Source organism: Haliotis rubra, unplaced genomic scaffold, assembly GCF_003918875.1.
Source record: "Haliotis rubra isolate DU_JTF1 unplaced genomic scaffold, ASM391887v1 Scf308, whole genome shotgun sequence".
Taxonomy (NCBI): domain Eukaryota; kingdom Metazoa; phylum Mollusca; class Gastropoda; order Lepetellida; family Haliotidae; genus Haliotis; species Haliotis rubra.
Genome location: NW_025766978.1, coordinates 899,144 through 1,043,322, shown reverse-complemented (window position 1 = coordinate 1,043,322; position 144,179 = coordinate 899,144). Strand labels below are relative to the sequence as shown.

The following is a 144,179-nucleotide window of genomic DNA, read 5'->3' as shown; positions in this document are numbered from 1 at the left end:
CATTCAAACGTCGTCTTTACACCATGAAACACCTAACATGGACCATACATCTCTATACACGTCACAACCAACGTCAGGACATTATTGCTTTATTTGTATGTTTGAACTACATCCTAACTTCTCTTTATCTAAATAATGTGATATGAGGACCGAGCATCTACAAACATAAGCAGCGTCCATGTTAAATACCTGCGCCCAGGTTCTACATTATCTGTGATTGACAGTAATTAGCACACCCAGAGTGCACTGGGACGTCTCCTTGTGCAGATCACGATGGCAATGGAATAATGACCACGAACAGTATCTGGCATATTATCTGTTCTCGTGATCATTGCGCTGAAACAGAACTAACGAGCCATGGCTTGACTTATTGGTCAAATGGAACCAATTCGATTATTTCACGCCCGACCGATACTGGTGTTTCTGTGTGCCCATGGAGCGTGTAGCGATACAGTACCTGGCGACATGAGGCGTCGACACAGCTAGTCCTTAAAGGGGTACTCTGGCTGCTTACAGCACTGCCATGGCTTATACACTTGATGACATGTGTAACTTCACATATTTGGAAATGTTTAAAGTCATGTCTTTACAAGCTCTGTCAAGAGCAAACAGCTGGTGTCATCCATGATATTCAATATCATTGTGCCCTTAGCATCGGTAGTCGTATTGTCTGGTTAATGTTATGTATTAATTTGTGTAAGTTAAATGTACATGCCTTAGCATACATTCAGATGCATGCTTCTATGAACATGTATGTACATTTAACATTATGACATACATTACCGATTTTGTCAAACATTGAACTTTGGATACTAGTTTGGTTTTTCGCCTGTTTAACTTTTTCGAAGTTAATATTTAAATAATGAGGGGGGAAAAGCCTTTTAAAACTAAATTGTTTACATTCGTGAATGCGCTGTTCTGGTTAAAGCATCTTGAGGTTATAGGTGCTACTGTGAGGCGAATCTTCTTGTGAGCCAACCTGTCAAAGCTAGTGGTAGCAGCAGAATCATACATATAATATATATGTTTGCACGGGCTGTATAATTTTCTGTCCTTTCAACACTCTGCTCAAGATCTGAGAATGCCTACTCTACATTTCTCATATTTGATGTAAACATGTCCGTAAATGTTACCCGTAAATTCATGCCCACCACCGTGTACGACAAAAAACAGGATCATTGGGTGAGCGCTACTTTACGACATCGACAGTGCCGACAGTGAAATGAAATCACTGTTACAGCATTTCATCCTTGTCCATAAACAATACTGTCAGAAATACACAATGCCATTTAGAAAGTGGTCAAATGTAACATAAGTTATATTTGGCATTACACTTTCTAAATGGCATTGTGTATTTCATAGCTTTCGGCCGTGGGAGCCGTGCCAATTAACACTTACTAGAGGGGTACACAAAGTCCGCAGTCTAGACTACCAGTTGTCAATTTTTGTGGAAGCCGCGGTGGCTGAGCGGTCTAGGCGTCTGACTTTGTGTGCTGGCGATTAGGTGCCTGACTCTGAGGGTGTGGGTTCGAATCCCGGAGGGGACTCAACCCAACAAAAGTACTAGAATTTATGTTTTATTAAGAAAGTGTAATCCCAAATATAACATATGTTATACTGTCGACCTGTCATGACATAACGATATTAAACTCGATGTGTTACAGACGCGTCATTAAAGCGGTTAAATTTGTACAACAAGAAAATGTGTGAAAATATACGTATTACGAAGGTGATACTGATAAATAGAATGAATAAATAGCACACACAGACACACAGACACACACACACACAAACGCAAACACAAAGCACGCCCATTCTTTGACATCAATAACAATACATTTCATCATACTATGTGTATTAGCAAACCAGAATTGTGAAATACACTCGGCGTGATTTCCAACAGATAACAGCGAGTATTGACAACACAACTCACGGGCTGTTTTGGAGCATACAGATCTATTCTAAGATTTATCTATACCTTGGAAATCATTATTTCAGTTTGCGTAGGTAGTATCGCTTACAAGACACTTATGAACCCATGGTTAGGTAACGGTTGACGAAGGCTTGAACAACCCAGATTTATCTTCCCTCTCTTTGCTTGGTCTCCTACCACTAACGCTATTTACGTCTTCATCCCGTATCAATATTTATTGTGCTCAATGTGGTATAATTAGCAATAAAGCGACTGGGTTCACGGGAAAGATCGAAGTTGGCGGAAAAAGCTAAAGTAGAGAACCTTGTAGCAGGTTTGTCCCACCTTTGATACGCAACTCTCGAGAAATCTCGCACAATGACTGCTCCCGCCAGCGTCATGCGTGGCTTCACAATTTCGGAGACCAGAATTCAGTGTACAAGGTTTATGCCGTTCTTTTTGCTGAAAAGCTAACGGTGATGCATGTTTTAATTTTTATTGGATATTCAGAAACCTCTATTACGGCCTTTAATGGAACGACGCTGATATTTGTGTCTGATGTAGCGAAAGGTTTTTTTTTTCTGACGGAATCTCTCTCAGACCCTGGAAGTTGTAAGAAGTGATGGGGAGTGCCTGGCGTCAGGGCCGCCATTATGTGTGTTGAATGATACTCAAGTGCCCTGTTACTGTTCCGTTTATGTAAAGTAGGGAATGATCTTGTTATAGCGAAAAGAAAATTACTTCACGAAAGGTAAAATACATGTATAAATATCACATATCGACCCACACTTATCTTGCGAAAAAAACTTCTGAGAAGCGGAGTACGTGAAGTATATTGTTACGAGCAAATTAGCAATGCTGTTAACAGTCTGGCTATATTCATGGGAAAAGTGCTATATCGAATCTTATGTATATCATCGGCATAATTTGTTTGTTAAGTATGTGTGTCCCTTGCAAACAATCAGGTGTCAATGTCGGTGACATTTGCTCTTTAGAACTATTTTTACAGACAGAAAATAATGTTGTTTAAAATAAAAGTTTCCTCTGGAAATATTTCATGTTTGCAGTAATTATAAGGTCGTGGTCATGGCATTGAGTATTTTCTACCAACAAAACTAACCTCACTACGAATATTTTACGTACAGGTCGGGGAGTGACTTTGAGCATTAATGTAACTGAGCTGCTATATTTTTCGTTTACTAGAATTACATATCAGAGCAAAATATGCATAAACGAAAAACCCAAACCCTTAATTTCAATTATCATAAGAACTGTAAGCTAAAAACCGTCCCAACGCACGATTCAAACAATATCATGGGCATGTGTTTGTGTGTTACTGTCTAACTGTGATGATATACAACCAGGTAAGTGTATCCTGCCCTTCCTCTGATACTGTCACAAATACATGCAAAGGCTGTTCAATTGTTCAGGATCATATACTAATGTGTTCTTCTTAAACAGATAACCACATGTATACATGACAGATACATACTGAACAAAATAAGTTAGAGATCGTGGATATTTTGGGTTTTACATAGTGAAGTCTGAGGACACGTTGTCAAAACAGTTGCTATAGACACTCGTGATCCCCAATTTGTTTTATTCAGTATATATTCCACGTCCATTACTTCTACGTCACAGATACACTAAGGTAACACGAACCATATACCATGTACAGCCTTTATGGTTTTATAATGGATATCCCTAACAATGACTATCGACTTAACAGAAATAGACTTGTCAGTTCCTAGCCATTAATCCGAAAAGACTTTATTACCTGATAGTTGTAGGCTCGGAGTGTTTAGGCACTTGCTGACTTTGTGAATGGCGCTGATGGGAACACATTGACACAAATAACTGGTAATGAGAACTAATCACAACCGAAACTCTATCAGGTGATGCTATGGTGTTTGCCAGCTAACAATTGATCTAATCCATGGCAAACATTCATTGTGCAATAATTGATATTGCGACAGAGATATGAACATGACTTTGTGACACACTTCACAAGGGCATTCATAGGAGCATGGAGAATAGAGAGTGAAGAGGCCGAAAGTGCAAGATGTAAATTTCTCGTGTTTCTGTTACCCAACAATTAAACAAATGCGTGTACTACCCAACTAAAACACCTGGTGGTAAACAGGCGCCAATCCCGCATTTTGTTGACATCATGATGACAGTCTCCTACTCTGCATAAAGAAACAGGGGCTTGATCCACATAGCCGTCACAGAGCTACGACATTCGTAATCCTATGGTGAAATATAGAGTTACGACAGGTCGTAACGTTACGAAGGCTTTGTTGATCGTTACCCAGAGAGGGGAGTACAACTGGGTGCCCATGGGGATACCTACTTCTGTGTTTTTATCTGCTATGTGAACGTCTTGTCCAAATGATCCTAGTGGGACCGAGGTCTCAGTCAGGAAGTGTAAGTCTTTGTGTAATTAATCATACCATAACATCCTAGTGAAAATTCAGCCCTTTATTGTGGGTCAAAACTGACAAAAAGTTAAAATGTTGTTGTTGATTTCTTGATCAGGAACAGGTTTTATAATCACTCTTCAGTGACGACGTGTGTTGAGACAAAGTCTGGCTCAATAATGGAGGACGCTTTAGTCGCGTTAGGGGCCATGGTGTCCTTTTTGATTTGGGCTTTTTGAAGTTTTGTTCTCTGTCAGTTTGTAAGAACAAATAATGATGGTGATGATGACGACGACGATGACGACGATGATAATGATGATGATTGAATCACACGTATTTATTTGCATGACTATCCAGAGTAGTACTTAGAGAAAAGTACACACTTAATTCCCCATCTAAAACAGAGCATCCCTCAGTCACGCAACCCGAAACATTGTACTCTTCACATACAGACTCCCAGCGAGTGGTCCCCGAACTGAAACTATTTGGATCAACAAGAAAGTTGCCGGAACTAACGTTAATCCGCAACAATACACTCTGTCATCATCTCCCTACCCGAGTCGGTGTGCTCCGTCAGGTGAGCTTCCTCGACTGTCAATTAATCCGAAATAGACCTCACTCAGACCGATATGTTGGCTCAGGCTCACGTTAGCATTATGGGAAATCGGCTTGTGAGACAGAGGCAACTACTGTGATCGATTCCAATCACAGAGGGCCACGTTGTTCTAATGAGGGGACTATCTGGGATCAGTCCTGATCCGTCCTGGACGTGGATACGACGGTCCACTGATACCATCTCTACCGGACAAATTCCTCACGATGTACGCTTTTAAGTTTAAACTCTAATGCATAGTGAATAGCTCGCGCCGGTGTCGATCTGGTTGTAATCTGGTTACAGTCTTTGCCAAGCAATGTCAGACCTGTGTAAAGTGCTGTTTGTAGAGCTTTGTCTAGAACTATGTTTAGAAGCGTGTCCAGAGATCTGTGGACAGTTATATCAGTACTATGTATAGATCTGTGTTTAGAGTTATGTCAGTACTTAAATTAGCTGTGTTTAGAGCTATGTCAGAACTATATATAGTTGTGTTTAGAGCCATATCAGTACTTTGTATAGCTGTGTTTAGAGCTAAGTCAGAACTATATATAGCTGTGTTTAGAGCTATGTCAGTACTATATATAGCTGTGTTTAGAGCTATGTCAGTACTAAATAAAGTTGTGTTTAGAGCTATGTCAGTGGTACATATAGTTGTGTTTAGACCAATATCAGTGGTATGTATAGCTGTGTTTGGAGCTTTATCCGAGCTCAGTGCAGAGCTATGAGTTGCCAGTGCCATGTTATGTCTACAGCTGTGCCAGCCATGTCTGTATGTCTGTCAGTCTCGACGCGTGTGTGGAGTTGCGGGCGTTGCGTAGATAAACTGTGTTTATGACCTGACCAGAGAATAATTTCGAAACCTTTACATGATTATTTTGTTCCCTGACATAGAGGCTCATCGCTCTGCCATTCTCTCACAGTGCTGCATCAGATATCCGCAACTTCTAAATTCCACAAAAAATATATTATCATTTAACTTAAAGGTATATGAATACCCCACATAACATTAGCCATTATATATAAATCAGAAATTCACAAAGATTTGGCAGTTTATACACTTTTGAGGGGCGGTGGGGTAACCTAGTGGTTAAAGCGTTGGCTCGTCACGCCGAAGACCCGGGTTCGAATCCCCACATGGGTACAATGTGTGAAGCCCATTTCTGGTGTCCCCCGCCGTGATGTTGCTGGAATATTGCTAAAAGCGGCGTCAAACCAAACTCAGTCAGTCAGTTATACACTTTTGATGTTTCCCAAGTTAATTCGATCAGATTTAAGGATACCAAGGATAGACCACCTTGTCCAGTTTCCGTCCACACAACCTCCCCTGTATCCATGTACACATCTAGTGTGGTCACTACAAACCAACAGTTATTGTACCATCACGAATAAAGGGAAACCTGTGTCCAGAATTCCAGATATATGTTTACATCGACAGTTGTTTGCGAAGATATTTCAACATTTCACCACCATAATGCAACTACACCATCAGTCAAATACTTGGATAAATTCAACAGCAAAATTAGTACATATGTTGGAAATACCGTCAGCTCGATTTAAGTGTATACAGGTAGGTGGCTTTGAGTGAGTGAGTGAATGAATGAGAGATTGACGGGGACACTAACAAAAGACTTGACACAATGTACTCATGTGCAGTTCGAACCTTCGGTATGCTCACCAAATGTTTTACTGATTTATCAACAAAAATATATGTTAGATAAATTGGACCTCGTGTGATACACACTTTACAGATTTAAAAGCGTAATTTCTTTTGGCAAAACATTATTCATTATTCCATAAATATCAATAAAGCCAGATATTTAACCTGTTTCGTGATATCTTTTCTTAATCTATTCAGTTATCAGGCTATCTATCAACTATGGAATACAAATCGGATCTTCAGGAAATATAAGACGCGGGTGTTACTCATTAGGTTTTTATGAATACAAACTAATAATAATAAAACGTTATTTATTGCAACGTCCGCGGATAGGACCAAAAGGGTGCCTCAATAAGTGAAGAGTCCTTCATGGCAGAATAACTTTGTCCTAGAGCTTTTACAAGCAGCCTCCGGAGATACCCATTATGCAATTCGAGCAATATGTCCTTTAGTGTCATGGTAAGTGGAGATGACCTTCCTATGTACTTTGTACTAAACCACAGTTAAATGTAACGCGTTCTGAGAGAACGTCAATAGTTTAAGTCAATATCCGAAACTTTGCCAACCTTGTAATATAGTTACCTACAATTTACAATCACTAAAACTATTGATTTCCATCTGGTTTGTTTATCCAGCTTTCTGAATCAGGAAATCGATACAGATTGGAGCAAAAACATGTCAAAATTCAAGATGAAAAGTATTCGATTTTGTTCATTGTGTGCAGGTTCCTCAGTTGATAAAATCTACTGGGGTTGAGTAGAAACTACTGATGGACAACGAACTCGGCGTTTAGCAAGCTTTCAAATCCACAAGAGCGGAAACGAGCTAAAGAATGCGAGTTCAAGTGTCCACATCGGTAGAAAATACATCTGTGAGTGGAGTCGAGATCTCTGGCAATCTTTGTATTGAGGCTTGGCTTGCTCCCTGTTTTGCTATTGTAGTTAACGATTGACTTAAACAACGCTTTATTCGCTTGCCTGTTATAGTGAAGGCAGCTGAAAGACCAACTCGGGGTTAACCAGGAGTACTCCCAACCATTGATGAAGAGGGGGCAGTAATTTCCTGTCTGCTTTAAGCCATTAAGATTTCGCCAATCTTCATCGACGTCGTCTCCGTATGTCCGGAGAAAAGCCGGTGCGGCTTTTTGGTCCTCCCTATCGTCAAAACGAGGCTGCAGAACCAACCTTGATCGTTGTCTAAACGGTGCTTTGGTGTGTTCGAGTAGGTGATGACGTCATGGGCATGGTGTTTGAATGGCTCTTCCTGTCTAGGAAGTCGTTGTATTCTTGGGTTGACATCAGATGTTAACCTTGTTCTGTTCTTCAGACACGACAAACTGCATAATTCATCCAGAAGGGATTATTTTTCTATTATTGACATTTTGACAATCCGACTATGCACGCTTTTGTAGATCCGATGAAGCATTGCTGTTAGGAGCGATACATATTCGTCTTAAAGGATGTGGGATCGAAGCTCACTTAGCTATGCGCCCATATTCAAATACTTCCAGAGAAAAGAAACATTGCACAGGAAAAGATAATACCATACAGCTATTGAGAATTTCATTTCAACAAAATCGTCAGATGTACGTGTTTATTTTCATCAATTAGGGTGGACAAGAAGATTAGTAATTCATTAACCAAACCCCAAATTAAATAAAATCCTCAAATGATAAACAGAACAGCATATTTTAAGCCTTTTAATTAGCGAGTCCATATTATTGAAGGACTTGAAACATGAATTTGTTGCTGAAGTTGTGTTAAGTTGTTTAGTTAGGTACAACTACATGTACATCGACACGGTCTGGGACTATGTTAATAGGACCCTTTTAAAACATTTACTTACTAGTGCCACAGAGATATATCACGTCTTCATCAATTCGGTGTAGCAGTGTCTTGTCATATCGGTGGTCACGCATTGGACGGACGGACGGACGAATTGATTGTTTAGAGACAATTGTGTCACACGTACGCGTTGAAGATGCATTTATGCATACTAAGTAAACAGACAGTCTTATTTGCACGAAGGCCATCAGACACAGCGCAAGAAAGGTTTACAAGTACGAGTTTTACAGATTCTGAGTTATTTCTTACGAGAAGATGTATGATTCATCTTACAGATTGTGACCAGGAGACACTGAAAAGACAATCATACAGATCAACAATTGGAATCCAATCCAATCATAACACGCATAAAAGCAAGATAAGTATAGATATGTATACATCCCAGTACAGCCCACGCAAACGGCAACTGTATACATCTATGTGCGTCACATACATCCCCGGCCACAAGCACACCCCACCAGCGGGGTACAAGCCAATTTCATACCCTTCAGCACATCAATCCTGCTGACGGCCACATTGCTTGTGTTTGTGTTCACCCGTCTTCTGAAGATGGTACACGAGGTGCGCAAAGCGAACAGCGACCCCTAGCGAGAAACTGACGACATACTCCAGGTGCGTTGATTAGCACACTGACGAACACAATAATCGCCCGCTAACGCATATTGTCGCCTCTCCGTCGTAATGTTAATGACGTCGGCGACACCAGACGCCTTCCGCCCAGCAGGGACATTCCTCGTTGCCTTGTAAACGCCAGGTGTCATTGCTTTCCATAATTGTTGACCCAGCTTTCCTATTTGTATGTACATTGTGTGCAATAGAATCCATGAATTAAAAACTTGATTGAAGAGCTGTTTCGACATGTTGAACATTGAGGTTCGAGTCCACCATTCCTGTACTTATGTGAAGCTCACAGCTGCTGTCCTCGACGTCATACTGCGGCATCAACCAATATTCACTCACTATACTCAGATACTTGCCCGGGATACTAAGTTTCACGTTTCGAGAAACTGGTTTGTGACATATTTATAGAATAAGGTGGTCCTCCACGGGATTCACTAGGTCAACTGGACACAGCTGGACGTCAATGGATTCACAGAACATATAAGAAAGTAACGAAAGATTGTTCCACCGGACTTCACAGAACGACCATCCCATTGATTTTCGGCATGTATGCAAACATATGTCTGAACCTTTAAACGTATTTACCAGAGTGTTCAGTATGACTATAAAATCAGAATAAGACAAAAATAGAGTTGAATATGAGGTAAGGCTGATGAATATGAACCTAGCGAGATGAGAAAAAACGCCAATGTGTTGTTATAAAAACAAGCGACTAACGTAAGATTTGAAAGTAACGTTGAGCCTCACTCCAATACATTAAAGACGCTATGATCACCCAGGAGACGTGTTGTCTTGTAACGTCATCCATGAAAGGGACGAAACTAACTGTGAAGTTGTTTGTGGCTGTTCTAATAGCCTCCTAATGGCTTGTTCCCTGAATCTGAAGCATTCACTAGAATTTTGGTACAAATTCTTTTTGAATTCACTTGGAATGTTATTGATGGAAACGTATTTCCCTTTTGGGATTAGAGGACCTTACAATCTGAAATTCCTACCCACTTGAAGAGTTCGCAAGGACACATGGACTCTTGTTTATGTAGAATATGCATTCGATAAAAGAATACTGAAATGGCTGCCCGAAGTCGTTAAGATCAATTGTATAGTATAATTATAACTTCCTCAATCTTAACGCACAGTATAAAAATTAACACACTTAAATACAACAGTGCTTTGAAAGTACCCCAGGCGCGAAAGGTCAAAATTGATTAAAATAACATTCCAGTTGAGATGACTTCAACTTCTTGTGGAAGTGCTGCCATACGAGCGACGTCTTCAACTTCAGCGGAGTGATGTCACAGCGGTGTAACAGCGCAAATTGTATCGGTTGTAAAAGTAATTAATTTGATACTATTATGTCCCGAATAGACATCAACTCATAGACAATGCCTTTAATTTGACAACCAAACATGTCTTTGACGTAAAGGATGTGTAATTCTAGATTTAAAAGAGAAAATACAAGTTAAGTTCTTGTAATCGATATTGCAAGCATCGGGGTCTCGCCTGGTGTGCGAGAACAGAGGGTCTTTCATCCCTCCCGCTTCTGCCGCTTTATTTCACATGCCGTTTGGCACATCTAATGATTCCTAGATTGAAGGGCCAATATAATTGCAAATAGCTCGTGCTTCCTCTAGCCAAGACCAACTTTTATTCCGTGCCGTCATTTAGATTCAACTCTTGCCGATGGGCGGTTGATCGTTGACTCTCGGATTTGTTCCTATACGATAGCTTTGAATGAGCGAATCAAAAATCTACATGTATGAATATGGGTTGTTTAAAAAGAGGAATTGTGTAATGCCGCCACGACAAAAACGAACGAAGATTGTGATTTCGCTGCCTAATGTAAATGTGCTTGAGAATTCAAATGAAATGCGGTTTTTGATAGCTAAAAGTGATAAAAACACAAACCAGAAGTCTGTGCCTTGAAAAGGTTTGTAGTTTTAATGCTTTGTGACGTTGCTTAGCAACGCGACGTTACAGCGGCTAACAGTTAACGCGTGTGCTTGTTTGTCTCACACATATTGTCTCAGTCAATGCCTCCAAAAACAATATATACAATATCGATTAGAGATAGTCTTTGATCATGTGTTGTATGTCACAGTTGGACACAGCAGGCTTATCAATTAGGATATAGTTTGTTACAAATTTCTTAGCGCTTTAAAAAAATCCCAACATAACTTTGAAACTTTTACAAAGATTTATAACTTGCTACGATATTATTTTTTCCTTTTCATTATATTCGATATGATAATATTCAGGTGCAATTTGTCGTTTACGTCACGTCTAGTCAATAAGCCTTTCTGAATTGAGTCGATTATAACCACGAGCAAAAATCACTATCGCAGGTCTAGTGACTGACTTCCTCGTCTTCGCGGCAATGTGTTAATATATATATACATTGTTCTATGTTTAGTACAGGCGGGAGAGTAAACATAAGGTTCCACATACAAGAAGTGTTTGCACAAGTGGCATTAATCGATTTTGTCCAACTAAGCACGGCAATACTAGTAAGCGTGTAAAATATTCCGTTTTTCAAACAGACACTTGACTGTCCAGGGTGACTCGATTTTACCACAACCGCAAAGTGACAGCGCGAGCCGTACACCTCACCAGAAGTGCTCTGCACTCTCGCACTCCGCACGAAATGGAATCGACTGTTCTGATTGGCTGTAATTATCGACACATTTGAGGAGCGGTGATATTAGAATCTCCAACGTTGTTACATCACATTTATCAGAATGAAGTCAAGCAATAGCGGAGCATGCTAGTAATTTGTAATTCACATGGCTCGTGGAATTGATTGACAGGGATCGGCTGTTGGACTACTGTTGACTGTGAGAGGTGAGTGATATAGACATCTTGACACTAGAAATTGACATGAGATGGATACTGCCTTTAAGTGTTTATATACAGGTCTCCAGTGAACGGCGTTGGTACCGTAATCTAGGATAACAGTTCGTGATTCTCGATCTGTTTCAAAAAGCAAACTAGTTAACTGTGAGAGTTGTAGACGTTCGTTCATCGGCACCAACAAATAGCCAGAAATGATCAGCTGATTTAATCAATTTAGATCGGGCTGCAATAGAACTCCTTCATTGCCCGTTTGCCACGGTGTAGCGAAATGCATTTCATCACGGTAGTATTGGAAGTATATTCCCTAAAGAAATCCCGAGTAAGGGCCCGATTTTGTACATGATCGGCCCGGATATTGCATGAACAATGTTAACACAGAAACAGTGGGTTGCATCCAGAATGAAATTGTGGCAGTTCGTCACTGTTCTCTTCAACGGAAGGTGTTCACCATTGGACTGGCGATTAATGCTGTTTAATGGGTTTATCTGAGTATATCAACCCTGGTTCAAGTCGGATCTGGGTGTCTGGGTGTCAAGATGAACAATGCCCACTCTCATTCCGATAGTCTGTATACTCATTAGTGGTATTCTAGATCTGATCACTTAATCCACCTGTCTCAATGACCAATATAGGAACAGATTAACGTGTAACATTTACAGTGAACCCTGTCTCCGAACAATACCATCCCAAAGGAATTATATAATTATCTATGTTCACAAATTTGCGGATTAGCGAATGAGCGCGAAATAAAAAATATAATCCCCTTGTTTAAAATATTACCCCATTGTATGAGGTACATGCAAATGCGTAGACCTTCGCGATAAACGAGGTTTCCGGAATAGCGAGGGATAAATAAGAGGGATTTCACTGTTCTGATTGCCGGACAGGTTCATGTTCACCTGTGTATAGTTCCTTTGTTTAATGTATATTGAGATGTGAGTGCTACGGATATACCCACGTCGTGTTCCATCACGAACGGTAGTCTGGTTGTGTTGATATCTGTACTGTAATGTCTCGGTTGGAAGGTAGGTGTTCGTGGACGTGGGTGATGATGGATGAAAATTGATGCAGGACTTGTGCATGACTATGTTTTTCAGCCTGACTGTAAACATTTTTGCTAAGTGTAGCAAATCATTTTCAGTTAATTTCGATATTGGAATTGTCTAAATGGTTCTGTTGGTGATTGATTGCGGTGTCCCTCGTCATCTTTCACTGCCCACCAGGGAGGGGAGGCCTGTTTGTGTAGCTCCAGCTGCTGAATCTGTGTTGATGTTTACAAGGGTTGGTCTCCATTGTTATGGTTCCTCAAGAAAATAAATGGTTCCACCTGGAAGACTATGTATCGAATGTCGGTGTATGCCGTCACTCTGTAGTGCTACATCGCAGGGATGAGAGTGAATTAGCATCATGACTAACATGTGTGATATAAATCAGCTGAACATTGAGTTAATTATATCAGAATATTTCAGTATGGAATAGGAATGTTGTATTTAAATGTGTAACGTTTTATAACATGTATTCTGTGTTATATCGTAGTGTATGTTATAACATGCATCCGGCGGTATTACACGTATTGTGTTATGACATGATTTCTGTTATAACGTGTAGCCTGTCCTAAACGATGTGGAATGACATACAGTGTTCTAGCATGCAGTGTGTGTTCCAGCATGCAGTGCGGGTTTTTTTAAATCTGCGTCATAATGTGATATCTTCTAGTGCCACATCAAAGAGATTTAATGAATCATATGAATAACTGATGTTAGAACTCAGTTAGATATTGATATTCTCTCCCAGTATAAACATCACAATACTCACCTATATCGTTCACTAACTTATTCACTCATTCGCATCTTTCCCCACATCACCTGTCGATGGGGATTCATTAGAGATGACACAAGTTGATGAAATCCATAGTAACCTACATCCCCTTCCTGTTTACTCGGGTAGGTACACGTGTTCATGTACCCGTAATAAATCTATAAATACTAACAGTCTAGTATGTCGCCCGAGGCAGGAATCGTTAAAACCACACCTTGTCAGTAGGGAGATGCGGCAAATAGCACTGGTTTAATGTCACACAATACAAACATCAGCAGCCACGTCTGTTGAATGACGGACAGTAGACCACGAAGACTAATTAAGGTATTGTGAAGTAGTATAAACCACTATGCACTGCAAAGCACTGTATTTACTTTACTTGTAGGAAATCTTCGATGCAGGAGGTTTCCAGGCATGTTTACGTGTTTATCAATTAGATAAAAAAGACAAAACCCTTTACATATTCTAATGTAAAGTCTACTAAAAGCATAAGTGATTGCACGTTTCCGACTATAAGGTGTTAATTACAATACAGTAGTAATGATAACAGGTGTTCGCGACTAGGTGAGCCTATCCTGCCGCAACGGTGGGGCCCGTAACAAACACATGCAGTGGCAAGTCAATTGTTCACCCGAAAAACACAAGTAAGCAATATATCATTGTCTAAATGAAAATGGGAAATACCCTTTTTGTCTGTGAAATTTGGAATGTCCAAATATCTACCACAAAACTTTATTGAAGTCTTAATTACTCTAACCACGATCAAGGAACTTTTGAACAAGATTCGCTTGGCGTTCTTCAAAATCTTCGCAGAAGGAGCATGCTTGACTGTTACTCCACCATTTTGAAATGTAAGCACCAAAGGCTGGAACTTCTGCAGTAATGATCGACATAAAAGGACAGTTGATGTTTAGAGAGTTCAAGTTACCAATCTTGTCATGCCGCCTTGTGGAGAGTCCTTTTGTCAATCTGAATCTCTATCCATAGATCTGTATATGAAACTAATATGGTTTTATCTGTCTCTTATATTTAAAGTTCAGGTGGGTAAATCAGTGGAAGTATAACTGCTATTTTGTGGTTATTGAACGATATCAGATCATCGATAAACCTCTAATTAAAGTTAAACGTCTTGGCCGAATTGCCTTACTCTTTGCAAATCTGAGCATTGTTGGCGCCTTAAGGAATGTCCACATATCCAGGTTTACATAGATATCATCAACGAGGACGTCCAGTATTCACAGGGTTTTCTTTGTAAACTTCAGATGACATATGCCTTTATTTCGGACAAACTGTCCTGAACCTCGTAAGATAGTAATGTAACGGCATCTATAGTCCCCGTGTTTAGTAACACAAGCCCCATCGATCAGGAAGCGGGGTAGTGGCGGACAAGCAACATGACAATACAACCCATCCATCAGCCCTGGTCGGACAACTGCTGTCCTGAAAATATCAAGGTAGAAATATATCTGTATCAGGAACTATTACGTAATTTACTATATTTAAGATCATGTTTAGTGACAAATGCCCAAAGGAGATTTGTGGTTGTAGTGGAAGATAATTTCAAGTTATTTTTTCCAATATGCAAACAGGCAGATATACTCATATATATGTCGGAACTTGTAGTTAATGGTGCTTTGTGATATTAAACAGATGTCTTGTAAGGGGATAACGTGCATGAGTAATTCATGCATGTCTAGACAACCCAGTGCCACAGGGATGGTAGAGGTATCACCTTGTCTGTACACTGTGTCAAAACTGGTGATAATACGGCACAGTACTGCCATAATTTAACGGTTAAGATATTTCACTGTCATTTGAGATGGGGCAGGAAATTACAACAGTGTTCGTTCCAACAATAAAACCCTGATAAACCGAACTGAGAGCATGTGCCGAATTTGAACGTTATTTCAAGAAACAGCAAAGCGTAACGTGCAAGATACTACATATAACGCCCATGCAATAGACTGACTTATTGAGAATGGATCTAATGGGGTAAACACCTTCAAGACGTATCGCATGACAGGGATGACAAATAGATGACAGAAGGTATGACCGTTATGACTGAGAGAGAGAGAGAGAGAGAGAGAGAGAGAGAGAGAGAGAGGGGGGGAGAGGTTATGTCATCATAGGAGACTATATGCTCTGAACCGTTTAGCAAACCATTTTCATACAAGCTATCCCGACTGACACCACAGCCCATTTTATAAATTAAACACGATATATTCCTTTTTGAAAAACTATCCTTGATTGAAATCACATCAGTAGAATAACACTGAAATAGTGGAAGGAGCCATGAACGAGGAAATGGTGCTTATGAAAACATATGGTGCACTCGGTATTGACAAAAGCAGGTCCCACTTTTTGTGGATTTGCACATGTGCTTTTGTCAGCTTTTATCCGGAAGTGTTGATCTAGTGCATGACGGGACGGCCCTGAATGTCCCATGGTGCCTGACATTTCCATTAATTCTTTTGACGTTGATTAAAAACACACACGCACGTACTATTCTGGCACTGGTCGAAGGAAAAAAGGGCAAAAGGCACATGAGAATACAATGCAGTGAAAAGAGTGAAATGATCATGAATTTCAACTCTGGAGAGAGGACTGAACGCCATGATTGTGTTTCTAAGTAAATATTCCCATTGACAGTGAAATGCACGCAAGCACACACCGACATACACGGCGAGGCATTGTGTCACAAGCATTGTGTCAAGGTAATGGTGACCTGTTAACATAAACCACGTCTTACTGATGCTTGATTTCTGGGATTGGCATTTTGTCAATACTTTCCCTTGACATTCTTGAACATACACTTTAGAACTTACCTTGTCTGGATCTGAGAATATTTGTTGTTTATTTCCGTTTTAGGAACGCTATCATTTTACTTATAGATGGAAAAAATTAATGCAAACTTTCAATTTTATGAAAAAAACCATGTTTCGACTTAGAGTTGACATTGTTACTTCCTGATTTAAAAATATACCCAAAATAGATCAGTGTATATGAAAATTCTCATCGCAAATTGCATCACAGAAAGATGCAACTACGAGTCGTTAGGAGATATTGAATAAAAATGCATTATTTAAAATGTTAAATTTATATGCTGTCTTTATTCCAAATTCCAAGAAATACCCGAAGCGTGAACTCGGGGTGGATGCAGGTAAGTTTAACGATGTTCTGACAACGATTTAACCGTTTTCAGAACACCAGTTCCACACTGTAGGCTGATAGATTGGCTAACGAATACTTGATAATTAATTTAGATCTTCCAAACATGATTTTACATTTAGAAATTTAAGATAATTATATTATGAAACTAAATTCCGATATTCTGCACCCTGTGTTTCTACTCGATGACTACAAACAGGCTTTTTGGACTGAGCGATGCACCTCACTAAGGAACCGTTCATTATTTATGGCTAGGGTGTGTGTGTGTGTGTGTGTGTGTGTGTGTGTGTGTGTGTGTGTGTGTGTGTGTGTGTGTGTGTGTGTGTGTGTGTGTGTGTGTGTGTGTGTGTGTGTGTGTGTGTGTGTGTGTTGATGACGATTTTTATGGAGAAGCATGTACAAAGTCAATGACCCCCCCCTCCCCTCTCCATATTTTTAAAGCATTATTTCAAATTATTTTTATGTACAAAATTGCTGACCCACCCTAGAAACATGTGTACAAAATTGATGATCCCCCTATCTCCCCAGAACAAAATGGGTGACCCCCCTTAACATAAAAAAACCAAACCCCAACCCCCTAGCCATAAATTATGAACGGTCCCTAAAGGTGTTCTGTGCTCTGCCTGTGGGGACGGCGCACTGGGCCACTCCAGCAGCAATGAAGACAGATTGGTTAATCATTCGGTCTCGGAAATGTATCTGGGGAAACGTGACTGTGTTATATGATCAGCGGAGTTTTTTACTGGACAGACACTTTAGTTTTGAGATATCCTCATCGTTGGTGTATGTAGTCTTTTCTCCATTTGAACGAACACATATAAATTTATTGAACAGTTTCAACACTGCTGATGAATACTAGTGAACGGCTGCCTCACGTTGTATCGTCGCTGACAACATAGCAACACATGTATGTTCTATTACGTATTTTAAGAAACTTTAGGATATCATTTTAGTTTTGACACTGTCAATGAATGCGTTATCATATGGCTTGAATTCTGGTCAGTCGGCCACTTGATGTCCGGTTTGTGGCTGGAGCACTGGCGGTTAGCGTCAAGCAACAAACATGCTGTTTTATGCAAACTGTTTGACGAGCAGGTGCTGTCTATACGACGGGGCATGCTTTCCCTGGTGTTATCACTGATTTTCAATGATTCATTTGTATTATGTTCATCGCCATTTAACCTTCACGCCAAATGGAATAATCTCCGGCTTGGACGTGTTTCGGGGCGGTGGGGTAGCCTAGTGGTTAAGGCGTTCGCTCGTCACGCCGAAGACCCGGGTTCGATGCCCCACATGGGTACAATTTGTTAAGCCCATTTCTGATGTTCCCCGCAGTGATATTGCTGGAATATCGCTAAAAGCGGCGAAAAACCAAACTCACTCACTCACTCACTCACTCACGTGGACGTGTTTCAGTAGCTCCATAGGCTATCAAATAATTTTTGTCACGCATTGCAATTTCGTATTTTTAAGGACTGTCTGTAAGTGAGATAATCATTTCTGTATTTCTATGTCTGTATCATATAAATACCAACACGCCACCCCCCCACCATCATCCCACCCCCACCCCTTCACACACGTACACAACACCCTACATAGTTTAGCACCTGCATGTTACCGTGTTTCTCCAGTGGTAACAATGCAGCCTGTGGGGCCAGGTATTGTCGTTGTTTGTCGCCTCCAGCAGTAATCACCGACCACACCGGGGAGAACGTCACACATTAATAACACTACAGCTGCTTTCAGAGCTTGTAGTGTTATGACTGGCGACCTGACTTGATGGCCTTTGTTTTGATTCGTGCATTAGATGTTTCTAACTTTTGGATCATCATCATCATCAGACACCATCATCATCAGCCACCATCATCAGCATCACCATCCACCACCATCACCATCATCGTCGTCATCATCATCATCCACCACCATCAGCAGCATCACCAACCATCACCACCACCACCACCACCACCATCATCATCATCATCATCATCATCATCATCATCATCATCATCATCATCACCATCCATCCACCACCATCATCAGCATCACCATCCACCACCACCACCACCATAATCATTTTCATCATCATCATCATCATCCAGCACCATCATCAGCATCACCATCCACCACCACCATCGTCGTCATCGTCGCCACCATAATCATCCCCCGCTTTATTGTTATGATTTTGAATATGATTATGGTCAGCACACAGCATTTTCGATGTCCGCCTGATGACGACAGCCGCATTAGCAGACAAAAGCTCCCCGGTGACGTTAATTGACCCCCAAACACTGCTATGTTCCGCTACACAATGCATGGCGTTTCTTCCAGCGACACCCCATACTTGTATTGCCGGTTATACTAATGGCTTCAGATGTTACGCGATGGAGATCAAGGCCATCATATTGGCCACTGCCGATAGCTATTGTCTAACACTCATGTTGACAATACCCAGTGACGTCGGAAAATATACTTTGCTAATTGTATCGGTTACATGGCGATTATTGCAGTGATTGTTTATTGACACTGGCTCGTTCTCCCTTTGTAACTAATCATTATGAATCATATCGTACAGCAGATTAATGTGACCGGCTATGAATCGGGCATGTCGGGTTGAAGTGTTGGGGATATTGCATTCTATCGGGTACAGGTTGGGTATCTCGGGGTGGGTGTTGGGGACATTGCAGTCTATCGGGTACGGGTTGGGTATCTCGGGGTGGGTGTTGGGGATATTGCAGTCTATCGGGTACGGGTTGGGTATCTCGGGGTGAAGTGTTGGGAATACTACAGTCCATCGGGTACAGGTTGGGTATATCGGGTTGGGTATCTCGGGGTGGGTGTTAGGGCTATTGCAGTCTATCGGGTACGGGTTGGGTATCTCGGGGTGAAGTGTTGGGAATCCTGCGGGTACGGGTGTGGTATCTCGGAATGGGTGTTAGGGCTATTGCAGTCTATCTGGTACGGGTTGGGTATCTCGGAATGGGTGTTAGGGCTATTGCAGTCTATCGGGTACGGGTTGGGTATCTCGGAATGGGTGTTAGGGCTATTGCAGTCTATCGGGTACGGGTTGGGTATCTCGGAATGGGTGTTAGGGCTATTGCAGTCTATCGGGTACGGGTTGGGTATCTCGGGGTGGTATGTCGGGGTGAAGGAATATTACAGTCTATCGGGTACGGGTTGGGTATCTCGTGGTGGGTGTTAGGGCTATTGCATTCTATCGGGTACGGGTTGGGTATCTCGGGGTGGGTGTTAGGGCTATTGCAGTCTATCTGGTACGGGTTGGGTATCTCGGAATGGGTGTTAGGGATATTGCAGTCTATCGGGTACGGGTTGGGTATCTCGGGGTGGGTGTTAGGGCTATTGCAGTCTATCGGGTACGGGTTGGGTATCTCTCGGGTGAATGGGTGTAGGGAATATTGCAGTCTATCGGGTACGGGTTGGGTATCTCGTGGTGGGTGTTAGGGATATTGCATTCTATCGGGTACGGGTTGGGTATCTCGGGGTGGGTGTTAGGGATATTGCAGTCTATCGGGTACGGGTTGGGTATCTCGGAATGGGTGTTAGGGATATTGCAGTCTATCGGGTACGGGTTGGGTATCTCGGGTGGGTGTTAGGGCTATTGCAGTCTATCGGGTACGGGTTGGGTATCTCGGGGTGAAGTGTTGGGAATACTACAGTCTATCGGGTACGGGTTGGGTATCTCGTGGTGGGTGTTAGGGCTATTGCATTCTATCGGGTACGGGTTGGGTATCTCGGGGTGAGGTGTTAGGGATATTGCATTCTATCGGGTACGGGTTGGGTATCTCGTGGTGGGTGTTAGGGATATTGCATTCTATCGGGTACGGGTTGGGTATCTCGGGTGGGTGTTAGGGCTATTGCAGTCTATCGGGTACGGGTTGGGTATCTCGGGGGTGGGTGTATCGGGGATATTGCATGTCTATCGGGTACGGGTTGGGTATCTCGGGGTGGGTGTTAGGGATATTGCATTCTATCGGGTACGGGTTGGGTATCTCGGGGTGGGTGTTAGGGATATTGCAGTCTATCTACGGGTCGGGTATCTCGGGGTGGGTGGTTGGGTATATCGGGGTGGGTGTTAGGGATATTGCAGTCTATCGGGTACGGGTTGGGTATCTCGGGGTGGGTGTAGGGGATATTGCAGTCTATCGGGTACGGGATGGGTATCTCGGGGTGGGTGTTGGGGATACTGCAGTCTGTCGGGTACAGGATGGGTATGGTTTAACTCAGTATCTGATCTACGTTTTCACTGAATAAAAGCCAAACCATTTCTACAATATTTATGATATCGCTTTAAAATATTGAAGTCATCTCTCATGTCAGTCAGTAAAGTGGAGAGTTTCTTTGTCGCTCTCAGCCATCACTTAAGATCGAACTATGGAACCGTTGACGTGCTCGTCTCTAGCGAACACCTGCTATTATCCCAACTTGATAGTGAGTCATAAAGACACCGCTATGATATCATCGGTGATGCACTTGACTCAGCCTTTAGCAGGGGTGGTTTGTAATTATGGTCGGAGTTTGGGTGGCTTATATTTACAGATTTATTAAAGTTTATTAATCCAGAAATATGTCACAAGAAGATGAACTGACGTCATATTAGTGTCAGTTGATTTTCAGTCAATTTGTCGTAGATGAAAGTAAAACAGTGTTTACTTAGTTTACACTTGAGGGACGTGTTGCATCAACCCAAGACAAGGTCACTTATCTATATTAGAGTTAGATGTATTTCAAACATATGCATATTGGCAACAAACATGTTCACGTCCTGTGGCTATTGTACAAATGTTGCTGTTTATTTCATATTGATAATTCCATCTATAAACACCATGTATGAACATATTCAGACCCGTCACTGATGCCTCGTGGTTGCCATGGAAACAGCATGTTCGGTTCTGAAGACTCAAATACTATATTCATGGCGACTAATATTTATGAAAACATCACTAATTGGCGAGCATTTAGATTTGTAAATATCCCGGCCAGTACCTTGCATGGACACTTCTAGTTCATTGATTGGTGATTGGGATGAAGTTATGACTTGTACCCCGGGGAATACTTTCCCCGACATAGCGTAGTGAATCTGTTTAATTGAGTGCTGGTTACCGTACAACTATTTACTAATCAATGGCCACCTCACACAGCTTGGTTTTTTTATCATTGACGACCACGAGAGACAATGACGCCACTACACCGGTCGTTGATTCTGTTTACGCTGCTTATTGACGTGGACTCCCCACAAGAATGTAAATACTGATTTCTCTCATACACATTTGAGTGGTGCTTCGATTTCTGTCGGACAAAACAATGTGGTTTATTAAGCTTTTTGCCTTGTTAATGGGCTCATTTTGGCACAAGTTTATTTATTGTTACCGTTTTGAATGACATTTGATATGTTGACATTTCTACATTGACTGTTATCAGCTATTATACACTGTCCTACTATGACCGGAAACGTTGTTACTATAATATGTTGCTGGGAAAGTGGTACAGATGGCCTGGTCGTCTAAGCACGCGCAATTCGGTTTGTTCTGTCCCCTAGCCATGCTTGATCTTAGGAAGTGAGTTCGAACCCGACTTCTTACTGATTGTTTCCAGGTTCGGCAGCACCAAAGTGGTAAACGTCATTCACTGGGAAATAGTTAAAGATAAAAACTACGCTCAAAGTACGGGTATAGTGGTTATAATTAGCACAGTGCAGTTTTAAAAGAGTCCTATAGTTTAGGAGACCGAACTGAGTATATATATAAATCACCAGATCAAGACGAATTTATGAACGCATCACTACGTCACACAACCACGTCACTGCGTCACACCACCACGTCACGCAGTGATGTGACGCAGTGACGTGCTGTTGGTGTGACGCAGTGACGTTGTGGTGTGAGGTTGTGGTGTGACAACGTCAATGTGTCACACCACCACGTCACTGCGTCACACACCACGTCACAACGTCAATGCGTTACACCACGTCACTGCATCACACCACCGCGTCACTGCGTCACACCACCACGTCACTGCATCACACCACCACGTCAATGTGTCACACCACCACGTCACTGCGTCACACCACCACGTCACAACGTCAATGCGTTACACCACGTCACTGCATCACACCACCACGCCACTGCGTCACACCACCACACGCATCACACCACACGTCACTGCGTCACCACCACCACACCACTGCGTCACTGCATCACACCACCACGTCACTGCATCACACCACCACGTCACTGCGTCACACCACCACGTCACTGCGTCACACCACCACGTCACTGCGTCACACCACAAAGTCACAACGTCAATGCGTTACACCACGTCACTGCGTCACACCACCATGTCACTTCGTCACACCACCACAAAGTCGTCACACCACCACGTCACTTCGTAACACCACCACGTCACACCACGTGCGTCACACCACCACGTCACTGCGTCACACCACCATGTCACTTCGTCACACCACCAAGTCACAACGTCAGTGCGTCACACCACAACAACGTCACAGCGCTATGCAAAACTCCGGACACAAACCCTTGAGTCTGCTTCCAAACGGTTGACAATCAATACCACGAGTGTCGTCACGTCAGTCACACCTCCCGCACATCACAACGTTGACTGCTACATGAAGTACCCTCATATCTATACCTCGTATCGATACGTGTTGAACAGGTATGTCCGACAACAACTTCAGTGCCTCAAGACACATCACCCGGCAGCTATTTACAGCGATATTGATGAAGTATATATTGAAAACTTCCCGACATAGCCTGTAACCATGAACATTCGTGTCTACACAACAAGTCACGGCTGTCTTTTGTGCGTTCTTGACTGGGTTCACGACCGTGCAGCTGCCTTTTCTTGAAACAAAATACAAATGATAAAGTTTTAACCTTTGATGTTTCTCAGAAATACGTCATTGAGTGGTCTTGGCTCGAGTCTATACGGCCGTAGAACCGAAGTATATTCAATATACAGATGTTCAGTATATATTATTGTATTGTATATTGAAAAGTATTATATTGCAGGCGGCGTTAGGCAACAAACGCTGACCGGTTGGACAGGACAGGCTTCCTTTGCCGTGAGGATTTGACTTCAAACATATTTCAGAAGTGGTTTATTTTTTACATCAGCTGGATTCAAAAGGTGTTTCGGCCTGTCACTGTCACGCGGCGCCAGCAGGTGCCACATTTCCTGGTTGATACTTAGGGTATGGTATTAACTATAATAATTTAGGGTACGGAATAACTATAATAGTTTAGGGTACGGTATTAACTATAATAGTTTAGGGTACGGAATAACTATAATAGTTCAGGGTACGGAATAACTATAATAGTTCAGGGTACGGTATTAACTATATTAGTTTAGGGTACGGTATTAACTATAATAGTTTAGGGTAGGGAATAACTATAATAGTTCCGGGTACGGTATTAACTATAATAGTTTAGGGTACGGAATTAACTATAATAGTTTAGGGTACGGTATTAACTATAATAGTTTAGGGTACGGAATAACTATTATAGTTCAGGGTACGGAATAACTATAATAGTTCAGGGTACGGTATTAACTATATTAGTTTAGGGTACGGTATTAACTATAATAGTTTAGGGTAGGGAATAACTATATTAGTTTAGGGTACGGTATTAACTATAATAGTTTAGGGTAGGGAATAACTATAATAGTTTAGAGTACGGTATTAACTATAATAGTTTAGGGTAGGGAATAACTATAATAGTTTAGGGTACGGAATTAACTATAATAATTTAGGGTACGGTATTAACCATAATAGTTCTTGGTACGGTATTTCCTATAATAGTTTAGGGTGGTGTATTAACTATAATAGTTTAGGGTACGGCAAGCTTGATTCAGCCATATCGGGGGGTAAAACAGTTTTTCTTATTTCTTAAAAGTAAACTCTGCCAATTAAGAAAGCAACCCACGGTTCAGGTCGTGTCGGTCTGTTCCAAATTAAGTACAAAAGGTTTTCGTATACTCAAATCTTTCCTGTTCATAAACATGATATTTTGATAAAATCAAAGTATCATTACAGCATATGATATTGTAGATCAAAGTTTTCTAATCTTTTGATTTTCGAAAATCATGCTCAATCCATGCTCTCGGCACTTTGCACCAATCCTCCTGAGGGATGGAGAGCTTCTTCAAAAGCTGTGTATAGAACGTCAACAAGTTATATATCTTACACCCAAGTGCCCCGAGTCAAGCTATAGGTTTGCACCAAGTGCGCATCTTTAGAAAGCAGCATATATGAGCATCGATTGCTTCATAAAGCAGAAGGTTCCCACCGGTCGGTCTATAGCTATACCCAAGTCAGTAATGATCTTTTCATGTTTCTGTGACAGATTTCCACGCTGACAAATATTTGAACTCCAGTTCTGTTCATGGTCGTCGTGTTATAACCCTCCCTGAACTCAGGTGCGATGACAGTACGTGGCCGTGCCCAGGTTCACATACGTCACGGGATGATTAAAGGTTGGGTTAGCACAGTCAGATTCTGACACATCATTAACTATCAGTCAAGCCTGGACTTGGATACGCTGAGTGAACTTCAGTAGACACAACCTCACAGATACCTCAGCACCTTTAGTGACCTTCTGGTGACCTCCTCCGTGACCTTCTGGAGGACCTTCTTATGTATGATTCTAACAACACAGTACAACCTTACGCACACACGTACAGTCGCATACATCCTCCAACTTGTCCTCGTAATGTAAATTAAAGTATACAGTTTTTCATGAATATTTCAGTCACAACATTACGCGAACGAGGCCTTGTCGTCACTGCCTTTGGCGTACATGGTCCAAAGTGAAGCATAAAACTAATCGGTCGCAAATTTACACAATCATGAAAAACAAATAAGACGAAAAAATGCTGTCCTTGGCTCTGACGACATTTGTGAAAGGATTACTCACGACAACACAACCCATCAACCTGTGTAAACAACGAACATCTCTACAGTCTACAACTATAGACTTTCATTTGTAATCCAGAGATAAAATGCACTGCTGATAAACCGAAGGCTACAATTCAACCTTTATCATTTTCACAGCCCTGGACTGTACATGTCGTGCGTATTACATGCTAAGATAAGCACGTCAGTATCGATTGCCTTATATGTACAGAGTATCAATCCACTGTCTATTTGTGATTACTGCCAGTAGGTGGAGCACTTAGCTAATGAGAGTCAGGGTCACGCTTACTGTCTGTGTGTACATATCTTAGTGTCACGGCAATAGCTACACGGGGTGGTGGAACTTCGGCTTATAATTAACGTTTAATGTTCCCTTTCACTGAATCTCAAGACAAATGTCAGGTTCAATCCAATTGTATGGATTCACGACAACCGCACGCCATCTTTGTTTTTTCTGGAAGGTCAAGGTCAATGGTTTAGACGCAGTAAAACCCTTGTTTGTACAGAAAATCCTGTTTGATTTCACATCGAGTCACCCAGTCTCAAGGTTCTAGGACGCAGCTTCAGAACAATGGGTGTTATTGCAGGTTTGAATGTCAATGGTGTCACCGATACGTTTGCTTGCGATAGTCCAGCCCAGTAGTTTCAGCGTTTGCTCGCTGCAGTTCCAGGTTTGGATCCCAGCATGGCAACCATGTATTAAGCCTATTCTTGCTGATTCCCGTCGTCGGTGGAATATTTCTAGAAAGCATGTACACCCATACTTACTCGCTATAACGCTGGTTCTTAAATTGTTTTGAGGGCAAGTTGACAATCGTCTGTCTGCACGGTAACCCGGCACATGGGACTCTCAAAAGTAGCAAACGTTTAGTCTGAAATCTCATCACATAAGGAGTTTAATTGTCGACAGACGCATCTCACTCCTCATATTATCAGATTTATCAGAACAAAGTTAACGTCACAGAGCCTCCCATCCCAGCAGCTGTCAAATATGAACTGCAACCGAGTCCGAGCAAAACACAAGTCATACTTTCCAGTTCATTCCTTCACGTGGTGAAATCTTTTGTCTGCATTTTACATCACACGCTCTCCCTTACGTCCTGAAAAGTCGAGGTCAAGGTGAAGGTCAGGAATAATTAGCCCAAGAAATTCAACACGACAGTACCAACGTGACTGTACCAACGTGATTGTACCAACGTGACTGTACCAAGTGACTGTACCAACGTGACTGTACCAAGTGACTGTACCAACGTGACTGTACCAACGTGACAGTACCAACGTGACTGTACCAACGTGACAGTACCAACGTGACTGTACCAACGCGACATTACCAACGTGACTGTACCAACGGATACAATGCTAGATGCACTACTACATTCGGAATATAACAAAAGTCATGTCTTTATTGTAGGTTGACCACGACCAGCTTCAGCCGGACACGATGACGGTGAAGGAGTTCCTGTCAACCACCAACATCAAGGAGTGCATGTCCCCCTCCGGACTGGGAGGGTGCATCTCCAGATGCCGTCAGTCCCGTCGCCTCGTTCTCATCATAGTATTTATAGCGTTGTTCCTCGACAACATGCTCCTCACAACTGTCGGTAGGTGGCGCTTGTATATGAGCTTGTGGTGTCAAATGTACACCTGTCAAATGTCAGTGGATGAACATACACTTGAAGGTTGTTATATCGATATTCTGGAGATTATGTATTTGTTTGTCTTATCCCAAGTTCGGCACAGAGAAAGCAAACGTACCACCCTGCATTTATAAGTGATAACGTAGCCTCATTATTAATTTGAGAAATATTTTTTGAACAATGTTATTATAGTTGTATGATATATTCATTTAAATGCGTATATGCAGAATTGACGAATATTTATATTTCTACTGGTCATGTACATTAACTGACATCAACAGTCGCTAGGTGGCGCCGTGACGTGAAGCCGACGTTTAACTTGAGGTAATTGTTGGCAGTAGTGGCCAATAATGACCTTTATCAAATAACACCATTGGTCAAAGAACGCCACTTCAACTGTGTCCACACCTTGTTGTTTTCAGTTCCCGTTGTGCCGAACTTTCTGAGGAGGCTGGAGAAAAGTCAAAGAAAGAATACGACCACAATAAAATTGGTCAACCAGACAGTTCAAGTGTGCACGTTGGTCCCAGATGAAAGATATATTCCTACAACCGATGTTCAAAATAATTCCGAGGATTCTGTTGGTTATTCGTGGGATGGACTCTCGGACTTCCCCCGCCATTACGTCATGACGACGTCAGTGCCGTACATATGTGTATATAGCAATCAGACAAACCTTACCAGCGTCATCACGACGTCGGACAATAAACTCGACCATAAGGCGCTTGCCAATGAAAATGTGCAGGTTGGGCTTATGTTTGCTTCTAAAGCTATAATGCAGTTAATCACCAACCCGTTTATTGGACCTCTGACAAACAGGTGCGTATCAAGTGAAAGTATCGCGTAGAGAAGGCAATATATCATATGTATCGCAACATATCATGTACAGGGAGCAATGCATCCTGCAGAGAGGGCAATGATTAACTGGGAAATGTATGACATAGATATGACAATGTATCACATATAAACTTGTATCTTATCATCCAGAGAGGACAACTGATCTCACAAAGAGATCTATCTATCTATCCAACTATGTACAGCAGAGCATGACAGTGTTCATATAGTTTTGTGGCTACCCTGATAAATAAATTATCGGGCCAAACCGTGGATGCATCCAGGGTATAGTGGAGAGTGCTCGTAACGTACACCCTGGAGATTATCGAGGATGAGTATAGGTAGACTTTCATGTGTTCCTTTATTCGTTTCCGTGAATATAGGATATCAATACATGCATATGCTGCATCTTGTACATTCTGACCATGCTTTTTTCTTCCCTTAGGGTTGGTTACAGTATCCCAATGTTTGTGGGATTCTTTGTCATGACAGTATCAACTATTAGTAAGTATCCCAGTACACTTTGTCATGACAGTATCAACTATTAGTAAGTATCCCAGTACACTTTGTCATGACAGTATCAACTATTAGTAAGTATCCCAGTACACTTTGTCATGTCATAGTATCAACTATTAGTAAGTATCCCAGTACACTTTGTCATGACAGTATCAACTATTAGTAAGTATCCCAGTACACTTTGTCATGTTAGAGTCAACTATTAGTAAGTATCCCAGTACACTTTGTCATGACAGTATCAACTATTAGTAAGTATCCCAGTACACTTTGTCATGTTAGAGTCAACTATTAGTAAGTATCCCAGTACACTTTGTCATGACAGTATCAACTATTAGTAAGTATCCCAGTACACTTTGTCATGACAGTATCAACTATTAGTCATGTTATCAACTAGTACAGTAAGTATCCCAGTACACTTTGTCATGTTAGTTAGAGTCAACTATTAGTAAGTATCCCAGTACACTTTGTCATGACAGTATCAACTATTAGTAGTATCCCAGTACACTTTGTCAGAGTCAACTATTAGTAACTTCCCAGTACACTTTGTCATGACAGTATCAACTATTAGTAAGTATCCCAGTACACTTTGTCATGTTAGTAAGTCAACTATTAGTAAGTATCCCAGTACACTTTTGTCTATAGTAAGTAGAGTACACTTTGTCATGACAGTATCAACTATTAGTAAGTATCCCAGTACACTTTGTCATGTTAGTATCCCGGTACACTTTGTCAACTATTAGTAAGTATCCCAGTACACTTTGTCATGACAGTATCAACTATTAGTAAGTATCCCAGTACACTTTGTCATGTTAGAGTCAACTATTAGTAAGTATCCCAGTACACTTTGTCATGACAGTATCAACTATTAGTAAGTATCAGTACTCAACTATTAGTAAATTCCAGGTACACTTTGTCATCAGTCAACTATTAGTAAGTATCCCAGTACACTTTGTCATGACAGTATCAACTATTAGTAAGTATCCCAGTACACTTTGTCATGACAGTATCAACTATTAGTAAGTATCCCAGTACACTTTGTCATGACAGTATCAACTATTAGTAAGTATCCCAGTACAGTATCACTTTGTCATGTTAGAGTCAACTATTAGTCAAATTATCCCAGTACACTTTGTCATGACAGTATCAACTATTAGTAAGTATCCCAGTACACTTTGTCATTTGTCAACTATTAGTAAGTATCACACTGTTAGTAACACTTTATCATGACAGTATCAACTATTAGTAAGTATCCCAGTACACTTTGTCATGACAGTATCAACTATTAGTAAGTATCCCAGTACCTTTGTCATGTTAGAGTCAACTATTAGTAAGTATTCCAGTACACTTTGTCATGACAGTATCAACTATTAGTAAGTATCCCAGTACACTTTGTCATGACAGTATCAACTATTAGTAAGTATCCCAGTACACTTTGTCATGTTAGAGTCAACTATTAGTAAGTATCCTATTAGTAAGTATCCCCAGTACACTTTGTCAACAGACAGTATCAACTATTAGTAAGTATCCCATCTTAGAGTCAACTATTAGTAAGTATCCCAGTACACTTTGTCATGACAGTATCAACTATTAGTAAGTATCCCAGTACACTTTGTCATGACAGTATCAACTATTAGTAAGTATCCCAGTACACTTTGTCATGACAGTATCAACTATTAGTAAGTATCCCAGTACACTTTGTCATGACAGTATCAACTATTAGTAAGTATCCCAGTACACTTTGTCATGACAGTATCAACTATTAGTAAGTATCCCAGTACACTTTGTCATGACAGTATCAACTATTAGTAAGTATTGAAACACTCATTGTCATTTGATTGACACATGAATACAATGTGTGACGCCACTTTCTGAAGTGCTAGTCGCAGTATAGATGGAATATGACTAACGAGGGGGAACTCATTCACTCACTCAGAATGTAGCTCGTGATCATTTTCTTCACGCTCTTTCATTTCAGTTTTTGCCTTTGGACAGAGCTACACCGTGTTGTTTATAGCTCGGACTGTACAGGGGATAGGGTCCTCCTGCTCCAGCGTCGCCGGTGAGTATACCTCCCTCTGTCTGGAGCAGGGCACTAGCCACTAGCCTCATCAGTCAGTGATGAGGCTAGTGTGTAACCCAAGGCAACCATTGGCATCCTTGTAGTATGATTAAGTTAGGCAGGATGACATGGTTCAGTGCATACTATCGTAACTCGATGACGCGAATAGTTGTTCTTAATATCTAACACGTAATCTGGTTATCAGATTACTTACAGGACGTCATCACAGGGCCAACAAGAAGTGCAGTGTTAAAATGCAAACATGCAAATATCATACAGCGATATCCCTGGAATATTCAGTTCAAAGAAGTGCCCGATATTGCACATTCACTCAGTATATTTTGGAACATGATGAAAGCATTTTGTAAAATTAAATAAACTCGGCTTTGTTTTACTTGGCTCCCGTACGTTGTCCAGCGTCAGGATGTTCTTGGCTGTTTTACCTGCCTCGGGATGACCCAAGCAGTGTTATCACTGATTGGCAGAGGTTCATTTTGTCATTATATCACTATTTATAGTTTATGGTACCATTTTATGCCCCATGACACTTCCGCAGGAAATCGAGACTATTTTTTTCTCTGGGGTTATGTTCTGTATTTACATGGAATAGAACAGCTAACTATCAACTACAATCTTTCCATGAAACATCACACAAGAGGTCCCATCAGAACAATATAAGAAATACAGTCACGATGCCAATTCTGTTACAATACCGTTAACGGGTTGAAGAAATACACCTGTCATTATGGAAGCCAGAATACGCCATCTTCCAAGTACCGATAGTCAATCCCAGACCTGTCTAACTCTAGACCCAGGGACGATAGAGCTACCGATACAAATAGATCACTCGATCACGATAAAAAAGAGTGTGTCTTTATTTTGGGGAACGATGAAAGGGAATGAGAGTAATAGACGCCATAATTGAATGTCTTTAGAGGTGACCTTCGTCATGTCATTTCAATCGTCCATTCCTGCTCTTACACAGACGACTATAGCTGTTAATTTGTATGTTCACGAAGCTTACCGGTGCCTCCTTACAAAATGGCTTTTAACGCAAGCCTACTCCATACGCTCGGTTCGTACATAGTCGACGGGAAGATTTTAATCCCAGCGTAAATAAATCCTTTTAATCCAGATCTGTCACTCTGACCTTTCCTCAAAGAAGTAACCGGAAGTGGGGTGAGACCGAAGCGGGGTTCTTGAGTAGTCGCATAGAACATGGATCAATCAATATCGGTATTTATCTCCCTTTGGTAGGAATTGTCAGCGTCTTTTTCTGTAAGACTTGGTAGACGTGAGTTATTCAGGATTCACCGCCGAATACTTTATTGACCAATAAATGGATCCCGCTGTGTGTTGGTGTGGGACATATGTGACCGGAAATAGTTTATGACGATGTCTTGAACAAACAGTATCTTAAAACAGCATTGACATTTGCCGATGCGACAAGTACGCTGGATGGCCTAGCTATATGACACAGACAATGACAGAAATGTCTTAATTAAACAGCACACGTCTATTTCTTGACATTTATGTACATTACGTCACACACAATTATGAACTCACTTAGAGACTATAATTGATTTTCAATATTTGTTCATGTTGTCGCAGAAGCATGCAAAACTGTTTGAAGTTTTTGAATCCTTTAACATGAATCATTAGTTTCATAGGATTTCTACCTTAATTATTACTTTGTAACGAATCAGTACGTTACAACAATGCTTACCTTGATAAGGATTATTACGGTTAAAGATCTCGATGCCGACAATGGCAAATGAATTTTGTTTTGATGACGAAGATGAAATATGTACTAATATTTTCGATGAGGGTGATAAATATGTTGATGATGATACAAAAGATATTGCCGATACAACAGCAATGGCATCGTCGTGATGACAGTTATGCTGGAAGCTATGAAATCAACAATACTGAACAAAATTAACTGGATAGTAAAGTTTTAATGATGGCGACAGTTGCGACAGTGACGTTTACCCCGGTTCACCGTGCCTGTCATGACGATGATGTTGATGATGATGACGCTGATGACAGATCCAGATGATGACTCAAAAATCGATCACAACAAAGCTGCTGTAGGAGATACTGATCACTGTATGGGCATGAGGAAACAGTGATTGGGCCAACACATGGCGCGTTACCATCTGTCACCTGACAGGCCTGATACATGGGATCTGTGAGGGAAGCAGGGCCAGCTTAATTCTTTAACATTTTAGTTGTGCTCTCGGCGATCTTCACAATCGTTATATATTCAAATTCCATTTTATCCTTTTTGATGTGACAATGAACATTTAAGGTAATTTTCGTAAATGTTCATTTGTACCAGTAAATATATAATCGTTAAGAGGTCACTATTCAATGCGGCAAAGAAACGTAGGGAGGTTGTGAACAAATTAGCCAATAAATTAATATTGAAAGTTGACAGTCCAGAAATAACCTTCATGCCGGCGCCCCACGCTGCTTGTTTTGAAGACCACTTGGGGCGGCACCGAGGCCCTAGCGAGTGGTTGTTATAGCGCAGGCCAATAGAAGGGGCAATTCAGACCATTATTCCCTGTTCTCGCAGTTTCACGTCTACCGAGCAGGGTTTACAGCGATTTGGCGTTATCAATACATCCTTTGAATATATTCCATTATTTCTGAGGGCCGGTGTCACCAAACACAAACCCTTCACAGACAAGCATATGCAATTCTGAGGTTTGATTACTCCACAATTATTCTGTTTAGTCAAGCGCAACAGATTCAATCAAGAAATGCCGCTTGCTATTCAGAAAAGGGCAAGGAATCGATGGTCTGTCAGCCGGCCGTACGGCCTGGGTTACAATCAGATCAGGGAATCACGTTCTCCGTTACATAGGAGAAGGAAGCAGTGGGAACTTAGCGAGAGGGGGTGAGGGTTGAGGGGTTAAGGGGGTGAGGGTTGAGGGGGTGAAGGGACGAGGGTTTAGGGGCAAGGCTTAAGGGATGAGGGTGAGGTTTGAAGGGGCTAGGCGGTAAGGCTTGGGGGTGATGGGATAAAGGTTGAGGGGTGAGGGGATAAAGGTCAAAGGGTGAGGGTGGAGGGGATACAAGTTGAGGGGAGAGGGTGATGGGATTAGGCTTGAGGGGTGAGGGTGGAAAGAGTGTGGGGATAAGGCTTGATGTTTGAGTGGAGGTATAGTTAGAAGAATTCATATCAGGAAGAGATGATGGTGAGAGTTACAGCAAGTGACGGTAGATGGTGAGGCAACGAGTGTGTGTGTGGTGGTGGTGGTGGTGGTGGGGGTGTATGAGAAGTGGGAGCACACAAGGATAAATAACATGAGGTAACGAGATCAAGTAAGTGATGTAGACGAAACTAGATGGTTTGGTGTAATACACATGGACAATGACGTGGATATATCTTGTAGAAATACATTTCCGTCTTGAGAGCACGAGGGGTCAGTGAAGACCCCGAGTGTATTATTTTCAATAATTTCACGCTTCTCGATCGGACGCTCTGCAAGTTCAACTGATACGAGCAGCATATTCTACAACACGTCATTCTGATCCTTTGTTCCAAAGACGGTTGCACATGTATTCTGTGGGAGCCGTGTTTGGTAATTCGGGGTGTGGTATCACCTGTGAGAACAACAGGAAGGCCCATTGTTCATGAACTTCATGAACTGTGTATGTGAAACTTGAATTCATGGATGCCTCCTGATATACCTCGAACATTCTGACGATTTTCCCCGTTACTATATGCCAGCCTACTGCCAAAGTTATTTGAACTCCTACCGCCTTCCATCAAAAATAATAACATACGCACACTGGCTGTCAAGTCGTCGCGATCACTTCGCTACAAATCACAAGCGTATCAGAGTGCGGACGTCGCTCAACGAGAGCAGATCCAGTCAATCTTCTGTTAGAGGCTACAGTAGGTATTGGGTCTTTACGAACATAGTCACTGGGAATGACGTTAACCAGAGCCCAGGGTATTTTTGTACAAAACAACCTTAGCGCTACGGCAGTCGTAAGTCTATGTTGAGGTATGGGGGTAGTCTCTCGTACAGATCCTGAAGCAAACATATCCAAAAAAGCCCACACAAGTCTAGAAAATGTGGCAAGTCTAGATTTCCTCAGCTTCTGAAAATGAAGAAAGTCTCAGGGCTCCTTTTCATTATATATTATTTTTTTTTACTATGAACTTTTTTCAGTAAAATATGTTCATTTCAGAGACTAGTTGTTAGTCTAGTATGGGGGTAACGATCACATTAGCGCTAAGATCGCTTTGTACAATGACACCATAGTCGATGTCTACCGACACATTGACGTACATCATGGTTGCTGTGGGTAGTGTTGGGCGTTAAAGCAGTCGACACCTGGTGTCTTCGTGTTCAGCTCCAATTGCACAAAAGGTAGCAAATCATTAACACATGTAAAACACAACAAACCCATGATATAGCCCTCTTCATGCAGCACTTTCTTTAATGATGGTTATTCAGCTCTGTCATTTAAGTTTATTTATCATATGTTTATACTAGACGATGTAATGCTGACGATGAGACATGCCAGAGCGAACCGGGATTCGAACCAGGACCATTAGTGCCTGTCGAACGTGAGAGGTACAACTCAGATGCGACTCAGACTACGAGGCTAGCCAGTACCCAGGCTCCTTGTACTAGGATGTTACAGGATACTGTAACGTGTGTGAGATGCCCTGAACATGTGTGACGATGGTGCTGATGTTGTTTCAGGCATGGGGATGCTTGCTGACAGGTACCCGGATGACAAGGAGAGAGGGAACGCTATGGGTATAGCACTTGGAGGGTTGGCAATGGGGGTCCTTGGTAAGTCGTACCATCTGTTTGTTGCCATGGGAACCATGTCTACCAGCTCAACTACAGGACAAGCCTGGGAGCATCGTTTCTCTCTGTCCTTGTTTCAGCGTTGAAGTAAATTTAAACTGTTCACATTTACGGCGATCTGACGGCGACCGTTTAGCACAAACATTTCGTCTCCCTCGCAACAAAGGACAAGTTTAAGTAATTATGTTTCGTAATGATCATGAAACGTTTAGATACATTTTGTTTTGATATACTAGTATTTGTTCCTTTTATAAATATTTTGTTCTTCCTGAAGCCGGTGTCAGGTGTCTCAGTACATGTGTATTGTGTTACAGTTGGGCCGCCGTTTGGTGGAGTGATGTACGAGTTCACGGGGAAGGCAGTTCCCTTCCTCATCCTGGCTGCCCTAGCTCTCCTTGACGGGTGTACGTACTCTTCTTCTTCTTCTGCCCCCTGTCATCATTATAAACACCTCCAGTACAGGGTTATACAGTCTCTCATGAAGTGATTGGTCTTGTTCAAACATTGATGAAGGGTCATGAGTACGTGGTGCCTGATTCTGAGAGTGTGGGTTCGAAGCCCGATGGATGTCAACCTACTGAAAGTACTAGAATCTGTACTTTACTGAGAAAGTGTAATCCCAAATATATGTTACAAATAACATTGGTTCTTGATTAATGTTTTTTTTTATTCAATTGCTTGAACGAAACAATTATTCCAAATAAATAGATATATTAATATTTTCCTTAAAGCTAAGGAAACTGATTAAGTTGATACTAGTCTCATCTATTTAGTTTGGGTTTCTTGGTTGTTTTTTTAAAGACAGCAACATTGTGCCGGAAAATATTGCGAACCATGCTATGGATATTAATTTTGCCCTATGGAAATGATGGGCATTCCTAGTTCAGTTCAGCTGAAAATGATATCTTGAGTGTTGTCAGTGTTTCGTTGAGTGTAGTGTTAACCTGTCATCCTTACAGGCCTCCAGCTGCTGGTGCTGCAGCCTTGCGTCAAGCCGGAGTCCCAGGAGGGGTCGTCTCTCAAGAACCTCCTCAAGGATCCCTACATCCTTCTGGCTGCAGGTGAGAACTCCCCACCAACATATCCTGGTCGTAGGATGCCGGGACGGCGTGGGTAGATTCTAATAATATGAATCACTGGAGTGTCTTGTCCTGACTCGATTGTATATTGGTCGCAGTCACAGAGCTAGAATATTACCTGTCAATCACCTGTTCATAAAGATCATGACTTAAAAGGGCGGTGTGTATCCTGCAGCAATGATGACGTACAGTAGATACCTTTGTTGACGTGACTGTGGGCTGACGTCAGTTGTGACACTGTCAGTGAACATCAACACGTAAACAAATCTGTATGGTTGGTTAATCTGGTTTCCTAGTCTTTAAGATTCCACTGCCTTGGGGCCGATAGGAAGTAAATCTGAGTATGGGCGGCATTGTTCATGGTAGTTGGAACATACATTGAATAACGACAACATCTGTGGAAACCACCAACCCGATGGTTATCAAAGATATAGATGTATTCAATGCTAACTTATGGTACGTGCGTGGCGTGGCGTGGCGAGTGCGCGTGTACACTTAATATGACAATTGGAATGACGCTTGATATTATATACAATGTATATGAGTAGAAGCAGAATGGAAATAGGTTTATTTTTTAATTATGAAAGGCGTTAATATACATTCTTAAAAGCATCCATATGACGAGAAACATGACTAACGACATGTTGCTATTTATTGTCGATTGAATATCAACCAATTACTGATGAAGTCATGGTTTTATCACAGGATCCATTACGTTCGCCAACATGGGCATCGCCATGATGGAACCCTCCCTGCCCATCTGGATGTACGAGACCATGGGTGCCAAGGAATGGCAACAAGGTAGGCTCACCACATCCAAGTTGTGCTGTAGTTGACCTCCAGAATGTTACATTCAAAGGATAAAAGAGTTTTGCTGGTGTCCGTCAACCAAAACTAAGAGTCTTAGAGGTTCCCGACAAGCATCCCTGCTATGATGTTGGTCAGTCAGTTGATCTCCATGAAGTTAATAACATCGTGAATTCTTGGGTTATGGTATTTTTCAGTTCTTTAGAAACTGATTTTATTACGATTTTGAATGAGAAAGTATCCATTCGTTACCATCCATAAAATACCTTTGGGCATATATACATTTCATTCCAGTTTTCAGAATAATTCTCAACTGATCTTCTGTTACAGGCGTGGCCTTCCTACCAGCAAGCTTGTCCTATCTCATTGGTACCAATATATTTGGTCCGCTGGCCCACAAGATGGGGAGGTAGGCATAATGAGTTACAGGTTTCGTATGGATTTGTTCCTCTAAGAACTCAGTTGGTCATGGGGTTTCGGCAACCAATGCGGACCGTTTTGTCCAGGCCGCCGCCATATATATGGGATGTTGTTGTGTACGGCGTTAAACAAAGGAAAACAAACAACACATACAATAAATGAATTGAGCTGGTTGAGGAAATCAGAATATCATGGCATGGGTTGTTTTAAATGGAATACATAAGTGGCTTTTCGGTTGTCCAATACTAACCCATGAATCTTTATTAAAACATCTGAAAATTCAAAATTATTTTACAGTATTAAATGTAGTGCAGTCATTTAATTACATGGTGCAACTTGGAATATGGAACAAAATGTGGTTTTATGTAAAGTGCGAATTATATTTCAAAACAATAGTTTTTGTAGTGTTTCTTAACTCATTGTTTTACATAAGTTGTGTGTGAGTGACGGGTATTTTCTGTAGGACAGGCCTCAGTACTGCGGTCATATATATACACAAAGAACTTAATTAAGCACCCCTTTTGCAATGATAGATTTTCAACACGTACATAATTCTTCTCGTGGTGACCACGATGGAAAAGCGTGAGTTTTCTAACCCGTATGATCCTTTGACTCATACAAAACGACAAAATGATTGGTATCAATGTGGGTTTTTATGATAATAATTGCTCATTTAAAAAAAACCCCACTGATTTTCATACAAAACCATGTCTGGATGGCCCTGGAATGTTTAATGTTGAATTTATTGGTGAATGCGAACATTCCAGTCTAAGTAAACTTAGGCTCAGTATTATTCGTTACCCTGCTATACTGAGTCTAACAAAACCTTGTGGAAGGTCGCGTCAGGTAACCTTTTCAATTGACCAATCAGAACACAGCTTACCAAATCGCGATAGTTGTCATTCGCACATACCTTTTGAACTTTTACCTCGAAAAAGTTTTTCACCCGAACGATTCCTAATGCTATTTTCCGTACGATCGCTTCCTAATGATAACCATGTCAGCAGCAGAATCCCGAGTGATGCACATGGAACACTCCACAACAGTGAGTAAACAGTCGCTGAAAATAGTGTTTTGTCAGTATTCAAGGATGTCAGCTTGCGGAAATATTAGCTAATGATAACCTCCATATACCATATACCCTGTCAGCCTCTTGATCCATGATGGGGCAGTCTGGGCCATTCCTCGTGTAAAGCAGCTTCCACTTGGGCCAGGTTCTGTACAGCAGGATCCCTTTGTTACACACGACAACCAATCATGTCCCAGATATGCTTCAAAGGGTTAAGATCGGGGCTCATTCAATCATGGTGCTTAACTAATTTGTATGTGTATATATTGCACTATTATTGTGCCTTTTTGACCCAAAATGATCTGTTTCCCAGATGTTTCCGATGATGTTTAATATCCATGTCATTTACAGTGGGATAAATGATGTTGAATTACTTGAATGAAACCTGGCTACAATGCCATTTGATTCAAATGGAGGTCCCCTTTAAGGAACCACTCACTCACTCTCCAACTCACTCTTGTTCCAGGTGGCTGAGCGCAATGATCGGAATGTTCGTTATTGGAGTATGTCTTTTCTTCGTAAGTATCCACCGTCACGACAACATGTCAGCCCAGCAATTATGACCACTAGAACTAGGGGCTTCCAGTAATGGTCCTACTGACATTAATGTAGCCTTTGTCGGCAATACCGGACTGATGGGGACAGAAAGAGTCCGTTAACAGACAGCAAGACAACACGAAACAGCACTAATTGAAAATACAAAAAACAACAAAATAATAAACAAAAACAAGCCCTTAAACCATCAAACACGCTTGATAAAATGAATTATGTGGAAGTATCGTATACCATACTGTAAAGCAAGTTAGACAATTTTCCAAAATGATTATGGTATATAAATCGAGCCGGATTGGCCTGGAGTGGAAGCGACAGGGTGGACGTGTGATGTGAAAGTGCTTTAGCTAATCAACTGCGTCTAGTTGGGTTATTCATCACAGGATTTGGTCTTTACGAGACGTGCACATTTCAACAGCTAAAACCGAATGTAAATCCTTTAACGCTCTGTACATCTGGTCTCATTATAGACACCGACATGCCTCCATCCATCACTTAATATTGTGCTATTTATTTTAGATCCCGTTCTCCAAAAAACATCGGGCACCTTATAGCGCCGAATTTCGGACTAGGTTTTGCAATTGGTAAGTATCAATTCCTTGCGTAAGAGCTTTACCTGGTAGCCGGAAATGGATCGTTAACAAACCGGAAAGGAACTCTTCTGCGTATGAGATTGATAGATCGGGTGCTTTTACTTCAACAAGACACACGCCCTCCGTTAAGGAGCCGGATTATGTTTGGAGCCACAAATGATGATGGACGGCTAGTGACAAGGGTGGATGTGGCTTCGGGGGAAGGGTGACCTTGAGTTTCTGATAATAAGGTTGAATATTGAAGCGTGGTGTCGATACGGTCGATAGAACCAGGGGAGACAGTACGTGATGTAAACACCGGTTGTTTACTGTTTACACTGTTCTGTAAATAACCAGTACCGCGCATGGAGCTGTTCTTTCGTTAAGTACTATTTACCAGCAACAATTTTTGTTCACAACTACAACTAGATGCTGTTGCTTATGCAAATATCACCACACTAACAGTCGGGCTGTTGTTTGTTTATTTCCTTACATTCCTTGATTAAGGCTACAAGAGTAGGGGTAGCCTAATGGTTAATGTGTTCGCTCGTCACCCTGAAGACCCGGGTTCGATTCCACACATAGATACACTGTGTGAAGCCCATTTCTGGTGTCCCCGCCGCGATACTGCTGGAATATTGCTAAAAGCGGCAGCCAACCTCACTCGATTGTGTAATGATGTTCCACTGCTCGCAGGTATGGTGGACTCGTCGATGATGCCGCACATGGGATACCTCGTGGACCTCCGTCACGTCTCCGTCTACGGCAGTGTCTACGCCATCGCTGACGTCGCCTTCTGTCTTGGATTTGCAATAGGTATGCTTCGTTTCTTAATAGACTGTATATTCAAAAACGTTATCCAACTTAACGCTGTGGATAAATTCAGTGCTTACATAGCTCAGAAACACTCAGGTTTCAGTTTTTCATTGTGATGATCTATATTTCAGGTCCAGCCATAAGCGGTTCCATTGTGCAGACAATTGGTTTCTCGTGGTATGTATTTCTTGGTTGCAGCCGATATACTATAACTACGACGTCATAAGATTGAATCCCCTTTCTACCTAAGACACTATCTCGTCTACCACAAGCTACTCGATGTTCTTGCAATCTATGCCCTTGACATGTATGACTTGTTCATAGTCGCAAATTGCTAAATTGGAGCAACTTCGATCTAATGTTTAGATCAGTTGATATTTCACCATACACAAAATGCTTCAATAGTTATCCAACAATAATCCTTTCATTACTTCAACCAATAATGCTTTCAATTTTTACCAGGCAACAATGTTTGTAGTTTCACCAACCAATATTTCATGATTGTACATCAGGCAATGAAAAGTGTACCATCCGATGACAATCATGCTTTCAAACAATAATGCGTGTAACTTTCATCACGCACTAACGTTTTGTCTTTTATCCAACTAATTCTTTCTCTCCACTGAACACTCGTCTATCTGCGATAGTCACATATTTGCATCTTCAACATGAAGCGTGTTGATATAAACAATCTGACTGACAAACCTGTTAGCAAAAGCAAATAATCACTTATGTTTAAACGAAATAAACAAGAGTATTGTTTTGTGGTGATGATCATGTATGTGCTACCTGTAAGCATTACCGCGACATATTTCAGCCTTTTAATGGTTGCAATTTGAAGTCCAATGTTGCTTACAAGTTTATACGTTCTGTCGCCCGGGATCAAGTCCACAAGCCATGGTTTACAAACGTCATTGTCATATAACAAAAAAGAAATTCAATTATCACGTTCAGTTTTATGTTTAAAAAAATACACACTTATGCCCCCACAATTTATACCCTTGAAACATCCACACTTTCATACAAATCTGCCTGTCATATGAGAAAATCTAATTGTTGTTCATGTTGATGTCGCCAGGTTACTGTGGATCATCGCCATCGTCAACATCTTGTACGCCCCCCTCATGTACTTCCTGCGCAACCCCCAGGGCCGGGAGGAGAAGATGGTGAGGGAGCAGCTCACGGTCACGTGACATGAAAGGCTACACAGCTAGAAATATCACTCTATCAATTGCAATTACGTTCAGTGTCCAACTGTCGATATGTTGTCGATACTTCCTGAAAAACCGAGTCTTTGATAGATATCGAGTTGTACTTTTTTCTAAAGGCAACACGAAGTTTTCTTGAAGTGATGAGAGTAGCAGTTTCCTGTTTACATGGAGGGTAAACTTAGTGAAATTGACGACCATACTGAGCTGAAACTGATTTTCACATTTGTCAAGGTGTATTTGATTCATGGCAAGTAGCCATTGGGCGAGGTGTAGCGCGTCGTGTATGAAGGCGTGAAACAAAATTCTTAAGATTTGGGATGAAAAGAAAAAATAATTTTTTTTTTGGGATGAAAAGAAAAAATAACTATAGTCCAACCACAGTTTTTTGTCAGAATGATTGATCAATATATGGAGACATGCATATATCGATTATTGAAGATATAATTCGTTTTCTGCACTATTCGGATAAAATGAGTGTCAGTACTACTACATAGGGAGTGACTTTAACAAGGATCGGCGGGGTGCTGGACATTGTGGGGTGTTCATGTGGATGTATGCGTCATCATTCCTTGCAGTCGTAGGTCGGTGCTCATGCTGTCGATCGCTGAAGTGTCGGGCCCAGGCTGTAATTGTTACATGCTTTTGTAAAGTAGTTGCAATATAATATGACTACGTCATGAAATAGTATTCACTCGTATTGCAATATTTGCTGGAAGGACTAATATCAGAACTTGTAATGCTGGCTATATATACACAACGTCGCTAAAGAAAGCTCACCAAGGTCTGAAGGGTGTTAAACATGAACAGTTGCCACATGCGTCATAGAATCTGAGTATATATACTGATAATATCATTAACAGGTCAACAGGTCTCAGGAGGAATATGACACCTTCATCTGAAAATAGCCAACATTTATTGAAGAAAAGTACACTTCTGAAGGTGGCGGAAAATGGCTACCAAAAATTCACGCCTGTATGGTTCAGCCCATGCTCGTGCAATACATGACAAATAACAGTCAGTATTGTATTGAGTTATTGGGCCTATTAATCGAGATACAACAGAACTGAATGCTTGGAACTTTGAAATGTGACGTCATACCTCTCATCTGTTTGCCCCTCCATAATGACCCTGAGCATATAACCACCAGCTACAGTCTTATATATACTCATGCCAATAATGGTTGTCACCACCCCTCTCCCCCTTCACTACACCCCCATCTCCAATTAAAAAATTGAAGGGGGTGACAACCATTATTGGCATGAGTATATGATAAGGATGGTGGTTGTTATTCAAGTAGTGGAATACCAAATGTGTTGAAAATTTAATGAGCTCACTTAGAATATTTTGATGTTTGCCAGTGGTCAGTGATACCGTCCGTCATTGTCCCTTCACTAAAGCCATCTACTGACCACTCTTCTGTTATTGGATGACACTGCCATCTCAGATCCGACACCGTACTTCTCTATGTTAAACATTTCCCTTTCTGTTTCCAGTCGTTGATCATGAATGACCAATGTCCAGTGCAGTACGTGACATACAACCAGACCACACGAAGCAACGCCAACTCGGACGAAGAAGATGGGTACTTTGAAGATTAACCGAGGGGACACATTCGGAATAGATCAGATTTTTCCGGGAACAAAAGGAAGTCTTGGACTTCCAACTGATTACTAGTGTTGAAACACTGACGTTAGTTGGTGACTTTAATAAGGATACACGGAGCTGGGTGGGATTGTATCGGTTGGGTTGAAGAGAATATAAAATATTTATGACTAGTTTGCGGAAGTTGGATGGTTGTTTGTGGATAGAATTCATTGCGTGGGCGACAGATGTTGTCACTGAAAAACGTTGAAAATACTCGAGGAAACGATTTCGAGATCTTTTGTTAAAAATATCTTTCCAGAACAGGCATTATGTTTATTGCAAATTATGGAAGATGGTGAATTGTCATCGAGTGGACTTGCATGAATTTGAATGTAATTATTGTTGATTAACCAAATGTATTGGAACGAGGACATTGATCAGGGCAACTGGCGTTGACTGGGTTGACTTTAGAACAGGATTGTTCGTTAATCCGTCGTCATCTTGGTGTCCTCATGTACATTGCGGTGTAGACTAAACAAATAGCAACATGTTTCTAGGTGTTTGTGAATACCTGTAGATGCTTAGACTAGAGCAAACCCGCAGTTAGCCACGTTACCATGGAAACCCGCATATATGTTTATAAACCCGTATGTATTTATATGATGTATTACGTGTACATAGATTTGTGAAAATGATATCTACGTTTATGTGATGAAAATAACTTAGATTACGTAATTATATTTATATTTCTGTAGAAGTTCAAGTTTCTGTATCTTATACCACGTGTCCGTTAACATAGGGACTGTATTTTACACTACTCCACAAAAATAGGTTAACTGCGATTATCTTCCCAACATAACTGCAACTGCTGCTACTTTGTCGTATGGGAGTGGAACAACTCAGTTTATCAAGGAACCTGTTTCAAGAATGTTAATATTACAGATAATATAAATATAAATTAAAGTTTATAATCAAAAGCCTTATATCTCTTCTACCATCATCAGTATTGGTGCCACGTCACTAAGATATAATGATTGTAATGATTCGATTGAGTTCTGATAACGGTCTTTTTTAGATTAAGTTTGATATTATTAATTTTAAGTGGACTATCCAGAATAAATACAGTTAATCTCTGGTGACAGCTGTAGACTGTCAATGCCCTAGTTCTTGTAAATAACACTGGATATTTAAGACGGATATGTGCAGGCTCGATCATGGCCGAAGCGCGTCAGTAGACGGCCCATAACGAGTGTTGATAATTGCCGTGGTAAGGTAGGACAAGTATAGTATGTTATCTGTTGTATTAAAAATGGATGACGAGCTTGTGATATAGTCTTGTTCGGGGCCCAGTGTATTTGTTGACATGTAGAAATGTATAGTATATATGGTACATGTGCAAACAATAACATGACAAATCTATGTATCCTTATTCAGGGCGGGGTAGGAACGTCAGAAGGTATTATATTAATTAGAAGATTATGTATTGCCTGGTACAAAAATCTCTGATTACACGACAGTCCTTGTTGATAACAATACAGCGCCCTAAACAAGGATATGCATCGTAATAATCTAGTTAGCCGGTGTATGTATACCAGGTATTCTGTGTGTTTGTCAGCCTGTCACTATATGTAACACATGTTCAGGGCTGAGGAACAGCTATGCAGAAATCCTCGTGAGGATAATATATCGTTGAAATTATACCAGATAAAGTAATTTTAGCCGAATGACTGCCCTATTCACGTTCAGGGCCAAAGGCACCACAGTAAGACCTTTAGAGAAGATATGTAAAATCTCGAGATGTCTGATACAGCTTGTACAGCAGTCTCGCTTATATCCATGTTCGTGGCCGAATAGAGGAACAACAAGGCCCGTAATGAGGAACTTTAAGAATAGCGACTGTACAGTGTATTATATACCAACAGGCGACATCCCAGTGTGCTATAGCAATAACGTTGTTTATGAAACCCTGTGCTTACAAGCGTTCCATGTGATATTCCGTGTAGATTACACCTGTACAGTGTACCTGTACAGTGTACCCATCTGAAGTGTTGTGTGTACAGAGAGAGTGTGTAGAGGCTGAGCTGATGCAGCTGCCCAGACGTTCCAATAAAAGCAAATCTCTACATCTGACATCTCGTTGTTGTACATCTCATCGGTTGTCTGCAGAATATCCACGATTCAATGACAACATGGAAACTGTTTGTCAACATCATTGTTATCATTAGTAAGTGTATGTGAGAGAGGACATATTATTTTATGCCGCACCAACAGTGACGTCCAACACGGCAACACACGTGTATCGGTATAATGGGCGATCAGAACAGTTTGGTTTTGTTCGGTATAATACTCCGGTTATAATAGTTCAGTGAAAACTGACTGTCCACATTTTAACGGAAGAGTCATTTTTCGAAGCATGGGAAACCACTCGCCCCATTCCGTAGAACCGCTTGTAGCGGAATAACAAGAGTTGGTAACGAATGCTTCAAAACAAATTTGATGTTGGTTTCCAATCTTCATCCTCTTTGGCATCCTGAAACCACCTGATTCAAACTGGATGATTATGGTGTCACAACTGCCTCCGTCAACCTGCAGTGTCGCAATGGATTTTGACGGCAGTGGCCAAGTGTCTCTTCAGGTTTGAATGCCAGCCCTCGAGATGGTTTGTTTGGGTTGTTTGCCATGCACTTGTCAACAGTGAATCGTTATTCATCAGCCTAAAGTTTATGATCGTGCTACATGACAAAGCCATCTCTGGCGGTGATGGCGGCGGTTGGCGTCTTCTTTGGGAACGTTTCCAGTAACTAGAAGCTTGGCGTCTGGTTGTGATCATGAATGGTATGAAAACCAAGTGGCAACCTCACCCCACTTTCAACCAGCGTTCGAAATTAACGTTGATCCTCAGGCCCGAAGCCGACTGAAAACCACTCGGACCACAACTTTTTGTTTTCTGCAGGTCCTATGGCCGACAGCTTTTTCATCCCCAATAACTAAGAGTATTATTTCCACATTAAAATATAGGGCCTACACATTCTGATCAGGACCCACAACTTTTTATGGTTCTTAGTGAGTGAGTGAGTTTAGTTTTACGCCGCACTCAACAATATTCCAGCTATATGGCGGCGGTCTGTAAATAATCGAGTCTGGGCCAGACAATCCAGTGATCAACAGCATGAGCATCGATCTGCGCAATTGGAAACCGATGACATGTGTCACCCAAGTCAGCGAGCCTGACCACCTGATCCCGTTAGTCGTTTCTTACGACAAGCATAGTCGCCTTTTGTGGCAAGCATGGGTTGCTGAAGACCTATTCTACCCCGGATCTTCACGGGTCTTTTATGGTTCTGGGTCCTTAGAACCTGCAGCTTTTCAGGGTTAGGGGCAAACACTGCTCCCAACGTAGAATTGGGGATAGCACCTGTGCGTTTGCCGTAGTGGGATACTGTTTCCTGTCTGTAATTCCTTTTTTAATCCAATCCATGCTTATGAGTAAGATACACATGGGTTTCACTCAGGGCAGGTTATTTGAACATTGTCCACCAAGTAGTAGTGACATGTGAGTTGCCGCCTCCGGTATCACCTTGTCTAATCACTTACCCATTCATCACCACTTTCGGGTGACGTCATACATAGTGGCAACATATGCCCTGGCTTCGTAGGGAGTAGAATAATCACACACCTGTTCCTCCCTACACATACACATATACGCACACGCACACACACACACGCACGCACGCACGCACGCACGCACGCGCGCGCGCGCACTGACGTACATGCACACGTATAAATGTTGAACATAGGACACTGTCAGTATCACTGTCCTATTCGCCGGTATACCGGTATACTGCAATGCGCTTTTCCAGTGATACGTATTGTAATATTTTTTTATGAGAACGGGTATATTGGGTAAAGACTGACTGACTGAGTTTGGTTTTACGCCGCTTTTAGCAATATTCCAGCAACATCACGGCGGGGGACACCAGAAATGGGCTTCACGCATTGTGCCCATGTGGGGATTCGAACCCGGGTCTTCGGAGTGACGAGCCAACGCTTTAACCATTAGGCTACCCCACCGCCCCTATTGGGTAAAGAACACATATGAAGTTTTTGTCATTATCTTTATGGTTTATGTTAAAATCAACACAGACTTTCATTCACAACAGATGTTTCCTTCGTTATTCAAGGACGATACAGCATACTGGAAACCTATAAATTGATAAAAAAGAACAAAGAATCGATGACTATATGTAACCTAAGATTGAGATTGCTGTTATCAAAGCCACACCATATATTTTTAAGGGCCTATAATGAGGAAAATTGGCATGTAGATCTACAATTAGTGTCACTCACTGTCAAACACTTAATTATAAGTTCCCCATATATTGCAATACGTATCGCAATACGGGTACCTGAATCGCAATATATTGCGATACAATTTATTTGCTTATGCACAGCCCAGCTATTTGTGAGACCATGAAATTCACAAAGTTGAGTTTTCATTTCTAAGTGGTCAAAGGGAGATAACTACAATTACACAGACAAGAACGTTAGTCGTCTTTCGAAGGCACAGATTCCGATCTATACTATACTGATGATTGATAGTCTCCAGATCACGGATGGGGTAGGCTACAGGAACCACACCAACATGGACGCCAACAAATACTACTCCTCCCCCGCCTCCTCCTCCTGCTACTACCCGTGAAGGTCCGGGTTAGAATATTGATCTTCAGTAACCCATGCTTGTCGTAAGAGGCGACTAACGGGATCGGGTGGTCAGGATCGCTGACTTGGTTGACACATGTCATCGGTTCCCAATTGCGCAGATCGATGCTGATGCTGTTGATCACTGGATTGTCTGGTCCAGACTCGATTATTTACAGCCCACTCCAACGGGTATCACCACCACTACTACTGCTGCTACTACTACCACCACTACTACTACTACTGCTGCTACTACTACCACCACTACTACTGCTGCTACTACTACCACCACTAATGCTGCTGCCACTAAACCTATTAACCACCTCTACCACATCATCATCAACTCTCAAATAGTTCAAGATGGTGCCAAGTCTAAGAAGAAGACAAATTGGAGTCACAATCTGTAGATGTAATATGGTGTGGCCGTGTTTCAGGAGATACTGCAGCTATGACCACGTCTTCCATGTCCCCCTGACCCCCTCACACACTGCCCCGTGTACGCCCCCAGATGGAACATTATTCATATGGACAACTTCAAACCAATCCATTTTATTCAGGCCGTTCTTTGTACACGACAAGAAGACTGAGCGATGCGTTGTGTGCTGACAGATTTCACTGGGCGTTAATTGATGGGTGACAATGTGCTTCTTCTCCTTGGCTATATAAATGCTCGGTGGATGTGATTCTACAGAAGTCTTTAGATTCTTCAGCGAATATTGTCCAAGGTAAGTGTACAGTTTTAAGAACCTAAGAACTCTGATCCAGTTTTGGGTGACGGTATGTGTTTACATTGACCAAAGTCCACTTTCTTCTTTTGACCTAAAATTCACAAATTGTTAAACTGTCATTTCACTGTTTGAATATGCAACTCTGCATAATGTCAGTGGTACGCTCTTCCTTTAAGCGTCACGTCTAGTCTGCACGTAGTCTTTGAGAAGTTGTTCCAATCCAACTACAATGATGAGTTATACTAAACTAATATTGCTTGTTTCTTTTCTACAAGGATATAAACATGGCAACTAAATCCTTCCTTGCCGTCGTAATCGTCTCCTGTCTCACAATGCCGACAACGTCTCATTTCCACTTCTTGCCGAGACCTTTTCCTATGGGAATGCCTATGCCGTTCCTGATGCCTCCACGTATACCGATGCCCATCCATATACCCATGCCAATCCATATACCAGTGCCTTTTCCTATGCCAGTGCATATTCCCACACCCATGGTGTCTCCTCCTCTCGTTGGCCGTTCCGTATTTTCCGATGTTAGTGTGGTTGGGGCACCTGTCACGGTCCCAGTCGGTACGAATGTCATTGACGGAAACGTTAACGTCGTTGGAGGAGGCGTTGGTTTGAGTGGTGGAGCGGTGACCGTCCCAGCAACTGCCAGTTATATTGACGGAAACGTCAACGTCGTCGGTGGAGCGGGTTATACCCTCCCATCCGGGTTGTCTGTTGACGGTGACGTCAACATCGTCAGTGGAACACGGGCAGGAGCAAACATGATTGGTGGGGCGACTCTTCCCGCCAACCGCGGAGTATACTATGGTGATTAGGTCGACGTATCCAGCCTTGACGTATTCCACAACTGTAAGTGTTATGGGTGGTGTATAAACCTGTTGCTAAGAATGATTGTCTCAACGTGTACGATTCTTACGTCGCACATACATTTTTGTGTCATTGCAAGGTGTTATTCATCATGATATAAATGGGAAATTGCCGAATGCGCATTCTGATAAAACGGTGTAGTAGTAGTGAATTACATTTTGACAAAACCCGTGGCTGATACCGTGAACATCGATGTATGTCGTCGGGATCGTCATTCACAGATTTATCTGACTGGTACCCATATCTGACTGGTACCCACAAAGCTACTATCGTGCATGACTCATAGTTGTTTAACAACATGAACGGTGCCAAGGAAATCAAGTTCCCTTTGGATGTATATCTGTTGTTAAGCGATCGTTCTGTGTTCACCTATGTAGCTTTATCATCGCTAGTTGTTTGTGGTTGATAACGGTAAAAGTAACAAGTATATATATTTACAATCCTCCCTACAATAACACTGACAACCTTCACTTACAATGTCAATGTCATTGCTGAAAATGTTTCGTGTTTCTGTTTCAGAAGTGGCGGGTCAGCTTGACCAGAATCCTTGTCCTGCCAGTTCAAACACCACACTTAGCCTGGAATATCTTGAACCGTTTTGATTATTCATAATGATTGTTTGTTTGTCTCTTTGTAAAACATCCAGTGACTGCATCAACCAAGTCGGCACGCCTGACAACCTGTGAAGCCTTTCAGGACAGGGATTGGGAGCTGAAGACCCATTGTAACCCGGATCTTCCCAGGGCTGTTATTCATAGTGATGGCATTGGACCAGAAAATCCGAAAAACAAATTTGTATGACACACTGCTACATTCATCTGAGACACAGATGTGGCAGAATATTTTAGATGTTCGTTTTGTTGGAAGTGTAGATTTCCCGGTACATGAATATATTGCTTTTAGTTTACACCGACTCCACCAGTTCAAGTTGTATTGTTGTATGTTTGTTTTTGTTTATTTTCGTCATCCAAATGAGGATCAGATGAAATAAAAGTATTTGCTGTTAATAGTTCGTTCGTTTTAATACTTAGTACAGTCAAATGCCAGACATTGATGGAACATACAGGTATTACGACATCCCTGATATCTTCAGATACAGATGAAGCTTTCACACTCTTGGTATAACTTTGAAGTGGAGGGTTCGCCAAAGTGATCATTTGTAGTTAACTGTTCATCTTATCACCATCACAAATTCATTTAAAGGTCAGAAATAGAAATTACGTTCAGATGTTAAGGCACCCTTCATTTCTGAAGATGGGATCAGATCACTAACATTTAGGGCAAGGGTTTAGAGAGCGGGTGACCCAGTCTTCAAAGTGACTGTACAGAGTTAATGCACCCTTCATTTCTGAAGATGGGATCAGATCACTGACATTTAGGGCAAGGGTTTAGAGAGCGGGTGACCCAGTCTTCAAAGTGACTGTACAGAGTTAATGCACCCCTCATTTCTGAAGATGGGACCAGATCACTCACATTTAGGGCAAGGGTTCATAGAGCGGGTGACCCAGTCTTCAAAGTGACTGTACAGAGTTAATGCACCCCTCATTTCTGAAGATGGGACCAGATCACTCACATTTAGGACAAGGGTTCACAGAGCGGGTGACCCAGTCTTCAAAGTGACTGTACAGAGTTAATGCACCCCTCATTTCTGAAGATGGGACCAGATCACTCGTATTTAGGGCAAGGGTTCAGAGAGCGGGTGACCCAGTCTTCAAAGTGACTGTACAGAGTTGCATCCCTTCAGTGTGCCAGCAACCTAAGATCCTTGGTTCTAATTCTGGTTTGTATCGGATTGTTTGGCAGGTTTGTTTGTGTTTAGGGAACGTCTGTCCACGTCCCACGGTAGTCCCCAACCTGTCTGTCATTCTCATGTGCTGTTAACATGGCGGTAATCTAAAAAAGACCTCACATGCATAATTGTCAAATCTGTTAAGGATGACCAAATGTCATGACAGGGTACATGAAACCAAAAGTTTATATCACTTTTGTGAATGATCCTCAGAATCACTGTGCATAATCTGAACGTTGATTAATCCACTTCACGAACTGGCTGCTAGATTCTAGCTGAATCCAAATCCGATATCCGTCCTTACTGTTTTGAATCCTGTTCCAGTGATGTCCACTCTAACAGTCAGATTTCCATGACAGGTTTGCTCCAATGGACGTGACGTTTTGTACTTGGCCATCTTGTCCTGCTTGTGTCATGGCGGCCGTTACACCAAAGAAGCCGATGTAATCCTGTATATGAACGATTTCCCTCGCATCTGTAGAGTTGATAGCAAATTAATACCTAGTCTGTGAAGGACTGTTAAGCAGAATTTTATATTTCTGAAGAAACCCATTTATTTTTGTTGAAAGACATACAAATGCATCACATCTGGAAAATGAGATATTTTCTTCACAGAGACAGACTGAACACAGTAACTCTTCATAGTGTAGGGTGAAAATCTCAGATGAACAAAGAAACATTTAAATAAGTTTAAATTTAGAAAGTGGATGAGTTGTGTTTATGGACACGAGTTGTATGGTTTGGTGACATTGCTGCGCCAGGTTTGCAGTACGTTGTAACAAATTATATGTTTGAATATTGACATAAACACGTTTATGTTTTTCCAAGGCTCCAACGGTCCGGTTTTGAGATAAAGTTTTATAGATAGTTTCCATTAGTAACAATATGATTAGAAAGTGTCCAATTACATCTGAAGTCCAAATACAGGATATCAGAAATCCTACAAAATATTATCAAGAATGCATCATCAACAATTGCATGTAGACGAATATTACGGTGTTCATCTCTGTCCTCATCTGTGTAAAAAACTGCTCAGCTTCCTAAAGGCAGAGTCGATTGTACAATTTTGACAGTATGATGAGGAAGTGTTTGTTTGACGCCGCATTCAGCAGTATTACATTCCGTCTGCAAAAGATCGCGTCTGGATCCAGACAATCAAGTGATTGACACTGAGAGATATGATGACTGAGCTCGTGTTTCCTCCCTTGGCTGAGCTCGTGTTTATGAATCACAAACAATCCCCTGATATGTAACATATGTTATATTTGGGATAACACTTTCTTAGTAAAGTACGGATCCTAGTACTTGGTTGTAACGGCGGCTTAGTTGATTGGTTGAGTCCTCATCCGGGATTAGTCGCGGTGGCTGAGCGGGTTAGGCGGCTGACTTTGTGTACTGGCGATTAGGTGCCTGACTCTGAGGATGTGGGTTCGAATCCCGGATGGGACTCAACCCAACAAAAGTACTAGAATCTGTACTTTACTGAGAAAAATCATTGTGTAGTCCTAACAACTCCCCTAGCTTTTTCATTAATGTATATAGAAAATATGAGTGGATAAGGACATAGCCTTGCCTTACGCCACGTGCACATTTCACTAAATTTTCAATATTATGTTTACATTATGCAATGTCGCATACAGAGCCTTTGTGCTTGTAATGTCTTGCCTGAATATATTATAGAGTAATATCATTTGAGTGTAGAGTTGTAGTCACTAAATCGTACACTTTCTTAAAATCAATAAAGGCTTCAGTAAAACGGTATCGGTTTAGATAAATAGTTTTGGATTAAAGCGTTTGACACAAATATGTTGTCTGCTGTGAAATATCCCGATGGAATACTACGAAAGTCTCATATTTAAAAGAAATGTACAAAACTTGAACTTATGTTATGTTATGTTCTAATTAACCATCTCCGTGACGTCGTTCATTTCCCATCATGATGTACAGCGCAATTCCTTGATTTTATTTGTACCGCTCGTTCTCAGGTGTGGTTTTCACGTGAACAAATTGCCTTGCCTTTTACTGCTGTTTATAACGGATGAACCAACCCAGTGGCGCAGGATATGCTCACCGTTTAGTGAAAATCTAGCATCGTCCCTATTTCATGGCGATTGAAAAACATGCCCACGATATAAACGGAATCGTACATTCGGACGACAGTTTTTACGGATATGGATTTTGCCAGTCTTCAACACACACTGTGGAAACTGAATCATCTATTTCACAAATAAACGACGAGGGGAATGGATCACTGTCAATGATGCAGGTAGTCGATTTTGCATTATTCAGGTGAACAACCTCATTCGGGATGAGGTTTTATTTCCTCTAGAAATATTGTAGGGGGATACATTAACATATAGCACACTGCATAGCTGAATAAAGATATTTCATTACTTGAATTAAATATACCAAAAGGGCAAGGTGTGATGGCACTTCACTCATCTGCTGAAACCTTTGTCTGATGATCCTCACGAGTAACCTCCCTTGGATCGTGAAGGGGATTCTTTATAGCAATCTGTGAATATGTCTGATCATGACAAACAACAAGACGAAATAGCAAAACAATGAAACCATCAGTGCCGTATTATCAAAATTTATATATTTCATGAAGTTCTCTCGTGAATTTTAGGCTAGAGACTTGCTATATGCCGGTGACCTGCTTACATTTTACGTCTCTTCACCAAGTCCGGACCGGTTCTCAGTGAACGGGCGCATGTAACCCCGATACTTGACAGTTGTTTGTCCAAGACACCTGGCTGTCAAGATTTGACGAAACCCATTAGCTGTTGTGTCCTGTGGTCAATACAGCCGCTGACCCCCTCACACACTGCCCCATGCACTTCCCTTGAAGGACCATTAGTCATGGGGACAACCCGTGTACGTTGTACCAAACCAATCCATTTTACTATTCTTCCTACACGACAACACATTTGAGTGATACTTTGTCTTACGATACATCTTTTGACCAGTGGTTTATTTATGAGTGACAATTTCCTTCTTTACCATGGCTATATAAATAGTTGGGTATCTGTGACTCCTCACAAGACAGGGGTCTACATATTCTACAGCGAATATTGACCAGGGTAAGTGGACAGTTTCATCTACGTTTGATCCTTGAACCAGGATGGAGTGGTGATCTACCTTTGTGCTTACTTGTTTCAACATTAATATCTTGATCTAAAATCCAACATTATTGGCCTCAGAATGTTTGATTACTGTTTGAATATGTAATATCACACAGTACAAGTAACAAATTGTGCCTTTAAACATCATTGCTCGTCTGTACTTAGTTTTGGAGAAGTTATTCAATGTTCACTTCAATCATATCTGTACTAATGTAGTAATGTATGTTTCTTTTATTCAAGTGTATGAACATGGGAACAAAGTCCTTCCTTGCCGTCGTAATCGTCTCCTGTCTCACAATGCCGACAACGTCTCATTTCCACTTCTTGCCGAGACCTTTTCCTATGGGAATGCCTATGCCGTTCCTGATGCCTCCACGTATACCGATGCCCATCCATATACCCATGCCAATCCATATACCAGTGCCTTTTCCTATGCCAGTGCATATTCCCACACCCATGGTGTCTCCTCCCCTCGTTGGCCGTTCCGTATTTGGCAGTGACGTTAGTGTGGTTGGGGCACCTGTCACGGTCCCAGTCGGTACGAATGTCATTGACGGAAACGTTAACGTCGTTGGAGGAGGCGTTGGTTTGAGTGGTGGAGCGGTGACGGTCCCAGCCACTGCCAGTTATATTGACGGAAACGTCAACGTCGTCGGTGGAGCGGGTTATACCCTCCCATCCGGGTTGTCTGTTGACGGTGATGTCAACATCGTCAGTGGAACACGGGCAGGAGCAAACATGATTGGTGGGGCGACTCTTCCCGCCAACCGCGAAGTATACTATGGTGATGGGGTCGACGTATCCAGCCTTGACGTATCCGATAAGTGTAAGTGTTATGGGTGATGTTTTTTACGTGTCTAATTCTCAAGTATGCTTCTTAAGGGTTTGTGTTGTTCAGTTCGTAAAGGTGCTACCCATTGCGCTAAAACTGTAACAACTCTTCAGGCTTAGTCAAATGTATTTGAGACACTATTTAGTTGGTCAAACTACGAAGTAAACTCGTGTGTGGTAGTGAGTTTACAAAACCTGTGGTTGATACTGTGAGCGTCGACACCTGTTGCCAAGGTGATTCCATAATTCACACAACCATGTAGATATCCTTGGGGACCATCCCTCGCTGTTAGCCATACCACTACTGTCATTCTGATAACTGTTTAACAGTGGGAAGGAAACGCCAAGAAAATGGCATTGGATGGTTTATCTGTTGTAAGACAGAGCGCACTACGTTCAGTTATGTAGTGACATATTAGCGAGTAAACCATGGTCAGTAATGACAATAACGACACATCTATATATTGAAATCCTCCACAAAAGACACAAACCTCGTATCTGTGATTAATGCTTCGAACAATTGATGAATATGTCTCGTTTCAATTGCAGATGTGGTCGGCTAAACTGAAATGGAATTTTGTCCCGCCATCAAACGTCCCTCAACAAGAGTAACTAATGTTTTTGTTATTCGTAGTGTTTGTTTGTTTATTGTTTAAAACTGCGCTCGCCATTATAGCAGCTTTATGACGGCAGTTTGTATTCGAGTCGACAACCCAGTGATTTAAGTCATGAGCATCGTACATAAGGATACGAATACCTACATAGTCAAGGAAATTCATACACAAGTTCATATATTTGTCTCCTAAACGTGGGACTCGTGTGTTAAAGATTATTTTGTTTGGAGTGTATATTTCCCGGTACATGGATATATTTACTTTCAGTCTACACTGGCTCTTCCATCAGTACAAGTTGTATTATTGTATATTTGTTTTTGTCGTCCATGTGATCTGTTGCAATAAAAATATTTACTGTTAATTGTTCGCCTAAATACTTTATCATATCCAATCAAAAGCCGTACATCAAGATACATTGTAACAGTTAATACATCAAGTGTACATACAGACATCATAGATCAAGGTACAGTTTGAATACAGCAAGGGTACACACAGATCCATAGATCAAGGTACATACAGTTTGGATACAGCAAGGTTCATACAGTTTGAATACAGATACATACAGATAATACTACCCATCAAAACAACATATAGTGAGTACTTCAGATGAGTCTAAACTTTTGATGGGTAGTATATATCAGGGTTCATACAGTTTAAATACAGCAAGGGTACATCCAGATCACATGTATCAAGGTTCATACAGTTTAAATACATCAAGGGTACGTACAAATCACATATATCAAGGTACATGCGGGTCCCATATGTCAAGGTACAAACCGGCCACATACAGGGTACATACAGGTACATACAAGACAATTCCTATGATGGAATCCCGTTAATCATGTCGTGGTTGTTGTGTACTGCGCGCAAACGCATCCCAAAATGATCGTAACTCCCAAGATGATCGTAACTCCCATAGACTTACGACTGTCGTAGCGCTACGGTCGCTTTGAGGAACAGGGGCCCGGACGAGTAGCAGAAACCAGTCGGCCATAAACATGAATATGTACTCTATCCGAGTGAATATGCTGGTTATTTTAGTGTTCGTGTGATTCTGACACGAACAAGGGACGTCACTCCCCCGCAAGTCAACTGTGTATCCTCAGAAACACATCTAACCGTATAAACCCTTTTCAGTCAGCATGTACCTTGATTTCAGTCAGTATTACATGTACCTGCATGTACCTTGATGCCGGTGACCTGCATGTACCTTGATATAGGTGACTGCATGTACCTTGATAGAGGTGACATGCATGGACCTTGATAGAGGTAACCTGCTTGTACCTTGATACAGGTGACCTGCATGGACCTTGATACAGGTGACCTGCATGTACCTTGATACAGGTGACCTGCATGGACCTTGATACAGGTGACCTGCTTGTCAGGTGACCTGCATTGATACAGGTGACCTGCATGGACCTTGATACAGGTGACCTGCATGGACCTTGATACAGGTGACCTGCATGTACCTTGATACAGGTGACATGCATGTACCTTGATACAGGTGACATGCATGGACCTTGATAGAGGTGACCTGCATGTACCTTGATACAGGTGACCTGCATGTACCTTGATACAGGTGACCTGCATGTACCTTGATACAGGTGACCTGCATGGACCTTCATATAGGTGACCTGCATGTACCTTGATACAGGTGACCAGCATGTACCTTGATACAGGTGACCAGCATGTACCTTGATACAGGTGACCTTTGAGGAACGGCGCCCAGTTCACGTCCATTGTGTTTGCGAATGGGACTCGACCTAACAAAAGTACTAGAATCTGTTCTTTACTGTGAAAGTGGAATCCTAAATATACCATATGTTACATTTTCTTAATGGCATTGTGCTTCACATCAGATCATCCATATACCTCAAACTTAAATGCAAGTTCTTGGCCCAAATGCCTTGTTTTGACATTGCAGTTCCGACCAGAAATTCGGATTCATATGCTACATGAATATCTGTATCGTGCTGAACCGTCTAACCCAAAATGTTGGAGTATTTCCAAAACAGTATTCTACTATTTACATATGTGCCAAATTGTCTTGAACTTCTTCGAAATGCGAAATGTGTCTTCCCTTGAAATACATGGTATGTGAACCTAAGTACCCAGAAATGAGTTTCAATAGATACCTGAAACAGAATTTCCTTGAAGTGCGACTTTTTCCTATATAAGGAAAGTAACAAACAAATCCTGTAAGAATGTAAAGAAACGTAAGATAATGTAAAATGTTCTCTTGAACTCTGTCAGGTAGTTGTGTAAATGGTGGATAATCAAACGTTTTTAAGTTTCTTTGTAGCCTTAGGTCGTACAACAGATCAAGATCCACGTGTGATTAACTCACCTGTAAACTATTCTAGGAGTTTTGACATTGAGGTGGTGGTACATTTCCATGAATCTGTCTTAGACTGATAATGGAATCGTATTTTGTACATGTAATTTAATAAAGATGAGTTCAACTTTTTGTTGGTATGCCCTTGCTGCTATTTAATGACACAATATCTACAGTGATATCACCATACATATTATAATGCTTGTAAATTTAAACACTAATAATACAAGTCATATAAAAAGTACATAATGTTTTGAGAACTTGGTATATATATCCACCATGCTTTTTGTATATAGAAAAACGACGTCTGCAAACAATGTGATGGTATGCCAGCATTGCTGTCTGACTTTGTACTATAGGCCTGTGGCCACTTCAGTGCTGGAATATAAGAGATTTGATTTGATTTGAATATGGAATGACATTATTCTGAGACATGGATATCCCACGAGTACGTGAACAAATTCAGGATTGACATATGTGTCCTTCCCAGCACAAACATTGTCTGTGAATGTGTGATTAGCCCCCATACATAGTAATATTCTAGCGAATGGCGACGGTCTGTAAATACGCCAGCTCGGACCAGGCAAACTAGTGATATTCGTCAACCAAATCAGCGCGCCTGACCACCCGATCAGTTCTAACCCGGACCTACACTGGTAGTGTGATTACTGGTTGACCCATCGATGCCAAGTGCCCCACGTAGAGAGTTCGCCTAATGTTGACAATGTTTAAATGTGAAAACGATGAAGGAGCAATATAACTATTTTCCATGCAAATCGCAAATCACTGTAAGCGAATGTTTTGCAAAGAGAGGTCTTTCACACAACCAGGAATTGCCCTTGAGTTTGTGAATCCTTTACACACGGAATGAAATTACACACGGAATTAAATCTTACTGGTTCACTCGCTCGTTGTGCTCACTGTCTGAACGTCAACAGCATGACAGGTTAATATCAGTTAACGGTAAGCATGCATGGTAGCCTTAAGCGGACAGTTTTCACAAAAATACTTTTTTGGTCTGTTTACTATTTACAACAACTTTCACACATATACATATCTTACCACGGTCCTTGCTTTCTTCTTAGTTTACATTTAAACATGTCAAAACTATTTATAACTATGAGCCTTGTATTCTAGGTGTAAGGCTTGTTCCTCCACTTGAAGAAAGTATGTGTAAAACGAAACTGAAAAAGCTAACTTCAATTAATGTCCAGCGTCCACCATCCATCACTCGTCACCCAATTGTCACGTACACACACCTGGGCATTAGTGCGATTTGTCACACGTCACTCACCGTGACACGGACGCTGTGACTGACCCCGGCCAAGAGCTGGCCCAATTATTTCTATAAGCCTGACTTAACCCCAACCTGCCCCTGCTGCCACCCCTGTGTTTTATCATACTAATTCAATATGATAAAGAATACCCGATTATGTCATTTGGCTGCACTTAGGGCCTATTCGTTTATGCTAAACCGGTTTTGGTTTCGGAAAACCATGCTCTCGATTATGTCGAAACCTAAAACTGGGTTCTGAAACTTCGAAACCATCTCCGAGGCAGGTTTCGCAGTTTCAGTTTCGCGTTCTCTCACAACAAACATGGCGGAAACGAAAGCGCCAAGTTCAGCTGATCTTGGTGGCAAAATAGAGCAGCTGTTTTTGGAACCAAAATAATGATAAAAATCAACTGAGAACTAGGAAAATATTATTTAAAACCCCAGTCTATTGAACATGACTATTTTATGTAACTTGTATATATATAATTACTTGTAACAGTATAATTACATATACGCAAATATTTACCTCCAAAAGCATCTCATCTCTTTATTATTTGTTAATTCACTGATAAAATGAAAAACATATGCTGTCATCCAATTCGTTCCACATATACAGTAGCTGAGACATTTTTTGGGTATCCATTTTGAAACCGGATGGTGAAACCATCCACTCGTTTATAAAACTAGAAACTAGTTTCACTTTGAAACCATGTATCCGAAACTAGACACTCGTTTATAACAGGAGAAACCAGTTTCAAAAACCAAAACCAGTTTCGCAATAATCGAACAGGCCCTAAGTCTTTCATTGCATATTAATGGTTGCTGATTCTCTCTGTATCAACACCACGGGAACCAAGGCGAGAAATGGTCCTTGTCAATGGACGATGGTTCGGGTGGCTGGGAACGTTGTCGCTGGCGTGTCATCGGTTCCTGGCGACGTGATCCGCTTCTCACAATATCAATGCCAATGGTGTCCGGTGCAGAGGTGGACACAGGTGGATCTCTGCGTGCGGCGTTACACAACCAGCACACATTAACCCCTGACCCCAACTGACCCCAGCAGGACATTATTTATGGCCCACGCATGTGGACCATACACCCCAATCAATTTACTCCTGTTGTTCTCCATACATGACAATATGACCGATGCTTTGTCTGCTGACAGACCCCTTGACCAGTCGCTGATGGATGAGTGTCAATCACCTCCTCCACCTTGAGTATATTAAATCTGGTTTGCTGTGATTTCTCTACATCTACGGTTTCAACGTCGCTTAGTGCTCACAGGTAAATCTGACCATTTGGACTTGTATGTTTACGTGTATATTTCAGATGAACATTTGACTTGCCTTTGCAGGTGTCTGTGACGGGAGCCATTGGTGGGCAAAATACTCACATCTGTTTGCGAACACCTGGTCACGTATTGACAATGCCTATATAGACGGGGTTTTGGTTGATAATTTGTCGCTTATAATTTATTGAAACGTATATCGTTTTGTTCGATCATACTTCAATGGTTGTGAGCCCCATATCTCGTGGCTTTCACGTTGTACATCTGAGATCTGGATCCCACCTTACACACCGTGATGTCACTCGAACTCAGTTGAAATCAGCTCACTCACTCACTCACTCTGAAATGATATTTCATCCGATTATGATCTGACACTGCATCTAATCATGTGAATTAAGACATGTATCCCCGAACTGTACCGGAAAAACAAACTTTCTATTCTGAATGCATCTTCTATGTCCATTTATAGGTTATGATGCACTCATCAAAACGCCCAAAGCATCCTATTGTTTAAGCAGCATATCGCGTCACTGGAACTCCTGGTTCATCTATCACGTTATTGTGTAGATTGTTTACTGTGTCAACATATATTTACAGTGATTCTGCCCAGCGCAAGCTGTTTCGAGAGATAATTGAGACTGGTTATTCTATGGTGTTGACTATATATTTTGTTGGGTACGGTTTTCACCTTTTCCCCCACAAAATACATTTTTGCTGTTCATTTTCTTTTAAGGAAACAAGATGCCAGCAAGGTTTGTTCACGCCTTCCTTTTCGCCGTGTCCTGCTCAATCACATCGGCGACATTCCATCTTCCGTTTCTGCCAAGACCATTTCCCTTCAGACCCTTTCCCATGGCAATGCCTTTTGGAGGTTTTGGTGGCGGTCATGGCTTTCTGAGACCGATGATGCCCAACGTCGTCGGTGGTTACGGCTTTGGCGGATCATTCGGTGTCGGTGTTGGGGGAGGAATTGGTGTAGGGGCAGCGACAGTTGGTGCTTCTTTTGATGGCGACGTGAACGTCATTGGAGGAGCACCTGCAGGAATCAGTGGGGCGACTGTTCCTGCCTCCCGCGTCATGTACTATGGAGATGGGGTCGACATCTCTCGCCCAGACATTTCGGATACCTGTACGTATTTAGTCCCAAAACATTCAAAGCAAATTAAGCTTACCGAATATTTTAAACGTAGTATCTTTGTGATTTTAAATTATGGCTTAATTTAACTACAATCAGCAGCAGCTGAAGGGATGATGTAATTCCGGATAGGGTTCATGCAGGTAGCAAAGGTACTATCAGTCCTAATGGTCTCTAGTATGGTGATCTACCTCCAGTTGCTGGTGATTAGCCCTTTTATATAATTGTATTCTTCTGCATTGTAGTATCAGTTGTAAGTTGCATGCTAGTTTTACTGTTAGTAGTTTTACTGTTAATCGTCAACAGGTTGTTTCTTTCTAATTTTATTGATCTTTAATATGGTACTTATTTGTTCTCGTCACGATATGGCTGAAATATTGCCAATGTGACGATAAATATTAACTCACTCATTCCCATAAAACATCACAAAAGTCATTAGGCTACAATGCGCTGAACGTCTTGGTTTTTATAAAGGTATCCACCCTGCACAAGGCAACTGTGTGTTGACAGTGATAGTAAACAGGCACTCTGTGCTACAAAATAAATCACACAACTTAGTATTGGCATTCCGTGATTGTAAATTAAAAGAACTGAGTCGTAAGCCTTCATTGTCAGCATCCCATCTCATTTTGGACATTAATGTGTTTCATTTGGAAACTATTTTGAAGAAATCCACGTCGGCAGTTTTCCTGCAATGTTGTAATGACACCAAGTGATGGTGTATATGTTAGCGTATTGCACATGCTCTTGCACATTCATCAAATATTGATTGTTTCTTGTTTAACACCGCCCCCATCTGAATATCTCTCCTCTTGTATTTCAGACGTGATCGGCTGATTTTACTTGGCGTCACCACTCATCACGAATCCAGGCCACTTGACGAGAATAAAGAATAAATTATTATCCTTGGAGTATCTCAACAAGTTTGCGAAAGATAATCCGAGAAAAGAATGAGTGTATATCCGGAGACATATACTCAATAGTCAATTCTATGTATTTGTTTGTTCTGTGAAAATATATTTTTGCAGTTTTCATTCACTTATTTTTTTCTGTTTAACATTGATGAAGATGGTTTATTGCTGTTGTGTTGTTCAGTTGTGTCTTCAATTAAAAATACAATATAGCTGTTGTCATCAAGTCTTGTGTCTGTTGTGTTCATGTTTCTGTCATCTCATAGTCAATACGGTAATTCTAAAGACTACGGAAATACATGTTTAGAAAATGATACTGCGAACATATAGAATTCGCCAAACCTAACAAGAATATATCAAACAAACGAAATATATATCTTAGAAAGTAACCAGACTCCTCCCTGAGCTCTCCCAGAGCCTATCCCGGCATTTTTATACTCTGTGACCAGAATGTGGATAAATTACAAAATGTTTTTGATTCACACTTCGTCATGTAGTGACCCCCCTGATAGTTCGATATTAAATGATACTACCTTGTGTCAAACTCGGCAGTGGGTAAGTAAGTTTTCAATGTACTTCCAGACACGGATATTGTCTGGAAATTATCCTGAAGAATACGCTAGAATGCACAATGTTCTACTCAATTGCCACAGGTTAATTAATGGTTAGGTTATAAGATAATTACAAACGAGAATTTGTTTCCGAAACCTAGAGATTCCATAACGCTGACACCATATTTTATCTCAGGTGAGGTGCGGTACGATAGCCAGGTGGTTAAAGTCTAGCATCTTACTGCAACGTCCCGGGTTCGATTCCTCACGTACATACAATGAAGGATGCAAACTGCTTTTGAGTTCATTAACATACGATCATTACCGTACCCGTATATTATCATACAATAGACATGCTTCCAGGCATATGCATATAGTGTCCCGCCATTGTACTGTATGATATGAACCGATGGACAGGTGAAGCTAAAGAACCACATTCGAGTGTAGACGGTCCAAACTAGAAATGAATATTCAATGGCGATAAAAACTATCCCAGTTACATATGAAGTGTTACCGTGTCTGTTTTCAGCATAGAATTGTTTGAATCAGTGTATACATTCTTTTCCCACTAGTTTACAGAACATATAAGAAAAATAACTGACTGTTTTTCTCTTATAACTGATCAAGTACGTGTATAGAGAGAGATGTGTTGGCAATCTGCGTGTCATACCCTCAGCTATCTGCCTGCCATCAGTGTATTCTCAATATCACTGCTGAAATATATTTCTGAGGTATTTCTGAACGAATAATAATATTATCAGATAATTTTTTAGACTATAAAATACATTTCCGCAGAAACAAAAAACTTAAGATTTTTAAGAACTTTCTGTTAAATGCATTTTCAGGACACATAAGAGCGTGGATATGTAATGAATTCTTCTTCTGATACTCCTTAAGCGAATTTATCGCATCTAGAGTTGTTTCAATTATTTGAGGTTTGTTCAAGTGATTTGGCCCATTTCGTATGTAACTGCTGGCTATTGCAAGGTTGTCCTGGCCAGAATGTTATTGACATATTGACAAGGACTAATCCGAAATCCACCATATAGACACAGATGGTTAGTCCCATGCCATGCATCCAATTCTCCGTATCTTGCAAAAACAACCGTCAGTTCACCTGGTTGATGTGCAGATAGTGTTTGATGAAGATACAGAGAACAGATGTGGGGCTCCACAGTGAATCGTAGTCCAACATTCTTCTGGAGGAACAGCTGACGATATGACGAACATTATATGGAATGTAATGTCGATAGATAGCACAAAAGCACCATTGGATAACCAGTGAATAGTTCTAGGGAAAATTACTATAAGAGTTCTACTCCGCAAACAAGCACTCACAAACCACAGAGGCCCGAAACATGGACGTGTACATAACTCCAACACACATCTAAAAGCCACGTAAAAGGCACCAATACACCATCAAGGCTGCTCAAAGTTTCTAAAAGAAGTAATAAAGACATTTTTAATCCTTGTGAATGGCCGAATTATAGCAGATACCTAAATGATATGTGCATGATATAAAACAAACCTTTAGTTACAGTCAATCTTTGGATAATTAGTTAATTTCAGTCATCACTTTGTACTTGTCAGTACCACTCACATAGACACACGGCTGTCTTCACATGGAAGGATCGGTTCAAAATAAACATAATGAAGTTGGGCTTCCACTTGACTTTAAAATTGAAGGTAGTCATCGAGCGTCCATTCCAAACAAGGTTTCTCTAATTGTAGCCTTCACACAGGCTTAAATGACACCGGTTTCACACAAATATTCCCAAGAGTCGTTGTAGGTCACATGTTATGCTCGATGGCTTCCTGTTGACGACCAGCATAAGGTAGAACATGTGCAGCAGACTTACACATTTCTTTTGTACGATAACTAAGTGTCGATCAGTGAGTGAGTATATCGGTAAAAGCATATTAAAGTACGACGAGTGTAACAGTGAGTTCCAGCATTTCGCTCGATAAACTCATTCACGTGGCTGCTGCATCATCTTGTGGTGACCTAGATTCAGCTGGTGTTGCATCACCTTGTGGTGATCTAGATTCAGTTGTTGCTGCATCACCTTGTGGTGACCTAGATTCAGTTGTTGCTGCATCACCTTGTGGTGACCTAGATTCAAATGTTGTTGCATCACCTTGTGAAGACTTGGATTCAGTTGTTGTTGCATCACCTTGTGAAGACTTGGATTCAGCGGTTACTGCATCACCTTGTTGTGACCTAGGTGACCTAGATTCAGTTGTTGCATCACCTAGTGATGACTTTGATTCAGCTGTTGCTGCATCACCTTGTAGTGACCTAGGTGACCTAGATTCAGTTGTTGCTGCATCACCTTGTGGTGACCTAGATTCAATTGTTGTTGCATCACCTTGTGGTGACCTAGATTCAGTTGTTGTTGCATCACCTTGTGGTGACCTAGATTCAGTTGTTGCTGCATCACCTTGTGGTGACCTAGATTCAGTTGTTGTTGCATCACATTGTGGTAACCTAGATTCAGTTGTTGCTGCATCACCTTGTGGTGACCTAGATTCAGTTGTTGTTGCATTACCCTGTGGTGACCTAGATACAGTTGTTGCTGCATCACCATGTGGTGACCTAGATTCAGTTGTTGCATCACCTAGTGATGACTTTGATTCAGTTGTTGCTGCATCACCTTGTGGTGACCTAGATTCAGTTGTTGCTGCATCACCCTGTGGTGACCTAGATTCAGTTGTTGCTGCATCACCTTGTGGTGATCTAGATTCAGTTGTTGCTGCATCACCTTGTGGTGACCTAGATTCAGTTGTTGTTGCATCACCCTGTGAAGACTTGGATTCAGCGGTTACTGCATCACCTTGTGGTGACCTAGATTCAGTTGTTGTTGCATCACCTTGTGGTGACCTAGATTCAGTTGTTGTTGCATCACCTTGTGGTGACCTAGATTCAGTTGTTGCTGCATCACCTTGTGGTGACCTAGATTCAGTTGTTGTTGCATCACCCTGTGAAGACTTGGATTCAGCGGTTACTGCATCACCTTGTGGTGACCTAGATTCAGTTGTTGTTGCATCACCTTGTGGTGACCTAGATTCAGTTGTTGTTGCATCACCTTGTGGTGACCTAGATTCAGTTGTTGCTGCATCACCTTGTGGTGACCTAGATTCAGTTGTTGTTGCATCACCTTGTGGTGACCTAGATTCAGTTGTTGTTGCATCACCTTGTGGTGACCTAGATTCAGATGTTGCATTACCTTGTGGTGACCTAGATTCAGTTGTTGTTGCATCACCCTGTGAAGACTTGGATTCAGCGGTTACTGCATCCCCTTGGGTAACCTGGTTTGTCATCACAATGACACAGCTACCTCCAACATTTATTCCCTACTCTCTTGGTCTAAGGGGTGCAATTGAAAACAAGGATTGAAACAAAAGATACAAGAGTGAGAACAGTTTTCTAGGGTCACGTGTTGGCCTTGTGCCCCGACAGATGCTACCATCGTAGAAGGTGTACAAAGAATCTTGAAATCATTGAGGGCTGTGATGTAGGGACAATTACTGAGGCAAGGAGATCGACACCGATCCTTTAAGGAGGGTCGGTAATGTCAACATAACCAAACTATCAATATGAAAACACGATACTTTATTTCTCATATTTTACATCATTATGATGGCAATACACACAGAGAGAAAGAAACAAAACACGTGCGTCTTATATAGACCGAGGTTTACAACTTCGTTAGTTTCTATGAAACAAGACAATCACAACAGTTGCGTCTTATATAGACCGAGGGTTACAACTTCGTTAGTTTCTATGAACCAAGATAATCACAACAGTTGCCTCTTATATAGACCGAGGGTTACAACTTCGTTGGTTTCTATGAAAAAAGACAATCACAACAGTTGCGTCTTATATAGACCGAGGGTTACAACTTCGTTAGTTTCTATGAAACAAGACAATCACAACAGTTGCCTCTTATATAGACCGAGGTTTACAACTTCGTTAGTTTCTATGAACCAAGACAATCACAACAGTTGCCTCTTATATAGACCGAGGGTTACAACTTTGTTAGTTTCTATGAAACAAGACAATCACAACAGTTGCGTCTTTCATATTCAGTTTTCATACCAGGTTGTTTCATCAGTAGATGCTCAAGGAGTAGTCGTGAAGGCAATATCTTCTGTCTCCGTCGGATTGTAGTGGATTAGAAGCCAGTCAGCCTATCATATCTGTAATAACGAAAGAAAACGATGATTAAAAGATAAATTGAGGTTGATGCATAGTTACATGAACCTCTTCATGTTAAAAACACATTGACAATCTTGCATGGTAAGCGAACCTTACTTCCAAACTTAAAGCTACATGATTTTGTACAACCCGGAAACACAGTAGACCCTACCTCTACAACCCGGAAACTGACGGGAATATTTTCAATAGACATTGCTCCCATGCTGATTATTGATTATGAATATAAGTCATAACGTTTTTGAGTTATTACTGTACTCCATATCACAAATAACTAGAGTTATGCTAGAAAGCGTGTATCAGTGAAACTGCAGTGTTACGCTTAAACAATGAATCAGTAGACATGCACAACAATGTGGATGTATGCTGTGTGACGCATGTGAGATACGGATGATCTTTGAGACTCACAGTGATCAGGTGTGTCCGGCCCGTCTCCAAAGTAGATTACTTGAGAAGAACCTTGACCAAAACCTCCCCCAACAACATTAACGTCCATTCCTCCGTCGATGACGTTGATGCCTCCAGAGACGACTCCGCCACCAAGGACGCCACCACCTATGGAGTGGACGCCACCTCCGCCTATAACTGCAGGTAATCCCATTCCGAGGTGGCCACGAAATGCACCCATATGGTATGGCATGGGCCGTCGCAGGGGAAGATGCATGGGGAACGGTAGTCGCATTGGGAAACGTCGTGACATGAAGGGAAGATACGCCGTGGTGGTTGCCAGGAAGCAGAAGACAAGCAGGATTGTTGATCGGATGGTCATTTTCAGGCTAGAATAAAAAAACCCACATATTTCACACAGGACCAAAAGCCGGATAGTAAACCATTGAAATAAACGTAAATACAGTAGGAAATACATGCCATGACCGGATTTACGTATGTTTTCAGATATTTCCTAACTTCGGGCATATATTTCATTTGAATCTATACCTGTTAAACATATGCTCATCGTACATTTTCGTATGCACAAGTACCTCGTTCATGTATGCCATGACCGGATTGTCAGGTATTTCCAAACATGATTTGCAAAACAGATACCCCAGTAAATACATGATCATACAGTATTTCCGATGCATTCCTTTGAATTTTAATGGGTGGTGAGATTTCCGATTTCGTTCTAAGTTTACTCAGGTTGGAAACATGTAAATTTACTGAGGTGGGGAAACACTTGTAAGTTTTCAAACTTGCAAATGTTTACACACCTTAGATATGTATGTATCATACCGGATATCAGGGGTATGTATATGAACGGTTCATACACCTTCATGTTACCTGTGCTCAAGCAAGATGATCATTTGTTTCCATCTTGTGAATTACTTGGTTCATGTAATTTCATTTTCACACATTTTAGTACGTTTGAAATCAACGTTCACATGACCTCAATATTCTTATCATCAAAAGAGCCTGACTAACAAAGCAGTATAACGCAAGCTAACATGGCTTATTAAGCTGCACCCGCTCTTGCTACAAGTATCAGTTACGGTTTGTGTGCGGTGTTGGCAAATCTTGTGAGTGATGAACAAAAGGGCGAAGAGCTGCCCCTTTGTCCTTGCAAGTGTCCCAGCTGTCCCAACAGAATAGCACTTTATCTCTCTTAGAGCTCAGCCAAATATGCCACACGTACCAACTCGTAATTTCTTAAGTTTATTCATCTCACTACTGTAAACTATTGTTCGGCGGTACATAATGGGAATATGATGTGACCTTTCTTAATAGTCTCACAGTGCCTGAACCATGTTATTTCTCCTTCCGCTCATCCTTTGCTGTAATAACGCCATGCAGTTTTAAGTTGTCCACATTTGTTTCACTAGCGCAAAAGTATGCGACAACAAACAATGCCATATCAAATTATATATTCTGTGAGACATGAAATGAAAAATAGTTTCTTTGTATTCCGTTGTTTGGAGCAGGCCTATATCACTATTACGCCCAAGTGCTGCAAAACAACTCGCAGACCTTAAGTCTGACATAGACGCAGACCTGGCACGTTCAAGTTCACATCTGATTGGGGCCGAAAATATTGATTCCGACATGAATGCAATATCTCATTAAGTTATTGTTTTCCTAAGTAAGTGGAGTGCCTTCTACAACATTGGAGATAAATGTATCGCTGTCCTTCTGATATTCCCCCGAACGGAAGCTCTACCCATTTTAGGTACAATGTGTATGTTACAGAATAGTAGGGAATAGTCTTAAGACTTTTCAACTTTGACCAGGATTCTTCGAACTTGTAACAGTCGCTTGAGAAGATCAAAAGAGAAAGGGGTAGTGCGCGATGTACTAGCGATGCAAGTGCTTCTCCATCACACATATAGTTGTATAGATACCCAGTGATTAGTGATAGCGTTGAAGCAACTTATTAAAATTTACGACAGACACTGTCAACTGCAGTAGTACTGCCACACCCAGCATCGTATTTATAGCTCTCTTACATAAGGTAACATATCACAGGGTTGTCATGGTAACGATAATTTGACATACTATTTATTGTCTTACTCTTTAATCAGCGATTAGAATTTAAATCAGTTTTGAGGTCAGCATGTTAAGAGAAAAGAAGTTGTAAAACGAAAAGTATTGTGATCGAATCTATTGGCCTTTGTAAAAGCAAGTTTCAAGCCATCTACATTAAAACCTGTTTTCATGATAAATATCTGCTAATCCGTGGCATGATTCCGACCATATCATGAGCATGTGTTTGTGAATCATAATCAAATATAAGCTGGTTCCCGGCTCCCTTTGCGCGCGCTAACGTTCGACAAAGCTATATTGCGATATGCGAGACGGGGCCCAGCTTAAATCAAATAGTGATGTTACAAGGTGTCCATGCCGCGTCAACAATACATGCAAACGCGTGAGAATTGCAATATGGGCCCCTGCACCAATGATTCTCTGTGACCTGGAGACACATGTGATTGAGCGTATGTAGGGACGTAGTCTGTCATACAGACCCTGAAGCAAATATATCGAAGCCCACGCAAGTCTAGAAAAATGTGGCAAGTGTAGATTTCCACAGCTTCCGGAGAATGTCTCAGGGCTCCTTTTTATTACATTTTTCACTTTTACTATGAACTATTTTTCTGTAAAATATGTTCATTTCAGAGACTAGTTGTTAGTCTAGTAGGGACGGGTAGAAGACAAAAGACAAAATGAATACTCGTCCTGTTATACTTTTTAATTATATTTAAACATTCGTTCTTGTCTCGGGATAAATGTATATTTTCCAGGTTCAACCAAATGTACATTCGAAGGATATCGAAATCTAGGTTAAGCTAGTTGAATTATATTTACAATTAAATGACCCAAACAATGGTCTGTTGTCCAAATTGTTGGTTTTCCATATCTTGTCCCAGTCTGTCTCACAGTCACAGACCGATATTATTTGCCCTTCTGTCCAGCCCTTACTGTATATGTATACTGCAATACTGTATATGTTGCACATATACTACACAATGTATTATACATGTATTTAATGCTATGCTAAGCAACGTCCACTCGTATTCAAGATTACACCTGGTTAGAGATGCAAACAAATGTGTATTTGTATGTGCATTTTAATGAAATGAGGAACCAAGCAAGCAAAATCATAGTATGCATACAAACCAAGTTGGTACACTGGGACTCGTTATCATCGGAGGAAGCTAACATTTTACCTGTATGGACGATCTATTGTAAGTACGTGTTGTCTGACCGCCTCCGTGGCGTAGTGGTTAGAGCGTCTGCCCGGAGAGCGGAAGGTCGCGGGTTCGATCCCCGATCGCGTCATACCAAAAGACGTTAAAATATGGTACTTGTTGGTCCCTGCCTGGCGCTCGGCATTAATTGGTACAACAAGGACTGGTCGGCTCGGAGTCAGTATAATGTGTCTGAGTGGGGTATTCATCCTTCACTGCGGCATGGTACCTCAGTGGGCTAGCACTATAAAACCAGCTTAAGTCTGGGCTAGTACAAGCAGCCGCACATACACATACACACGCATGCACGTCGTCATATGAGCGAAATATTCTCAAGCACGACGTAAAACCCAATTTCACCACACCTCACCTCACGTGTTGTCCGTCTGTAGTAGACAGACCCGTTACATAGCATGTAGAGCACGGACACACTGCTCGTGCATCCCACAAACTCACCTGCTTCACAACATTCGCAGCGCGTTCACCGTTCACATCTAGCTGACTGAAGACGTGAAGGGTGGCGTTGACTTCTTGAGCGCATATTATCATATTTATCTAAATCATATAAATTGTTCATTTATATCACATGTGAATCTCTGCAAAACCGCAATGTTACTGTAAACAACACAGTTTTATGTACAGTTACACTGATGTTACACTGATGTCAAGCATGGAGTCATGATGACTATCGACAGTAACTGTTCATGAGATCGTGCAAGGGCATTATGGGTATTTCAAACAAGTTATCTCATGACTGTAATAGTATTCATTTGTCTTGACTCAGACTAATCACCACCTTGAGTTTAGTAGACTCGCACACTTCATCGAAGTGCTGTTGGCCACTTTTCTCGCCGTCCCGTCCAGCATCTTTATGAGGATGCATGACCCTACTTCTCACCCATGATGCCTCAACTTTCTCATCCAAGACAAGCTGGCGGGCCCTTCGACCTAGGGCTGCTCGGGTCCGGTAAGATCTTCACTGATAATAATTCGTGTCAACTGACAAGTTATGCGTTCTCCTAAGGTCCTCATATAGCTTCCCGTCTCGATTACGATTTGCGAATCTAAAATCTGAATCTTATATGTGTTAATCAGAATGGTTGTATTGTATTCTCTCTTCAGAAACTGTTTTAAAAAGGAAGCAATAAAACTATGTTTTTCGATGGCAATGTTAGAAATGCAATTTGTATGTGCCTCTGTATGGTTCATACACGGACATTGGCGACGGCAAAATAGTCGGGGTTGCATGAAATACATGGACAGTGTCGGTTATAATGGAGTGAGTGGGTGAGTTTAGTTTTACCCGCTTTTAGCAATATTCCGGCAATATCACGGCGGGGGACACCTAAAATGGGCTTCACACATTGTACCCATTGGAGGAATCGAACCCGGGTTTTCGGCGTGACGAGCGAACGCTTTAACCACTTGGCTACCCCACCGCCCCTATAATGGCTGAACGTTTGTCAAGTTATGTTTATCAATAATACCAGTTGCAAGGCATTGCATGTACTTGACTTTCATACTCATAGGCATGTAATAGATTTGAGATATTATTCATATTGGTCGGCCCATTTCGATCGTAATAAAAAATCATTACTGCAAAATTTACACTAGTCTTGCATGTTAAATAGCTGTCTTTGAAACACAGAATGTATTCCAAGCTGATTTGCTTTTCAGTCACTTCACGTCCCACGCTCAGCGATGACATTGGCATTATGCGATTTACACTAGTCTTGCATGTTAAATAGCTGTCTTTGAAACACAGAATGTATTCCAAGCTGATTTGCTTTTCAGTCACTTCCCGTCCCACGCCCTGCGATGACATTGGCATTATGTGATCTGACAACGGAAAACAAATGGAAGTTCTTGTGTTTATTTACTCTTTGAAGTGTAGCGTTTCTACAACTTATCACATGCTAAATGTATCACATAATAGTGGATAAAAAGAAACCTGGCCTTTTTTCATTTAGTTTGTAAAGTACTGACTGGTTTTGCTATTCAACACTCACTGATTACATGTTGTGACAACAACCATCTGTCGTCGTATATCTCATAAAGCGAGAGCGTGTAGTGAACGCCTGTGTTTGTTCGTGCTGGTCTTTCCTTTGGGAACATGAATATAATCAATGCCCTGTATGGTGTTTATGCATAAATCCATGTTGAGTCACTCACTCAACAACGCTGGGAGTTTTAAAAACTCTTGTTACCTTTGATCGCGTAATGAATATCGAAGATATTCAGTCGCAGATGATAGTGTGAAGCGAATCGTAACGCCATTCGTGTTGAACATGTAACGGATATTACTTCATACGTTTACACGCGCACCACCTCCTGTACAAACTTCACGTAGGAGATGAGCAATATATTAATAGACATTAATCTGAAATGGTCGACTTAAATCCCCAGACACGCAAACAATCAGTCCCCGATGCACATAATTTATGTATAGTTATATAGTTTTTCTACTGGAGTATATCATCCGAGTATTTATGGGGCTGCACATCCACGTGACCTCATTATTCTTATTACCGAAAGAGCCTGACAAAGAAAGCAGTATTACGCAAGCTAACACGCCTTATTAAGCTGCACTCGCTCTTGCTACCAGTAGCAGCTACGTCTTGTCTGCGGTGTTGGCAAATCTTGTGAGGTGCTTGTTTCGAGGGATTAAAAGGTTCAGCGGTGAACAAAGGGCGATGAGGTGTCTCTTTGTCCTCTCAAGTGTCCCTAGCTGTCCCAATAGAATAGCACTTTATCTCTCTTAGAGCTCAGCCAAATATGCCACACGTACCAACTCGTAATTTCTTAAGTCTATTCAGCTCACTACTAACTATTGTTCGGTGGTACATAATGGGAATATGATTGCACTGCATGTGATCTTTCTTATTATTCTCACAGTCAGTCCCTGAACCATGTATTTTTCTCCTTCCGGTCAGCCTTTGCTGTAATAACGCCATACATGAACTTAAAGTTGTCCACGTTTGTTTCATTAACACAAACGTATATGATAACACATATCAAATTATATATTCTGTGAGACATGAAATGAAAAATAGTTTTTTTTCGTGTAGCGATTATGACCCGATAGCACAGGCGGGGCGTTCTCTGAGTATACCACAGGCATGTTGGACCTCCGTGCCTTTTTTTAAATTCGCCTTGATTGTCCTCTTTAAATTGACGATCGATGAACTCAGATTGCGAAAGCAAATGTCACACAAGTAAATGTGATGTTGCATTGCTGTACCTTTACCCGTCGGAGAAGTCCTTCTCAAAAGATAAATATTCCGTTGTTTGGAGCAGGCCTATATGACTATTACGCCCAAGTGCTGCTAAACAACTCGCAGACCTTAAGTCTGACATAGACGCAGACCTGGCATGTTCAAGTTCACATCTGATTGGGGCCGAAAATATTGATTCCGACATGAATGCAATATCTCATTAAGTTATTGTTTTCCTAAGTAAGTGGAGTGCCTTCTACAACATTGGAGATAAATGTATCGCTGTCCTTCTGATATTCCCCCGAACGGAAGCTCTACCCATTTTAGGTACAATGTGTATGTTACAGAATAGTAGGGAATAGTCTTAAGACTTTTCAACTTTGACCAGGATTCTTCGAACTTGTAACAGTCGCTTGAGAAGATCAAAAGAGAAAGGGGGTAGTGCGCGATGTATCTGACGGACGTATATATGGAGAACGTTCGAACTGTATAAATACAATAATTGAAATACCGGTTATGATTAAAGAATACCCTCAATCTGATAGCCATCCATGTATTCAGATTGTTGAGAAAACTAGCGATGCAAGTGCTTCTCCATCACACATATAATTGTATAGATACCCAGTGATTAGTGATAGCGTTGAAGCAACATATTTAAATGTACGACAGACACTGTCAACTGCAGTAGTACTGCCACACCCAGCATCGTATTTATAGCTCTCTTACATAAGGTAACATATCACAGGGTTGCCATGGTAACGATAATTTGACATACTATTTATTGTCTTACTCTTTAATCAGCGATTAGAATTTAAATCAGTTTTGAGGTCAGCATGTTAAGAGAAAAGAAGTTGTAAAACGAAAAGTATTGTGATCGAATCTATTGGCCTTTGTAAAAGCAAGTTTCAAGCCATCTACATAAAAACCTGTTTTCATGATAAATATCTGCTAATCCGTGGCATGATTCCGACCATATCATGAGCATGTGTTTGTGAATCATAATCAAATAGTGATGTTACAAGGCGTCCATGCCGCGTCAACAACACATGCAAACGCGTGAGAATTGCAATATGGGCCCCTGCACTAATGATTCTCCGTGGAGACACATGTGATTGAGCGTATGTAGGGACGTAGTCTGTCATACAGACCCTGAAGCAAATATATCGAAGCCCACGCAAGTCTAGAAAAATGTGGCAAGTGTAGATTTCACAGCTTCCGGAGAATGTCTCAGGGCTCCTTTTTATTATATTTTTCCTTTTTACTATGAACTTTTTTTCTGTAAAATATGTTCATTTCAGAGACTAGTTGTTAGTCTAGTAGGGACGGGTAGAAGACAAAAGACAAAATGAGTACTCGTCCTGTTATACTTTTTAATTATATGTAAGGGTATAGAAATTTAGGCTAAGATATTTGAATCATATTTACAATTAAAATACCCAAACAATGGTCTATTGTCCAAAATATTTGGTTTTCCACATATTTTCCCAGAGTGTCTCACAGTCTCAGAACTATATTATTTCCCCTTCCGCCCTGCCCTTACTGTAGTGCTAACGCCTTACATCTGCGAACGCTTAATTCGCAAGTAGTGAGGCAATACGCTAATGAGGGGAAGGGTCCTGTACCATGTTTGTGAAATATCTATGATGCCTTGCAGGAAGTTGTTAGGTTTTTATTGTGTGTTTTTTTCCCCCTTTTTTTTAATGATCTAAGCAAGTCTAACTATGTATGGCGTTAAGTCACTGCTTAAAGAAAGGCTTCATTACAATTAATTAATTATCTCAGCTGACTCAGATGCTTTGCAGATGTTTTACCCCATTCGTTCCATACCCGTAAAAATAATTTTCTATATATGTCTGTAAGGAAATACTGTAAAGAAATACTGTTAGTCTGTGAATCTTCCAATTTACTTGGTCTTAATATCCATTGAACATCTGCACACCGATACTTTAAAACTGGTATATGAATAATAATTGTTTGCAATTTTTATCAAATTTAGTTTTCCATTTATTTAGCAATTTTCAGTTTCTATGTCCTGGAAATTCTGTACGAAGGTACATTTAACAGATTCACTCAATAACAGTAACACATACAGACAATAAGTTTCGGCACTTTGATAGATTAATAAGTAAACATTTATTCCATGATATCGGGTTGCCAAAATAATTACCATAATTATGTAATGTATAACAAATCAGAGAGCAAAAAGCGAAAATGAAAACGCATGAGTAACAAATGCTGTGAGGTGGTAAACTTCCAGTAATTATCGAAACTGCGTACTTACCTAAGCTTATGAACTTATTGTAATCACAAGAATTTTCTATAATCTACCCTAGAACTGGAATCAAAATAGGTGTACACTTATGTATATTCCGTCGGGGAACTTACATTTTAGAAAACGTCCGTATGGGATAATATCTAGATTCCTAATACAAGAGAGGTTATACCAAGTACGTATATGCATGTTTACACATTTACAACAGTAATTTACACCGGGAATCATTAATACATTGTAATCATCATTTTTAAAAGAATAGATAATAAAATTTGTGCAGCTATGATCAGTCTGATAACTTATACAAGTGTGCACTAAAATTAGGGACCTACCGGTTCATGTCTGTGTGAACACACCTGTCTGTGTTTAATTGCAATAAGCAGTCTCTCCTTGCATGTTATATATAAGAAGTGTACCTAAGATCAGTTATTTAAACTGTAATGTAATTTCCATTGCAAAAAGTATAAACGGTATTACCTACTGACCAGCTGCAGAAAGGCTTATCAGTACCCCACCGCCATCACCCCACCCTAGGCCTGCCCCATCAAACACCCCTCCCTCTCACACACATGCACACACACACACACTCCCTAACATACATATCGCTCTAGCCAACAGACCCAATATCTGAACCTTTTAAACAGACATCATGTGTATGTCAAGAAAGGCAGGCACGTTAATAGCGGTGCTCAGTCATGGGTATCACTTCGCCATGTGTTTCTAATGACCTTCGTGCATTATGGCGTGGTCCGACGCGCTAACGAACCATATGTGAAAGTTACATTACAGAACCATTGAAATACATGTTAAAATAGTGTAAATCTTTTAACACTATTTATCCATTACCAACCATTTACGCGTGTACTAAATATATGGCAAACCTAACCCTGGTCATACGAGATTTCAAAGGTATTAAAATGCATGTCCTACAATCACAGCATTTACATATGTTACACATGCTAGAAAACACATGAAAACAATGGCCAGATTTACACACCTGTGAAATACATGTAAATACAGAGTTGAGTGTACGTTAATTTAAACACCCTTTTAAACGTGTGTAAATCTGACAGCCAGATGATACGTAGATTACCAACGTTGTTCATATGGCCGCCGGATGAAACGTATATTACCTAACGTTAGTAAATGTGGGCAATACAGTCATTTTATGTGGTGTCAGTCGTCATATTTCGTTAAAAGTGAAATATAGACTGGATCATGCCGTTTACAATTTCCACTATTGCACGTTTGATCATTTGGATCAGAAGCCTGAGTCCATCTGGCGTGTTGATCAGTGAATAATCCGACAGTGGCTAAACGCAGCTGTTGATAGCTTTTGTCAATGTTTGCAAACATGTCAATGTCCTTACTACCATATTAAAACATCAGGCAAAGCAAGTACCGAGTACGTGTATGTTTAGCACTTCAATGATCAGTTCCAGCACGACGACGTGGCCGGCCCCACCACGTTGTCAAGACACGTGTTACAAATGTTTGTTCACTCTATTTTACACCCTAAATGTATAAATTTAATTATTTCGTTCCAAGAACTATGCACTGTACAAATACTAAACAAACCCAAAGTATAGTAATGCACAATTATGTGTACTTTTAACTGCACTGTACGTTTTCCGACCATGTACAGTTGCCACAAGACGACAGAATGGTGGTCAGTTGATACTTACGGTGGTGTCTGTGTGGTTGGAAGAAACATTCATGATGGCCGGGCATATATATAGCAATGGTGGCAGTGGCCTGTTCATCCATCAACTGGCCAGTGGTCACGAAGTCAGCCTTCAGACAAGGAAGGTTCATATTGCAAACTGTCATCGTATATAATATGTCTGTATGTGAATCTACGTTCCACCATTAAACTGACGGGTGTGGATTGATTTAGTTGTCAACATAGTTGGATAAACAATGTTAGAACTTATAACTAGATAAGTGGGTCGTCGGGGCTGCCTTCTTTTAGTGAGGGAGTGAGTGAGTGAGTGAGTGGGTATTGAAGTAAGAGTGAGTGAACTTGACACTGTTTTGAACAGTTTGTTTCTCATTTCAGCATTTATCGGTGTGTCAGTGAATGTAGGAAGGTTGTGACACAAACATGGATTCGAACCCATACTCGTTGGTTCCTGTTACTCCAAAAGGACACAACTCTGTATCGTATATCCTCAACACTATATGTACAGTATCACACGGGATATCACGTCCATCTGTACTGTAGCAAGGATATCTGGGTGTTCTGACGTCACTGTTGTAGCTTACTGTGTCTCACGGGGAACATTTGATTGTAGTTTTCAAATGCATGTACCTCATGTACCACTGATTCAATTGATGAATCATTGTTTGAAGATGAGGCACCACGCTCTATGTTACAATTTCTGTTAACAACTTTCTGTTACACATTGTCTGTCTTACTTTCTGTTAACTTTCTGTTATACACTCTCTGTTACAGTTTCTGTTAACGTTCTTTTATGCTTTCCCTATTTTATTGTCTGCTAACTTTCTGTTACACATTCTCTGTTACTCTCTCTTACTTTCTTACTCTCTGTTGCAGTTTCTGTTAACTTTCTGTTTCTCATTCTCTGCTTTATTGTCTGTTCATTTTCTGTTATACAAACTGTTACTCTCTCTTACTTTCTTACTCTCTGTTACAGTTTCTGTTAACTTTCTGTTTCTCATTCTCTGCTTTATTGTCTGTTCATTTTCTGTTATACAAACTGTTACTCTCTCTTACTTTCTTACTCTCTGTTACAGTTTCTGTTAACTTTCTGTTTCTCATTCTCTGCTTTATTGTCTGTTCATTTTCTGTTATACACTCTCTGTTACAGTTTCTGGTGAGTGGAGATGGTGTAGTAGTTTAGTCATCTCAACAATGGTGACCGGGTTCAGTTTTCATGCCTCCCGCTCACAGATATCTCAAAGAAAGGCATGTCCCCCATCTCATATTGCTATAGATATTAAAGCATTTGTACACTGATAGTTTACTGGATGTATTTGCTATTGTAAAGACACATCGTGCTGAACGACATACAGTTGAAGGGGCTCGATTGAATGAGATATGATTCACTGGATTCGTTGTATACATCTTGGAAAGAAATCTAATTAATAACACGTTGTCAATCTGGTGCGGCGTGGCGTGGCGTGGTGTGGCGCAGCATGGTGTGGCACGGCGTGGCGTCAGTTGTGTGGTGTGGGTGGTGTGGTGTGGTGTGGTGTGGTGTGGCGTGGCGTGGCGTGGCGTGGCGTGGCGTGGCGTGGCGTGGCGTGGCGTGGCGTGGCGTGGCGTGGCGTGGCGTGGCGTGGCGTGGCGTGGCGTGGCGTGGCGTGGCGTCAGTTGTGTGGTGTGGTGTGGCGTGGCGTGGCGTGGCGTGGTGTTGCGTCCGTTGCGTATAATTTTGCATATGGAGGCATATTGAGATACAAAAGTTGACCTCCCGTAAAAAGTCACCTTCACGTCACGCATTCTGCGAAAGGTCCGGAGGGAATAAAAAGTCGGAATTTCGTGACCAACTGTATGACATATGGAAAAAAAGATGATCTATAAACACACGACTCACAGATTGTCGTCATCAGGCAGTATTTTGAAAATAAGACGTCTATTGTCAAATACCCAGTGAATATCGAGATCTTCAGTGATCAGTTCTTGTAAAATCACAGCATGTTTGCATTTAACGTCCAAAGGGATATGTTTCGTCGGATAATCGACGCTGGGTATTTTCTCTAATTGACGTTTTATACAATTAAACAAATATGATAACAGATATGAACGTTTAGCTTCATACGATACATTTTGTTTGCACTTTATATACTACGGCATTGTCATGAAACATATCGCTTGATGAAGATTTACAATTAGGAAGGTAGGAATACACCACCTGACCAAAATAGTTTCATAAGTGCCTATCCTGACACATTCTCGATAAAATGAATTAAAAATATTGTAATAACTTCCTGTTTGTATGGTTGTAATTGTTGAATGCCTTGGGTTTGCACTAAATGTAGTTACACTTGTGTCCTAAATATACCCGAAAATATACTACCCATCAAAAGTTTAGACTCACTTAAAGCACTCACTATATGTTATGTATATGTATGTGGTTACATCGAAGATGAATTTCTCCACCAACTTGGGGGAACCAACTGAAAACCTTATGCAGATGAATTGCACAAGGATGATGCTTCAAATTGCGAAAGGCATGAGCAAATGTCGTGCATGTGAACAGATGCGTTTTGGTGTAAAGTTTTGTTAAGAATTCGCCAATTTTCACAGATTTTAATCATTTACTGAACTCATGACAATAATCTTTTCAATGTTAGGAATATGTTTTACAATACACCAGTTCATAACTAAACAGTACCTTTAAACAGTATGGAATATTTTGCAAAAAGCTAGTTTAGAACAGTGGACAAGTAAGTGGCTACATTTACACTAGTGAGTCTAAACTTTTGATGGGTAGTATATAACACATATGTGGTAAAAATTGTCACCAATGCAATACTGTAACAAAAAAATACTGTAACCAATTCAATACTGTAACATCATCACCTTTCAAATATTTTGACATATTAATATGACAATAGGCATCACCTGGTCCAATAAACAAGCAAGAACGACAGTTTGAGTTGAAACAATGGTTTAGCATAACGAGGAGACTGAACCACCGAAACTATTCCCCCTCTCTCTCAAACACACGCACGCACACGCACGTACGCAGACGCACACACACGCGCTGGACGCAATATCCACTATACAGAAGCGGTTTCACGAATTCTGGTTGGGAATAACTTTTCACGACGATACCTCAATCGTCAGTTTTTATTTATGTGTGAAAAGAATTATTGTATGGCAGCTGATGATGTCCGTCTTAACGCTACTTTTAACAGTATTTTAACATTGACAAGTCGCTGTGATGAGGGGGGAAAGCCCGACGTGTTGCCAGACGCTTGTCGGGAAACCCAAGATCACAGGTCTGGTGTACTTGCCAATTATCCAGTTATCAGGCCTATACTGCAATCGTTTTCAGTAACAACGAGTTAGTATAATATCAATGATCATTCACAATGAGTTAGTATAATATCAATGATCATTCACAACGAGTTAGTATAATATCAATGTTCATTCACAACGAGTTAGTATAATATCAATGATCATTCACAACGAGTTAGTATTACATCAATGTCCATTCACAACGAGTTAGTATAACATCAATGTTCATTCACAACGAGTTAGTATAATATCAATGATCATTCACAACGAGTTAGTATAATATCAATGATCATTCACAACGAGTTAGCATAATATCAATGATCATTCACAACGAGTTAGTATAATATCAATGATCATTCACAACGAGTTAGTATAATATCAATGATCATTCACAACGAGTTAGTATAATATCAATGATCATTCACAACGAGTTAGTATAATATCAATGATCATTCAAAATCAGATTGTATTCAAATTAGGCGCCGAAGACCCGGGTTCGATTCCCCACATGGGCACAATGTGTTAAGCCCATTTCTGGTGTCCCCCGCCGTGATATTGCTGGAATATTTTGCTAAAAGCGGCGTAAAACTAAACTCAGTCAGTCAGTCAAATTAGGTGAATGACAATATCACATTTTTACACCATATGTAGTTTCGCTATGGTTTCCATGGTTTTGAACACATAAATATATTAAGGAGCTGAACTCTTCCATCGTGTTTCCACGGTCTGAGCCCCTCACATGTCCTACAGCGCTCTGCCAGTCACTCGTCAGTCTATATGAGCTGTTATGTCTCCCGAAACGTTATCGTTGTCTGACAACAGAGTGACGTCACGCCTGTATAATCCTAGTACATAGTCCAGACTCCTGGCAGTGAAATGCATTAAGACATGTCACCTCCTGAACGGTATATCAACAGTAACGCTGACGTAACCTTGGGAACCATTCAGGTAATAAACGTTAACGTGTATAGTGTGATTATGATACAGACAGTCCTCCCTTCTATACACACGCACGCACACACGTTTACATACATACACACACATACACTCACATCTGTTTAAATACACCTACATCTATATAAATAAACACGCGCGCGCTAGGAACCAAAAACATTCACACCCACTCCCAGAAAAACACATGCATACAGAAACAGACATATGCACACAGTAGCAGACACATAGACACAGAAACAGACACATAGACACAGAAACAGGCACATACACACAGAAACAGACACATACACACAGAAACAGACACGTACACACAGAAGCAGACACATAGACACAGAAACAGACACATACACACAGAAACAGACACATACATACGACGAACAGACACATACACACAGTAACTGACACATAAACACACTTAGGAACAGACACATAGATTGAAAGAGACACATAAACACACTTAGCAATATACACATACATACAGAAACAGACACATATATCAAAACAGACACATACACACAGAAACAGACACATGCACAGAGGAACAGACACATACACACAGAAACAGACACATGCATTAGAACAGACACATGCATTAAAACAGACACATACACACAGAAACAGACACATGCACAGAGGAACAGACACATACACATAGAAACAGACACATGCACACAGAAACAGACACAGAAACAGACACACAGAAACAGACACATACACACAGAAACAGATAGGTACACACAGAAACAGACACATGCATTAAAACAGACACATACACACAGAAACAGATACGTACACACAGAAACAGACACATGCATTAAAACAGACACATACACATAGAAACAGACACATGGACACAGAAACAGACACGGAAACAGACACACAGAAACAGACACATACACACAGAAACAGACACATAGACACAGAAACAGACACATAAAAACAGAAACAGACACATACACAGAGGAACAGACACATACACACAGAAACAGACACATGCATTAAAACAGACACATGCATGAAAACAGACACATACACATAGAAACAGACACATGCACACAGAAACAGACACACAGAAACAGACACATACACACAGAAACAGACACATACATCAAAACAGACACATACACACAGAAACAGATACGTACACACAGAAACAGACACATGCATTAAAACAGACACATACACACAGAAACAGACACATAAACACAGAAACACACATACATCAAAACAGACACGTACACACAGAAACAGATACGTACACACAGAAACAGACACATGCATTAAAACAGACACATACACATAGAAACAGACACATGGACACAGAAACAGACACGGAAACAGACACACAGAAAGAGACACATACACACAGAAACAGACACATACACACAGAAACAGACACATAGACACAGAAACAGACACATACACACAGAAACAGACACATACACACATACACAGACACGTACACACATAAACAGACACATACACACAGAAACAGACACATAAACACAGAAACAGACACATACACACAGAAACAGACACATACACACAGAAACAGACACATACACATATACACAGACACATACACACAGAAACAGACACGTACACAGAGGAACAGACACATACACATAGAAACCCACACATGCACAGAGGAACATACATATACACACAGACACAGACACATACACACAGAAACAGACACATAGACACAGAAACAGACAGAAACACACGGAAACAGACACAGACACATACACACACAAACAGACACATAGACACAGAAACAGACACATACACATAGAAACAGACACATAGACACTGAAACAGACACACTCACAGTAAATAGACACATACACACAGAAAGAGAAACAGACACATACACACAGAAATAGACACATACACACAGAAACAGACACATACACACATACACAGACACGTACACACATAAACAGACACATACACACAGAAACAGACACATACACACAGAAACAGACACATAAACACAGAAACAGACACATACACACAGAGAAACAGACACATACACACAGACACAGACACATACACATAGAAACAGACACATAGACACAGAAACAGACACAAACACACAGAAACAGACACAGACACATACACACAGAAACAGACACATAGACACAGACACAGACAAATACACACAGACACAGACACATACACACAGAAACAGACACATAGACACAGACACAGACAAATACACACAGAAACAGACACATAGACACTGAAACAGACTCACAGAAATAGACACATACACACAGAAACAGACACATAGACACAGAAATAGACACATACACACAGAAACAGACAGATACCTTAAAACAGACACATACACACAGAAACAGATCTAGACACGTGCACACAGAAACAGACACGTACGGACAGAACACACAAAGAGAGAAAGGCTCAGATACACAAACACTTGGACTTCAGAACATACACACAAATAGGAATGCACATCAAACAGAGACCCAGACACAAGATACGAGACTTGAACCCAAACTTTAATTTTTAAAATATCTGGTTTGGCAGCTATAGTTACAAAACATATCTATTCTCATACATACACTCGTCTATTATGTTCTCCGGTTATGTAAGACATTTTTAAATCCAGTTCTGCATTATGTGTTGTTATATAACCGTGCAGGGAGTCAAAGGTCAGCAGACACACTCTGTGCTGCTCAAACATCGCGTTGTGTCACGGCCCAGCCTCATGCTGTCATAATGAAAACGATAGAGAGTCCCGCCTCAAGCGTAAGTGAGTCCCGTGCAACCCAGTTCACAACTCTATTCGAGAAATATAAAAATAATGTTAGTCTTACACTATAGTGAGTCAAGTCGAGGCCAATCTCGAACTTTATTTAGGAATAATTTCAATGAATGTGTGATGGACATTAGGACACTGCGTCAGTTCCGTCAGATCCCGTGTGTGTTGCCGCTCAGTGTTGACACCTGGGAAAAGCCAGAACTGAAGATAAGATTTACAGTATCCTATGCAACTCATTTCTCCAACTTGCCTTATGCTCGCTGGTACTGATTCTACTGTACGCTTCTGTTCTATTTCACACAAAACTGGCGATATTTGCGTTTCCAGCAATACTGAACATCCTGAACAATTCACAGTGTGATATGGTTATAGAATAATTCCCCACTACGTTTTTCAAAACACCAAATACATTCCATACATACATATACTTACAATACACACAATACATACGTGTCTGTTTGGTCCATGATGTATGAAAACCATGCGATATATTTACTTTTTTAAATACGTCTGCTGTTATACCCTTCACCCCACCGCAGAATATATGCATGACGTAAGTTACTTTCTGCATTGAGTATAGCATCGTGCTCCGATTGGCCCTTGATCATCTGCTGCCGTTATGCCAGTGTAACCATGCTCACAAGGTTGTGTCATTATTTGGTCTGGGGGACTATTTTCCGCACTTAAATATTTCACCTTTGCCAAATTAGGGTCAGACAAGGTAATCGCTCTAATCACTGCCTCTTATCATCAGACCGATTTGTTGACAAGTGCATCAGATGTTCAAAGCGGAAAAGTCAACAGATTTTCTCACTGTGATTCACGTGATCAGGTTAAGTCTCGTGAGGTCACGGATGAGTGAATCGGGTAGAAAGATGCAGTGTCCGCGACATCCATATCGGCAAACGTCGGCAGCTGTGAGGACGGGGCGAGCAAGACGGAGGTATGTATTTTCTTGTTCATTTCGCTGTCAGTACTTTCGATTGACAAGTTGACACATACATAGACACATTGTGGACGGTCTGCTGCCAACAGTAACACACGATGGGGGTATCGTGAACATCATTTAAGACGTTTAATGTGTTAATATTATTTAGTGAATATCAATATTGTGTCCTTTGCTACGTTTTCTGTTACTTGTGTTATATCCATCTGTTACATCCATTTCTGCTGGTGGACTGAAATTCCCGAGCTTCATCTTAAGCTCGGTAGCATATTTCAGTATGCTGAGTCAAAAGAAATGTTGGGTGCGAGACATTAAAACAGGCCGCAATGTTTTAGTAAAACAAATCTATTCTCCGTACTTCCACAAAGATGTCAATTAAAAATGATCTAACTGTATTTTCCGGGACATCGATCACTTGATTATCTGTTTTATTTACACCTAAATAATCGTGTGTAAATATTGTGAATAGCGAGTGCTACCGGTAGATGAGGACAGGCTTACCCTCTTCTCGAACACCTGGTGTCAACACTGACTTTCAGGGATCCATTTCTATAATTTTACAGCTGTATTTCCCTTTACAACAAACGGAATTTGTTGTTTCTGAGGATAGTCAAAACTAGCTAACCCTTTTCACTGTATGGTAGTGCATTGTATACGTAGAAAAAAGACACTGAATAGCTTTGAAGTTTGTGTCAAAGTATGTGTCTGAGCTAGGTTATTGAGGCGAGGTATCGTACAAAGGGGGCGGGATTGGTCCGAATACAGTTTGCTAACCTCACACCATTATATGTAACACTGTTTCGTCTTCCCCTTTCTTCAATAGATGTAACATTTCATTCTGACCCCCACCCCTACGATCATGTGATGAAGGTTGACGACATCCCGCCCCTGCTCCTCATTCCTAAGGCAACCGGTCTGCTTTCTGTGCATCCCTCTGTGTGTGTGTGTGTGGGTGTGTGTGGGTGTGTGTCTTAGTTGACATTTTCCTGGCGATCGTGTACTACACTTGCTTTCTTTCATTATCAACCCGAACTACGTGGTCAATACATAGTATACCAGCAACAGGATACTTGAGTCACAGGGGCGGTGGTAGCCAAGTGGTTTAACGTTCGCTCGTCACGCCGAATGCCCATGTTCGATTCCCACATGGGAGATAACCATGGGTGAATTATTATTCGATCATTGGATGTCAATCTCAACGGCACATCGTGTTATCAATCTCAACTCCCTGGGGAGTATGCAACTCTTGCAGCCACTAGGCGCACAGAGTTATTGTGGCTTTCTCATCCTAACGAGGTACCCATTCACAGCTGGGTGGACTGGGACACATAGTCACAGTACTTTGTTCAAGTCCATTGCACGTTGCTGTACCCGCAACTAGGTGTTTGCACGTATTCCTGTGGCCATCATCTGGTCATATACCAACGGATTCGTGGGTTCTTTTAAGTGCACAGGGTTGTGTACTGTACACTAGGGGTTGTGACAACACTGAAAGAGTCTGCACACAAAGTTGACTCCAAGGTTTTTACACCCGGTCACAGGTGGGCTCGATCCCGACACCTCAACCTCGCTGGATCACTAGCCTGGCGACTTAGCCAGCTCGCCCACCGCACCTTCGCGTAAACCCATTTATGGTTCCTTAACCGTGATATTGATGGAATATTGCTAAAAGCGGCGTAAAAATCAACTCGCTCACTCACTTGTGTCATGTGTAAACCAGCTGTTTCTGGCAGTGCGACAATATAACTATAAATCGAAAGGAACAGTAATTATTATCAGCTTGAACTATTACCACAAGGAACTGCGTTGTATGAAGGACAAAACAGCAAGGTCAGCAGAACTCACTCCAGTACCACGGGAAACGTCTTGTGTCTATAACTGTCTTTAGCATTCACAGTCGATGACATAACATCAGCCCTCTCAGATCACCAGTACAAATTCCCTACCCATCAAATCAAATTTGACGAATTCGAAGTCCTATCAACCGAAAATCAGGACTTCACCAAAAGAAAACTGTTAGAAGCCATCCGCCTCCACAAACCTTTGATCAACAGAGACCAAGGATACTACATACCATCGGCCTATGAAAAATTAATTAAGCTATAGACCATCAATAGCACCCTGTCTATTTGTTGTTACTACTTACCCCCCTGTTTATTGGCTTCAACACCAGGGCTGTTTGTTGATTTTAGTCCCCTCCTGCCCACTTCAAATTATGTACCACTTGTTCTTTGATTACCTGCTGTTGTTAATTTTAATCTGCTCCTTGTCATAACATACCATGTATATATTCTTCTCACAATTCGGTTGTCACATTTAGCTTAATAAAGATGTAAGAATCTACATCGAAACGCCGCTTAATGCAATAAACAAGAACATATGTTATATTTGGGATTACATATTCTAGAACTTTTGTTGGGTTGAGTCCCATCCGGGATTCGAACCCACACCCTCAGACTCAGGCACCTAATCGCCAGCACACAAAATCAGCCGCCTAACCCGCTCAGCCACCGCTACTTCCACTGTGTGTCCACAAATAAACCCCAACAATGCACCTGATCACAAATTGGTGTGATTTATCGTCACGCACAGTGGAGGCGGTTTTGAAAAATTATTGTAACCGATATCTTGCTCTTAGCAATTTTCAAACAATATCTAGGTTCCAGAAATGTTTCACACGTACGCGGAATGGAACCTTTGCCTTCGGAGTGACCAGGCTATCCAACCGTCCCCTGTGGTGTTGACGGTTTTGTTGTATTTTCTTGCAATGACTTTTTGTATGTGTAACACAGACGTTAAGTATCTGGCGTCTATGGCATGTTATTCTACCGTTGCAGACTGATTGTGCCATTACTATGTTGGAGAACATGCTGGCGGCCATGCTTGTCTGTCTGTGCGTCACTACATCCGGGGTAGCTGGAGACAGGCTGTTCTATGTTGCGGCCACTGAGGAGTATTGGAATTATATGCCGCTAGGTGGCGACGTCGTCAACATAGAGAGGTATGTACGATGGAGTGAGTGAATGAGTGAGTGAGTGACTTAGTTAAAGAGTGTGTGTGTGTGTGTGTGTGTGAAGGTTGGGTGGGTGGGGTGGGTGGTGGTGGTGGTGATGGTGGTGGTGATTTTTTTGGATTAAATGAGCCTGGACAAACTGTATACATACATATATTCATGCAGGGATCAAACTTGGTCCTGTGTCTGAGGAACGAACATTTATACCACTCGCCCTGCTCCCTGCCATGCAACACTTGGATGCAATATTTTGTACAGTTTGATAACATTAATCAGTTTACATCCACTTAACTCAGGACGGGGGTATACGGATCAAATTATTTCAGCCACAAACATCACGTGGTAATATCACAAAGAAAGGAATGTACATTGTGTTAAAAGCTTATTTAAATGCTTCCATATTTCTCTGACACTACACACAAGTTGGTGTTGAAGGTATACAGACTAAGTGTATAATGCACCTGCGCGTTTTCAGTTATTAGTGAAGAATCATAATTAAATCATATTGCATACTACGTGAATAAATCAAATAACATTAGTTACACATGTGAAAAAATGCCACTTCCCAAACAGCACCCGTCGTTATTCTAAACGTTCCGGCACGTTTTCGTTTACACCTGTTGTCATACTCGTGGCTACCGTTTAGGAATTTCTTTGATATTAATTTCGAGATAAAACAATTATCTATAAAAAGACTGTATTCTCAGACCTTTGTAATGTATGAGCAGTAAAAACGTCTCAATATTTATCCATGTGTCCAAACTGGTGTCACAGAGACAATACATGTCGAATATTGTCACTTCCGTTCAGAGAAAATAATTGTGTGTCTTTTTGCCTTGACTGACAAAATACTATCTGCCTGAAACAAACGTAAAGCACGTTTCTCCTCTACATGATCATAACGTCGTCGGTCCCGACTTATACTATACAAAATAAGTTTGGAACATCCACTTCAGTCATATTACTACAGCAAGTCTGCCATACCATATTTGCTCTAGGAATAGGAAGGAATCGGTGTTCATCATCACCGTTTGAGTAGTATACATAACCAGCGGAATGCTAACATCGTTCAGGTCAGTCTGGGGACGAAAGTCAGTGCGTGTGTGGCTGTTCAACGTACATCCTTTAAATAACCTGTCCTCAAAATATTTTTATTCTAAGGTTTCATTTTTATTAATTATAACCAAAGTGATGCGTAAATATGCTGAACCATCTTAAATACTGTTAAACTATTGGGTCCCTCAAAATAGAAAGTCTACGAATAGGAGATATATTTTCTGCTCAGTCTGATTACGGAATACAGTTCTCAGTTACAAACAGAGGTCCGCGAGCTGCAGGTGCTTGGATTGCCCTGGGGAGACATCACGTGACTTGGGGCTTCCCAGCGTTGTGTCTGCAAATGGTAGATCTTTGTCCAAGATGGTGGTATATTTCAGACTGAAAACCAGCAGTGCGAAGTCGGGACACCATGGAGATGGTCTTGTGTTCAAGAAGGCAATCTACAGAGAGTACACAGACGAAACCTTCAGCACAGAGAAACACAAGCCGACATGGCTGGGATTTGTCGGACCGATTCTGTACGGCGAGGAGGGCGAGTTCATCAACGTCACTTTCTTCAACAACGCCAGCAGGACCTTCTCCATGCACCCCCACGGCGTCATGTACAGCAAACACAATGAAGGTCAGCTCTTGACATATACTATTTTAAGAATACATCAGGCAGTAGTGTATGTTCGTAGCCAAACTGGGTATCAAAGTCTGTTACATGAATAGATTATGACATAAATAGTTCATTTTAGGTGCATGTTTTGTGGCGCTCAAGCACCTTAATTGTATAATTTGGGAATAGATATCTGTTCGTGACAAAAGTTTCAGATCGGAATACGCAACGCCTTTCAGAAAACTGTCATATGTTACATATGTTAGTGCTTGAATTACAATTTCACGGAAAAGAAATTCTAGAACTTTTGGAGTTTAATTCCATCGGGTTTCGAACCCACACTCACAGAGTGAGGCAACTGATCACCGGCACAGTCACCGATCTAGCCCACTGAGCCATCGTGGCTTCCACAAAGATGGAAGTCTGATAACTGGTAGTCTGATCACAAACTTTCTGTACCCTTCTGTGTGTAATCACAGCTTTCGGTCATGAGAGATCGGTACTTTACTGAGAAAGTGTAATCCCAAATATAACATAGTCTGAGGTCAAGGTCAGATATCCGTCCTCACTCCAACGGCAGTGTGCGAAACTGTTTCCAAATTTTGTGACTCGGTCGGGCTAGCTATGCCTGAAAGTTACTTGCCCACAAAATAATTCACTAGCCCGAAATCTGAATGTAGAAACTGAGCAAAAGATTACAAAAATTGATGAGAATAAGATATTGTTGGCATGACACGGATTTCATTAAGCTGCTTACATGATGAACATTTTTATCAGACCATAATCTTGCAGGATTTAAAAAATATTATAACTTAACAAGTCGGAGAGAGTGATATATTTACAAAATGACCCTATGAAAATTTACTAGCCAGTCGGGCCAGTGACTGGAGATTTACTGGCCCGACTGGACTTTTACTACCCACGGGCTAGCGGGCCAGTGACTATTTCGTAAACTGTCCAGCGGTACACCCAACAGACATGTACTTCCTGCTCCTGAATGCCACACAACCCCTTGAATACGTTGTACAAGGATGGTCTCATGTTTAGCCCAAATTTTCCACTTCCCTATAGGTGCGGCGTATGCGGACGGTAGCCATGACAACTACACGACCACACCTCCTGATATCGTGGAACCTGGATGTACCTTTACTTACAAGTGGAAAGTAACGCCCAACTCTAGCCCGTCAGAGGGCGACCCGGACTGTCTGACATGGCTGTACCACTCCCACGTGGATACCGCCAAGGACACCAACTCAGGGCTGGTCGGGTTCCTACTGACCTGTAGACGAGGTACTGGGCCACACATATTGTCAAAACAGTTCTTGAAGAATGAGGACTATTTTTATGGATATAGTCCTCATTCTTCATCAACCAACCTTCTAGAATGCCAATCAAAGAAGTTAAACTGTTCAATAATGTTGAAACCGAACATATTTTTAACAATTAACGATTCGGTGATCTGGTCGCAGATGACGAATCTTTGACAGCATAAAGATCAGAATAGAAGGCAAAAATGAGCTGATCCTGCTAGTTTCGACACGAAACGTCTTCGCGCAGGAACAAAAAATTGGTTGGTCATTCTTCGTATATTCTCCAAATAGATTGTGCGTATAGTATTACTGCAGATTGTGTGTTAGTAAGCTGGGTTTACCGCTGTTTCAAACAGTATATCAGTTTTGTCAGGGCGTTATATAGTGCACATACGAACTGCATATGGTGCCGACAAACTTAGAAACTACTTAACCATGGTGCCGACAAACTTAGAAACTACTTAACCAGGGTGATCGAGATTCGAACCCACAATTATATGATCATGACTGACACAGTCAAACCAACTTGATCGTGAGATCAATGAGTGAGGTACTTTCTTTGTACCCCATCCAAATATTGTTTGACGGTATCATATCATTGTGTTATGGCAGGTGCTCTCAACAACACAAACCTCGACCGCCACTACGCCTTGTACGTCACCACCGTGGACGAGTCCAAGAGCTGGTACATCAACGACAATGTGAAACACTTCTCTCGCAACATCAGCACCGAAGATGTGGGCTTCAGTTGGACGTCCTCCATCCACGCCATCAACGGCTACGTGTTCGGCAACCTCCCCGACATCACAGCCTGTGTTGGAGAAACAGTCACGTGGCATATGGCCGGCCTAGGGTCATCCCAGGATCTCCACTCGCTGTCCATCAGTGGCCATTCTTTCGAATACTTCCATCACAGGTGACACCATCAGTAGATTCTACTTTCTCATGAGAGTATCTCGCTTGTCGTTCCTAGGTAGAATACTGTGGGGTGATTGCAAACAAACAGGTACTCCAGTATCAATACTTGGTAGTATCTCTGGACAGGCCTTCCAAAGACAACAATGTATTCAGAAAGCGACGTGTAAGAAGCTCCTGGATTGCATGTAGTCTTGTCTGAATATAACTCCCACTCAATCCACCATTACTTCAGTGTGTAGGATGTACAACCCCCATTCCCAGTTCCCATTCTCCACGCTTGTTTCCCTGTGGAAGCTATGGAGAAGCCCCACTACCCTTTGTTTCCGGGACAGATTAATTTACCATGACGCCTTGACGCGTCAAAAAACACAATACTTTGAAATATCGTACTTGTTTTCCTACCTGTCAGTTGGCATTAAGTGGTTATGTCAAGAACTGTTCGGCTCGGAGTCAGCAGAATATTGTCACAGTGGGAGATAGATGTTAAACTGCAGCATGGTACATACTTCAGTGAGCCAGCATTATGAAACAGGCAGAGGTCTGGACACTCTCTCACACGTCGCCATATAAATGCAATAAAATTGAACGCAATAATTAAACATTACCTCATTCACAGGAGATATACAAACCAGAGGAGACAAATGTTCTTGTTAAAATAAAACTTTGTCTTTTGTCAAGTTCAAGGATGGTTTGCCCTTGATGCTGTGTGCTCTCACATGTTTTATCTATGTAATGCACAAATGACAGCTTCTTTGTTAAGTTTGCCGACTACGCAGCGCTGATCGGATACATATAGCAGTCTGAAACTGATTACTGCTTCAAAATTGGTGCAAAACAAAGTTTTACTTTAAAGTTAAAAAGACGAATGAAATGATTGACAGAACTTCTGCCTGTTGTGACTGATAACAGAACTATTGATTTTTAGCGGTACAACTATCTTGTCTCAGACTGCGTCTAAACTTACTTGGATGCTAACACGGAACATATTTATAGAAAACCCCAAATAGTGATTGTTTTTATTAGGGCATCTTAGGTATCTTAATCTTGATAATACAATATTCCGTCTGTCATAGAACATCTATTCGAAGCATTATATTTTTTATGCAGGTATTGCAGCCCTTCTGTTCAAAGTTAATCTAAAATTCACAAAAGTTTAAATATATTAAGCACAAGTTCAGATACCCATTTTCGAAACATCGGCGATATACATGAGCGGCAAATTGTCAGAAAGGCACGTAAGATACTAACTGACAGTTGTCATATGCTTCAGTCGGAATATCAGTTTCTATCTTTGCCGACGGACACGTGAAGTGCCTTGTTAGAATTGGTCTTCAGCAAACCCAAGCTTGTCGGGGTCGGGTGGTCAGGCTCACTGACTTGGTTGCCTTATGTTATCGTTTATGGTGTTGATCACTGGATTGTCTGGTCCAGACTCGATTATTTACAAACCACCGCCGTACAGCTGGACTATTGATGAGTGTGGCGTTGAACAAACAAACCTTCGACGCCAACTGCGCATGTCGATGCTGAACGCAATTGGGCCCGGAAAACCTTCATACCAGCCAATATTAGTCAGTTAAATGATCATAATGTTTAATGGACTAATGGTCACAATACACATTTTATATGTGTCATTATTCCTGTTATCCTTTTATGAAAGTTTACTATAGCTCTGACGAGTACCAGATATATTTATGCTTTTAAATATCATTCCTTGTACCCTGTGATAATCCCCAGTTTTCTTCCTTTTCGTCCTTCTTAATGTTATTGTTAGTTCATTGGGGATACGACGAGTGACCTTCTGGTTTGGTGGACTTCGCACGATCAGTCTAGATTGTAATTGGGAACGGGTTGACTTGTTTTTTGAAAATACTTTTTTCGAAAATGCTGAAACAAAATACTGATATGGACAAATTCCTTCTGATATATAGTACTAATGACTTCTTGTTTCAGACAGAACACCATCAACCTGGACGTGGCCCAGTTTTCTACTGCCACCACCACTGCGGTTTCTCCGGGCAGGTGGCGCATCAGCTGTCAGGTGGCCGAGCATGCTGCAAGTAAGGCGACCAGAGTTACTTCCCTTGTATGTAGCCTCTTCCCTGCTTTCGTTACATCAAACAATTCGCATGGTTTTCACATTCTCAGATTGTGTACGACCAAATGCTAGTGTGGTGAAATATTGCTTTCTTCGATAGAGAGTCGGGTTTCAGGATTCCTCTCTTAGGAGGGTATAGTCAGGTGCAGCTGGCAGTTTCTCGCTACAGAATCTCATCACCAACCCACTCACTAACTCACCCATCCATGTCATCACCAACCCACTCAACTTAACTCACCCATCCATCCATCACTCATCACCCAATCCATCTCATCACCCACCCACTCACTCACCCATCCATCTCATCACCTCACCCACTCACTAACTCACCCATCCATCCATCACCACCCACTCACTAACTCACCAATCCATCCCATCACCCACCCACTCACTAACTCACCAATCCATCCCATCACCCACCCACTCACTAACTCACCAATCCATCTTATCACCACCCACTCACTAACTCACCGATCCATCTTATCACCACCCACTCAATAACTCACCAATCCATCCCATCACCCACCCACTCACTAACTCACCAATCCATCCATCACCCACCCACTCACTAACTCACCAATCCATCCATCACCCACCCATCATCACTAACTCACCAATCCATCCATCACCCACCCACTCACTAACTCACCAATCCATCCATTATCACTAACCACCCACTCAATCACTCACCCAATCCATCCCATCACCCACCCACTCACTAACTCACCAATCCATCCATCACCCACCCACCCACTCACTAACTCACCAATCCATCTTATCACCACCCACTCACTAACTCACCGATCCATCTTATCACCCCCCACTCAATAACTCACCAATCCATCCCATCACCCACCCACTCACTAACTCACCAATCCATCCCATCACCCACCCACTCACTAACTCACCAATCCATCCCATCACCCACCCACTCACTAACTCACCAATCCATCCCATAACCCACCACTCACTAACTCACCAATCCACCCCATCACCCACCCACTCACTAACTCACCAATCCATCCCATAACCCACCCACTCACTAACCCACCAATCCATCCCATCACCCACCCAGTCATTAACTCACCAATCCATCCCATCACCCACCCACTCACTAACTCACCCATCCATCTCATCACCTACCCACTCACTAACTCACAAAATGTTTGTTTATATTGACGCTTTTTCAGTCTTAATTCGTATTGAGGGGAAAGAACCAAGAAACAATTACTTTGTTGTGGCCTAGCATTTCGAAGCATGTATCTATAAATGTTCAGTCTTGTTTCCGCAGACGGGATGGTAGCCATCTTTGCCGTCCGGATGTGCGATCGTCTGCGATATCAGCCGACGTACCTCCGCAACCTCCGCAGGCACTACATTGCGGCGGAGGAAATTATCTGGGACTACGGACCTACAGGCAGAAACTTATTCACTGGCGACCTCCTCACCGAACAAGGAAGGTTGTTCTCAGTTAATATGTTACAGATATATCATGTAAACAAACTCCCCTGCTCTGTCAATATGAGTTAGCCGACGAATGACGCAATGGCGGATGTATCGCAAAGTCACTGTAGGCTGCGATACAGGCTTAATCCTGGCTAAACATGCGTACATTAATTTATCGCTCTTGCTACGAATAACTGTTGTTTTATGTAGCGTTCGCCTGGAGAGGGGAGGTCGGGGTTCGAATTCCAGTCGTCATATTATACCAAAATGACCTTAATGACGGAACTATTTGCCCTGGTGGGCGCTCGTGTCTTGCTGTACTGGGTGTACTCGGTGTACTCGTAACGTGAGTGAGGTGTTCTTCGTAACCTGCGACATAGTATACTCTTCAACTTGACATGCTGTTTTGGAGTTTACTTACTGAGTGCATATAACTGATTCAAACATGACATCATTGCTCAGTTACAGTAAAATCATTACTTTACAAATTTCCAAAACATGATTATCCAGAAAGTGTTTGGTAAAACCACAGAGGGCTATTAAGCCACTTGGTCAGAGTATAATGTCAGTATCTGGTGTGATCAGCTTGGCAGCGGTGACCCATTGAAAAAATGGGATGTCGAATGCTGCCTTGAGGGATGTTTTGATACACTTGCTGAAGTGCTGTGTGCAGTTCTTGTAGTGTCTGAGGTGGCGGATTACGCTGGCGCAAGCGTCGATCAAGAGTATCCCATATATGTTCAATGGGAGACAAATCCGGTGATCGAGAAGGCCAAGGTAACAACTGAACGGTTTTTTGCCTGTCAAACACGTCCAACGTGAGGTCGAGCATTGTCATGCTCCAATTATCACGTTGATGTAGGGAACGACGTGACGTTGAACTGGTCTTCTGGCAACACGTCTTGCTTCCCATAGCCAAATGCGCACTGTCTGGTCGGAGATTCGGAGCAGTCCAGGGATTTGGATTGTTGTGGATGATGCGGCCGTGGTGTTTGAACGAACATGCCTCAACCGGATGTAGCGATCCTGGGCGGGGTGGTAACTCCAGGTCGACCTGACCCGGGTCAGTCATTAACACTCCCAGGATTTTTGTTGGCAATGAGCTTCTGTCAGTCTTTTCATTCTTTTGTCCTCTATAGTGGCTTAAAGCAATGCATGTGGAGTATCATTGATGTGGCTTTTTAAAGCCTACAGTCGTAGGCTTCAGCTCAGGGTGATACACAATTTCATGATACTCGTGCATTTCATGTAGGGTGCGTTTTAACGAATCACTACAGACGTGAGTGTAACATTACGTTTTTGTTAAACGTTTCTTTTTTCAAACGTTTTGTCGTCGGCAACCATTCCCCCACATGCTGGGATTCAGCATGGATTGGTTTGTGTCAAATATTTTCTTAATATTCAAATTTGTCCAATGTCAAGATTCATTTTGAGTATACATTATATCAGCGGGCTAGCACTATAAAACCGAATGTTATATGCAGACACACAGAGGCATACAAGGATGTACATACATGTGTATGTCAGATGCTTACTATGTTGGTGTGCTTACTGCTGGTGCTTACTTGTCTAGTGGTTAGGTCTAAGTGTTCACCTGACACAGCTAAGTTCCAGATTTGTGTCACGATGCCCCTTGACTGTTCGTTAGTTTGTTATTTAACGCCACCTTCTGCAATGACTGCGGTCTGTAAATTATCGAGTCTGAACCAGACAATCCACTGATCAGCATTATGAGCATCGATCTACGCATTTGGGATACGATGACATGAGCCCGACCACCCGATCCCGTTAGTCGCCTATTACGACAAGCATGGGTTGCTGAAGACCAATTCTAACCCCGATCTTCACTGATTCTCCGTGACTGGATATGAACAATGTCTTGTAGTCAGGTCGTAAAGCTGGTCTGGTCAGCGACTTGAGACTTCGCACAATCTCTGTTTCAGTGAATCTGAAAAGTATTTCAAGCGAGACAACCACCACATCGGTGGAGCGTACAAGAAGGCTGTCTTCAGTGCATATGACGACTACAAGTTTAAAGCCAAGAAAGTCGAAGATGGCCGCTGGAAGCATAACGGTTTTCTTGGTCCTGTGATACGAATCGAGGTTGGAGATTTGGTTCAAGTCACCTTCAAGAACATAGCAAGTCGTCCCTACTCCTTGTATGCTGAAGGCGTGAAGGTTTTGAAGAGCAGTGAGGGAGCCGAGTACAACGACGGCAGTGACGGTAAGAAAACGTCACGTCGTTGACCTTGACCTTTAACGTCATGGCACACTCGATTATCCAGTGTAAGAATCCACGTTCTATTGCACTGAATGCAGTGGATCGATTCTGCAAGCAATGTTCTCATCCGCACCATCCAGATGTATTTTTCAACAACTTGGCACATAATTTCCCTTGCTCATAGTTGTACGGACATTTGTTGCGCTATGTTGATTCTGGCTTAGAAAGGCGCTTTAATTTTGTAATCCATGTGGGAAGGGAATTCATTGCTATAGAATGACGATATATTACACACGGTAGTCGAACCAGTCTCATCGTTGCATTCAGTAGTTCGTTTGCTTGGCGTCTCGCAACAAGATATTGCCGGGTTACTGCCCAAACATATTTATTCCCCGTTATCTATTTATTCATAAGAATTGCACTAAAGGAATATTATGAAAATATTAATGTCGAAAATAGTGACCTACCATTCGTAAGCTATGATATGATCACTGTACTGTTCCCATAGCAACAGCTGACAACAGGGTGCCCCCTGGCGGGACCATCACATACTACTGGACAGTACCGGAAGAGATGGGACCGACGGACAGCGATCCACAATGTCTCACGCGGGTATACACATCCGGTGTCAACCCCATTAAAGACATGTACAGTGGGTTGATCGGGCCATTGCTGATATGCAAACGAGGAACTCTTAATGGACGGAACGAGCAGGTGCGTGAAACCAAGTGGCGACACAAAGAGTTGGTGTTGTTGTAAGATTTAAAGGGGTGGGGGTGTGTGTGTGTGTGATGGGGTGGGGTGAAGGGTTGCACGCATCCCCCATTTGGCGGACACCATACACATACTCACTCACCTGACCCCCAAATCCTCACTCACTCACTCCTACTTGCCAGATAAACGTGGACCGGGAGTTCCACCTGCTGATGTCTGTGATGGACGAGAATGAGTCGTGGTACCTGGACGACAACATCGACCTGGCCGGGGTGGACGTCAGCTCCACAGACAGCCGCCACTTCTCCGACTCCAATCTCATGCACAGTAAGTACCTGTCGTGAACATCCGGGTTACAATGTATCTTCAGATACCTCCACTTGTCGTAAGAGACGACTAACGGGATCGATGGGTCAGATTCGTTGACCGAGTGGACGCGTGGGATCGTATTCCAATTGCGTAGATCGATTGTTTGATCGACATTCTAGATAGTTGGTGTGTCAACAACAACAGTCACAACTTCAAAGATAACAACTTCTTGTTTATTGCACCTTTTGGCGTTGATTCTTGAGCATATGGCATTGAGCACCAGGGAGGCGCAGGTAGGCCCAGAAAATTGACTGTCGGTGACAGGAGGCGGCTTGGTATTCTTGTTTCTAAAAACAAACGAAGGAGTTTAGAAAACTTAAGGCTGGATATGATTGAAAGAGGAACTGTGGCTGTCTGTAAGGAGACAATTAGAACTGAGCTGCATGCAATGGGTTGGCAGAAAAGTCGAGGAATTCCATCACCGATCATAAAACCTTAACAAAATGAGCGAAGGTTGAACTGGTGCTTACAGCATAGAAATTTTAACTGAGACAATGTGATTTTCTCAGATGAAAGTTCTGTGTGTCTGTTTCCTAATACACTGCAATTCTGGACCAAACAAACTGAAAAACCTTTGTATCAGCGCCCAAAGTACAGTCCGAAATTTAACGTGTGGGGTGGCATATCTGTGTTAGGGGCAACGCCCCTCTGTGTATTTGAAGGGAATATGAACAGTAGATATTCTCGAGGGACATTTACTTCCATCTGCTCACGTGTTCTATGGAACGACCCAGAACATCGTTCAAAGCATTCACAGGCCTGGTTTCGGACCCAGAATATGACATTATTAGATTGGCCAAGCTATAGCCCTGTCCTAAATCCAATAGAAAATGTTTGGGGACTTATGAAGGAAAGTGTCAATAAGAAAAATCTGACAAATATTGCTGAAATGAAAGAAGAGGTGGTCCGATATTGGAATAGCATGGACCAGGACTTTCTAACTTCTTTGATCAGTAGTATGCCCCGCCACATTGAAGCCTGCATTGCTGCCCATGGTGACTTGACAAAATACTAACTGTTCACCTGTCTTTGAATTTGGAGTTATGTTCTGCTAATATTCACATTTAATACGTGAGTAATGAGTGAAAAAAAAAAATTACAATCTTTAAATTCTCAAAAATTTCTGGTTGTATTGTAGCTTTTGATGATTGTGAGTTCATTTGAGAGTAACACGGTATGAACTGATCTGTAGAAGCAGCCATATGATAACAGCTGATCAGTTTACATCGTATAGCGTATGGCACGTAGACAAGGGATGTGTGTTTGTTGTTTGACGTCGTACTCAGCAATATGCAAGCCAAATGACTGCGGTTTGTGTACAACCTATTCTGGACTAGATGGTTGATTGATTGAGTTTAGTTTTACGCCGCACTCAGCAATATTACAGCGATATGGCGGCGGTCTGTAAATAATCGAGTCTGGTCCAGACAATCCAATGATCAGCAGCATGAGCATCGATCTACGCAGTTGGGATGACACGTGTCAACCATGTCAGCGAGCCTGACCATCCGATCCCGTTAGTCGCCTCTTACGACAAGCATGGGTTACTGAAGATCAATTCTAACCCGGATCTTCACGGGTTCTGGACTAGATAATCCAGTGATTGATGCAATGAGCAAGGACCCTGCCCGGAGAATCCATTAAATCTCGTCAGCCAGATTCCCCAGGAGGGGCACAGAAGGAAGTACTCACGTACGAGCTGATAACCCCTGACGTTAATGCGCTGCCATATAGTTGGAATATTGCTGAGTGTGGCATAAAACTAAACTCTCTCACTCACTGCCGTTAATGTGTGTCTGTTGTAGGCATCAACGGTCTGATGTACGGGAACCTTGAGGGGTTGGACATGTGCGTGGGCGACCGCGTCAGCTGGCACGTCCTCAGCATCGGCACAACAGTGGACATCCACTCAATGTATTTCCATGGAAACCCGTTCTCGCGTGTGCACACCCACCGCATAACCACCTTCCTGATCCCCGGGTCGAGGAGGACATTGTACATGACCCCGAGATGCTCAGGTAATTCACAGAGTACTGACCTCCCAGATCAAGGAGAACCCTGTACATGACCCCGAGATGCTCAGGTAATTCTCAGTACCAACCTCCCAGATCAAGGAGAACCCTGTACATGACCCCGAGATGCTCAGGTAATTCTCAGTACCAACCTCCCAGATCAAGGAGAACCCTGTACATGACCCCGAGATGCTCAGGTAATTCTCAGTCCTGATCTCCCAGATCAAGGAGAACCCTGTACATGACCCCCAGATGCTCAGGTAATTCTCAGTCCTGACCTCCCAGATCAAGGAGAACCCTGTACATGACCCCGAGATGCTCAGGTAATTCACAGTATCAACCTCCCAGATCACATGACCCCGAGAGAACCCTGTACATGACCCCGGGATGCTCAGGTAATTCACAGAGTCCTGATCTCCCAGATCAAGGAGAACCCTGTACATGACCCCGAGATGCTCAGGTAATTCTCAGTACCAACCTCCCAGATCAAGGAGAACCCTGTACATGACCCCGAGATGCTCAGGTAATTCACAGAGTCCTGACCTCCCAGATCAAGGAGAACCCTGTACATGACCCCGAGATGCTCAGGTAATTCTCAGTACCAACCTCCCAGATCAAGGAGAACCCTGTACATGACCCCGAGATGCTCAGGTAATTCTCAGTACTGACCTCCCAGATCAAGGAGAACCCTGTACATGACCCCCAGATGCTCAGGTAATTCTCAGTACCAACCTCCCAGATCAAGGAGAACCCTGTACATGACCCCCAGATGCTCAGGTAATTCTCAGTATCAACCTCCCAGATCAAGGAGAACCCTGTACATGACCCCGAGATGCTCAGGTAATTCACAGAGTCCTGATCTCCCAGATCAAGGAGAACCCTGTACATGACCCCGAGATGCTCAGGTAATTCACAGAGTCCTGATCTCCCAGATCAAGGAGAACCCTGTACATGACCCCGAGATGCTCAGGTAATTCACAGTACCAACCTCCCAGATCAAGGAGAACCCTGTACATGACCCCGAGATGCTCAGGTAATTCTCAGTACTGACCTCCCAGATCAAGGAGAACCCTGCACATGACCCCCAGATGCTCAGGTAATTCTCAGTACTGACCTCCCAGACATTTCAGTCCAGATTTCTTTAATCAAAGGTTTGAAAATTTACAGATTATCTCGACTCTTTTCCATCACTATGAAACAATATGTTGTCTTTGAAAACTTCAGACACTGAATATTTACCAATTTCGGTTCTGATTTCAAAATAATGTCTAACTCAGTATAAACAATAAGTTCTGACATGATTGACAAGTTCAATAAACAGTCTGGGTCCACTGTGTTTTATAAGTGTTGCTTATCATGCACCTGCGATTCAACAAAATCACTTTCATGATATCCCACGCCATCCCATATCATGATATATAGAGAATCTCACCCGAGTGTCTTTTGATATCAAATATATCACCACGAGTTGATAAAGTAACAAACATCCGAGGCTTGCCTAGTATATTTTTACTTTTATCAACGAGTGTTGATATATTTGATATCAGAAGACACGAGGGTCAGATTCTATATATCATAAAAAAATCACTCTTCATTAGTTTTCAATGAAAAATGTACACAACCCTGAACACAGTACTGCCATTAGACTTGCAGTGCAGTGATGTCATAGCATTGTGACGTCTTCAAGTTCATGACGTCATAGCATTGTTAGGGCATTGTACTGTCAAAGCGATATCTCCTAGGAGATATCGTCTGATCTCACACAAGCAATGTCTCCTGTGGAACACAGGTTTGGATGATAAAACACTGTAAATGATGCTTTGGCAACACGAACACAGTGTTTGTGACAAGTAAGTGACAATCAAAACGCTATATATTTACATTGATTTTTATTTAAAAAGTCCCCAAAACCATATGTGTACTTTCTTTTATACGTCAGTTTTGTTTCGATACATAGGTCTCCTGTATGTTAAACTATCAATGGATTTTGTTGACTGCCTGTAGGAGAGTGGGCACTGACCTGTCAGACAGACAACCACTTCAAGGCGGGCGAGAAGACGTTGTATAGGGTGTCGAAATGCGCCTCCAGCAGCATGAAGGATGAACCCAGTCAAGGAAAGGAGCGTGTATTCTATATCCAGGCGGAACAGGTGGAGTGGGACTACGCCCCCACAGGCCGTGACGTCACGTATAATAAACCGTTACCACCAAAATATGAATACAGGTTGGTGTTTTCTGCAGGTCAAACTCCCTGTCAGATACATATCCTATAGAACTGATACAAAATACCACACATGAAGAATACTACCGTGAATTAAGACATTACTCTATTCTTACAGGTCAGTCTGTAGTGTCCTATCGCAGTTTGATTGGTCAGTCTGTAGTGTCCTATAGCAGTTTGATTGGTCAAGGTGTAGTGTCCAATCTCAGTTTGATTGGTCAAGCTGTAGTGTCCAATCGCAGTTTGATTGGTTAATCTATAGTGTCCAATGACAGTTTGATTGGTCAAGCTGTAGTGTCCAATGGCAGTTTGATTGGTCAAGCTGTAGTGTCCAATGGCAGTTTGATTGGTCAAGCTGTGGTGTCGAATCGCAGTTTGATTGGTCAAGCTGTAGTGTCCAATTGCAGTTTGATTGGTCAATCTGTAGTGTCCAATCGCAGTTTGATTGGTCAAGGTGTAGTGTCCAATCGCAGTTTGATTGGTCAAGCTTGAGTGTTCGCAGTTATTGGTCAAGGTGTAGTGTCCAATGGCAGTTTGATTGGTCAAGCTGTAGTGTCCTATCGTAGTTTGATTGGTCAGTCTGTAGTGTCCTATCGTAGTTTGATTGGTCAATCTGTAGTGTCCTATAGCAGTTTGATTGGTCAATCTGTAGTGTCCAATGACAGTTTGATTGGTCAAGCTGTAGTGTCCAATGGCAGTTTGATTGGTCAAACTGTAGTGTCCTATCGTAGTTTGATTGGTCAATCTGTAGTGTCCAATCGCAGTTTGATTGGTCAAGCTGTAGTGTCCAATCGCAGTTTGATTGGTCAAGCTGTAGTGTCCAATCGCAGTTTGATTGGTCAAGCTGTAGTGTCCAATCGCAGTTTTATTGGTCAAGCTGTAGTGTTCTGTCACATCACCCACCTGTTCACCTCATCAACGCGAATATTAACAGAATCGTTGGTTGACAAAAACGTAGATTTGTGATCGCAACAATATTCACAACATCTGAGCATACACAACATCTGAGCATACACAACATCTGAGCATACACAACACCTACCCTCGTCTCATGACTCTTATCGACTAACGGATGTTTCCTCAATTCAGCTCGACATCTCACTTTAAACACTGAAGTCAGTCTCTTCAACTAAATAGCGAACAACACTGTCGAGTGCACGTCGATTAGTGTTTCGATTTTCTTGATATTTCTTGGCATACTGTTAAGACAAGAAAGATGAAGTTATGACCGCGTCATGGCGTCACACTCTGAACACGATCGGAAATTTCCCTTTGCGGTTACGAAGTGAGAGAGAACGGTTTTACACCACGTTTAGAAACACTCTCGCACTATCATTGCCGTTCACACCAGAAATGACCTTCACACATTGTACCCATCTGGGAAATCGAGCCCAGACCGTCCCCGTGACGAGCGAATGGTGTTACGGAAAGGGACAAAGCTTGGCCGAAAAATGGCGTCATAACATCCAGGATGTGGTCATGGATGTACCACAACATTTTGAAAACAAAGTGCCATTGAAAAGTTTATATTTCAAACCTTCGTTTATCGCTGACATCAAAAATCGATCACACCTCCAAATCGAAAAACAACACGCGTTCCATAATTAACATGCCAAACGGAAACAACATGGGTACCCCTCCAATGATTATTTATAATAAACATTGAAGATTTTCGAAACATGTTGTTACAGACACTTCATGAAGGTGCTTTACCGTGGATATACTGATTCGTCCTTCAAGACACAGCTCAACAGAACAGGGGAGGAATACCTTGGTATGCTTGGACCCGTTATACGTGTAGAAGTAGGGGACACGTTGAAGATTGTCTTCAGAAACAAGGCGCATCGAACCTTTTCCATTCATCCTCAGGGCCTGGCCGACGGCTCTGGGAGAGCGTCAGTCGGGAGTCGATTACGACCCGACCAGCCTTCCGTACAACCAGGCCAGGTTCACACGTATCTATGGAAGGTTCACAATGCCTCCGGCCCAGGGAAAGCGGACCCAGACTGCGTCAACTATCCGTACTATTCCGACGTGAATCCAGTGAGGGATGTCAACTCGGGGCTGGCTGGGGCAGTCGTCGTGTGTAGGCCGGGGACGCTGGGCAGTGATGGACACAGGTTAGACGTGGACAAGGACTTCGTGAGTTACTTGACCGTTGTAGACGAAGGAAAGAGCTGGTTGGCAGACAAGAACTTGGAGAGATGTCAAGGACGGTATGGTGTCATGGCCGCCAAATTGGGAAAGTGTGCTCCGGGGTCCTTCTATGGTACGTGGCATCTGTGACCTCGTTATACTGTCCTCCTCCCTTTGAATAGACACAATGTAGGTCGAACTGCCATCTGAGTTAGTGAGTGAGTGACTGCGTGAGTGAGTGGCTCTATTGTTTCGTGGATAAGCCTTTGACCTTTCGGGTACTTGTTTTGATTAATTCAATCATTTATAAGTTTCATTACAACCGGAATCAAGCACGGATGTCTCTTGACGTTGTTTGTATGTATGATGCTGTGTTGAGTGCACATAAATACATGAATTATGATACATGATTCAGGATGGATGTAAAGGGAGAGAGAGAGAGGAGAGAGAGAGAGAGAGAGAGGGAGAGAGAGAGGGAGGAGAGAGAGAGAGAGGGAGGGAGAGAGAGAGGGAGGGAGGGGGAGAGGGAGGGAGGGAGGAGGGAGAGGGAGGAGGGAGGGAGAGAGGGAGGGAGGGGGGGGAGGGAGGGAGGGAGGGAGGGAGGAGGGAGGGAGGGAGGGAGAGGGAGGGAGAGAGAGAGAGAGAGGGAGAGGAGGGAGGAGGAGAGAGGGGAGGGAGGGAGGGAGAGAGAGAGGGAGAGAGAGGGAGGAGGGAGGGGAGGGAGAGGGAGGGAGGGGGGAGGAGAGGGGGGAGGGAGGGGAGAGGGAGGAGGGAGGGAGGGAGGAGGGAGGAGGGAGGGAGGGGGGGGAGGGAGGAGGGAGGGAGGAGAGAGAGGGAGGGGAGGGAGGGGGAGAGGGGGAGGGAGGAGGGAGAGGGAGGAGAGGAGAGAGGGGAGGAGAGAGAGGAGGGAGGGAGAGAGAGAGAGAGAGAGAGAGAGAGAGAGAGAGAGAGGGAGAGAGAGGGAGAGAGAGAGAGAGATCCTGAGGAGGGAAGTCAGGGTACCATGCCCTACTGACGTGATTCTGCTGTACAGCCCGATATATCACGTATATCCCAGGAAGGTTTGTTTGTTGACCGCCATTACATGGCAGGAGTGCTCTGGTACGGAGCCACACAACAAAACACCAGACTTGATTTGTTTGCCTTTCTCGAGAACAGCTGATGTCACCGTCGTGTCAGCGGTCCATTCATTCCCCGTCTGGCAACTGTCTATTTGTAATAGAGTTTTCACAACATGCCGCAACTGGTCAGGTACATCTTTACATACATACTAACATTTGTATAGCGCCGATATCCAGCTCAGCTCTGCTGCTCAAAGGCGCTTTGTTTTTCCCTCGTTCACTGGATGTCAATCTCAACGGCACATCGTATTGTCAATCTCAACTCCCTGGGGAGTATACAACTCTTGCAGCCACTAGGCGCACCGAGTTATTGTGGCATTCCCATCCTTACGATGGTACCCATTGACAGCTGGGTGGACTGGGACACATAGTCACAGTACTTTGTCCAAGTTTACTGCACGTTGCTGTACCCGCAACTACAGTGGACTCTGTCAATGTAACACCGGGCTCATACATCTAGGTGTCATTCATGTGGCCATCATCTGGTCATGTACCAACGGATTCGTGGGTTCTTTTAAGTGCACAGGGTTGTGTACTGTACACTAGGGGTTGTGACAACACTGAAAGAGTCTGCACACAAAGTTGACTCCAAAGATTTTACACCCGGTCACAGGTGGGCTCGATCCCGTCACCTCAACCTCGCTGGATCACTAGCCTGGCGCTTTAGCCAGTTCGCCCACCGCGCCCCCAATGTTAATGGGTTTTTGTTAGTTGTCCATATTTATACTCAAAGGCAAAAGTTATTGCGACACACAAACAGTGCTTAACCTTACTAAAACGTTATTACATGGAAAAACAATTTTTCAAGTTATGGTGACCACCAAAAGTCTATACGAACAGCGCACCAAGCACGTGCAAACGAGCCAGAACACAAAGGTGGGTTTACTAGTAAGTTTTCACACTGTCAGTAGCGAGTGTGTCCGCCAATGTGTCAAGCAATGCAGACATGGCACCCTCAAAACTTTGAGGCAACGTAGTGGAGATGTAAGTCCTTGATAAGATTATTCCATATACACAGTATGTTATACAGGCAGTTGTTGGGAGATATACACAAGCTATACTATACAGACAGTTGTAGGGAGATATACACACGCTATACTATACAGACAGTTGTAGGGAGATATACACACGCTATACTATACAGGCAGTTGTAGGGAGATATACACACGCTATACTATACAGGCAGTTGTAGGGAGATATACACACGCTATACTATACAGATAGTTGTAGGGAGATATACACACGCTATATACAGATAGTTGTAGGGAGATATACACACGCTATACTATACAGACAGTTGTAGGGAGATATACACACGCTATACAGGCAGTTGTAGGGAGATATACAGGCACACGAGATATATACTATACAGACAGTTGTAGGGAGATATACACACGCTATACTATACAGTCAGTTGTAGGGAGATATACACACGCTATACTATACAGGCAGTTGTAGGGAGATATACACACGCTATACTATACAGACAGTTGTAGGGAGATATACACACGCTATACTATACAGGCAGTTGTAGGGAGATATACACACGCTATACTATACAGATAGTTGTAGGGAGATATACACACGCTATACTATACAGATAGTTGTAGGGAGATATACACACGCTATACTATACAGGCAGTTGTAGGGAGATATACACACGCTATACTATACAGGCAGTTGTAGGGAGATATACACACGCTATACTATACAGATAGTTGTAGGGAGATATACACACGCTATACTATACAGATAGTTGTAGGGAGATATACACACGCTATACTATACAGGCAGTTGTAGGGAGATATACACACGCTATACTATACAGGCAGTTGTAGGGAGATATACACACGCTATACTATACAGATAGTTGTAGGGAGATATACACACGCTATACATACAGATAGTTGTAGGGAGATATACACACGCTATATACAGACAGTTGTAGGGGAGATATACAGCTATACAGTTGTAGGGAGATATACACGCTATACTATACAGATAGTTGTAGGGAGATATACACACGCTATACTATACAGATAGTTGTAGGGAGATATACACACGCTATACTATACAGGCAGTTGTAGGGAGATATACACACGCTATACTATACAGGCAGTTGTAAGGAGATATACACACGCTATACTATACAGATAGTTGTAGGGAGATATACACACGCTATACTATACAGATAGTTGTAGGGAGATATACACACGCTATACAGATAGTTGTAGGGAGATATACACACGCTATACTATACAGGCAGTTGTAGGGAGATATACACACGCTATACTATACAGGCAGTTGTAGGGAGATATACACACGCTATACTATACAGATAGTTGTAGGGAGATATACACACGCTATACTATACAGATAGTTGTAGGGAGATATACACGCTATACTATACAGGGGCAGATAGTTGAGGAGATATACACACGCTATACTATACAGGCAGTTGTAAGGAGATGTACACACGCTATACTATACAGATAGTTGTAGGGAGATATACACACGCTATACTATACAGATAGTTGTAGGGACATATACACACGCTATACTATACAGGCAGTTGTAGGGAGATACACACGCTATACTATACAGGCAGTTGTAGGGAGATATACACACGCTATACTATACAGGCAGTTGTAGGGAGATATACACACGCTATACTATACAGGCAGTTGTAGGGAGATATACACACGCTATACAGACAGTTGTAGGGAGATATACACACGCTATACTATACAGATAGTTGTAGGGAGATATACACACGCTATACTATACAGGCAGTTGTAGGGAGATATACACACGCTATACAGATAGTTGTAGGGAGATATACACACGCTATACTATACAGGCAGTTGTAGGGAGATATACACACGCTATACTATACAGGCAGTTGTAGGGAGATATACACACGCTATACAGATAGTTGTAGGGAGATATACACACGCTATACTATACAGGCAGTTGTAGGGAGATATACACACGCTATACTATACAGATAGTTGTAGGGAGATATACACACGCTATACTATACAGGCAGTTGTAAGGAGATGTACACACGCTATACTATACAGATAGTTGTACTATACAGATAGTTGTAGGGAGATATACACACGCTATATACAGGCAGTTGTAGGGAGATATACACGCTATATAGTTGTGTAGGGAGATATACACACGCATACTATAGAGATATACACCGCTATACAGTTGTAGGGAGATATACACGCTATACTATACAGATAGTTGTAGGGAGATATACACACGCTATACTATACAGACAGTTGTAGGGAGATATACACACGCTATACTATACAGGCAGTTGTAGGGAGATATACACACGCTATACTATACAGGCAGTTGTAGGGAGATATACACACGCTATACTATACAGGCAGTTGTAGGGAGATATACACACGCTATACTATACAGATAGTTGTAGGGAGATATACACCATATACTATACAGGCAGTTGTAGGAGATATACACACGCATACTATACAGATAGTTGTAGGGAGATATACACACGCTATACTATACAGGCAGTTGTAGGGAGATATACACACGCTATACAGATAGTTGTAGGGAGATATACACACGCTATACAGGCAGTTGTAGGGAGATATACACACGCTATACTATACAGGCAGTTGTAGGGAGATATACACACGCTATACTATACAGGCAGTTGTAGGGAGATATACACACGCTATACAGATAGTTGTAGGGAGATATACACACGCTATACTATACAGGCAGTTGTAGGGAGATATACACACGCTATGCTATACAGGCAGTTGTAGGGAGATATACACACGCTATACAGGCAGTTGTAGGGAGATATACACACGCTATACTATACAGGCAGTTGTAGGGAGATATACACACGCTATACAGACAGTTGTAGGGAGATATACACACGCTATACTATACAGGCAGTAGTAGGGAGATATACACACGCTATACTATTGAGGAGGACGTTTGCACACCTGTATTCAGTATTGACATATCGTTTCTTAATCGAGCCCCCCTCAAGGGTACAATGTGTGAAGCCCATTTGTGGTGTGGTGAAATTGATGAAACATTGCTAAGAGCTGCGTAAAACTCTTAAAGAACAAATAATCTTTGTTTTTTTGTACTCTTTTAACCATTACATATGAAAGATTTGTGGTTAGTCTTACGCGGAACACCAAATTCATTCTTAAAAACTTATGGTTAATTAATTCCGAGCGACATTGACTTAGTTAACGTCCACTCACCAGTATGTAGATACTAGACTAAGTCAATGTACGTCTTTATATTTGGTCTTTTAATCCTAATTAGTTTATTATCATATTTGTATGCATTTTGAAATTAAATAAAAAGCAGGCGATCTGCCGATACTTATAGTGAATTTATAACAGGACTGTAAAATCTAGACATTTTATAGTTTGCCAATGTGAATCATAATTCGCACACACGCCCTAGTGTATGTTGTCTGTCTCATTACACTTCACGGCGGAAACAATGATTCTGTTGAATGCTACAACAAATGAATAAAAACAAAATGCAAATATTTAAATTAAAACAGATTAAAGTTATAGGAACAATGTCAGGCTATTACCTTGTTCGAGGAATGTATCCATCAATATCCACAAACACGAGTGATATACCATTCATCTGCAGCTGTTCCAAGTGATGTGTCTTTTAACAGTCTAATATACCAAAAAGTGATATATCGTTTCAGGTATTTCACATTGGTGTATAGTCTCATTGGCATCCCAAGCACACCTCTCAACTAATTGCATAATGTCCGACGTTCTTTAAAAAAAAGTAATTTAGTTAGCCAATAATGAGCAATCAATCAATGTACTGGCGGTTAATCCTTTGAAAGAAGGACGTTGTTTTTACACAGACACAGACACTGACACGACAGAGTGTATTCAGTATAGATTAGTAAATCTACATACATAAACGCTACCTTTTGACAAATCCGATAAAAAGATAAAAGTAATTAATCAATCAGCGTGTTTTCGGTTAATCCTTTGATCGATGTTTATAATGTTGAGTATTTAACTCCAGACACAAGAAATGACAAATGGGAACCATTGTCGGGTAATCTAAATGGTGTTACCACTAATTATACCTGTTGTAAATTCATTAACTGACCATCAATTGAATGATGACAAATAACATGTGTAGGTTTATACCACCTAACACGGTTTACAACAAGTGAGTATTAATTACTGTATTGCATGCAGTTTTAATTGCATGTGAAAACTTATGGGCCGACACTGTTTTGAGAATACGAACAGAACTTCATTGTTGCATAAGAAATACATATAAGTATTTGCTATGTGCTAATGCTGTATGTACCTGTTTACCTAAGTAAATTTTCAGATTCTTCTAGCAATGGCAAAGTAGGGTTGTTTAGTTTACAAAGCCAAATAAATCAAATGTCAATTTTTGATATCATACGTAATAGACGTCATATTCTTACATGACATGATTAAATATCGAGGTAAAAAAAACAAAGAAAGGGGATCAGTTTGGATCAGTCATTATACCATCCAGGCATTAGAAAGCCTGAAAAAGTCCTGAGAGTGAGAGAGAGACAGAGTGAGTCAGAGAGAAATTGTTTATTGTATTCTCACCCAAGACAGTTTTGTGTGTGCGCGTTTTTACAGATATATAAACAATGCTGCCTTAATAAAATGCATTGACCACCATGCCTTAATAAAATGCATTGACCACCATAAAAAGGTTGTGAGAGAATTGTATAACATGGTAGGCCATATTAAAATATAATATATAAAAATACACTTTTACCCCATAAGTAAAATTTTTGTTTCAATCATTCGAATACTTTCATCCGGTTAATATAAAGATATCAAAACCATTCATACTTGAACAGTGAGTGAGTGAGTTATTAGTTAGCGTCACACAGGCACTATTTCAGCCATATTGTGACGAGAACAATCTAATTTATATCAATATTAAAATATACCTGGCTTCCACGAGCTATGTTGTAATCACATGTAGCTGTGTGTCATTTTTACCATGGATTGCAACGTACGACAAGACAAGTCTTAACAACAATCTGGGTAAAAACGAAGTCAAATGTGCGCGTTAAGTCGTAATTAAGTATCACAAGTATGCTTTACCACAACCGTCATTATTCGCAGATCAACAACACAAACAATCTGGAGGACGGAGTTTGTGTTCGGGGAAACGCACCCGGAACTGTGAGTTCCCTGACGCACATAGTCACAGTCTCCCAGTAACGAGGTCAGTTCACCTTGGCTGACTGCTGCGTCTCCACTGTCTTCTGTCTGCTGTTCATGGTGAATCTCGTCATTCAACGGTGATGGCGTGGGTCAGGGTCTTCTCCTTGATCCTTATTATTTTATGCTGTTCCTCCACATGTTCGGGGAAGGACCGCGTGTACTACATAGCTTGTTCTGAGGAGGTGTGGGACTATGCCCCAGGGGGTGAAGATCTAGTTAGGTAGGTTGTATTAAGCATATTTTATTATTTTATGCTATTTTTCACGTTTCCACGCATTAGGTCCTACAGAAAAGCATTTCGACCGGATACGCTTGCTACGAATGTTTTGACAAGTTGAAACGCTGTGAATGATCATCCAACTGTTTACTTTGTTTACGCCAAACGGAGATATTCATGGATTGTCTTGGTTAAAAAATAGAGGCGGTGTAGGTCACGATATCCTAAATAACAAGTTCTACAACCGAGAACAACTTGCTGTACACAATTTGCGTCATATTAGCTGCAGGCATGTACGGATGTGTTCCACACATGGAAATAGTATGTACTCTATATAACTTAGTGGACATGGAAATAGTATGTACTCTTTGAGCAGTTGTACTGGATATCGGCGCTATACAAATGTATGTATGTATGTATGTATGTATGTATGTATGTATGTATGTATGTATGTATGTATGTATGTATGTATGTATGTATGTATGTATGTATGTATGTATGTATGTATGTATGTATGTATGTATGTATGTATGTATGTATGTATGTATGTATGTATGTATGTATGTATGTATGTATGTATGTATGTATGTATGTATGCATGCATGCATGCATGCATGTATGTACTCTATATGACTTAGTGGTATATGACTTATGTATGTATGTATGTATGTATGTATGTATGTATGTATGTATGTATGTATGTATGTATGTATGTATGTATGTATGTATGTATGTATGTATGTATGTATGTATGTATGTATGTATGTATGTATGTATGTATGTATGTATGTATGTATGTATGTATGTATGTATGTATGTATGTATGTATGTATGTATGTATGTATGTATGTACTCTATATGACTTAGTGGAGTTGCACAATCCGTGTCAGTGACTGACGAATCTACTTTACGCCATTCAAATTTATGTCCAGCTATAATCCAACAACTCCATCCTCGGATGTCTTCATTTTGACAACTCATCTTTGGATGTAAAATCTATCATGCTGTTTCTAGGAAGAATTCAAGATGGTCATTCAACTCTTGCGAAGAAGTTGTTTTGTTTAACGTTAGAAGGTTGTGGTCCCCTGTACTGGTTTCAGGAGGTTAATGATATTTAAACAGACTTTTGGTAGATAGCTGGAGGATATTTTCATATTAGAAACACCAGCGACAAAACATTCATTACTAACCTTGAACCATATGATCCTGTGTTTGTTCAGACGAGTGTTGCCTTTGCTTTGTACCTGTTTGCGACAGATACCGCCTTTGAGGTGGTATACCTACTCTCCCTCACAAACATCGCCTGTAAGTGTTCGCTATTACCACGACCACCCATCTACCTACTCTCCGTCACCAACATCGCCTGACTAGTGTAAGTGTTAGCTATTCCCTAGACCACCCATCCACCTACTATCCGTCAGCAACATCGCCAGATTTGTGTAAGTGTTCGCTATTGGTTACCTGTTTGCTCATCAAAGTGCGTCCCTCTATAGTTTTTGAGATATTATAACACACAAAGTTTCAACATATGTTTACGTCATGATGTAAATTAATTATCCTGTTAAGCAAGAAATATGCGCACATTAACACCACTCCAGGAATAACAGACTGCCGTTGGGAATTCCGTTTAAACATGATCATAAATATGTACAATACACAACCGAACAGTAACCTGAGGCTATACGTTACGATCTAAAGTAAATTCAAGTAATTTTATGCCAAATCGATTGTGAGTATCAAAATTATTTTTCGAATCATTACCATTGACTATAAAATCGTGGGCTGTTTTAAGGATGTAAACTGCGTCCCGTGAGATCTGACGATAATTAGCGTTACCGGGTTACTGACTAAATGTGTCGTTGATGCATCAGACAAGCATGTTCCTAAGAGGAAATATAGTCCTCATCTAAAGCCATACTGGTCTACAGTGCCAGAATGTCTTGGATTCGAGTTGGGAAACCAATAGGTGGCAGTCATATCACATATAGGACTTATTAAGATCTAAAAAGAGAATTTAGAAGGTCTCAAAGAAAGCACATTGAAGATCAAAGATTCAAGGTCTTGAACGAGATTGACGCATATACGGAAATGGATCAGTCTGCATTCTGGAAGGCTATAAGTTCTAGAAGAAAAGGTCACCGAGCCGACACTGGTGGTGACATGTGATTTCAAGAAGGAATTATCACTCGCGATCCTAAAGGCATTGCAGATGGATGGAGTGAATATTTCAAAGCACTGTTTACGCCATTAGAAGTTCCTTCCTTTGACTCAGATCATAAGGATTCACATCAAACGCCATAAGCCCACCATCAACCGTGACCAAGGATACTTCATTCCATCAGCTTATGATCCACTCCTCCACCAAGCCCAATCTATTGTATAACCATCGCACCTATTGTATAAACATCTCCTTCATTGTACCACTCCTGTATTAATACATCTCTGGCTTCCATTCACTATCCTTTGTGTACTCACTGGCTTCATCAGCTTACTGCTTAACCAATTATGGCAATTATGTTGTTTCCTTTGTCAATTACAATGTATGTAGTTTCATTGTTATACACAGTATAAAAATGTAGCTCCTCCACTTCATGTATCACTCTTGCTTGACAACGGTACAAGAATCTGTATCGTAACGTCGCACTCACGAAATAAAGAAGTTGTTATCCATAAAAACTTGTTCCATATTGTACGTCTCAACTTCTAAAATGCCACTCAAACAAGTCATAAGGACTCTGTTGAAGAAGAGCTCCGTTCTCCAATGTGTGCAGATACAGCAGTGCCTCCTGTCGTTTCCAACGAACTGTACTCAGCCATTTCTAAATTGAACACGGGCAAAGCACCTGGTATTGATCATGTGACCAATGAGCATATCATTCATGGGGTCCTGGTTTAGTCGCCTGTCTTACCAAACTGTTCAATGCCTTCCTTACTGTAGGCTATGTGCCGCCATCAATGGAATGTGGAGTTATCATCTGAATCTGAAAATTTACTTAGGTAAACAGGTACATACAGCATTAGCACATAGCAAATACTTATATGTATTTCTTATGCAACAATGAAGTTCTGTTCGTATTCTCAAAACAGTGTCGGCCCATAAGTTTCACATGCAATTAAAACTGCATGCAATACAGTAATTAATACTCACTTGTTGTAAACCGTGTTAGGTGGTATAAACCTACACATGTTATTTGTCATCATTCACTTGATGGTCAGTTAATGAATTTACAACAGGTATAATTAGTGGTAACACCACTTAGATTACCCGACAATGGTTCCCATTTGTCATTTCTTGTGTCTGGAGTAAATACTCAACATATTAAACATCGATCAAAAAAGATTAACCGATAACACGCTGATTGATTAATTACTTTTATCTTTTTATCGGATTTGTCAAAAGGTAGTGTTTATGTATGTAGATTTACTAATCACTACTGAATACCAAGCGCTACAGTAGTACAAATCGTGTTGTTTCTGTCGGTTTTTTAAATGGTACGATGGTGTATTGCGTTGCCTGGGGATGCACGGCATCATCGAACATGGTAAAGAACCACCATTTCTTCCGTTTTCCAAGTGAAAGGACCGATTTCGGCAGGAGAAATGCGCCGATCATTCCGAGTCGGACGCATATGAAAGAGACATGCACGCATGGGGTATGGAAATCCTCAAGCTAGGCTGAAGAAGGAAAAGTATCCACGAGATTCATTTATACTCCATCATTCCCTGTAACAACTTACTGTCAGTGGTATTTTTAACATAAATTAAATCAAGTACGATTGCCAGTCGAATTGCCCCCGCTGCAAATTGCCCCAGCAAATTTGGTCAAATTGCCCCGGAGTTTTGGTCAAATTGCCCCAGGGGGATAGTTAAAATGCCCCAATTTATTTAAAATGATTAAATATAGGCCATAAATGCATAGTTTTGTCAACTTTGATATTATGTTCTTCATATAAAAGTATATACATAGTTATGAGTTTACTGGTGGAACATTATCAGAAATATTACTTCTTAATAACTTTTATATAAAGAACATAATATCAAAGTTGACAAAAACTATGCATTTACGGCATAAATTTAATCATTTTAAATAAATTTCACCAAATTAGAATGAATGACCAAATTTGCTGGGGCATTTTGTAGCTGGTGCAGTTCCAATGATACCCATGAGATAGATATCAAAATCAGTAAGTGATTTCACATGAGCTTGAAAATGTTTCGCTATAACGTTCTTTTCGGTTTGGAGCCCTAAATGATGCAGTCAACTCGAAACATTGCCGAATACAACGGCAAATCATGAAGTACTTGTTGCTTTCATTGTTTTCCATTTTGTCCAATTACGCACGTCGACATCAGAATCGCTAATATTTGTCAGTAGTGTGTGCCGTGAAAGTTGTTCTGTATTCTCATTGGCTGACAAGATGTCATTCTAAGGCTATGACCGAGTACCATAACTATTTCCATAACCAAACAATGGGGAAACATACGTTGTCCTGACTAGTATTTTATAATTCACCAGTTTTCGGGGAATAACTTATCTGCGTCGCGAATATTATCTCTGCTCGACCAGGCTGGGATCTTGTATCGAGACTTGATACGTTATTAATGAGAACTAGGATCCTAATTTTTTTCAACAAAATAATTCCAGTGTAATTTTTGAAGCAGATAATTTTTATTTTCCCTCGTCTGAAGCATGATTATTCTGTTTTTAAATCCCAGACACCCTACAGTCACCCATTTGACACAAAATGGACTGTATTCACATTTTTTTTAAAAATAATTCTTAGTGACCGGTCATATATTTATAGGGGTGAGTTTGCTGGCTGGAACTGTATGATATTTTGCTGACAAATAGTAATCTTGTTAATTTATATGGTGTATTTTTAAATTTATTTTGACCTCAAGCGGTGCCTCCGTTTCGCTTGATTCTTCTTCATCATCTTCAGTGGAAGATTGTTTTGCAAGATGTAAAATCGGATCGTATTGATACGGTCTAACATCCATTTCAGAAATGACATCAGGAACATCTTTAACTGCTTCAGAATCCACGGACACTGTTAAGTTGTGAGGTAGAATAAAAGAGAAAGCCATCAGCAACAGGCACTTATGACGTCATGTCACGTGATACCCCCTCTGCTCATTAACTGTCGGGTGTTTCCGTAATAGGCGGAAATACGAGTACGTTTTTGTGTTTTTATTGCTATTTTACAAACTTTTTGTTCAATTTTAATCACGGAATGTGACTTTTAGAATATCCTTAACAATATATCAAAAGTTTTGTTTTCGTTCGTATTCTCCTTTAAAGCTACTCTCTCTGTTATCACGCACCCAGTGAGAACTGAACAGTGCCCAATGTGTTCCTGCATTGTTCGTGGTCTTGTACGCCACATTCTTCACCTTTGTACTGACAATGTGGTAAGCGGAAGACGAGAAACCATGTGGCTGGATATTCTAGACATATTAGGTGTAGACACATATGTTCTGTTAGACAATATAGAACAGAGAAAGCTGACCGAAGTGCTGCTCGGACGTCACACGTATGACATTGACACCATAAAACTGATGCTACTGGTTGGACAGTTTGCATCTGGGATCGACTGGTCCAGTTTCACTTTCTAAAGACTCTAATTAATATATCATAACATTTCAACACTTGTGGCTAACAACTTAAGCTTTTAATATTCAATTAATTTTGTATCTCCAAATCTTGAGGAATTAAACAAACCTACCTACCTACCTACCATTGACTATAAAATCGTGGGTTGTTTTAAGGATGTAAACTGCGGCCCGTGAGATCTGACGATAATTAGCGTTACCGGGTTACATCTTTGAGTCTCAATAAATATGTGTCTGATATTTGTCGCGTGTCAGCTGACAAATAGAAAATGTAAAGCATCTTTGACATGGAGTGCTATATGTCTAATACATTAATTGTGCAAGTTGTTTACTTTGCTGCAACCGATTCTGAGGCGAAAATGCGCAGTTTGGCAGATCCCTGAACCGACGTTTAATTTCTGTATTATCCAATCGTAGACGTATAGTTGGTCAATATTGCTTTTCTCAGGTCCATAAAACATGGATTAATCTACTGACAGTCAAAAATGGGACAAAAATACACACTGACGTTAAAATTCTATTGTCAGAAGACAACCCATTGGATTGAAAAAGGATATTTTAACACTCTACACGTTATTGGGGAAATACTGTTCACCCGTGCTCCTGCTTTGACTGATAGTTCAGGATACGACGGTACATGTTAACATTTTGCTTGGGGCTTGAACAAACTGTATTCTTTTCCTAAGCTGTCATTTTTAATACTTACACAGGATTTATTTTCGTCAGAAAAACAAATAGAAAAATGATGCTGTGACCTGTGTTAACAATCATCGTTCAAGGGTAACTGGCGTTCTGTTCTATTGGCGTGTCTGCACCCTGCGTTAAGGCGCACGTTACCAATAAAACAAATGATAAAAGGTTTCAAGACTCTTTACGTTCAGGTTAAATGAATGCTCTTTTTATTTCAAATACATTTGTGATTATGGTAAACCACACGAGGAAATAATATAAACGTCGTATTTTACTTCCAATATTAGTTTAGACCAGTACATCCTGATGACGGATGTCTTGTGTGGACAGATATATGGTTTACAAACAGTTCCTTGTCGATGTTGAACTGTGGGTAAAGCTGAGACAGTTTGATAATGTTTCCACCCTGATGTCTGCAAACTAAGAAACCGAGAAGCTGCTGATTAGACCGAGTTAGTTACACTGTTGGAGACTTTACAAGACAATAGCGACTGACGTCAATCCTGACGTCGGTTACAAGGGTACGGTCAATTACGAGAGTGAGTGAGTGAGTGCGTGAGTGAGTTAAAATTTAAAGTCACATCGGCAATATTTCAGCCATATCGTGACTAAAACTAGTTCTAAATTCATAATACATACAGATAATATATAAAACCCTGTCAACGAAGGACAGTAAAACCACTAGATTATCACAAAATGAGTTAAAACTAGCTAGCATATAACTTTAAAAGTAGAAAACTATTTTTGGACAATACAATGTAAAAATGGGCGAGTAATCGCCAACAACTGAAGGTAGATCACCATACTAGGGACCATGGGGACTTACAGTGCCTTGGCTACCTGCATGGACCCTAGCTGGATTTACACCATCCCTTCAGCCATTGGCGTTTATACTGAGATTTAGCCATACATTAACAACACATAAATACTACGATTAAATACCTGGTACACTTAAATTGACTAAATGTTTTGGGACTTACGTACCCAATTACAAGAGGACAGACTACAATGGCGTAGAGTGACGTAATGCTAATGTGAGCTTGGTACTGTACTGTGGGCGTCTTTTAGCGAACCATCTTAAACTGAAAGTTAATATTTTTTAATGAAAATATAGTATAGTGCGTCACCCAGACCCAAGTCAACAAATTAAGATGTCCAGATCACATACAAGATCACATTAGGCTTGGAAGGGCGTCATGATGCAATTCTATAGCCTGTCACGTGATCACTTCTGGGCCAATGAAAACAGTGGAAAATTCTTCATTGAATGATAACATCTACCTTCGGCGACATAGCCACTCATTAAAGTGTTAAAGTGTTTTAAGCAATTGTTAATAAAATCTTTAAAAAACCCGTCCAACGTTTCCATAAGTGTGGGTGTCATAGTTTGACTGTTTGCAAGTTACATCTATCGCTCGGTTTCTAAGTATCATTATGTGACATTTAATCCTGAATACATTTTCTGAGATATTCAGGTTCAATACAGGTTTTCAGTTTAACACAGGTGCGGTACACTCGTGAGTTGAGCGTAGGTCAGTTTACACACCACACTCAAACTTGAACCTCACAGTGCGCCGTGATTTGCCTCACCCTGGAATACCTATAAGTAAAGGTCAGGCTATGGCCCCTGTTTGCCTTAAGGGCGGGTTTGTGTACATATTATTGGTTGTCGTACACTGCGTGACTAGGTTTGTTTGTAATTGCAATATGATATCCAAACAAAGCATAAGGTGGACTGATTTATCTGCAACACGTATATCACTAACTGAAAAATATACAATTTGCCCATAAAGTGATTTTGTTAACTGCTGGAAACAACTAGCCTTGATACCAATCATCTTTTTTACTCGTTGTGTCAGTCATTACTACAGCTACAACATCCACGGTGGTGTCAGTGACTACTACATCTACTACATCCACAGATGTCAGTCATTACTACAGCTACTGACATCCCTGTTCGTGTCAGTCATTACTACATCCACAGCTGTGTCAGTCATTACTACAGCTACTGACATCCCTGTTCGTGTCAGTCATTACTACATCTACTACATCCACAGATGTGCCAGTCATTACTACAGCTACTGACATCTCTGTTCGTGTCAGTCATTACTACATCTATTACATCCACAGCTGTGTCAGTCATTACTACAGCTACTACATCCACAGCTGTGTCAGGCATTATTACAGCTACTGACATCCCTCTTCGTGTCAGTCATTACTACATCTACTACATCCACAGCTGTGTCAGTCATTACTACAGCTACTACATCCACAGCTGTGTCAGGCATTATTACAGCTACTGACATCCCTCTTCGTGTAAGTCATTACTACAGCTACTACATCCACAGCTGTGTCAGTCATTACTACAGCTACTGACATCCCTGTTCGTGTCAGTCATTACTACATCTACTACATCCACAGATGTGCCAGTCATTACTACAACTACTGACATCTCTGTTCGTGTCAGTCATTACTACATCTATTACATCCACAGCTGTGTCAGTCATTACTACAGCTACTACATCCACAGCTGTGTCAGGCATTATTACAGCTACTGACATCCCTCTTCGTGTAAGTCATTACTACATCAACTACATCCACAGCTGTGTCAGTCGTTACTACAGCTACTACATCCACAGCTGTGTCAGTCGTTACTACATCTACTACATCCACAGCTGTGTCAGTCATTACTTCAGCTACTACATCCACAGCTGTGTCAGGCATTATTACAGCTACTGACATCCCTCTTCGTGTAAGTCATTACTACATCTACTACATCCACAGCTGTGTCAGTCGTTACTACAGCTACTGACATCCCTGTTCGTGTCAGTCATTACTACATCAACTACATCCACAGCTGTGTCAGTCGTTACTACAGCTACTACATCCACAGCTGTGTCAGTCATTACTGTAGCTACTGACATCCCTGTTCATGTCAGTCATTACTACATCTACTACATCCACAGATGTGTCAGTCATTACTACAGCTACTGACATCCCTGTTCGTGTCAGTCATTACTGAGTGAGTGAGTGAGTTAATATTTAACGTCACATCGGCAATATTTCAGCCATATCGCGACGAGAACATTTGATATTGAAATGTAATATATGTATATTTTAAAAAACCTGCCGACGAAGGACAGTAAAACAACTAGAATGTATGTACAACTAGTAATTAAATCTAAAACGTTTTAACTATAGGGGAAAAACAATACAGTATAAAAATGGGTTATAAATCGCCGATAACTGAAGGTAGATCACCATACCAGGGACCATGGGGACTTACATTACTTTTGCTATTAGTTGGATTTACACCATCCCTTCAGCCATTGGCGACAGAAGAAAAATCTAGCCATAAATTAAAAGCACACATATTCTACGATTAAAAACGTGGCAAGCCTAAATTTACTCTAAATGTGTTGGGACTTACGTACCCTCTCAGGAGGACAATAATTTTACAATACTTCAACCCCCTTTGAGGGTACAGCCACTAACAATCGAAATTGATAATCTAAACTACTAATTATTAAACCTTATCTATTTACAAAACATATATCAAAAAATAAATTTAACAGATCTATCTCTTTTAAAAAATCAATGATTAAATGATAACTAACGTTACTAAAAAGGTCCTTTCCTGTTTTGACATTAAAATATCTATCCCTTATGATGGAGAATTCAACACAGTCAAGCAGGACATGCTTGACCGTGGTTGTCAGTCATTACTACATCTACTACATCCACAGCTGTGTCAGTCATTACTACAGCTACTACATCCACAGCTGTGTCAGTCATTACTACAGCTACTGACACCCCTACTCGTGTCAGTCATTACTACATCTACTACATCCACAGCTGTGTCAGTCATTACTACAGCTACTACATCCACAGCTGTGTCAGTCATTACTACAGCTACTGACACCCCTACTCGTGTCAGTCATTACTACATCTACTACATCCACAGATGTCAGTCATTACTACAGCTACTGACATCCCTCTTCGTGTCAGTCATTACTACATCTACTACATCCACAGCTGTGTCAGTCATTACTACATCTACTACATCCACAGCTGTGTCAGTCATTACTACATCTACTACATCCACAGCTGTGTCAGTCATTACTGTAGCTACTACATCCACATACTGTAGCTACTACATCCACGGTCGTGTCATTCATTACTACAGCTACTGACATCCCTGATCGTGTCAGTCATTACTACATCTACTACATCCACAGCTGTGTCAGTCATTACTGTAGCTACTACATCCACGGTCGTGTCATTCATTACTACAGCTACTGACATCCCTGATCGTGTCAGTCATTACTACATCTACTACATCCACAGCTGTGTCAGTCATTACTACATGCACTACATCCCTGTTCGTGTCAGTCATTACTACTGACTATTTGTTAATTCTGTTGCAAGATAATCTACGAATATCATCTGACAGACACAGTGGCTTCCTTCCCCGTCCAGGGGAAATATATATTTTACAGAATGTATGTAAATGTGTCCTTTTCTCAAACTGACGCCAAGATATCCCAGTATTTCTGCCAGATGTTACTGCTGTGGCTTGTGTGAGGAAGGGTCAAAGTGTCGATATTCCTTGAGCAATTTCATTTAAATGAGACCTTACTTCTCGCAAACGCGAAATAAGGAGGAGACAGACCAATATGCCATTAAAGGTCATGTCAGACGGACCTTAGCTGCGACCAGTCACAGCCTTGCTGACCGGATCTGGAAAGAGGGAATGTGGCTACAAATAATGGAACAGTGTTCTCTCATTAGTTCGGAGTAGTACACACACACACAAACGCATGCACATACGCACACGTGCGTGCACCTCGCTCTGTAAGTGCTGTTATCTTGAACGTGACGTCAAATCTGTATTCTGGACAGTGTTTGACTTCTTCAAACCCTGATCGCAATCATGAATCACGCTGCTTCCTTGTTTTCATCCCTGTTTTATCGTGATCAGATATGGCCAGGAAAGCTCTGCATCCGTGTTCCTCAACCGGAGCTCAAACAGGATTGGTCACATGTACAAGAAGGTGATATACAGGGAGTACACCGACAGTACGTTCACCATCGAGAAACCGAAACCGGTTTGGCTGGGCTCGTTGGGACCGGTTCTCAAGGGCGAAAGAGGCGATTCAATTATCATCCACTTCCGGAACAATGCATCACGGACGTACTCCATGCATCCGCACGGTGTTCACTACGAGAAGGCGCACGAAGGTATGCGATGTCGGAAACAGGGGAGTCTTAAAAGCGGTCAGAATATTACTTGTGCTTATCACGAACCAGTTGGATAATCATGCATTTGGACAATAAAGCATTGGGGCAATGAAGTATTTGGATAATGAAACACTTGTATAATGAAACACTTGTATAATGAAGTATTTGGAAAATGAAACATTTGGATAGTGAAACATTTTGAAAATAAAACATTTGCGTAATGAAGCATTTGGATAATGAAACATTTGGACAATAAAACACCTGGATCCTTAAGCATTTGCATAATTAAACATTTTGAATTATGAAACAATTGGATTACGAAACATTTAGACAATAAAACATGTGGATATTGAAACATATATGTTCCAGTTAGAACGAGCCAAAAACGTTTCCTGTGATAACAGTGACTGTTTTCTTGAGTTCCAAATTGTAGTAAAGCTGAAACTTTGACCACTGGTTCATAACCATGGCCCAAATAGCCGCAAGTGGACCTGCATGAGTCTCAAAAGCCGAATGCTTGTGTAGCCTGTAAAGCTTGCCCACTTTGTATTGGAGGTATATGGTATTTCCTGTGCGGATGTATTAACCAATTAAATTACATTTGTGACGTCATTCCATTGTCTGCTCGCTCCATTACTTTTCAGGAATGGAGGGTTGTGTACCAGTTTCAAATTAAAGCCTTCATTTTGTCATTTAATTTTGATAACAGAAATGTTCCCCATACTTTGAATGTAATTTAAGTAGGGTAATATCCTCGTAACTCTCCATTCCTTAAAAATAATGTGACTCGGCCCCTCCAGGGCCTCGGCTCCATTATTTTTAAGGCATGGAGAGTTACTCGGACATTACTCGTCACGATATGGCTGAAATATTGCCGATGTGACGTTAAATATTAACTCACTCACTCACTACTCGGACATTACACTCTACGTATTCGACTTCCAGGCGCACTGTATGCTGACGGAGTTCACGGCAAACCCAGTGCCACAGATATTGTGCCCCCTGGACAGAGCCATACCTACAACTGGACAGTGGCCGTGGAGTCCAGCCCGGCCGAGGGAGACCCGGACTGCTTGACCTGGTTATATCACTCTCATGTGTCATCGGTTGAAGACATCTCCTCGGGGCTGATCGGATTTCTCCTGACCTGTCGTAATGGTAGCAGCTCTTCCATTGTCACATCTCACATAGGGTTTCATTAAACATGAGCAATTACCTGCCTCTGATTAACGACATCTCTGCTCAGTATATAAGTTGGGTAAAATAGGGAGTGCTGATATAATGACATACCTCCGATATCGTCCAAGACGATACAGTGTCCAGTTAAACGACACTACCTGGAAAAATACCTGGAAGAGTAAATTCGAACTGACATCAGAAATTATTTTGAATAGTATTCTCCCTAACCCTGAAAGCATAACAAGACTGGCGGTTCACAAGATACAGAGTTGCGTACACACGCCGGGAAAGTAGTCGTAATAAATGCTTGCGTTTTAAGCAATATACATGCAGTAACCAAACAGTCGGACAATGTTGATGGTTGCTAAAATAATACATACAGAGAAATGCTATTCCATAACGATATATTTGATATGGGTTACACAGCTTTGTTTTGCGTCCTTATTTTGATGTGTTTGAGCAACTGTTTCCAGTCTTGAAACAAATGTCCCGAGTGTATACTTTCTTTTTCCCGTCAGTTTACTCACACAATATCTCGAATCACGTGACATCGTTTCGTATTATTTTGATAATTACATAAGGATAGTTATCTTTGAAAATCATGGGTCCTGATATGTGAGCATTTTAGTCAGCGCCCCTCTGTTTTACCCAACTGTAAACTCTTTTATGCTGACTTTTTTTGTGATGGCCTCGTGGGTAGGAATCCCCGACAGCCTGGAAATGACTCTCGCCAAACTGTTTAACCCAGATAGAGGTGCCCAGCAATGGCCTCCAGTGTTTTTAGAACGTCATTAAAGCCAGTGGTCTCTCACTACAGGTACTCTACTGAAATGGGAGGAATCGCCACTTTACGCCATTTACGTCAGCGTCTTTGACGAGAATCTCAGCTGGTACCTCGACGACAACATCAGATCGTACACTACCGGGGTTGTTGATAAAGATGACGAGGACTTTCTGGAGAGCAACAAGATGCACGCCATCAACGGCTACGTGTATGGCCACCTACCGGGAGTCAAGGCCTGTGTAGGGGAGACAATCCACTGGCATATGGGGGCATTTGGGACTGAGATCGACGTCCACGCTTTGGCCGTCAGTGGACATTCCTTCCAATATTTCAACCATCGGTGAGCGGCATATTGTACATGTCAATTGTGTTACTCAGGTGACCTGACATGGCTATTGATGTAAATACATTCTATCTTGTAATATGATTTGTGAAGTCACTAATACTTGTGATAATATAAGTAGAGCAGTGGTAGTAGTTGCGTCAGTGATGGTCTTAGTAGTACCAGTGATTAGTAGTAGTAGTGACGGTCTTAGTAGTACCAGTGACGGTCTTAGTAGTAGCAGTGACGGTATTAGTAGTAGCAATGACGGTCTTAGTAGTACCAGTGACGCTCTTAGTCGTAGCAGTGACGGTCTTAGTAGTAGCAGTGTCAATCTAAGTAGTACCAGTGACGGTATTAGTAGTAGCAATGACGGTCTTAATGGTACCATTGTCACTCTTAGTAGTACCCGTGACGGTCTTAGTAGTAGCAGTGACGGTCTTAGTAGTAGCAGTGTCAATCTAAGTAGTAGCAGTGACGGTATTAGTAGTAGCAATGACGGTCTTAATAGTACCAGTGACGGTCTTAGTAGTAGCAGTGACGGTCTTAGTAGTGGCAGTGACGGTCTAAGTAGTGGCAGTGACGGTCTTAATAGTACCATTGTCACTCTTAGTAGTACCAGTGACGGTCTTAGTAATAGCAGTGTCAATCTTAGTAGTAGCAGTGACGGTATTAGTAGTAGTAGTGTCGGTCTTGGTAGTAGCAGTGACGGTCTAAGTAGTGGCAGTGACGGTCTTAATAGTACCATTGTCACTCTTAGTAGTAGCAGTGACGGTCTTAGTAATAGCAGTGTCAATCTTAGTAGTAGCAGTGACGGTATTAGTAGTAGCAATGACGGTCTTAATAGTACCAGTGACGGTCTTAGTAGTAGCAGTGACGGTCTTAGTAGTAACAGTGTCGGCGTTAGTAGTACCAGTGACGGTGTTAGTAGTAGCAGTGTCGGTGTTAGTAGTAGCAGTGTCGGTGTTAGTAGTAGTAGTGACGGTATTAGTAGTACCAGTGACGGTGTTAGTAGTACCAGTGACGGTCTTAGTAGTAGCAGTGTCGGTGTTAGTAGTAGTAGTGACGGTCTTAGTAGTAGCAGTGACGGTGTTAGTAGTACCAGTGACGGTCTTAGTAGTAGCAGTGTCGGTGTTAGTAGTGGCAGTGACGGTCTTAGTAGTAGCAGTGTCGGTCTTAGTAGTGGCAGTGACGGTCTTAGTAATAGCAGTGACGGTCTTAGTAGTAGCAGTGTCAATCTTAGTAGTAGCAGTGACGGTCTTAGTAGTAGCAGTGCCAGTCTTAGTAGTACCATTGTCACTCTTAGTAGTAGCAGTGATGGTCTTAGTAGTAGCAGTGACGGTCTTAGTAGTAGCAGTGACTTGTCTTAGTAGTAGCAGTGACGGTCTTAGTAGTACCAGTGGCGGTCTTAGTAGTACCAGTGACGCTCTTAGTTGTAGCAGTGTCACTCCTAGTAGTAGCCCTGACACTCTCAGCAGTAGCACTGACGCGCTTAGCAGTAAGAGTGGCACTCATAGTAGTGGCAGTGTCGCTCCTGGTAGCTGCAATAGCCGGTTGAGTCGTGTTCTCCACACCTAAGGAGTGTTCTTCTTATCTTCCTGCAGAAAAGACTCGATTCGTCTGACCGTTGCGCAGTTTGCGACGGCCGATATGACCGCACTGGCCAGGGGAAAGTGGTTGTTCAGGTGCCAAGTCAGCGATCACATCAGCGGTACGTGTTCATAGAAGTCAGTTTATGTGCCCCCCAGGGAAGAGATCGGCAGGGTTCATTAAAGGTTCAATTTACAACTGCCGAAGATGTAACGCAAATAACTCGCCACTGAGTGTTAAGTCAACCGCGAAAATTCACAAATTCAGGCAAATCTAAAACTGAGCGGACAGGTACATCGTCCTTGTCAGGTAGCCCCCGAGCTGTGGGTACCTGGAAATATAAACCGGTTCCACCTCGTCGACCTCGCACGTATTTGCACCATGCACAAAGACTTCACAACAATAGACATACATGTCGGGTACAGATCACTTTACGTAAGGAGGCCAGTCCTCTCCGGGGACTTGGTAGAGTTGAGTGAGTGAGTGAGTGAGTTAATATTTAACGTCACATTGGCAATATTTCAGCCATATCGTGACGAGAACATTTTACATTGTAATGGAATATGTATATATTATAAAACCTGCCAACGAAGGGCAGTAAAACAACTAGAATATCACAATTAGATTTAAAACTAGTGTGGAAGGTTAAAACTAATAGCACTATTAGGACAATACAAGATAAAAACAGGCTATAGATCGCCAACAACTGAAGGTCGATCACCATACTAGGGACGGTAGAGTTGAGGTGAGGTGAGGTGAAATTGGGTTTAACGTCGTGCTTGAGAATATTTCGCTTATATGACGACGTGCATGCGACGTGCATGCGTGTGTATGTGCATGTGCGGCTGCTTGTACTAGCCCAGACTTAAGCTGGTTTTACAGTGCTAGCTCACTGAGATACCATGCCGCAGTGAAGCATGAATACCCCACTCAGACACATTATACTGACTCCGAGGCCGACGAGTCCTTGTTGTACCCATTAATGCCGAGCGCCAGGCAGGGACCGACACGTACCATATGTCTTTTGGTATGACGCGGTCGGGTGGACGCTTTAACCACTACACCACGGAGGCGGTCACTTGGTAGAACAAAGAATAACAGTCATATATTGAAAGTCTCTGTTACCTCCACTCCATGAGTCAACACGTCAAACGTCTATGCATAATAAAAAGGCAGATTCAATTTGATGTAAAGCGCAAAACACAGGTGTTCGCGACGTGTGTTTGCAAGTGAAACTCTATCAAACATACAGCTAACAACACTATCAGTTTGAATAACAGTACTTACCTCCGCTCTGAGAGTGAAGGATGTGGGGTAGCCCAGTGGTTAAAGCGTTCGCTCGACACGCCGAAGACCCGGGTTCGATTCCCCATTTGGGTACAATGTGTGAAGTCCATTTCTGATGTTCCCCACCGTGACGTTGCTGGAATATTGCTAAAAGTGGCGAAAAACTAAATTCACTCACTCGCTTTGGGAGTGAAAATCCAGATAACCAGATTCAGTGGCAGGGTGATTCGTGATGTCATTGGATGAGGCGATTGTCAATAGTTTCAGCACTGTTTCAGGTAATGCCATACTAAAATACTCGTGTGATGTAGAATACGATTAGAAAGACTATACCTACAAATGAGCGTTCATACACATGTATGTGGTAAAGGAAGAACAATGGCTGATAGATGCCGCACAGGATGATGATGATGATGATGATGATGATGATGATGCGGTGTTTTTACGTGCGCTTCCTGATTTAATTATTTCCCATAGTGATAATTAACACAGAATCAGCGTATATACTATTGTTTAGTTCTTTATTTCAGCTGGGATGGAAGCTTTCCTGACAGTCGACGACTGTAACGCCATCCCACGTGTTGACATCCGTGTCGACAACATACGACGTTACTACATCGCCGCCGAGGAAGTGATGTGGGACTACGCCCCGTCTGGACGGAACCGATACGACGGAGGCGAGCTGACAGAGGAGGGGAGGTAACTCCATAGTTTTGTATTGATAGATGTAACGCAAAATGTTTCGCTTCAAGATTCCGCATATACAGCCACTGCTACTTTACCACCACGACGACCACGACCACCACCATCACCGCATACCCTACAACCGTCACTACAACACCCTCGCAGTAGCCCCATCAACCACATGCTTCGCGTCTATGATACAACACCTCATCTCTCTACCGATCTTCCATCTATCCTGACAGTGACAGTGGGTTAGCCTTGTGGTTCAAGCTAGTGGAACCCGAAAACACGGGTTCGATTCCCCACATGGGTACATTGTGTGAAACCTATTTCTGGTATCCTCCGCCGTGATGTTGCTAAACTATTGCTAAAAGCAGCTACTGTTACCACACTCTTCCGATACTAACGCTCCCTGTAACGTACACGAACCAGCCAACCATCGCCATCCTTACCATGTTCTTCTCTATAACGGGGCGGTGGGGTAGCCTAATGGTTAAAGCGTTGGCTCGTCACGCCGAAGACCCGGGTTCGAATCCCCACATGGGCACAATATGTGAAGCCCATTTCTGGTGTCCCCGCCGTGATGTTGCTGGAATATTGCTTAAAGCGGCGTAAAACCACACTCAGTCAGTCAGTCTTCTCTATAACCATCACAACCAATCCCCTACCCGATACCCCTACACCCCATCCCATGCCCTTTGCAACACCCCCAACTCACATACTCACAAAGCTCTGCCATATCGCGAATCATTTGCGAAAGAGCGCTCGCTTGGAAAAATAACTGTAATATTTAGTGTTTGAATTGAGCCTCAATGAAGTTTACAGTGGTGTACCTTCTGTTGGCAGTGATTCCGAGGTGTTCTTCAAAAAGGACTCGTCTCATATTGGCGGAGTTTACAAGAAAGCGCTGTTCAAGGAGTACACCGGCTACATGTTTAACCAGGAGAAGCCCCAGGATGCCAGTGAGACTCACCTGGGTTTTCTGGGGCCGGTCATCAGGGCCGAGGTCGGCGACCTGGTGAAGGTCGTCTTCTACAACAAGGCCTCTCGGCCCTATTCCATCCATCCACACGGCGTGCAGCACAGCAAACTGAGTGAAGGCTCCCTCTACAACGACGGCATCTACGGTAACTTCAGTCTTAGTATTTACCGTACTGATAGGCCGATGGCTACTGCGTTCTCTAGCAGACTTAACACATTGCCCGTGTTCGAATCCCATACAACCCACATTAATACCCCCAGCGATTCTTCCAGGGAAGGGCCGGTTTGGCGGACATACTGTCCTGGAAATAAGGTTACCTGTAAAGGCTCAGTAATATATAGCAAAGGGACGCTTTGGTCTGTTCTAGAGTAAGTGAATATAGGTTTATGGCGGACTGAATCAGTATCTTCAACATAGGCTTACAGATTTTATCCTTCATAAGAAATAACCCGGGAGCGAGATTGAGGTGAGGTGAGGTGAAATTTAACGTCGTTTGAGGCATATGACGACGTGCATGTGTTATATGTGCGGCTGCTTGTACTAGCCCAGACTGAGCTGGGTTTATACCATGCCGCAGTGAAGCATGAATACCCCACTCAGACACATTATACTGCCTCCAAACCGACCAGTCCTTGTTGTACCCAATAATGCCAGGGACCAACAAGTACCATATGTTAACGTCTTTTGGTATGACGCGGTCGGGGATCGAACCCGCGACCTTCCGCTCTCCGGGCGGACGCTCTAACCACTACACCACGGAGGCGGTCAGCGAGATTGAGAGATAGGCTGTGCTTAAAAATCGGATTGTTTCATGAAATATATTCTGTATGAGAGCCTGAAGACTACTGTGATATGGTTGGAATATTGCCGGCGTAAAACAACATTCTTACACTCAAGCGTTTCTCACCAGTTGAAACTTTAGCCTTACAAGACGCTAGTGCTGGGTGAAATCTTGTCTAGTGTATGTTTCCATTTACTTTCTGACTTTACTGAGAGGCGGTGACTGTAAAGTGGGTTGTTGACTTCACGGGCATGATTTTATAAATTTGAAACAAATGTTGTTTCTCGTTAATCCGTACCTTTTCCAATAAAACCGAATGGTCATTGGTGGGTTGTTGACTTTACTGGGAGGTGGTGAGAGTAAAGTGGGTGGTTGACTTTACTGGGAGGTGGTGAGAGTAAAGTGGGTGGTTGACTTTACTGGGAGGTGGTGAGAGTAAAGTGGGTGGTTGACTTTACTGGGAGGTGGTGAGAGTAAAGTGGGTGGTTGACTTTACTGGGAGGTGGTGAGAGTAAAGTGGGTGGTTGACTTTTCTGGGAGGTGGTTCCAGTAAAGTGACTTTACTGGACTTTACTGGACTTTACTGGAGGTTGTGACAGTAGAGTGGGTGGTTAACTTCAATGGCGTGATTTTAAAACATTGCAATAAATTTGTTTTTCGTTAAAGTTATTTTTTCCTATAAAACCGAACGATCACTGAAGTGGGCCCAGTAAAAAATAGAAATTTTAAATTATACTAATAGATAAAGAAACCATGAAGTGTGTTATGATACATAGGATAGAGTCAGTACGCCATACTTATATTTATGTGATCAGAGTTACCTCCCTTCCTTCATTGGTCAAGATTGTGTTGCAGGACTTAAATTTGCTTCAAAGTCGATTCAAGGAAATTAAATGGTTCTATTAAATTCTATAAAAGATGTGTCGTTATGAAATCACCTGACAAAAAACTCAACTGAAAAGTCGTAATTCCGCCATGACAGTTATGAGTATAAACGAAACTAAAACTAGAAAGTGTGTGACTTATACGGCGTCATTGGCCACTATTAACGTGGTTTGACTCCCCAGGAAGTACGATGACTACGTGGAGCCCATGCGTATTCACACCTATTACTGGACGGTACCGGAGGAGATGGGACCCACGCCGGAAGACCCGCCATGTTTGACGCGAATGTACACTTCCAGCGTTGACGTCATCAAAGACGCCTACAGCGGCTTGGTCGGCCCGATGCTGATATGCAGAAAAGGGTCTTTGGATGAAAATGGGAATCAGGTATGCAGATTGTGTTTACAATCACATGTGCTGAAAGAATGGCACCAAGGACATGACGAATTATCGAAATGACATAAACGATCGTCTACTTAGGGCGAGGCGATCATAGTATTCCAGTTGCGTAGATCGATGCGCATGATTTCAGTGACTGGATAGTCTGGTAAAGACTAGAGATGACAAGACTTTTTGGATGATCAACTTCTTTGTTTTGACAATGGCGACGTTTCGGTATAGATTCTCGTACCAAACCGTATGGCAGGGTCTGTATCCCTGTATGCAGTGAATGCGGGAATGGTTGACTGAATATTGTTTAAAGACGCATTTTCCAGCTTGGAAATGATGATTCTAGCACGACAATGTGTGATACTCGATTCTGATTGGCTGAGAGCTAACGATTTCGCTTTTTAAATTACATTTAGCGGTCTTAAATCAACGATAAAGGACCGCAAAATTGAAAACAGAGTAGCTTTATCTTCTAATTGTATTTCGATTTCAGTGCATCATGTTCTGTTCCAGATCAATGTGACGAAGGACTTTTTCCTGATGTTCTCTGTGTCCGACGAGAACAAGTCATGGTACTTGGACGAGAACATGCGGAGCAGCGGCGTCGACCCTTCCACCGATAAAGATGGCGATGAGTTCGTAGAATCCAACCTGATGCACGGTAAGAGGAACTACATATATATCCCCGTGATGAACGCTCCGTATCGCCATCTCAAGACCGTAAACGAATACTCTCTCCTGATCTGAAAAGCAAAGATATGCAGAGAACGTTAATAGAAAAGTCTTCGCTTTCATCACCGACGATTTTGAAAAGACAAAAGGAGATGAAATATATAGTGCAATTACATATCTGCATGAATGAGTTAGTGAGTGAGTTAAATTGTATAGTCACATTGGCAGTATTTCACTTATATGTTATAAAAAAATAACACAGTGTGCGACTATAAAATCTCTCAAACTAGATTTAAAACTAGGATCAAGTCAGTCAAATATGACTATTTCCACAAGAGAAATATATATAAAGTATAAAGGAAGTATTGCAAGTAGTCACCCTTGAATGTTTTCACAACTTATTGCCCTTTTATTCATTCATTTCTTTCTTATTTCCGTAATTGTTGCAATCCACTGTTTATTGAAAGTTTACCAAATAGAAACTGCATTGTTTCTCCAGGGATCAATGGGCGGCTGTACGGCAATCTGGAAGGCCTTGACATGTGTGTTGGGGGAACGGTCAGATGGCACGTGTTCAGCGTGGGGACAGAGGTTGACCTTCACACTTTGACCTTTAACGGTGACAATTTCATGAATCTCAACAACCAGAAGTCGGCGTCCGATATACTTCCAGGAGACATGAAGACTCTCGACATGATTCCCAAGCACAAGGGTATGTAAGTCTCCATTGATGACTGGAATAGTGAGTGATGTTCCAGATAAGTCCATAACACACGCTGCATTTAAATAGGTTATATCATTGATAATGTATTGCTGTATTTGCTGAGGTTCATGAATGATGTATTGCTGTATTTGCTGAGATTCATGAATGATGTATTGCTGTATTTGCTGAGGTTCACGAATGATGTATTGCTGTATTTGCTGAGGTTCATGGATGTTGTGTTGGTGTATTTGCTGAGGTTAATGAATGATGTATTGCTGTATTTGCTGAGGTTCACGGATGTTGTATTGCTGTATTTGCTGAGGTTCATGAATGATGTATTGCTGTATTTGCTGAGGTTCACGAATGATGTATTGCTGTATTTGCTGAGGTTCATGGATGTTATATTGCTGTATTTGCTGAGGTTCATAAATGTTGTATTGCTGTATTTGCTCAGGTTCATGGGGCCTGGTTTGTAGGACGAACGACCACTACACGGCGGGCACGAAGGCTATTTACAATGTCATGCGCTGTGGAGAAGCTGCTGATGCCGATACGTCACTTCCGGCGGAAGGACAGGTTGTCAAGAAGTTCATCCAAGTAATGGAGATACCATGGGATTACATACCTGATGGAAAGGACGCCATTTACAACGAACCGTTCACAGTGGAAGGAAGGTAAATGAAGATTGTTAGACAGACATGAGGCGGTTATCAATGATTCGTCAGAAAGTTGTTTAATTTTGAACTTCAGTTCTCATAAAAACGACCATTACGAAGCAAAACGTGATCAATGACTCCGGTCTTGTTCTCATAAAGTCATCAAACAATTTGACATGTCCTTATCATACTGACGTAATTCGCTGCTAAATGTAACAAATAATTTAAGTGTAGATTTGGCTTGCTATGTTTTTAACAAACATGCTAAATATGATTATCTCACTATACCTGGCCCATGAGACAGATTCTTTTCCGGAGACAAAACAAGATAAGTATGTTATTCAACAAAATATACAATTTCACACTGATCTTCACAGGGTCATAAAATGCCATTGTGTTATTGAAACGGGCTGAAAGTAAATCTGGTTCTATTTGTTGTATTTCACTTGGGTAATCGTTACATATGTTATGCTGTTATTCACTATTTATTCTGGTCAAGATTCGTCCGTGATTGCTTAATTCATCGTAAGACAGTTTCCTCTACCTTGGCCACGTGAAACCCAGTACGAACCATCTCTCTGACAGGCATAGTGCAAATATAGAACATACGTCAGAATATCTTAGTTTTGACGCAGCAATAATAAAAAAGGACATTCTAACCCCCAAAACGGACACAGTGTTTCTGTTTTCGGAGTATTAGCATAAAGAGACGGTTAAACAGGGGAAATACTATTATTGGACCTTTGAATTTATTTGTTTCAGTCATGGTGCGACCTTTGTGAACGAGGGCGAAACAAGAATAGGAGGCACCTACATCAAGGCTCAGTACCAGGAATACACTGATGACACGTTCAGCATCCCTGTGGTACGTGGAGTTGATGAGGAATACCTGGGGATTCTTGGTCCTGTAATACGACTAGAAGTAGGCGATGTTCTGGATATAGTGTTCAAGAACGGCGCCACGAAGCAAAACTACACAATCAGAGCGCACGGACTTCACTTCAACGGTGACGATGGTACCTTCAGCGCCTCGGATCAGCCGAGTGTTCCACCGATGGGCGTGAGAAGGTTCACTTGGAATGTTACGGAATCTGACGGCCCTGGGCCGAGTGATCCCGAATGTGTAGCTCGTGTTTACTTCTCTGATGTGAACCCGGTCAAGGATGTGAATTCCGGTCTCGTCGGGCCACTGGTTATCTGCAGGAAGGGGAGCTTTAGAACTGGTGAGAGGCAAACGAATCCGGAGGAATGTGGACGCTGATTTCGCCCTGTATTTCTCTGTGATTGATGAAAATGAGAGTTGGTACCTGGATCAGAACATTTTGAATTTTGCCGGGAACGCCTCAGCGGTGAAAAAAGACGACGATGATTTCATTGAAAGTAACCTCATGCACGGTAAGCATGCATGTAAACGTCCATGTACTTGTAACTGGACTGACTGACTGAGTTTGGTTTTACGCCGCTTTTAGCAATATTCCAGCAACCTCACGGCGGGGGACACCAGAAATGGGCTTCACACATTGTGCCCATGTGGGGATTCGAACCCGGGTCTTCGGCGTGACGAGCCAACGCTTTAACCACTAGGCTACCCCACCGCCTCACTTGTAACTGGAGCGAGAAATAGTAGGTTATCGTCTAGAATATGATATCTTGGGTGTTGAGGAGTGGCTATTTTAACAGATCAGGGAGATCTCAGACATTGCCTGGTTAGGTGACATCCTCGAGGTGCTGTGGTGCCGACAGGCCAACCTAACCAGGTTAAACTAGGATTCGAACTACGATCATAGGTCACATTTCAAGGACACAGCTTCGGACAGCGGGAAGCGTCTGAGATGACAGGGGCACACGAGCTCCCCGGGTTTTAACGAGTTGTGAACCGTTGTGATGACGTCACGCTATTGTTTGTACGTTTGTCTCTGAGCCAGGAAATGACTGGTCATTCGTAAAGTGCATTTTCGATGTGTAAACTTGCGACATAACTTCAGGACAGTATGTAACATTATAGAGAAAATATACATTTATCATGTCAGAGATATCTAGATTCGGAATCCGTTTAATGAGAAGTAGATTCAACAGATTGTATGATTTATCCAATTCGGATTACATATGGTAAAATACACGTAGGCTTACCTAGCTGTGTTGTCAGATGGGATCAGTTTCTAATAAGAATCTTTATTAATCAATCAGAGATGCGCTGGGTGAAAACTTACGTGGCATGTTTGAATGTTTCAGCAATCAATGGGTACCTGTACGGCAACCAGAGACCGCCAAAGATGATGGAAGGTCAAACTGTGGACTGGTACCTCTTTGCACTGGGAACAGAGGTGGACATGCATTCAGTGCATTTCCATGGCAACGACATCACAATTTTCGAAGACAAGCCTCATTCCAATGACGTGGCTCAGCTGTTCCCTAGTGTGTTTACCTCGGTGCGGATGCACGCGGTGAAGGTGGGCAAGTGGCTGTACCACTGTCACATCCACGACCATATCCACGCGGGGATGATGGGCGTGTACGAAGTAGAGAAGGATTACTGGAATTCTATTGGAACTTCCTAATAATGCGGCTGAGGGGAATCGGTACGGGATTGTGGCTTTAAGGGGTTGTCATAGTTACAAGGCTTATTTGTGGGGATGGGGAGTGAATCGTAAACTGCCTTTTAAAAATATTCGCAACCTTATCAAATTCTTTGCTTGACAAAATGTGAAATCATATCTAGTTGTTAACCAAATATTGGTTCTTAAATACCAACAGTGACCGAGGTGGTCAATTCAACTCTTCGTTTAGACTGAACGTTCCACACCACTGATCTATGGTGAGGTTCAGTTACTCACATACAGTGTGATTAATAGCCTTACAAGTACGAGCTTTGTAGGGGCGACAGAGCGTCACATCATATTTAAATCCTAAATATCACAAGGCCGAGGTGAAATTATAATATTAGAAGAAGAATTTATTCAGTATAAACAAACCGATAGAAAATATGGAACATTCATCAACGGTTTATGTTTCAAATACTCGTTCCAAGAAGCTCTGGAAGCATACGTAAAATATCTCTGTAAGTGTGTATTATAACCGATTCTTAAACAGACTGAGTATAAATTATCTATCATCCCTGAATCTGTAGGTACTCTCACCGACGAAGCGGGTTCAGTTCTCACATGGGTGCAATGTGTGACGCCCATTTCTGGCGCCCCCTCTACTACTCAACCTTAACATCAATGCAGCTACAATAGATAGTGTAGATATGAGGTTCATGTGGACGTTGCTAAGGTTGTGCTGTATAATGACAGCTGATACGTCCCACAGTCCAATGTTGCTGGGATTTTGGAACAGTTCCCAGTAACCTATGCTGGTGGTAAGCTGCGGCTTACTGGATCCTGGTGTAAAGTTTCACCACTTGGTTGTTTGCATGTCAAAGTGACCCGCCAGCTCGATGCTTGGAGTATCAATCACTATATTGTCAGAGTCCGTTGTGTACAGCCCGCTGTCATACAGTCTGGGTTATTCTGAGTTGTACACAAACACACGGCACCGTTCAGAGCTTTTAGGAAACCGTCGCTCATCGGAAATGTCCTTAGTTCTTTTGTAATAACTAGGCCATTTAAATATGCCAGGAACCATTTTGTTCCCCAGTACAGGTAGCAAACCGTCCGTACAAATGTCTGTTGTATATCTGAATCTTGAGTAACATTATTTCGTAAATGTTTTCGTAATGATGGAGATATTTAGGACAGCCATGATGGGAGTTTCCGTATTGAACATCCCGGTGTCCTTGTCGTGGTGATATTTGTCGAATGTTGAATCTCTACTAATGCCTATGTCCACGTCACTACCCCACTCATGTACCTGTACATGCCTTTTACGCTGTAATACATACATGACAATATACAAAGATCTATTTTTGAATAAAATATTTCTTCATAAATAGGAAAGTGTTGTTTCTGTATTACTACAGACTGTACCATTGTGCAGTTGCAGGACGCATTATACGAGAAGTGAATACAACACTGTGTGACTACAACGAACAGATTGTTTTGACTAATACGTCACTGGCTCAAATCGCACATGCTACATAGCTCTCATAACTGTTCACATTTATGTATATGCTAAACTATCATCAGTGTCGTATGAAACCCTCAGTATCCTCTATATGCCCAATGTGCTTAAGGCATCATGGAGCCTCTACCTGATTATCATGGGTGTCTCTCTCTGGCGGTGCTAAGTATGGGAAGTATGTTTACTGCTTCACGTATCCCCTATCTGGTTCTGTTTGGTGTTTCACGTGTCCCCTATCTGGTTATGTTTGGTGTTTCACGTGTCCTCTCTCTGGTTATGTTTGGTGTTTCACGTGTCCCCTATCTGGTTATGTTTGGTGTTTCACGTGTCCTCTCTCTGGTTATGTTTGGTGTTTCACGTGTCCCCTATTTGGTTAGGTTTGGTGTTTCACGTGTTCCCTATCTGGTTATGTTTTGTGTTTCACGTGTCCCCTATCTGGTTATGTTTGGTGTTTCACGTGTCCCCTATCTGGTTATGTTTGGTGTTTCACGTGTCCCCTATCTGGTTATGTTTGGTGTTTCACGTGTCCCCTATCTGGTTATGTTTGGTGTTTCACGTGTCCCCTATCTGGTTATGTTTGGTGTTTCACGTGTCCCCTATCTGGTTATGTTTGGTGTTTCACGTGTCCTCTATCTGGTTATGTTTGGTGTTTCACGTGTCCCCTATCTGGTTATGATTGCTGTTTCACGTGTCTTCTATCTGGTTATGTTTGGTGTTTCACGTGTCCTCTCTCTGGTTATGTTTGGTGTTTCACGTGTCCCCTATTTGGTTAGGTTTGGTGTTTCACGTGTTCCCTATCTGGTTATGTTTTGTGTTTCACGTGTCCCCTATCTGGTTATGTTTGGTGTTTCACGTGTCCCCTATCTGGTTATGTTTGGTGTTTCACGTGTCCCCTATCTGGTTATGTTTGGTGTTTCACGTGTCCCCTATCTGGTTATGTTTGGTGTTTCACGTTTCACGTGTCCCCTATCTGGTTATGTTTGGTGTTTCACGTGTCCTCTATCTGGTTATGTTTGGTGTTTCACGTGTCCTCTATCTGGTTATGTTTGGTGTTTCACGTGTCCCCTATCATGTTTGATTGCTTTCACGTGTCCCCTATCTGGTTATGTTTGGTGTTTCATCGTGTGGTGTTTCTATCCCCTATCTGGTTATGTTTGGTGTTTTCACGTGTCCCCTATCTGGTTATGTTTGGTGTTTCACGTGTCCTCTATCTGGTTATGTTTGGTGTTTCACGTGTCCCCTATCTGGTTATGTTTGGTGTTTCACGTGTCCCTATCTGGTTATGTTTGGTGTTTCACGTGTCCTCTATCTGGTTATGTTTGGTGTTTCACGTGTCCCCTATCTGGTTATGTTTGGTGTTTCACGTGTCCCCTATCTGGTTATGTTTGGTGTTTCACGTGTCCTCTATCTGGTTATGTTTGATGTTTCACGTGTCACCTATCTGGTTATGTTTGATACTTCACGGGTCCCCTATCTGGTTATGTTTGATACTTCACGTGTCCCCTATCTGGTTATGTTTGATACTTCACGTGTCCCCCTATCTGGTTATGTTTGATACTTCACGTGTCCCCCTATCTGGTTATGTTTGATACTTCACGTGTCCCCTCTCTGGTTATGTTTGATACTTCACGTGTCCCCTCTCTGGTTATGTTTGATACTTCACGTGTCCCCTATCTTGTTATGTTTGATACTTCACGGGTCCCCTATCTGGTTATGTTTGATACTTCAAGGGTCCCCTATCTGGTTATGTTGTTTTCAGTCACTTTGGGGAATCCCTGGTCTTTTTGTCGTGCTTGAATAAACCATTTTTTGATGATCGTCGCTCGTCAGTTTGGAAAAAAAACCGTTGAAAGAAATAATGTATACTAGAAGTATGCAGAGTCTGTTATATCACCCCAATTCTTCGGACCAGCTAGTGAGCCGACATTCACGGCGCGTTGGTTCATAGCTCTCCCTTAGCTCCATGATCCTAATGTCAAGTGACAGCCTTGATTGACAGTAAAGCCAACACGTGACCCAAATGAATTGTTTACCTGTCTCACCTGTATCATCTAAATCCAAACATGTACAAGTTGGAATTACTTCTATGTTCGAACAGTGTAATACTTCTTAACTTGGGAACCGAAAAAGGTAAATGTTACATGTATCAAGGCCAAATTTTCTGAATAATCCCACGTAGGTAAGTTAGTATGTATTTTGATCTGATCTGCTGTGATGTTGTGTGTGATCAGTTGATCTGCTGTAATGTTTTGTGTGATCAGCTGATCTGCTGTGATTGTGTGATCACCTGATCTGCTGTGATGTTGTGTGTGATCACCTGATCTGCTGTGATGCTGTGTGTGATCAGTTGATCTGTGATGCTGTGTGTGATCACCTGATCTGTGATGCTGTGTGTGATCACCTGATCTGAGGTAGATGTTGTGTGTGATCACCTGTGATGTTGTGTGTGATCACCTGATCTGAGGTAGATGTTGTGTGTGATCACCTGTGATGTTGTGTGTGATCAGCTGATCTGAGGTAGATGTTGTGTGTGATCAGCTGTGATGTTGTGTGTGATCGGCTGATCTGCTATGGTGTTGTGTGTGATCAGCTGTGATGTTGTGTGTGATCAGCTGATCTGCTATGGTGTTGTGTGTGATCAGCTGTGATGTTGTGTGTGATCAGCTGATCTGCTATGGTGTTGTGTGTGATCAGCTGTGATGTTGTGTGTGATCAGCTGATCTGCTATGGTGTTGTGTGTGATCCGCTGTGATGGTGTGTGTGATCAGCTGATCTGCTATGGTGTTGTGTGTGATCCGCTGTGATGTTGTGTGTGATCAGCTGATCTGCTATGGTGTTGTGTGTGATCAGCTGTGATGCTGTGTGTGATAAGGTGTGACGTTGTTGCTCATG

The 144,179-nt window shown here is 41.7% G+C and overlaps 4 protein-coding genes across 4 annotated transcripts; 3 read left to right on the top strand and 1 right to left on the bottom strand.

Annotated features, from left to right (window-relative positions):
* The first annotated feature begins 11,722 nt into the window (after nt 1–11,722).
* On the top strand, nt 11,723–45,953 carry LOC124282957 (synaptic vesicular amine transporter-like). The gene is given in 17 exon segments (XM_046719011.1): nt 11,723–11,887; nt 27,238–27,427; nt 27,886–28,282; nt 28,743–28,801; nt 30,789–30,872; nt 35,603–35,695; nt 36,028–36,117; nt 36,673–36,774; nt 37,498–37,593; nt 37,930–38,008; nt 39,555–39,606; nt 40,160–40,171; nt 40,173–40,224; nt 40,909–41,028; nt 41,160–41,205; nt 42,107–42,194; nt 43,733–45,953. Coding segments are annotated over 16 exon segments (1,635 nt in total). The 5' UTR covers nt 11,723–11,887; nt 27,238–27,267; the 3' UTR covers nt 43,838–45,953.
* Nucleotides 45,954–68,098: 22,145 nt separating this feature from the next.
* On the bottom strand, nt 68,099–86,583 carry LOC124282956. The gene is made up of 4 exons (XM_046719010.1): nt 86,525–86,583; nt 79,046–79,154; nt 68,605–68,972; nt 68,099–68,180 (listed from the first exon to the last, which is right to left on the bottom strand). The coding sequence occupies exons 2-4, from the start codon at nt 79,072–79,074 to the stop codon at nt 68,167–68,169; spliced, it is 411 nt and encodes a 136-aa protein (XP_046574966.1). The 5' UTR covers nt 79,075–79,154; nt 86,525–86,583; the 3' UTR covers nt 68,099–68,166.
* A 95-nt stretch (nt 86,584–86,678) lies between these two features.
* On the top strand, nt 86,679–107,306 carry LOC124282968 (hephaestin-like protein). Its single transcript, XM_046719022.1, has 13 exons — nt 86,679–87,035; nt 89,876–90,039; nt 91,488–91,732; nt 92,783–93,001; nt 93,634–93,937; nt 95,893–95,999; nt 97,329–97,497; nt 99,427–99,707; nt 100,213–100,418; nt 100,601–100,745; nt 102,593–102,805; nt 104,804–105,023; nt 106,712–107,306. Exons 2-13 carry the CDS (start codon nt 89,894–89,896, stop codon nt 107,304–107,306), a joined length of 2,850 nt encoding a protein of 949 aa, XP_046574978.1. The 5' UTR covers nt 86,679–87,035; nt 89,876–89,893.
* A 7,002-nt stretch (nt 107,307–114,308) lies between these two features.
* On the top strand, nt 114,309–141,156 carry LOC124282955 (hephaestin-like protein). Its single transcript, XM_046719009.1, is given in 14 exon segments — nt 114,309–114,772; nt 126,054–126,313; nt 127,259–127,471; nt 128,310–128,616; nt 130,203–130,309; nt 132,006–132,174; nt 133,006–133,286; nt 134,989–135,194; nt 135,711–135,858; nt 136,369–136,581; nt 137,027–137,246; nt 137,991–138,435; nt 138,437–138,623; nt 139,461–141,156. Coding segments are annotated over 14 exon segments (3,222 nt in total). The 5' UTR covers nt 114,309–114,632; the 3' UTR covers nt 139,787–141,156.
* Nucleotides 141,157–144,179: the final 3,023 nt, after the last annotated feature.

Bases quoted from the DNA above. Each gene is read 5' to 3' on its own strand.
- LOC124282956 (XM_046719010.1), bottom strand. From the start codon at position 79,074: ATGTTTCTTCCAACCACACAGACACCACC. The intron at 68,973-79,045 runs GTAAGTATCAAC...TTTTTATTCTAG, and splicing joins CCAACCACACAGACACCACC to CCTGAAAATGACCATCCGAT.
- LOC124282968 (XM_046719022.1), top strand. From the start codon at position 89,894: ATGTTGGAGAACATGCTGGCGGCCATGCTTGTCTGTCTGTGCGTCACT. The intron at 90,040-91,487 runs GTATGTACGATG...GGTATATTTCAG, and splicing joins GACGTCGTCAACATAGAGAG to ACTGAAAACCAGCAGTGCGA. The intron at 97,498-99,426 runs GTTGTTCTCAGT...TCTCTGTTTCAG, and splicing joins CTCCTCACCGAACAAGGAAG to TGAATCTGAAAAGTATTTCA.